Source organism: Dipodomys spectabilis, unplaced genomic scaffold, assembly GCF_019054845.1.
Source record: "Dipodomys spectabilis isolate Male_0828 unplaced genomic scaffold, ASM1905484v1 ptg000140l, whole genome shotgun sequence".
Lineage (NCBI taxonomy): Eukaryota > Metazoa > Chordata > Mammalia > Rodentia > Heteromyidae > Dipodomys > Dipodomys spectabilis.
In genome coordinates this window covers 22,158,238-22,288,574 of record NW_024870817.1, presented here as the reverse complement: position 1 = coordinate 22,288,574, position 130,337 = coordinate 22,158,238, and the positions used below count along the sequence as shown (strand labels likewise).

Here is a 130,337-nt window from a genome sequence, read left to right as displayed (position 1 = left end):
CCATTTGAATTTTTTTAACTTAAAAGCACGTATTAGTTTCATGTATTCAGTTTTTCATGGATCTGTCTATCAATATTTTATGTATTCAACTTTGTCGATGCTTGTTCATAACCTAAGTTTTATTCATTTCTTTCCACTTTAGAAAAACAAACACTGGAATTCTAATGTATTGAGAGAGACTTACACCCACTTAGTGTTAAAGCTGGGGTTCCTTTAAAAACCAGGCTTACTTTAAAAAGGATCCTGTTATCTGTCCTCCTGAGCCTTGTGTGGAAAGTTTGTACGAGATACTGATGCGCTGCCAGTCCTCAGCAGGTCCCGCTATAGTGCTCTAGGCACTCCCCACATGTGACAGACATGGCTGAAGCCTTGTTGGCAGCCAGCTAATAATTTCTTGGAAATTATTTTCTCCTACTCATCTATTTCTCTGTGCAGGATTAGGGTCTCAGGCTGGGTGTAAGCCCATTATGTAGTGCTTACCTGAGTTACCAAAAGGCTCAGAGTTCCGCTTCCAATCAGATTATAAGTTACTATAGTCACAAATAATAGAGTTACTCACTGACAATAGCATTTAAAATAGTGTCCACTTGTCCTTAAAGATATCACCAACTGGCCCTCATTAATTTAAGCTTCAGAGCCCCACAATAAGTACGTCCGTACAAACTAACCATATTTGGATTCATGGTACTTTAGGTGATCACAATCTCAATTCCGAACTTTTCTGTACTTCTGTACAATTGAGAATATCTTACAGTTATACTTCTGTGTCATCTATGTATCCATAAACAGCTGCTTACTTTATGGTGAATCAGTTTAGAAGTTAATTTACCTAATGAGTCGCAATTGCATTGTATTTAAAATGGGAAAACCAGGAGACAATGACTTGTGAATGTTTTGAGATTAGTATTACTGCTCATTTGACTATCAATTTCAAATATTCCCCCTGCTAATACAACCAAAATTGTATATATAAAACCAACATAGCATGTATAGAAAAAATAATCATAGTGGTTTAAAAGGTGTCTATAAATGTATGAAGAAATGCCTTGCTTAATGAGGGTTTTTTGTTTGTGGGTTGTTGGGCTTGAACTCAGGGCCTGGGTGCTGTCCTGAGCCTCCTTGTGCTCAAGCCCAGTCCTCTCCCATTTGAGCCACAGCGCCACTTCTGGCTTTTTCTGTGGTGGTATTGAGGGATGGAACCCAGGGCTTCATGCATGCTAGGCAAGAACTCATCACTAAGCCACATTCCCAGCCCTTAATGAGGATTTTTTAAAGTATACTTTGTAGTAAATTTTATAGTTTTCTTGAGTTTGTGAGCATCATAAAACACTGCATAAAGATACTCATGTTGTAAGTGAGCACAGCTGTATTTCTGTCAAGGGGAGGGCAGAACTTCTCCCATTACCTGAGTACTCTGGTTGACTATATAATGAAAGGGGGAAATCACTGTTGCAACGAAATTGAACTCTGTAATAACAGTAGTTGATAATACTATGGCATGGCCACCTTACATCGTAATATATGTTAAATTATAGAGCATACTTTAGCATTTATAGACCCTGAGAATTAAATTCTTACAATGGTGGAAAAGCTAGTGGGGGCAGCATCTTCTCTGTGAGATAGTGTCAGTATACAGGTCATGTAGTTAATCTTGCACATTTCATAAGATTTGAAATTATATTCACTAAATTTATTGAATTAAATACATGCTTTTATTCTTAAAAAATCTTTTTTTAAAAAATTACAAGAAATTTGGTTCTTTTCCCCCTCTCCCCCAGGTTTGTTATTTAAGTATTGTACACTAAACAGTACCAACCTGTAAAGTACTTTTGGGTCCTGATAAGCCCTATCAGGGAAATCAATATTTCTTTCTTTTTTTTTTTTTTTGGGGGGGGGGGGGTCCAGTCGTGGGGCCTGAACTCTGGGCCTAGGCGCTGTCCCTCAGCTCTTCAGCTCAACGCTAGCGCTTTACCACTTGAGCCACAGTGCCACTTCCGGCTTTTTTTTCTTTTTGCTTATGTGGTGCTGAGGAATCGAACCCAGGGCCTCATGCATGCAGGGCAAGTGCTCTACCACTGAGCCACCTTCCCAGCCCCGGAATCAATATTTCTTACCAGGTTATTTAGAGACAAACAAAAGATATCAAATAACTGTAAAACATTTCAAATATTTGCAGATACCTTGTTAAAATGCAGCCATTTGATAGAGCAGAAACTTGTAGTTTCACTGAATTCTTGCACTGAAAAGAAATATTATAAAAGTAAATGTGCATTTAAACAGATTTTATTTTCCCTTTAATGCTTAGCATAGTGTTAGATAATGAGCAACAACATGTACTTGAGATGGAAGAGGCATAAGAAAGTAGCAGCACCTTACTGTTGAGCACACTGCATTTATTTAGTGCTACTGACCAACTCAGTAGTAATCTCTGGACTTTGCTGCAAAGTTTTCTTTAGTTAAAGCACATTAAGAAGAGTGTCTGCTTAATTGCTTTGTAAAATGAAGCAGTAGTATTTTTTAATCCTATGATGAATATATAGTGCAATTTAAAAGGTTTTCCTACAAAATGAATTTATAATATTGCCTAAACTATCATGTCTGTAAACAGAGGCTTTTTAAAGGTGGGAGAGAGTCTAGATTCTGAGTGTGTGTGCGGTGCATGTGTGTACATTTAATGTTTGCCCATTGAGTTATTCCAAAGATGTGTTTATTCTAAAATTGTCTATGTTTCATTTGTAGTAAACAGATAACTTGGCACTTACATGATGTACTTGATTGATTCCAAATTTATGTTTCCCACCTTTTACAACACAAGCACATTTATGCCACTGTAGGGTGCATGTATAGAAGATACCTCTGAGGTTAACATGTTAGAGTCGGGGGGAGGGGGGAATTTTACACAGTTTCAATGCAGTTGGGTTTTGAGGATGAGAGGAAGTTTGATTTGTATGTTTTGTTTTGTTTTTGTAAATTCAGGCACAACCACAAGGGCTTAGTTTGGGGAGTTGAGGGTAGGGAAGAAAGATGCTTGAAAAGGGACGTTTAGGTGAAAACAAAAGAGATGGGTATTGGCTATATATAGTTCAGTTTTAACAGGCGTTGGTTTTTTGTTTTTTTTTTTAACTTGCATGTTCTGTGGTTAAATATCAAAGAGTTTTCCCAACTTTCCCCAATACTCGTTTTACTATTTTTAACAAGTCTCATAATCACAAAGTGGCATTACTCCTTTGTATGAACCAAAAGGGGTAGATTATTCAACCCCTACAGTGACTTCTGGCTTTCTTGACTTTGACACAATCCACATTGGCTCACTGAATTTCTCATTGTACTGTATGTTATTGCTAAGTGTGACACCATAATATGTAGTTAATGAAAAACGGAAGGCTGCAAATCATTTTGCATGAATAAAAGCCCATTAGGGCTAATGAAACTGACTTTTTTTTTCTTGTAGCCATTCTGGGTGAATGAAAATTATAATGACAAAATGATTCACCATTTACTAGCTTTGTGCAATATTGTAAAGGTAGAGAAACAAAACACTAGCACATTGTGCTTGGCTTTTAAGGTTGCTTTTACCACCACTACATTAAAAAGACAATATACACAGTGTAATGTAAATGCCAGCTCTTGCAAATCTGCAATACTTAAATATGCTCAATTAACATTCTAAAGTATTAAAAGTAAAAAGAAAACTACTAAACAAGCATTTATAGCAATACTATGAAATCTCCAATAATTGTTTTGACTGTTGCCTTTTGCTCTTTAGTGCAACTTTTCTGCATTGTAATTATTGTATTGCTTTGTATTTCATGTTTTTTACACTCATGACTTCAGAGTTAAGTACTTGTACACCAAGTATTGCAATCACCTTTCTCTTATTGTACATGCAATGTAACATCATACAGTTTTTGGTGCTTAACAATATTCCTTCTTTTCTTTAATAAAGGATATTTATTTGAATTAAGCTGATTTGGATTCTTTAAAATAGGAGTAGAGGTATTTCTGTTTCAGAAAGGGGGAGTATAGCAACTTGGGCACTTTTGTCATGTCATTGTGTATTCAAGTTACAGTGTGCTCTTTGTTGGTAAGTATTTCAATGGTAGCTGTCTTTGTGCTAGCATCTCTCTTCTATGTACAAATATGGGTTTGAAAATTCTGTTTTTCAAAATTGGAAGGTTAAAAAAAAACCCTTATTATTTGAGACAGAGTCTACTTATATAGTCCAGGCTGGCCTTGAACTCTGCGATCCTCCTGAATTCTTAGGAAAGGTTTTGAATTCTTAAAATCTAAATTGAAGGAGATAAAAAAAATTAAACACTTTCAGGGCTAGGAATGTGGCTTAATGGTACATTGCTTGCCTGGCATATATGAAGCCCTGGGTTCGATTCCTCAGTACCACATAAACATGAAAAGCCAGAAGTGGTGCTGTGGCTCAAGTGGTAGAGCGCTAGCCTTGACCTGAAGAGCTTTGGGACAGGACCCAGGTCCAGAGTTCAAGCCCTATTATCAAACAAAAAAAAGAGAGAGACAGAGACGGAGGCACAAAGAATTAGTCTGTATAAGTTGAGAAGCTTGTAATAAATTCCCTCACTGCCTTCAGATGAACCCAATCTTGTCAACACAACTTTGGACTTCTGGACACCAGAACCGTGAGATGAACTGCGACTGTTTAACCCACCCATCCTGTGCTACTTTTGTTATAGCAACCCTAGCAAACCAATACTTCATCCTTCAGGTTTCCACTGAGATTCAGGTTTTCACTAAAGACTTTCTGTCCTTCAAGTAGGTCCCCTGTTAACTGTGTCCTATCAATTTCCCACCACATGTGCTTAGCTGTATAATTCTAGCTCTTCAAAGAAGGAAAGGGAGAGCCTGAGCATCATGAGGTAGCAGAGCTTCTTAATGTTGGAGAGTAATGGGTACGGTTTCTCATATTCATATATGTATATGATACACATGGCAATGCATATATTTCATCATTGTTCCTCTCCACGATGTCAGCAGCAGCAGTAGCATTGCATATAGACAAGAAAACAATAGAAGGAATAAGGATTTGAAAGATAAAAACATGGACTCTTTAAGGACAGGCTGTATGTGTGGAAAACTCTACCTAAATTAGTAGACTTCAAAGTTCCTCTAAGTTTTCCTGATAACAAATAATTATGAATTAAATTTCTACACATCAGTAATACAAGTTGAGTTTAAACATGTTCAGACTGTTCATAATTCAACAGAAGTCAGTGCAGTTTAAAGGGTATGAGGCTTGATTAAGCAAATTCATAAAAAATGAAATGGCCAATGTGCATAAGAAAAACATAGTAACAAGGGAAGCATAATTAGAACAGAAAGCTAAATCCTAAAGAAAGGCTGAAATTTAAAAGACAAGTTCAAGTGTAAGACAAGGATTTGGAAAACAGTGTCATACACTACTGCATCCAGCTGTGATGGAAAACTGCCAGACATCTGCAAGTTAGATGTCTGCTCATTGTGACTGGGTAATTTAACTCAGCTGAAGTAGATCTCCACCTGAATCAGGAGACAGGTGCAAGAATGCTTTCAGCAGCAGGCTCATGCTAGCCAACAAGAATAACTGGAATGTCTCCATGGGTAAGTGGGCAGAGTAGGTATATTCCTAAAATGTAAGAGTCAAACAATGGAGTGCTGTAGCACATAAAAAATATGGCGACACAAAGTAATTTCCAAGAACAAAACAGCAAAAAGAAGATGGCAAGAATAAGATTACACTCAGATGAAATAAAATTGGCAAGACTAAAACTCCAGTGATTACTATGAGATTGAGGTAGTAAAGTTATGAAGAAAAGCAGGTGATGACCATGGAGATCAGGTCAACTTTATCACTGGAAGTGAGCCCTACTGAGACTGGCAGTGAATGTCCTTTTTTTTTTTTTTCCCCCAGTCGTGGGGTCTGAACTTGGGGGTTGGGGGCTGTCCTTTAGCTCTTCAGCTCAAGGCTAGTGTTCTACCACTTTTTATATTTTTTATATGTTTATGTATATTATATATATTTATATTGTCTGCAGCAGTTGTGATTTGTGTGTGTGTGTATGCATGTATGCACACACGCGTATGCGTGTAGATGCACCAGTCCTGGGGGTTGAACTCAGGGCCTGGACTCTATCCCTGAGCTTTTTTGCTCAAGGCTAGCACTCTACCACTTACTTGAACCACAGTTCCACTTTAGGCCTTTTGCTGGTTGTTAACTGGAGAGAGGAGTCTCACAGACTGTGGCCTGAGCTGGCTTCGAATGAAGATCCTCAGATCTAGCCTCCTAGTTGCTAGAATTACAGATGTGAGCACCCATGCCTAGCTGGTGGGGAATTTTTAACTTTAATTAAAAGAAGCTATTGCATCAGCATGGCATAATGGCCAAGAAACAGGCCTCGGGACTGGCTGTGTTGCTTGGTATACATACAGCACATACTTAGCTGAGCTGTGACTCCTAGCACCACATAGAGTAAAAATTCATGTCCACCTTCTTGTGCAGATTTGGGTTGATTACTTCTCTGTACTTCTGTTCAGCAATGGAGAGGACAAAGGTTCCTATCTCATGGTTATGGTGTGGGTAAGTGATTATATTTAAAGGTATAGAAGAAGCTGGACGCTAGTGGTTCATGGCTATAATCCTAGTTACTCAAGAGGCACAGTGAGATCTGAGAATCAAAGTTCAAAGCTCTGATTAACCAGCAAAAAGCTAGAAGACAATACTGAGACCCTAAATTAAAGTCCCAGTACCAGATACACACAGAGACACACAAAGGCGTAAAATAGTTCCTGACATCATCCTGCTGAATGCACAATGCCAAAACTTCCCACCAAGACCCCACGGGTGCTGGAGTAGTTGAGAACAAGGTATCAGAAGCCTTATGCTTTGTTTGCATATCATAAATGTCATTAGCTAACATTTTTTAAATTTTTATTGTGAAGGTGATGTAGAGGGATTATAGTTACATGATTCAGGTAATGAGTACATTTCCTTTTGAACGGTGTCACCCCCTCCTTTATTTTCTCAGTTTTTCCCCTCCCAACTTCCCTCTCCCCAGAGTTGCATAGTTCATTTCCAGCATAGTATCTAGTGGGTTTCACTGCTGAATTGGTTCACCCTTTGCCCCACTGTTTCTGTGCTTCCCCTTCCCTTCCCCAAATCAGATAAACTTATATACAAAACAAAGGGTATAGAATAAAAAAAACAGAATCCGAAGGAAAAAAATCAAATAAAAAAGGAAAGAAGAACAGCAAACAGTATAATAAAAGACTTCCTCCATTGAAGTTAATTTCAATAAGCATCATTTTATATGATCTTATGCACAAAGCTATTGGGCCCTTACGATCCTCTCCTAAGAATATCCTGCTTTATTCTCACTCTGTGAATGTTTATAGACTGCTGTTTAATTAAGTCCATGTGTCAATTACTTGTCCTATTGTCCATTGGGTTTACTTGTACATTTATAGGCACAATCTAGTTATTGCAAATGAGGGATACCATGCAGCCTATGTTTCTTTGGGTCTGGCTTCTTTGATTAATATAATTTCTTCCAAGTCTTTCCATTTCCTTACGAATGGAGCAATATCAAGTCTTTGTGATGGAAGCATATAATTATATTGTGAATATATGCCACATTTTCTTGATCCTCTTGTCCACTGAGGGGCATCTGGGTTGATTCCATATCTTGGCTATGGTAAACAGTGCTACAATGAACATGGTTGTGATGGTAGCTCTAGTGTAGCCTGATTTGTGGTCAATTGTATAGATGCCCAGAAGTGGAATTGCTGGGACATAAGGATGTTCTATGTTTAATCTTTTGAGGAACCTCTATACTGCTTTCCAGAGTGGTTAAACAAGCTTACATTCCCACTAACAGTGCGGTAGTGTTCCCTTTTGGCCACATCCCTGCCAGCATCTGTTACTGTTAGTTTTCTTGATAATGGCCATTCTAACAGGTGAGGAATCTCAATTTTTTTTATTTGCACTTTTATGGCCAGAAATGTTGAGCATTTCTTCATGTGTCTATTGGCCATTCTTCTTCTGAGAAGTTTCTCTAAGTCTTTAGTTCATTGATTAATTGGGTTGTTTCTTTGAGGATTTGTTTTGGGGAGGTTTAATTTTTTGAGCTCTGAGTATATTTACTTTTTTTTTTCCCCCCCCAGTTCTAAGGCTTTTACTGTGGGCCTGGGTGCTGTCCCTGAGCTCTTCTGCTCAAAGTTATTGCACTCTACCACTTTGAGTCACAGCACTACTTCTGGTTTTTGAGTGGTTTATTGGAGATAAGTCTCACAGGGACTTTTTGCCTGGGGCAGGCCTCAAACCATGGTCCTCAGATCTCAGCTTCCTGAGAAGCTAGGGTTACAGGCAAGAGCCACTAGCACCAGAGTCTGAGTATATTTTAGATATGAGGCCCTTATCTGATGCATAGCTAGTAAGGATCTTTTTCCCAGTCTGTGAGCTTTCTATATCTGACTAGCTAGCTTTAAATTTTTTTTTTTTCTAGTCTAGGGGCTTGAACTCAGGACCTGGACACTATCCCTGAGCTTCTTTTTGCTCAAGGCTAGCACTCTACCACATTAGCCACAGCGCCACTACTGGGTTTTTCTGTTTATGTGGTATGGAGGAATTGAACCCAGAGCTTCATGCGTGCTAGGGAAGCACTCTACCATCAACTTACATTTTCAACTGACACCTCCATACCTTCACATTTTACTTTATAAAAAGTGAGTGCAACTGAAAAATACAGACTTCTGATAGAGTAAATGTGGAAATCAATCTTAAAGAATCATATTGCTGGGCTGGGAAGGTGGCTCAGTGGTAGAGCGCTTGCCTTGCATGCCAGAGGCCCTGGGTTCTATTCCTCAGCACCACATAAGAAAAAAGAAAAAAGCCGGAAGTGGGGCTGTGACTCAAGTGGTAGAGCGCTAGCGTTGAGCTGAAGAGCTGAGGGACAGCGCCCAGGCCCAGAGTTCAGGCCCCATGACCAGCCCCCCCCCCAAAAAAAAAAGAATCATATTGCTCAAGGATGCTGATGTAGCTAGTGGTTAGAGTAATTGACTTAACTGCTGGTTTGGATCCCAAGCACCACAAAGAAAAGATGGAAAGGAACCTTCCCCAAATATAATGAACAGCTATGAACTTGTCAGTTAAGTATGGTGGACTGAGACATGCTTTTATCAGCCTCTCTTAAAGCCCTGGCATAGCAATGAAGAGGGAGAAAAACAGGCTTCCAGTATGCCAACAAATAATTAATGGTAAATTCTGCTGGAGACAGCTAACCTGTCTGCAGGGAGCTCCTGCGAGGCAGGGTCCTGAGGGAGAATCCTGTATAGAGGCACCACATTCTTCACAAGGTGGGGAGGAGAGGCAGACTGAGGAAGGGGAAGTAGAACATTTGGAACTAGAGCCGTTAGATCCTTTCCCACCTTAAGAAACTGGATAAGAAAGCCGGGCGCTGGTGGCTCACGCCTGTAATCCTAGCTACTCAGGAGGCTGAGATCTGAGGATCGTGGTTCAAAGCCAGCCCGGGCAGGAGAGACCGTGAGACTCCTATCTCCAATAAACCACCACAAAACCGGAAGTGGCGCTGTAGCTCAAGTGGTAGAGCACTCGCCTTGAGCTGAAGAGCTGAGGGACAGCGCCCAGGCCCTGAGTTCAAGCCCCACGACCGACAAAAAAAAAAAAAAAAAATGGATAAGAGAAGACAAGATCTGGGCAAAGTTCATGCTGGATCCTGGCGGTTTAAACGAAACTATCTTTAGAACCCTGAGATCTCTGGCTGCCATCTGCCTGGTTCTTACAGGTCCCCAGCTAAGCATATCTCTGAAGGTCTTTCCAGAGATACTGAGCAGACACAGGAAAAAGACCCACATGTTGATGTGTAAGGAGGGTGGGGGTGGGGGTGGGGGGGAGTTCCAAGTGACAAAGCTGGTGGCCTACCCAATATCCCTCAAATACCACCATCAGCATCCCTCCTCAGCTCCAGTGTTTCACTACAGAACATAGCAAGTTGAGCTGCGGCTGCCTGGGACTCTGGGACCCAACCAGCAATCGTGCAGCATTCAGATGCAGAGTTTCCACAGTGCTAGCATTTGGCCAGCACACAGACCAGGAAGGAAAGACTGCAAACATCCATACTCAGCTGGTCAGCCCACAACCAATTCTAGGATCAGTGAGAACCCTGCCAGGGACCCCTCTCCCTAGCCCCCATGAGAGACCAGTGCTGGCCGTGACCCAGAAAGCTTGCCATTACCTCCCACCCAAGAAGGGGAACCACACTTGAAGAGGACAAAGAGGCCAGAGCCCCTCCTCACTCCTCCTCACCCCACCTGTTGGCTTCTAGGGGGAGACCACCGAGACATACTGGGTGGGTGCTAGGACCCTGTATCCTCTGCAGTCCTGGCCCTCCACAGGGAAACCCCCTGCTACAAAACAGCACAAACTCCAGCACACACTGGGGAGCCTGCCCCTCTGGAAGCCTCATGCCCATCCTGGAGGCCTGAATCTAGCCCCCCAATGCCCACCCCAGGCTGGACCAAGCACCCACCAGCCTGCTGAGAGCTTGCCAAACGTGGGGAGCTGGGGGCTGTGAGCCCCAGGCCAAGGGCCAGCCGCCACCCAGCACTGGGACCCAACCTCCCCCACGGACATGTCTGCTGGCAGGGAAACCTAATCTGCTACAAGGCAGTAGAGACAAGCTCCCACGCACCTTCTGAAGCTCATGACCAGCCCAGAGACCTTCTCAGCCCCTGCCCCAGACCAGACCAAGCGTCCACCAGCTCGCAAACAGCTTCTGGCCTGAGGCCAAGCATGGGCTAATTCACCCAGTGTGAGCTCAGGCCAAGCACAGGGCACCACCTGTCAGACCTGGGCAGGCCAAGCTTGGGTCACAGTCCTGACAATCCCTGAACCCAAATGCCTAAATCTCCAAAAGATTATGAGATACATGAACAATTAAGACAACAAAGTAAATCCAAAAGCCCATGACAATCCAGGAAAGGACAGACCCCAGTTTCAATGAAGAAGAGATGGAGAATAAAAGAACCATTAAAGAAACGATGACAGAATTGGACAACAAATAAAAAAGGAGATGCAAAACAATTTCAAGAATACAAAGAAGAAATGAGAAAGAAAATCCAGGACTCCCAAAAAGATACGGAGATAGAAATGCTATATCCTTCATTAAAATATGAAATTAACACTATGAGGACTGAAGCATAAAAGGTTCGGTTTCCACACTGCAAACCACAGTGGAATGTCTAGGTAACAGGATAAGTGAAACAGAAAACAATATCAGGAGCTCAGTTAGGACAAAAATCAAACCTCAGGATCTGCCATAGGGAAATCCAAGAATTGGCAAACTCAGCCAAGAGATCAAATTTACACAGAGTTGGGATTGGTGAATGGTGAAGAATTCAATACTAAAGGGATTGGAAAGTTATTCAGTAAAATAACAGAGAACTTCCCCAATTTCCCAATCTTAAGAGACAAAACCTCACCTACCTGACAGAAGCCATACAGAAAGAACCTCTAGTAGAATTCAAGAAGAAACATTTCTAGACACATCATAGTAAGAACATAGACTTGAAAAACAAGGAATTGATTTTAACTGCTGCGAAATCAAAGAAGGTCTTTTTTACAAGGAAAGAAAATCCAAATCACTGCAGCTCTCTCCACACAAACTCAGTTTAAAGAGAGCCTGGAATGGTAAAATTCAAGCCCTGAAGATCAACAACTGCCAACCCAAACTGGTGTACTCAGTGAGGCTATCAATTTGATGGTGAAACTAAAACCTTCCACGACAAACAAAAGTTAAAGGAATTCATGAACACTAAACCAGCATTACAAAGAACATTAAAGGGAAGTATACGATCTGAAGAAAATCAAAGTCAAAGAAACAGATTAGACAAAAATCACTAGAAGGCCAATTTAGTAAGCACAGGAAGAGAAAGCAAAATACAGGAAATCAAGAAAATGGCAGGTAATATGACACATCTCTATAATAACTCTAAACATTAGTGGGCTCAATTCCCCAATCAAAAGAAAAAGAGCAACAGATTGGATCAAAAAACAAGATCCATCCATTTGTTGTCTCTAAGAGACCCATCTCACAGTCAAAGATAAAAACAAACTCTGAAGTGAAGGGATGGATAAGATCTTTCATGCAAGAAGGCAGGAGTAGCCATATTGATATCTGATAAAATAGACTTTTCACTAAAATCAGTATGAAGAGACAAGATCATTACATAGTAATAGAGAGAATGATCCATGATGAGGAAATCACAGTAGTCAGACTGTATACGCCAAACAATAGAGCACCTAAATATGTTAAATACTTTCAGACTTATAGAACAAGATAGATCCAAACACAATAGTGGGAGATAGAGGAAGTAATCAGAAGTCTCCCAACAGGAAAAGCACAGGCCCAGATAGATTCACCACTGAATTCTAGAAGACTTATAAGATGAACGAATACTAACACTCCTCAAGTTTTCCATGAAATAGAAGCAGAGAGAGCAATCCCAAACTCATTCTATGAAGCCAATATCACACATCCCCAACCCAGGTAAGAATCTAGCAAAAAAAGAGAACTACAAGCCGGGTGCTGGTGGCTCACGCCTGTAATCCTAGCTACTCAGGAGGCTGAGATCTGAGGATCACGGTTCAAAGCCAGCCTGGGCAGGAAAGACTGTGAGACTCCTATCTCCAATAAACCACCAGAAAACCGGAAGTGGCGCTGTAGCTCAAGTTGTAGAGCGCTCGCCTTGAGCTGAAGAGCTGAAGGACAGCGCCCAGGCCCAGAGTTCAAGCCCCACGACCGACAAAAAAAAAAAAAAAAAAAAAGAGAACTACAGACCAATCTCTCTGATGAACACAGATGAAAAGCTTCTCAAAATATTAGCCAACAGAATCCAGAAACAAATTATAAAATCATGCATTATGACCAAGTAAGCTTTATCCCACAGATGCAAGGCTGATGTAACATAAGCAAATCAATAAATGTAATTCACCAATCAACCAAGCCAAAATCAAGAACCACATGATCACCTTTAAAAACGCAGAAAAAGCCTTTGACAAAATACAACATCCATTCATGTTAAAAACTTTAGATAAACTAGGAAAAGAAGAAACATTCCTTAAAACAATAAAAGCTATAAATGACAGATCACCAGTCAATATCATGCTAATGGGGAAAACTGAAACCATTGCCCCTAAAATCAGGAACAAGGCAAGGATGCCCACTCTCTCCACTTCTCTTCAATATAATCCTGGAATTCTTAGCCAGAGCAGTAAGGGCAAAATAAATAAATAAATAAATAAAAGGACATTAAAGGGATTCACATAGGGAAAAAAGAAATCAAACTATCTCTATGACATGATCTTATATCTAAAGGACCCAAAAAACTCAACCCCTGAACTCCTAGAGCTAATTAACCACGTTGCCAAAGTAGCAGGAAATAAAATTAACCCAGAAAAATCTGTAGCCTTTCTGTATGCCAATAATGTACAAGCAGGAAAAGAAATCATGAACACAACCCCATTTACAGCAGCCTCAAAAAAAATAATCAAAAAACAGCCCTAGGAATTAATGTAACCAAAGATGTAAAATATCTTTATAGTGAAAACTATAAAAATCTAAAGAAAGAAATCAAAGAGGATACCAGGAAATGGAAAGACCTTCCATATTCATGGATAGGTAGAATCAATATTGTGAAAATGGCCATTCTGTCAAAAATTCAATGCAATCCTCATCAAAATCCCAATGATGTTCTTTACTGAGATAGAGAAAACAATCTAGAAATTCATATGGAACAACAAAAGACCTAGAAGAGCCAAAGCAATTATAGACAAAAAGCAATGCAGGAGGTATCACAATAGATTTCAAGTTCTACTACAAAGCCATAATAACGAAAATAGCTTGGTATTGGCACAAAAATAGACCTGGAGATCAATGGAACAGATTAGAAGACCCAGAAATAAAACCACATACTTGTAGTCATCTGATAATCAACAAAGCCAAATCGAGGGAAAAGAGTAAAAAAGTACAGCAGTAGAGTGCACTGGCTGCACTGGACATTGATAAAAGTGAACTATGCAACTCATGAGTGGAGATGGGAGGGAGAGAGTAGAAAGAACATAGTCTCTTCAATAACTGGTGTTGGGAAAACTGGGCAGCCATATGCAGAAAACTAAAAGTGCTTGTCACCATGCACTAATATCAACTCAAAGTGGATCAAAGACCTCAATGTCAGACCCGAAACTCTGAAACTACTGCGAGAGAGTAGGAGAAACATTATGACTTATAGGTATAGGCAGAAACTTTTTGAATAGAGTCCCAATGGCACAACAGATAGGAGAGAGACTCGACAAATGGAAGTACATTAAAATAAAAGGTTTCAGGGCTGGGAAGGTGGCTCAGTGGTAGAGTACTTGCCTTGCATGTATGAGGCCCTGGGCTCTATTCTTCAGCACCACATAAGCAGAAAAAAAAATGCCGGAAGTGGCGCTGTGGGTCAACTGGTAGAGCACTGGCCTTGAGCTGAAGAGCTGAGGGACAGTGCCCAGGCCCAGAGTTCAGGCCCCATGACCGGACCCAAAAAATAAGTAAATAAAATAAAATAAAAGGTTTCTGCATAGTTAAGGGCATAGTTACTAAAGTAGAAGGACAGCCAACCGATTGGGAAAAGATCTTTATCAGAAATACATCAGACAAAGGCCTAATATCCAATACATACAAGGAGCTCAAGAAATGAACCCCTCCCAAACCTAATACATCAATCACTAAATGGGCAAGGGAGCTAAGGAGAGACTTCTCAGAAGAGATAAGAATGGCAAGGAAACATGAGGAAATGCTCATCATCCCTGGCCATAAAGGAAATGCAAATCAAAACAACTCTGAGATTCCATTTCACCCCAGTTAGACAGGCCAACATCTTGAATTTGAACAAGTGCTGCTGGTGGGAATGTGGAGGGAAAGGAACCCTACTGTACTGCAGTCTGGAGGTTCCTCAAAAAACTAAACATGGACCTTCCCTACGACCCAGCCATACCACTCCTAGGTATCTACCCTGAGCATCATGAACCAGGATATGATATAGACAATCTGCATATTCATGTTCATTGATGCACTATTCAAGATAGCCAAGATACAAAAACAACCCAGATGTTCCACAATAGATGAGTGGATCCAAAAAATGTGGTACTTACATATGATGGAATTTTACACAGCTATTAGAAAGAATAAAATAATGTCATTTGCATGGAAATGATGGAACTGGAACAAATCATGTTAAGAGAGGTAAGCCAATATCAGAGAGACAAATAGTGTACATTCTCCCTGATATGCAGAAGTTAGATATAAAATGCACTGTGATATGACAAATTGTACAGGATTCCAGATACTCACATACAGTGAGACCAAAAGAGATAGTCATAGGAGAGAATCACAAAGGTACAATGCCTAAGCACCTCTTCATATTTATATAAAATAATATATATACTGAAATGAACTCCAAAGATACAGAAACAAGATTTTTAAATTTATTTTCTCTTTTTCTGATGATTCTGTATTCTTTACCTTATATATGGTATATCCACATGTACATCTGCACAGAACTTGAGGGAAAAAGGATGAAAAAGTGAAGCATGCTGGACATTGATGAAAGTGAACTATAAAACACATGGGTGGAGATGGGATGGAGGGAATGCGAGAGAATGCGGGAACTGTGTGAAAGGAAATGTACTTATTACCTGTAACCTCTCTGTATATCAAACTGTATAACTATAAAGTTTTTACAAAAAGTACTTTTTCTCTGAAAAATAAAATGTTGCATCTATGGAAAAAGAACAGGATGCAATAAGAAGAAATAATCCAAAAACAAGTGAAGATGGACACTCAAACTATGAAAGCAGAACTTACAAAATCAAAACAAGGTATAAAAGATAAAGACATGAAGCTCCTTAAGCCGAATAGGCTAAAGCTGGGGAGATGAACAGGGGTAGATCTAATCAGTCTAATCAATGGCTGGAAGGGAACACTGGAAGAGAATAACTAAAAACAATAAGAGAAACTTACAGTTCTACTTGTAGCAGTTGGAGTTGGGCTTGTGAGGAAGACTCCCTGGGGCAGGCAATATGGAAGACCCCACTGGTTACGTTGGTAAGAGTAGTTTTGCCAGAGTAGTGGGGTTAAATCCAGAGTGAGGTCTGAGGAGTGAAGGGATAAATAGGTTACAGTTATGAATGAATACAGTTTTACTTTGTGATTCAAACCTACAATCCTAACACTTGGGAGACAGAGGGTAGAAGGATCAGGCTAGCCAGGATGAAATAGCAAAACTCACTTCCCTCTTCCCCCTACCTCACGACATCCCCTATATACACAGAGGAATAAAAAAAAGGAAGAGATGGAGGGAGGAAAGGAGGAAAGAAGGGAAAGAGGGAAGGAAGGTAGGAGGGAGGAAAGGAGAGAGATAAGTAGAAGGAGAGAGCGAGCAAGGAAGAAAAGGAGGGACGGAGGGAGAAAGGAAGTAAGGAAGGAAAGAAGTCAATTCAGCTGCCCAAATACTAGGGTCTCAATGATGGGTATGAGTTGAATTCAAGGAAGTTGAAGAGATGGGAAAAATATGGTTTTAGGTATGTGCCATGGTTATATAATGGACATGAAAATAATCTGCTCAAAATAAACTGCTCGAACCGCAGATTAAAGACTCAACAGGGGGCTGGGAAGGTGGCTCAGTGGTAGAGCGCTTGCCTTGCATGCCAGAGGCCCTGGGTTCAATTCCTCAGCACCACATAAGCAAAAAGAAAAAAAGTTGGAAGTGGCGCTGTGGCTCAAGTGGTAGAGCGTTAGCCTTGAGCTGAAGAGCTGAGGGACAGCGCCCAAGCCCAGAGTTCAGGCCCCATGACCGGACCCCCCCCTCCCAAAAAAAAAAAAAAAGACTCAACAGGATTCATTTCACACCAGTCTGCATGTCAGTACATGTGAGTCTACTATAGTCCAAGGTGGTGGAGCTGGGAGCAAAGCCCAGATCTACTGTCCTCTTGGTGATGAGTAGAATAGGAAGTGCTAGACACCTGTCCTAGACCCAGGTGAAGAACCCACAAAATCATGTGATTGAAAAGATTTTTACCACTACACCAAGGCCTCAGGAGATGATGACCCTGAAAGCCAGAAAGATGTCATCATTGGGAAGTGTGTATGGCCTCACCCCCAACAGCCCCCACTTAGAGGAAATCTTAGTGCTGCTTCCTTACTGTGGTTGATTCCAACTCCCGATATCTTCCTCCTAAAGTTCTCCTCTGGCCATTCTGCTCCCCTCTATCATCAGTTTTCTGAGAAGTTTGTAAGAAGAGCACTTCTTTAACCAGCACAGCAGGTAAGCGGAAGGTCAGAACTTCGCTACCTTACATCGTTTATCTATCTCCCAAACCATTGGCTCTTTAGTGTCACCAGGAGAGGACACCATCACCTCCAAACCAGGCACTACAGGGCTTCATGTGAGGGAAGAAGGGGGCAGAGACAGCTCAGGCTGGGCCTGCCAAGCAGCTACTCAAAATTAGAGCCATGTTGGACTGAATGTTAGTTCAATTTCCAGAGAGGCCTAATTTACAAACCAGCAGTGGCTGATTCACTTGAAGAATGTGATTCAATTTCAGTCAAGAATGTGTTGTGATGAATGTTTTGTCTGTATAAAATAATCTACCCTTTCTTTTCTTTCTTTCTCTCTTTCTTTCTTTCTTTCTGTCTGTCTGTCTGTCTGTCGGTCTGTCATAGGACTTCAACTCAGGGCCTAGGCACTGTCCTGAGCTCTTTTGATCAAGGCTAGTGCTCTACCACTTTGTACTACAACTCCACTTCTGATTTTCTGGTTAATTGGAGATAAGAGTCTCATGGACTTTACTTCCTGCTTCTTGAGTAGCCAGGATTACAGGCTGAGCCACCAGTGCCCAGCAAATATCTGCTATTTCATTAGCCATCAAAGAAAAAAATATGAGTAAAAGGAGCAGTAATGACCAAGAAACAATTACCAGTCACAGAGGCCTTCTACTCAAGAAATAAAAATATCACATAAAAAATAACAAATGAAAATAAGAATGGGAATTTAGCATAGCCATTTCCTTTATGTAGCAGGCTTTATAATTTCTTCCAAGTTGTATAGTAATCATAAATATTCTCATTTATTCACTCACTCACATGCTGAGTTGGGTCCTTACGCTTCCTCATAGTATGTCAGAACTGACAGCTAGAACCCAGACATTGTACAGCTTTCACTGAAAAAGAGTGCAACAGAGTTGGATGTTGTGGTGCAGGCCTGCAAGGCAGCGCTTGGGAGGCAGAGGCAGGGAAATTAGGAGTTTCAAGTCAGTCCAGGCTACAGAGTGAGAGCTCATCTCAAAGTAAAAACAAAGGACCATCCAACAAGATTCAAGGTCTGGGTTGAGTCTGCTAAAGATAGGCACATTGTTGGCAAGTCATAGATAGCAAGATGCAGTGGAGATTCCCTGAGGGCAGAGATTTTTAGTCTTGTTCTGCAGTGTTGGTTTAGGCCAGTTACCCACTTCCTCTGTTTCAGCCTCAGTTTCTTCCTAGGGGACATGAGGTTGAACAGTTCTTTCCAAATCTCCCATCCTATAATTCTGTGAGTCATACTAATTAAAACAGGTCAGTCACTCGGGGTGGGAGAGAGGGGGGAGATCACTAAAGAGCTCTAAAGTTTTCTATTTGCTGATTAAAAGTCGAAAGTAGAACAGAATCAGTTCCTAAGCTGGCAGATAAACCACCTGAGACAGGGTGAAGGGTGGCAGGTATTGGGTCTGTCATGGTAAAAAAGATGCCTGCCACTGTCAGCATGCCTCTTTCCCCTGCTCTCAGGAATCCATCCACCAATGAGGGACCCTCGTTAGTTTCTATGGTAGTTCTTTGTTCTTGGGGACTTAGGTCAAATCATAAAAGTCCGTTTCCTACAACTTTATGACTTTGTGTATGTGTGTTCATGGAACTGGGATTTGAACCCAGAACCTGTGCTTGATAGACAGACACTGTACCAATTGAGCCATGCCCCCAGCCTTTGTTTGCTGATAAGGGCTCTTAATTTTACCCAGGCCAATTTTAGGCCATGGTATTTCTACTGTGATAATTCTAGTTCTGACTCCTGCATAACTAGGATTACAGTGTGTTCTATCATATTTAGTTTATTTGATATAGAGTCTTGCCAGCTTTTTGCCTGGTCTGGCCTGAAGCTACAATTCTATAGCTTTCTCTCTCCTAAGTGGTTAAGATGACAAATATGAGCCATAGTGCCCAGCAGGTCTGACTTTCACTCAACCTAATGAGAGATTCAAGATGAATGTGTGTGTGTGTGTGTGTGCATGCACACACATGTGCACGCATGTGCACACACACATGTATGTGCATGTGTGCCAGTGCTAGGGTGTGAACTCAGGAACTAGACATTGTCCCTTAGCTGTTTTGTTCAAGGTTGGTGCTCTACCATGTGAACCACAGCTCCACTTAACAGCTTTTAAGTAATTGTAGTTAAGAGTCTTATAGACTTTACTGCTTGGGCTGGCTTTTAACTGCAACCCTCCTGATAGCTAGGTTTACAGGCATGAGTCACCAGTGCCTGGCTTGTTTGTTCATTCTTATTGCTAAACAGTAATAAATGGATAATGGATTCTCAGTTTTGTTGATCAGCTGGTGCTCCACCACTTAAGCCATATCTCCAAACTGGAGTCCAAGAGCTTTATTATCTTAGTAATGGGGTCTCATGGACTTTTCTGCCCAGGTTTGCCTCCAGATCTCAGCTTCATGAGTAGCTAAAATTACAGGTATGAGCCACTGGGAACCCAGCATTTACTCACTTTTTGATGAGGATCGTAGTTGGAAGCTATTGTGGGAGAAGATTAATCTTTGTGTGGATCTTTGTGTGAATATGTGCTCTTGCTTTACTTTAATAACTAGGAGTAGAATGACTAGAGCACATGATCGGTGTATGTCTAAAGAAAGTTCACAATTGTTTTAGAAAAACAGTGACTGCCAGGCATGCCTTTGCCCTCAAGAATAACCTTTAAAGTTTCTTTAGCAGTGGTAATTTTTTGGCTGGCTCCCTTAATGTTTTGAATATTATTGGCTTAGAAAAAGAGGTAATGAGGGTCTGGGAAGGTGGCTCAGTGGTAGAGCGCTTGCCTTGCATGCCTGAGGCCCTGGGTTCGATTCCTCAGCACCACATAAGCAAAAAGAAAAAAGCCGGAAGTGGCGCTGTGGCTCAAGTGGTAGAGCGCTAGCCTTGAGCTGAAAAGCTGAGGGACAGCACCCAGGCCCAGAGTTCAGGCCCCACGACTGGACCCAGAAAAAAAAAAAAAAAAAGAGGTAATGAGATAGAAACCACTTCCCTTATTTCCAGAGCAAGAAACTGGGGATGGAGAAAATAATTGTTCCTATCAAACCAGTTCTGGCATATGTCAAAGATTTTGGTAGGTCACATGTGTGAAGACTGGCAAACAGAACTGTGTGACATTCTTCAGGGAAGAAGAACTGTATGGCTCCCACTTTTATAGTTATGGACTGTCCACACTGGAAATTACTTTATCATTCAGTTTGTGTAACAGTTCATCTCTCCCCACAGTCTGAGGGGGAGGAAATCTCTTTTTTAGTGTGAGCTTCTGGCAAAATTCCCCAAACTCCAAAGATTTAACAGATATTTGAAGAGACCTCACTTTCTTTCTATGCAAAGGAAGGTCTGGGTTTGGGAGTAAAACAGCAGCCCCATACCTTATGGGGATGCTTCATGCCTTAATTCAAAACGACTAGGAATACTCTGCTTGAATTTCTGTCAGTCAAATCCAGTGGCAGTATCTGTTCTCCTTTCATTCTCATTTATTCTCCAAACAATGAAGTCACTACCTGACTATCTTTTCTTAATCCAAACAAAAGCTTAACAATTCTAATTAAAACTAATTTAAAATTAAGATTCTAATTAAAATTCATTTACATTTGCTCTTCATTGCATATAGTAGGCATGGTTTTTAGGACTATTTGTGAGGCCATCAATGATAGCTAATCTTACTTTTAGACAGGATGCTGCTTGATGCCATGACATTTAAAGAGTTACAGTCATAAAATTCAGAAAATATTTTGAGGGGAAAAAAAAAACATGTTATCAGAAATGACTTGACCATAAAGTCAGCAACAAATAACATTGCTTTTATTTCTCTAAAAACAAACAAACAACAAAAACAACAACAACAGCCAAGCACCGGTAGCTCACACCTGTAATCCTAGCTACTCAGGAGGCTGAGATCTGAAGATCATGGTTCAAAACCAACCTGGGCAGGAAAGTCTGTGAGACTCTTATCTCAAATAAACCACCGGTAAAACGGTGGAAGCGGTGCTGTGGCTCAAGTGGTAGAGTGCTTGCCTTGAGCTGAATAGCTCAGGGACAGTGACCAGGACCAGAGTTCAAGTCCCACAACAGACTTAAAAAAATACAAAAAGACCCAACATTTGAGGGATGCATTTGTGATATGTAAAGAATATATTGGTCAAATGTTTCTTGGTCTGTTTTTTTTCTTCAGGAAGTGAAAAAAATTGAAATGAAATTAAAAAATTCTTTGAACAATAAACAAATAAATGCTTGCTGAGAATTCTTATCTTTATTAAATTGTCACATTTGTCAGACTTCTCTAGGGAAAAGGAGGTTTTCCAAAGAAAACAAAAGTTCATCATCCAGTGCTCCTTGGAAGCCTGGAGAGGAAGCTGCATCTCAAAGGTACTTTGTGGTCTCCTGCTGCTCCATGCAGTAAGAATATTTTCCTGCTGCCTCCAGAGATACTGTCAGCTCCTAGTCTGTACCCTCACGGAATGTTCAACAAAGGTGGACCTGAAATCTTCATGTTGAAATCTAAATTGTTAGAGAAGGTATATGGGGAAAGACAAAGTCCTCTTTTATTACACTGATCCCTTTGTTATCTGATTTTGACTTCACAGCCCTGGGGCTCTTTTCAGAAGCTCAGGGAGAGAGATGGGAGTACTAACTGTCCTCAGTATTACTGCCAGAATTTTTAGCTGGAATTTTTAGAATTCCAGGGACTGGTTTTCCAAAAGCCTGTCCACAAGGCTTTTAGGGGTCTCTATGCATTACTGTATTCTGTCATAAATGGAAGTGCAGCTGAATAATTGTGTCAACTGTATGGAACCTATTTCCCTCCATGTGCAGGCCTAGGAGCACAAGAACAAGGCACTTGGTGGGAGGCATGCATACTTAAGACACTCAGGCATACCTTCTCACTCCCAGGATTTCAGCACACTCTTGGGAGTTAAATTACAATGAGGCAACAGAAAGGAGACTAGAATCTTCCTAGCAATCCCCTCAATCTCCAGCAACAGCCTCAAAAGAGAGGTGGCTCACACCTGTAATCCTAGCTACTCAGGAGGCTGAGATCTGAGGATTGAGGATCAAAGCCAGCCCAAAAGTCCGTGAGACGCTTACCTCCAATTAATCACCAGAAAACAGGAAGTGACTTTGTGGCTCAAGTAGTAGAAAGCTAGCCTAGAGCTGAAGAGCTGAGGGACAATGCCCAGATCCAGAGTTCAGGCCCCATGACACCCCCCAAAAAAGAGAGCAGCAATCAACCCCATTTCTTTCAGTATCCCTTTTATGGCAAAGAAAAGCATAGACTTCTTAGGAAAGCCATCTGAGTTCAACTGTAGTCAGTCCCGGGCTTGGGAAGGTGGCTCAGTGATAGAGCGCTTGCCTTGCATGCATGAGGCCCTGGGTTCGATTCCTCAGCACCACATAGGCAAAAAGAAAAAAGCCGGAAATGGCGCTGTGGCTCAAGTGGTAGAACACTGAGGGACAGTGCCCAGGTCCAGAGTTCAGGCCCCACAATTGGATCCCCCCCCAAAAAAACCAAAACTGTAGTCAGTCCCTTACTAGTTCAGTGGTACAGGGTAAGTTCTGATTCCCTGGAGGCTCTGGGTGCTTCCTGTGAAGGATAGCCAATACTCACCTGCCCAGTGCAGTGGTAGGGATCAAACGACATAACATGTAAGGCACCCAGCACAAGGTATGTGTTCAAGGTGGGTACTGATTCTCCTTTCCCATGGCCATTTCACTTTCAAATAGTATGAAATCTGTTGAGGAAATAATGAAAACTGGAATGATACGTTGGAGACTTTTTGACACAGAGATGTCATTAAAAAAAAAAAAACCAAACACAAAAAATTCACTTGTGAGAAACGTGTCGCTGACCAATCACCATAGGACTATGGAGTTCCATGTTGATACTCTAAAGAAGCACTAAGATTTTAATATGCGGAATATACTCTGGGTGGGGGGAGAGTGGGAGAAAAATGAGGGAGGGGGTAACAATGTTCCCCAAGAAATGTACTCACTACTTTACGTATGTAATTGTAATCCCTCTATACATCACTTTTACAATAAAATTAAAGAAAAACAAAGAATATAATCTAAAATAAAGGCTCTACTAAGGAGATCAAGATCACTAAGTAGAAAAATATGAATAGCATTGGTTTAAAAGTTACTGTTTATTTGACAATTCAGAAACGACTCCCAAATTTTATGGGTTATTTTGGGATATAGGTTATTTGGGATAACCCATAAAATTGTAATGTTGATGCCGGGTGCCAGTGTCTCATGCCTGTAATCCCAGCTACTCAGGAGGCTGAGATCTGAGAATCATGGTTCAAAGCCAGCCCAGGCAGGATAGTCTGTGAGACTTTTTTTCTTTTTGGTCGGAGGGGCCTGTACTCTAGGCCTGGGCACTGTCCCTCAGCTCTTCAGCTCAAGGCTAGTGATCTACCACTTTAGCCATGGCACCGCTTCTGGCTTTTTCTGCTTATGTGATGCTGAGGAATTGAACGCAGGGCCTCATGCACGCAAGGCAAGCACTCTACCACTGAGATACCTTCACAGCTCCATCTGTGAGACTTTTTTTTGTGTGTGTGTGAGACTTTTATGTCCAATTTTAAACCACCAGAAACCCAGAAGTGGCGCTGTGGCTCAAGTAGTAGAGTCCTTGGTTGCCTTGAGCTGAAGAACTGAGGGACAGCACCCAGGCACAGAGTTCAAACCCCATGACTGCAAAATAAAATAAAATAAGCAACAAAAAACTGGAATGTTTAACATGCTCGATTATCCAAGTAGGGTAATTGGGTAATTTGTGTCTATTCAAGGAATTCAAACTAATTTTAAATGTAACAAAGTAGAAATAAATAAAACACCATACAGCAGTGTAAAACTAAACCCAAAACAATTTTGTGTTTGTTACCATTTGAGATAATTGCTATTGGAGAGAATATGTACAGTTATCTCTTTATGAATTACTGAAAGAAGGCAGGAACTTTATTTTAAATGCAAACTTAGCTGGACCTAGTGATAAAGACATCAGATCTAACATGGTAACTAGTGATAAAACATCTCACCCCAAATCAGTAGGGAAAATAGAACTATTTTCATAAAGAAACATTGTCTAGAGACATTGTCTAGAGAGGACAGATGTCACCTTCCAGAGATGTCTTTTTTGTTTAGCTACATGCACTGAGAAAGCCCCGAGGAATTCTTTCTCAGCTCACCTAGTCTATGATACAAAAAAAGGGCTTGCTACCCAGAGATGGCCTTTTCTTTCAACATGTGGGAAAAAAAAACCCCACAAATCTGCTAACCTGGTACCTTATGATGTCTGCTCAATTTCAATGTTTTAAAACATTAAACTCAGCGTATTTGTTTGTGGGTTTTTATTTCCCTTACAGCCAAGATGTATCAGTAATCCTAGTTCTTCAAGAGACTGAGAACTGAGGATTGTGCTTTGAAGCCAGCCTGGGCAGGAAAGTCTATGAGACTTGTATCTCCAATTAACTACCAGAAAACTGGAAGTGGCACTGTGGCTCTAAGTGGTGGAGCTCTATCCTTGAGCGAAAGAGCTCAGGGACAGTGCCCAGGCCTTGAGTTCAAGCCCCAGGACTGACCCCACTCCCTCCCCAAATCAACTATCAGTGAAAGATATCAACTAAATAGTATGATGACCATTATTTCAAGATAGGAGTTGAGGAGCTGTTTTGTTTTGTGTGAAATCTGGCTTTCTGGAATTCCATTCTCAGCTTCCATGATGAGGCCCAAGTTCATGTACTCATCCTGAACTCTTTACATTTCTTATGCCCTAATCACACAAAATTCCCAAATGTACATCTTCAAATGTCTGTGGATTTTTCTCCTAAGCTATACCTAAACTCAAAGCTGCACTCAGATATCCTACAGGCTTGCTAAACTCACAATGAAACAAACTTCTTTACCCTAGCTCAGCAGAGGAAGAAACAAATCTGCACAGAAACCTGTTCATCTTCTCTCTGCCTCCTCACCTCCACCAAACCAAGCTTGTCTCCACCTTGAGTTCACTAATGGTTGTCCAATTCAAGAGGTCAAGTGCCATCCTACACTCTTCTCTGGCCTGCCATATAAATGAATCAAGAAGAGCAAACTACTTGCTGACTCCATCACTGGGTTTTTCCACCCCCTCCCCCCCACATGCTGTTATAGCAGTCTCTTAGGAGGGTTACTGTGATTTATAAAACTGCCTGGTCTTGAAAACTTAAATTTGATACTATTCCTTTGCATCAACAAAATAACAAAGACCCCTTACTATCTTTCCATTACCTTTAAGAATGAAATCCAAATCTTCCATATAACCTTAGAAAGATCCTGACCTGCCTTGCCTCCTCCTCTATCCCATTCCTCACATCTTATCCCATGTTTTATCTGTGCTGGCCTACTCTCATCTTCTAAATGTCTGAATACTTTTCATTTAAGTTTGTCACTTAAAATCAATAGGCTGAAATTCTGCATATGAAAAGTTACTTATTAGAAATTGATTTTATGGGCTGGGAAGGTGGCTCAGTTTTAGAACGCTTGCCTTGCATGCATGAGGCCCTGGGTTCCATTCCTCAGCACCACATAAACAGAAAAAGCCAGAAGTGGCGCTGTGGCTCAATTGGTAGAGCACTTGCCTTGAGCTGAACAGCTGAGGGACAGCGCCCAGGCCCAGAGTTCAGGTCCATGACCAGCAAAAAAAAAAAAAAAAAAGAAATTGATTTTGCTTCAAATTGAGACTAAAATATGCTCTATAAATAAAGCATGGACAAAGAAAGTATAATTTATATTGCCAAGAATTATAAGCATTATAGAAGTTTAAAAGTGAATGTAAAATATATTTAGTTAAGTGTCTTATGATGGATGTGGTGACGACTACCTGTGATCCCAGCTACTTGGTAAGTGGAGATAATTATGATCTTGGTTCTAGGCCAGCCTCAGCAAAAAGTGAGACTTGTAGAGTAAAATGAAATACATATCTATTTCAAAATTATCCTTTTCTAATGATTACTAGAAAGAATTATCTTCTCAACAAATAACTTATTCCCGCTGAAGTTAAAGCATTGAGAATTATTTAAAAATGCATCAGTCTCAGCTATTTCTTACCTGCAAGTTTTCTTCTTTAAGGTTTTATAGGGGTGCAGCTCATTGGCAGTGTACTTGCTCATGATATTCAAGGACCTGGGTTTGACACCACCCCCCGCCCCGTCCCAGCATTATACACAGAAAAGATTTCATATAAACTAATTTACCTCATGAATGAAGAGGGAACAATGCTACACATGCAAAAGACAAAAGCTGAATGAAAACTGCTTCATGTTTCTAAACATTAAATTTCAGAATGATAAATCATTTCATACCAACCAAATAAAGGGGTGAAACTACAATTTTAACCCCACAAGCTTTCCCTTGGTCTGCACAGCACAGCAGAAAGGTAGGACCACAGAAGAAAGCAGCTGGAGGGCATGCTCCAGAGTTAAAGGAAAACATGGACGACGGAGGCACACATGGTAAAGAATATGTTTAATTTCAACAGGGCAAAGAAATGAGTTTTCAAAGATGATTGTGTTGGCTTAATTTTGAGTGTCCTTTTTAGTTTCACCTAAAAAAAAGTACAAGGATTAAAGTTCCATGGCAGCCAAACATAAAATCTATAATGGTGCAGGAGGTCTTCAATAGGGACAAGGAAGGATGCAACTCGGTGAACCCTTTCTTGTTGCAGGGGTGGGCGGGGGGAAGTGAGGCAAGGGAGGGAAGAATGGATTAGGGCAGTAGGAGAAGTATAAAAACTAATTTTCCAGGCAGGGAAATACTTATAAAACCTTTTATGTGAAAGTTAGGATTTCACAGCATGACACACTAATGTAAAATTCAGTAGCACCTGTGAGATTTAAGTAAATGCCGTCATCACTTAAATGCTTTAAAATATAGGTAAAAGACTGAAGAAAAAAAAAGATGAAGTACATTCTCCAGAGAACAACAAATTATATTTCAAAATAAAAAGTGTATTTTTGTCTTTTTTCCAGTTTTCAATTTTGTACAAGAACTCAGTTATCATGGAACTTATACACAATGGGATTGGTCACTGCTTTCCTCCTGTGTGTCACTCTAAGTCCATGTGTTCAGGCTATAGTCCCCAATATTATGTTCTGACAAATATATTACCACAGTTTGATCTCAAATATAGATACATTATAGAATACTAGTCTCTGGGAAAAATCAAATTTTAATATGCAAATGTTATTTATATAATACAGAAATGAAAAAAATTACAGTACACAACCTAAATATGACTTATGATTTCTAGATACTCTCCTAACTGTAATAAATGAGTGTTTAAAACAGCCTTAATAAGGTTTTATTTATATGTGCACTTGTGTCCACCTTATCCCATTAGCTGTACATGTCTATTGACAATCTGGGAATTTAAAGGTGCAGCCCTCAAGAAATTGTTAAATCACTAAAAAAAAAGAAAAGAAAAAAAATCAACAATTATGCTCTATTGGACAAGGAAGACACTCACAAAATTTCCAATTTTAAGTTTCATATCAGTAGGAAAATATTAAAAATAATTTTCTGTATATACATATGGGTATATGTATATATTGAATTACACGTCTCACATTATCAATACAATTCCTGTGGAGACATTTTGGTGAGTTATTTTCCCATTAAATGATCACTATGCCAAAATTTAAAAATATTTTATTACATCATTAAAATAATTCACTTACCATTTCAACAGCCTATATTGGTTTTTTAGATTGTTTAACCTTTCATAACTTAATTCCCTGATCCCTACTTTTAGCCCCTTATTTAAATTAAAACTTGTCATTCTGTTTTGTTCAGAAATTCATGGATAAAACCATATCCACTTCAAAATTCTATCCATCAGTTACATTTCATTACCTGATTTATCAGAGAAACATCTTAGCTCTGAGCATATGAACCTAAACTATTCTCCCTCTAATAAATAGGTTAGGAAAATATCCTAAAGTAGATGGAGGCAACTTACATGATGTTACAGCACATATAATACATGAGGAGTGTCAGAGACACTTGCAAACTCACTTGTAGAAACTAACTTTAGAAACAAACCGTTTATTTTCCACTCTAATATAAATTAATATGTATGTATTTATGTACATACACATAAATATAAAACAAAATTATCTAGTGTTAAATAGCTGTTTATGAGTGAAAAATGGTTACAAATTGATTAATTAGCTTAATTTTGTACTTAACAATTCAGTCATTTGGGGTACAAACAAAATCAGTGCATTCATCAGCTCCATGAGTCAGATATTCAGGCATACACTAAAAAAGAACCTTCCTCAACATCACAGGCATTGTACAGCAAGAATATATGTACTCTGATGCAATTCCTACTCCATAAGCAGACCAGGTAGCACTTGGCTTACTTTTAAAATAGCTTCATAAAAGAAATATATAAAGAAATGCATATTTGCTAAAAGTCTTTTAAAATTACATCAAAACAACATTAAAACCTGCTCACTGAGAAGAGCCTGTTGAATGTAATTCCTGTTTTGAAATGCCTAGTTAACAGTTCAGAATATTGCCTTGTGAAGTTTGAATAAAGATGTGGTTGATGTAAAGACCAGATAGAGTACTTAACTCCATCTCATATGCCACGATCACAATTTAGATATAGTCCTCTGATGTAAATGGATCACCTTGAAAATTGCTATACACCTTAAAATTATCTATAATAAACAGTTCCCCAACAACCATTAATATTCATAAATTGAAATGTATTGATCATTCAGAAAAGGTTTCTTGCAAAATATATAAATAAATGTAACTGCATATTTTTCTGTAAAGATACTTAACATTGCTAGACCAGACCGTCAGTGACGGGCTGCTGTATTTCAGTTCTGTGTTGTCAAATTTATTAGAAATTTAAAAAGAAAAATTTCTGAGGGACTCAGCTGCCTTTGTTAGTTGGCTTTAAAATATGTAATAAAATGGGAGACAATATCCTCTCATAAATACATGGAATCAATATGGAAAAGTAAACTACACAACAGACAAGATTAGAGAACACCAGAATGTACCAGAGTAGTCACCAGAGTGAAAAATCTTCCAGTACAAAAAAGGGAAGAAGTCTATACACCCAGTTATAGTGTTTTTGTTTTTTTTTTAAATTAAAGATGCAGCGTTCTCTCACTCCTGGCAAGAATTAATTGGTAATGGCACTGCTTCTCAGCAGTGCAAAAATATCCTGAGAAATTATTTAGATTACAACAAAAGACAGGGCTTTCATTACTCAGTTTTTGCACAAAACACAGCTCTAGATATCATAAATAAATTAATTTTAAAAGCCGATAATCTTCACTGTGTTGAACACAAAAAAGAGGATGTGACCCAGACATTGTTAATTCTCCCATTGGCTAATATCAGAAAAAAAAGATTGCATTAATTGTCTATTTATATCGTTCTAGTTAACTATGGCCAATAATATACATGGAGGTAATTTGTAGTTCAAGTTTTTCATCCTTTTTTTCCCCAACTACCTATAAGCTGAATTCTAAAATTTACACTGAAATATACAATTCCAATTTTCAAAAGATTCTCCTCCTGGAGGAGTGATAATCAAAAAATTTTGTGCAATCTTGATGCAGAGCCCATACAGTCCTATGAAGAGAGACAGTGTATCTTTTAATCAATTGGCACTGAAATTTAACTTTCCTTAGCTGCATTCTAGTAGCTTGGCCAGGTTATCTCGTAATTCTGTTAGTTCAAATATTTTTCCATCCAAAATCTCTAAGAGTGTCTTCAGATTATTGCGAAAAGCTTCTTGTTCATTTTGACTCTTCTCCAGACGTTGCTCTAAGTCAGAGAGTTGTCCCTCCAGGTCTTTGTTCCGAATTTCTACTTCCTTTAGAAACAAAAGTATAATATACATAAATGTCAATTCATTATTTACAGAACAATATAACTTTCTGCTATTACCAGTATCATGTAGTAAGTCTGATGATCAGGATAAGCTTCTGGAGCTCAGTTTAACATGACTGAAAGAAATTTCAGATTAGGTCATCTCAGAAAGTCATATGGTTTATGAATCCATCTATCCCCCCAACAAACTGTCAGTGTTGATTTCTTACTTTGTGCCAGGCAGCACTCTAGGTGCTTCACATACGAGATAGGCTTAAATACCTACTTTGAAGAATATTTGCACATAATTTTTATTGTTGCCTAGCTACTGTAGGAAACATGTAACTACAAACAATCCCAAGTGAAAGCAGATAACTCTGGAGAGATAGAGTAGAAAGTAACTCTCAAAAATAGGGCTGAAGGGTTGAATACATTAATTGTTCTGCATTGTCTCAAATATCAAAGGAATGCACTATAAGAATATAGTTCACCTGCTAAAAAATATAGTGAAGATACATACTAACTGTACATAATAGAAATATAAAGCTGTCAATTCTACTAGTCTGAAAACCGAGAAGAGAAAAACATGACAGAAGGAAAACAAGAGTTTATAACAAAAATTGTTTTGCAATTTTCATACAGAATAAACTGACATACTTGAAAATTATTAGGAATTATTGTAGCACTTAACAGTGCTTCTAAACATGAAAAACATAAAATAAATGCCAGGAAAGCTAATATGGTTTAATTTCAATTAAAATTCAAATAAAAAAATTGCAAAAATCAACCATTATGCTTTAAATAAGATTCAGATAAGCAATGGACTGAAAGTTATGAATTAGAAAACACATATATGAGACAGTATGACACAAATCATATTCAAATATGAATGAGACAATGGAAAACATTTGGTGTTAGTTATACAACATGAGTTAGCCACAGAAAATAAGATACTTCAAATATATCATCTAAATGTAAATTTCTAAATGACCTTCATCAAGTTTTTAAAGGACAGTGGAAAAAATTTTAATTGTATTTTTCAGAGACAATCTGTTAAACATTAAGTGAAAAGAACAGATTAGGAAGCAGCTCACTACAACTGGGCAAACACTTGTTACTATGAGGACAAGCACTGGGAATCAGTGCGCGAAGAGAAAATAGGAAATAGTTCTGCTGTTGGGATTATGAGCACTTTGTCCCTAAATTTATTTTTTTCACACTACATTCAAAAATTAAATTGAGAAAAATAATTAGAAAATAGACTCACATACATTTAAGAAAACAGTAGTAGATTTAGAATTCTGACAATAACCACATTAAAAAAATATTTTTTTTTGTGGGTCGTGGGGCTTGAACTCTGGGCCTGAGTGCTGTCCCTCAGCTCTTCAGCTCAAGGCTAGCACTCTATGACTTGAGCTACTGCACCACTTCCAGTTTTCTGGTGGTTTATTAGAATTAAGGGTTTCATGGACTTTCCTGCCTGGGCTGGCTTTGAATCACGATCCTAAGATCTCAGCTTCCTGAGTAGCTAGGATTACAGGCGCGAGCCACCAGGGCCCAGCCAATAACCACATTTTTGTGGCACAAGAGTTTGAAATCAGGGTCGTACACTTGCATGTGTGTGACTCCATGCAAGCCAAAACCCGTCTTAAGTTTTAGTTACTTTTTAGATAAGGCTTCATGCTTGTAGCACATGTAGACCTTAGACCATGACCGTGGCCTTTTTTGGTTTTCCAAGTAGCTGGAATTACTGGGAATGAGCCACTAAAATTGGCTTTAATCACGTTTGACAGATAATTATGTACAAGTCAAGTAAGTATGCCACAGATGAGTTGTAAGAGTCTGGCAATATTTAAGAAGGGAATAAAACATAATGATTTATAAATGAAGAGTTTAAGGATATAATTTCATCTCAAAGTATTTACTGTTGACATATATTAGCTATATGTTTCTATTTTTCATTCTTTGAAAGTCTGCAAGGTGCAGATAAGAAAAAAGGAACACAATCTGAAGTTAATAAAGTATAAATTCAGAGGTCAAATCCACAGAGGGTATAAACTATGAAGAAATGGTTATTATAATCACATGTGAAAATTCCACTCATGATTGCACAGCATGCTTTTATGCTGGTTTATACAATAAGCTTAAGAGATAGAATGTTTCCAACTTTAAAAATAGACTGAATGTCATTCATAAGCAAACACCCACATCACCAGCCACCACCCAGTTTGCCCTCTAAAGCCTTCCATAAAATGAAAGGTCCCTTGTTCTCTTTGCCAATCAATGAAACAGCCAACATTTTCAATGGAACCAACCAAAACAAAATACTTTCAGTTACTAAATTTTCTTATACCTCTAGAATGGATTGCCAACTCTAAGCCATTTCTCTGTTTAAAGGAGTTTTACTTGCTAGATAACAAAATGGATCTAATATAATTCTTATGATTCTAGTCTACATTTAGGCAGAAAGAATATTTTCTTTTCTTTTTTGTGTTTTTTGTGTGTATGGTCCTGGGGCTTGCGCTTTGGGCCTGGTTGCTATCCTAAGTTTTTTGCACAACGCTAGTGCTCTATATGAGCCACAGATTTACTTCTGGCTTATTGGTAGATGATCACCAGTCTCACAGACTTTCTTAACCAGACTGGTTTTAAACCACAATCCTCAGATCTCAGCTTCCTGAGCAGCTAGGATAATAGGATGAGCCACCAGTGAGTGCCCAGCTTGAGAATATGTTCTTAGGGAAGAATAGATAACCTAGTGAACAAGGGACAACCAGACATAATTAAAGCAAGGGCCAGCAATGTCAAACTTCTCTATGATTTTTGCTCTCTCCCACATTTAGTCTTCTACTTAATATGTGCGTTTATTAATTCCCTCTTTTCCTTTACTGATGTAAGACATATACCACAAGCATGATTCTGACTCAAAGAATATTTCAGGTACAACTTTCAACTCCATTTTAAGTACTTTAAAGGGCAAAAACTAAGTGTCTAAAGTTCAGCTGGGCAGGTCAATTCTGTATTAGTTAGCTATAGAGATTAAAACACTAAAGCTTTAAAAATTTATACTATACCAGGTGATGGTGACTGACACCTGTAATCCTAGCTACTCAGGAGGCTGAGATCTGAAGATTGCGGTTTAAAGCCAGCCTGGGCAGGAAAGTCCCTGTGAGACTTTTATCTCCAATTAACCACTCAAAATAAAACTCCCTGGAAGTGGCACTGTGGCTCAAGTGGTAGAGCGATAGCCTTGAGATGAAGAGCTCAGGGACAGTGACCAAGCCAGAGTTCAAACCCCATGACCACCACCACCACCACCAATTTATATTATGACCATTACCAATAAATCCAAATCAGTTTTTCACTAAGTTCTAATCCTACATCATTTAATCTATATAAAGCCAAAACTTATCTTTATTAATACCTTACTTGTCTGTACCATCCTATATAATAGAACATAAACATAAAGACAAGTATAAAAACTAATTTTTGACCAGAAAAATGGGTAGAAGATGCACACAATGTACATTTTGAAGAACAACTATTAAGCAACTGGTGACTAAATATCTTCTATTATTAGGTATTGAGGATACAGTAGTAAATAAATAAAGAGGTTTTTTCCTTTTGTTTTGTTTTAGTTTTGTTTGGTTTTGGGCCTTGAGCTCAGGGCCTGGGCACTGTCCCTGAGCTTTTTATGCTCAAGGCTACTTGAGTCAGAGCTTCTCCTTCCATTTTCTAGTGTTTAATTGGAGATAAGAGTCTTATAGACTTTTTTGCCTGGGCTGGCTTTGAACTGCAATCCTCTTTTCTCAGCCTCCTGAGTCACTAGGGTTACAGGAGTGATAAATCAGTGCCCAGATAAAGATAGCTCTTGTTTTAATACAGTATGCTTCCTGACCACCATCACTGAATTACTCTCTGACAGCAACAATGGACTGACATCTCAGAAACTGAGAGTCAAGGAAGTATGTTAAGCAAAATGTGCAAATCCAACAGCTGAGAAGGTATTATTAAGAGGTTTCATAATATGGGCTGGGAAGTTGGCTTAGTGGTAGAGCGCTTGCCTTGCATGCCTGAGGCCCTGGGTTTGATTCCTCAGCACCACATAAGCAAAAAGAAAAAAGCTGGAAGTGGTGCTGTGGCTCAAGTGGTAGAGCGCTAGCCTTGAGCTGAAGAGCTGAGGGACAGTGCTCAGGCCCAGAGTTCAGGCCCCATGACCGGACCCCAAAAAAAAAAGAGGTTTCATAATATATCTTCAGTTTTCTCTGAAAAGAACTGAAGAGTGAAACATTTACACAAAATATTACTTTGAAAATATGAATATAATTCATTTGTGGAAAAGAATAGTATTAGGTATCATGTCCAATCATCCACTGGAATTAAGAATAAATATAATAAGCCAACTTTTATTAGTTGCAGGAACTGTGTCTTTAATGAATTTCATTTTTAATATTATTTTAATTTCTTAAATTATGTTATTATCTTTAAGTATTTGTACAAAGGAGTCACTGTTCAACAAACCAGTTTATAAATACAATGCATCTTAATTGATGGCACCCATTTCATTATTCTCTCCCTTCTCTCTCAACCCAATCCCTCCCTTCAATTTTCTTTCTACAACCTGAGCCATGCCTCTAATCCTGCAATTTTCTTTTTTTCTAGTAAGTTTTTTTAAATTGTGAAAATACTGTACAGAGTGGTTACAATCACATGAGCAAGGTAATGAGAGTACATTTCTTATCAAGGATTGTTGCCTCTTCCTTTGTTTTTCCCCTACCATCCCTTCCCTCCCACCTCCACAAAATCCTGCAATTTTCTTAATTTTATAGGATATTCATTGAATAATTGGGCTGCATTCTCCCCACCTTCCTCATTTAATGGGTTTTCTTTCTTTCTTTCTCTTTCTTTCCTTCTTCCCTTCCCTCCCCCTCTCCCTTCCTTCTTTCCTTCCTTCCTTTCTTCCCTCCCTCCCTCCCTCCTAGGACTAGTTCACACAAGATTTGGAGTTGCCACTTTAGTAGGAACATCAGCATGATCATTTTAAGAAACCATTCCAGCCCAGCACAGATGGCTTACACATGTAATTCTAGCTACTCAGGAGGCTGAGATCTGAGGATCACAGTTCAAAGTCAGCCTGGGGAAAATCTATGAAACTCTTATCTCCAATAAACCACCAGAAAACAGGAAATGGCTTGTGGCTCAAGTGATAGAGGCCCACCAGAGTTCAAGCCCCATGACTGACCAAAAAAAAAAAAAAAAAGAAAAGAAACTATTTCAAACTATACACCCCTATATATATGTTCTTTGGCCATTAGCCATCTGGCTTTTGAGGACATTGGATTATATACATCAGTCATGCCTACAATGCTACAATGCTTATAGGATTCCTTGGACATGGAGCCCTGTGGCTAGTTGTGAAGCCCAACTCTGTTGTATAGTAACATTTAGTATAGCTGAGTGCTTCCTGCTGGCTCCCCTTGCCTACAATTGCTATGTGGCCATCAGCTCACTCCTGCTCTTTTACATCCAAATGTTTCAGTATCTATATCCTCTTATTGGAACCTCCTATATGGCTGTTTGTATGAATGTTTGGACACTTACTAGTTGTTTATTGAGTTTGTGCTTTCATAAATCAAATCAGATAGATCACTTTTTTTTGATGATTTCTCTTCTTTGTTAAAACTTTCCTATTCAGTTATCTCTGTTATTGAACTCTGTCATTGTCTCTCTCACATTGTGATGAGAATCCCGAATTGTGTTCCACTAAAGAGCAACACAAAGTCTTTTCTACCTGTGTCTCTCACCTCACTGAAATCACTCTATTACAGAATTATTGCCTTCATTTTGTGATGTCTAAATTCCCATTTGTGTATAACAGAGTGATATTTGTCTACAGTCTGAAAAACAGGGATATAAAGGATATGCTCTACAATCTGAAGGACAGGGAAAACAAAGAATACCCTGAGAAAAGAAACTGCCGGAATATATTTTGAGAATTTGTTCTTTGAATTTCAGTACACTTATAAAGATTTCCCTTGTTCATGTCACATTCACTGCTTAACTTATTGCTTTAAGTTAAAATTGTATTTTTTGTTCTCTCACCTTTATATACTTGTATTTTACTTGAAAGACACTTCAAAATCAGTAAAAATGACAGAAATAATTATCACAAAAATGAACAATAACTGTTACAAAAACAGTAAAGCAAGAAATTTGCTATACAACAAGGTGACTGTGTATACTGACTTCTACTAATCATCCTCTTCAAACTATATCAACAGGTAAAAGGAATAAAAGCATTCAAGTCTCATGACTTTAATGCAGCTACAAGAAAGAAACTGAATAAAGCTCAAGTTGCCTGTCATTAAAATATGTAAGTTTAATCAAGATGTAGGCTCACTCAAGAGACTGAGAAGTGGAGGATCACCCATGGAAGCCAGCCTCAGTATAAAAGTCTGTGAGATTCCATCTCCAATTAACCAGCAAAATACTGGTTCTCAGGTATAGCACAAGTGGCAGAGTGCTAGTAAGCAAGCAAACTGAGCAAGTGTGAGGCCCTTAGTTCAAGATCCAGTATTGGCAAAGAAAGAGAGGGTAGGGGGAGAAAGAATAAGAGAGAAAAGAATGAGAGAGAGAAAGAAAGGAAAATAAAAGGATAGGAAGAGTAGGGAAGGAAGGAAGGGAGGGAGGGAAGAAGAAGAAAGGAAGGAAGGAAAGAAGGGAGGAAGGAAGGAAAGATGGAAGAAAGAAAGGAAGAAAGGAAAGAAGGGAGGGAGGGAGGAAGGAAGGAAGGAAGGAAGGAAGGAAGGAAGGAAGGAAGGAAGGAAGGAAGAAAGGAAGAAAGGAAAGAAGGAAGGAAGGAAGGAAAGAAGGAAAGAAGGAAGGAAGGAAAGAAGGGAGGAAGGAAGGAAAGAAGGAAGATGGAAGGAAGGAAGAAGGAAGGAAAGGTAAGAAAAAAAGAAAGGGAAGGGAAGACAGGAAAGGAATGAAGGAAGAAAGGAAGAAGGAAAGAAGAAAAAGAAAGTGTAAATACTAATTTATGCAGAGTACTTCTCAAGCTCTCTTATTTTTTATTGAGGGAGGTCATTGGGGACAATGCATAAAATAGTGAAGAGAAGATGGAAGATCAGAAACCGAACCACAATAACCCTACAAAGGAGAAAGACCACTGACAGTTCCAACACACTAAAAAAGTAGTAGTAGTAGTAGCAGTAGTAGTAGTAGTAGCAGCAGTAGCAGCAGCAGCAGTAGCAGTAGCAGCAGCAGTAATTGTTGTTGTCATGGTAGAACACAATGGATAACTTAAAACAGGTGTGTGGAGGGGGGAGGGGGGGAACTCAAGCCTGTAAGCCTAGCTTATATCTGTAATTCTAGCAACTCAGAGGCTGAGTCTAAGGCTGTGGTTCAAAGCCAGCCTGGGCAGGAAAAGTCTATGAGATTCTCTAATAAACTACCCTCCATCAAAAGCCAGAAATAGAGCCATGGCTTAAGTGGTCATGTGCTAGCTCTGAGGGAAAAAAAAGAGCACGGATAGCACCTACCTCTGAGTTCAAGCCCTAGGACAGCACTAAACAAAATTATATTTGAAACTTGAAGAGGCGGTCTAGGGATGGCAACAGCCTTTTGAGAAAAGGATAAAAGGAAAAGAGCCTTTTAGAATAAAGGGGAAAAGAATTAAGGAATAAACCATTTTAGATTTGTAGATTTTTTCTTCACAAGCTATGGACACTATAAATGAGAAAAATTTACACTGACAAAAATGTTTTAAGTGTAATTAGGGATGGCTTAAGTATTTGTTACTAAAAAAATGTGGTAGATACAGAAAGGACAGAAGCTTTAGAATCAAACAAGTACTTTGATATAACTTGTTAACATCTTTGAACAAGGTAGCCAAGGGCCTTGATTAAGCTTAACATCTTTGAACTGGTCTTGGCCCTTGATACCCTACTTGATAGTGTGAGAACTAGAGGGAATGTATGTATGTGAATAATAATTTATCTGAGTAATAGCCAAGTCGTAACATATAATGGAGTCACTCAAAACTGGAAAGAGAAAAACTAGGCTGAATTCTTCCACATCATTTGCTTCCAGTTCATATTACATGCTTTATATTCTGTTTCTCCCTCAAGGTTTTTCAACTTCATTACTCTAGACATTCTGGGACAGATAATCTGATGTTCAGCAGCATTCCTGGGTTTACCTAGTAGGTGTTTGGTTGTAAAAATGAAAAATATCTCCACACATTGTTAAATGCCTCCTGGATGTAAAATGCCCCAAGCTGAAAAACATTAATCCATATAGACAATTAAAATGTAATTGTACTTTTTAGACTAGAGCTCTACCAGTTGGGCCATACCGTCCGTTCTGGTTCTGTTGCTGTTGGTCCCTTATTTTGGAGATAGAACTTCATAGAGTTTTCTTCTTAGGCTGGCCCAGAACCACAATCCTTCAGAACTCAGTTTCCTGAGTAGCTAGCAGTATAGATGTGAGCAACCACTGACCAGCTTAAAATGAGAAATTTCATCTCCTTATACTATGAAAAGCCAGTGTCAGTAGAGGCCAAAGGAAACAGTTTGGTAGAAAAGGACATAAGTGTTAGAATTTGGGTATTTCCATTTAAATATAAGTTCAATAAATTAATTTCTCTGAGCCTGGAATTCTTTTGGGTTTTATTGTTGTATGAATTAAATGTATAATGTAAGTAAAGTGCTTAGCACAGCAGCTGTATAGAGCATGTACTTAATAAATGTTGTTCATTCTTTTTTCAGACTTTTTCATTCTTAAATTTTTGTTATCTTTATGCAGTTGTACAAAGCTGTTTCAATTCAATATATCAGTTTATAAGTACAATGTATCTTGTTTAATGTCACCCCTTCCGCTGTTTTCCTCTCTCTCTTAACCCCATCTATCCCCATCAAGTTATCTACTTCCATATTCACGTTTATTGAATTTATAATGACTATTCATCCACATTTCTCTCTCTGCCTCTTTACATCACTGTCTCCATGACAAAACACGTTTTAGCTTCCTGTATTCAGTTTTGTTCATTCTTACTGGTTCACTCATCTGGTATTTCTATGAATCTATCACATTCCTCTTAACTTGTCCTATTAAAATCCTTTACTGAGTAAGTACATTTATTTCGATTCTAAAGTGGTTTTATATCTTCTCTGAAGTACTCTCAGGCTAACCAAGGAGATATAAGAGGAAAAAAAGTGCCTGAGTTGGCAAGAGGAGAATTTTGTAATGAATTCTGAAAAATTTTTCTTCACTAAGTCTGACCTCATTGATGATAGGATGCATGTACATAAATGAAAATTAGGAAGCATGTTGCTTATACAAAGAAAAATAAAATGAATTAGAAAAATCTTGCATTTTACTAGGTTAAAACCACTGCTGTAAATTATACACCAGCTCAATAGATCTTACAAAAGCAGAGTACCTAAACAGAATGAAAACTATTAGAGAAAAATTTTCATAATTCATGATACTTTTAATGATAAAAGTAGAAATTTCCAAAATAAATTATTAACAATTTATAAATGGCCACCAATAATTATAAGCTACTTAGATGAAATTATCAAGTAATTTTTGAAAAAAATCGAAGATTAGGTATGAATCAGAAGCACTGGAAAATAAAAATGTCTGAAGTCTGCTACATACGATTCAGAATAATGTCATTGCTCAGAGAAAGAATAATGGCATTCTATTCTGAAATAAAGAAAAATTTCACTGTAACTCACCTGTAGTTTCTGAGTCAAAGAGTCTCTCTGTTCTTGTAGTTCTCTGGCATTATCAATTTCTTGTTTTAATCTTTCTATTTCCTAGAAAAGATAGAGCAATGCTTTTAATAATAACATTTAAATTTATTTTCTCCAACAATGATTAATCCAGATCTTAGAAAAACATTAATTTATTCAGCTTTGCTTTATAAGCATTTAGATTTCATTTTACTGATATGTTATCTAGAATAGAATGATTAAAAAATAGCAAATATCATTGTATAAAAAGGTTCCAAGGGGCTGGGAATGTGGCTTAGTGCTTGCCTAGCATGCGTGAAGCCCTGGGTTCGATTCCTCTGTACCACATACAGAAAAAGCTAGAAGTGGTGCTGTGGCTCAAGTTGGTAGAGCTCTTGTCTTGAGCCAAAGAAGCTCAGGGACAGTGCCCAGGTCCTTAGTTCAAGCCCCAGGACTGGCCAAAAACCCCCAAAAAACAAAAAATGAAGTGGTGCTGTGGCTCAAGTGGTAGAGTGCTAGCCTTGAGCTGAAAAGCTGAGTGGACAATGCTCAGGCCTAGAGTTCAAGCTCCATAACCAACAACAAAAAAAAAAAGAAAGAAAGAAAGAAAAGAAAAGATTTATTAAGCTGGTCACCAGTGGCTCATGCCTGTAATCCTAGCTACTCAGGAGGCTGAGATCTGAGGATGATGGTTCAAAGCCAGCCTGGGCAGGTAAGTCTGTGAGACTCTATTCTCCAATAAACCACCAGAAAACTGGAAGTGGCGTTGTGGCTTAAGTAGTAGAGTGTTTGCCTTGAGCTGAAGAACTGAGGGATAGCACCTAGGCCCAGAGTTCAAGCCCCACGACCCACCAAAAAAAAGTTTCAAGGTGCTATTTCATGTCTACATATTGTATTTTGATCATATTGATGCTCTTTCTTATCCCTATCCTCTTACCCCACCTCTTATTTTTAAACAGGTTTTAGTAGGTTTCATTATGTCATCTTCATATATAGACTCAATGTAATTTGATATTACTTTTTTTTGTTAGACATGGGGCTTGAACTCTGGGCCTGAGAACTGTCCCTTAGCTCTTTAGCTCAAGGCTAGCACTCTACCACTTGAGCCATAGCACCACTTCCAGATTTCCAGTGGTTAACTGGAGATAAGAGTCTTACAGCCTTTCCTGCCCCGGCTGGCTTTGAACCACAATCCTCAGATCTCAGCCTCTTGAGTAGCTAGAATTACATACATGAGCCACCAGTGCCTGGCTACTTTGATATTACTTAATTCCCATTTTCCTTTTCTTCCTCTCCCTTTCCAGTCCCACAATTACATTCATGTTACAGATAACTAACATAATATAAATGCACAGAGACATGCACACACATACAAATACACACATATATTTTAGGTATTGATTCCAAATACAAGAGAATATATGCAATATTTATCTTCCTGAAATTGGCCTATTTGACTTCACATGGTAATTTCAGTTCCATCCATTTTCCTACAAGTAACATTCATTCTTCTTTACAGCCTTGCATGAGTGTCTGCTGTTTTCTTCCAAATTTTGGCCCTTAGAGAGCCTTCTGCAGTTCCTTTTGTATGTTTGGTGCCAATTCCCTTTGGTTGGGAGCCTGTAGTAGTTCCCCTATAGGTATAGTGTGGGCATGATGGTTGGCTCTGGGTGCTATAGCTTCAGGGAAAGCAGGGTTGTGATGGCCAATCCCTAGCATGCAGGTGGAATTCTTTCTGTAATATGTACAAGCAAGAGGTGCTTCCCAGCTCGGTGACTCTTAACACTGCTGGGGGTGTTGCTTGGGGAAGTACATGGTGGTACTTCTCAGTATGATGGTTCTTCCAGCAAGCAGGGAACTTCTAGCTCTAGCGACATATCTGCTTCTGAGATCATGCAGCCTCAATATTGAGGTGGGGTAAGTCTCTTTTGATTTTGGCTGAGCTGCTTCCAACAAATGGGGGTTCAAAATGCTTCAGTTACTTACTCAGCCCAAGGTTTATGCTGTGAAAAGCCTACCCTCACCTTCTAAATTCACTAAGTAGATCATACAGTTGTATATTACACTGGGTTGTCTCACATAAATATAAATAGTTCATTGTCTCAAAAAAATAAAAATCCCCACTGATTTGCTAAGTACTTGGTTAGTCCTTTCCTTAGGACAGTTGAGGAGCCTTTGGGGGATGGAGGAAGAAAAACAAAACACAATAAAAAAAACAACAAAAAACAAAGGTTGAGTCTGCTCTTCACCGTGGGAGGCTGGACTTTAAGACCTTTTAGGCTTATATAGAGTCCTCCCTTCATAGAATTCAATGGTAAGTGAGGATGGACAGGGAGCTCTAGCTCTGCTTTGTGACTGCTGCACAGATCCGCCATCCTGAACTTCATTTATATAAAGTGCTACACCCTGAAGCAGTCTCTGCCTCACTACATTCCTGCATTGGATAGGAAGCTTGGACAGTGGTATGTTGTTATTTTGCAACTAGAATTACAAGCCTGTCACCAGGGTCCTTTGGCTACTTTGTACTTCTATTTTCAGGTTCCCTTTCCTCACCTGAGGGGAGCCTTGTTAGAGTTTGGAACTATTTGCTGCTTTTCTCTGCTGATTGGTTTCTCCTTGCTTTTCTTCTGATTGTATTCCTCTTTCAGGTTTCCAAAAGCTGTTCTTCTTATTTTCATTCTTCAAAAGATAGTCTCTCCTAAGTTATCTGACTTTTCTCATTCATGGAGTCAAATGGTAAATGCTCCTAATATGCCATCTTGCTTACTTTTTGTTTTGTTTTGTTTTGTTTTGGACAAGGTCATGTCATGGAGCCCAGGTTTGCCTTGAAATCAATATAGTATTGCACTATCACACCTGGGCCTGGATCAGAGTGATCCTAAGCAACAAATTCAACTTGATGGCTTTGATAACAACACTACTTAGAAAAAAACAGTATTGACTTTTTATGACTGCTTCAACTCAGAGATACAATTCTATCCCAAGACATAGATTTTGACTAGAAACTGGAAAAAGAAACAGTTTAAAATTCACTTAATAATCTCATGATTTTCTGTTGAGGCTATGAATAAAACTCTCACACATAAGACAACAGGCATTCTCTTATTTATTCTGATTGCCTCACCATAGTTCGACATACTTGATAGCAACAGTAGAAATTACAAGCATGAAGAAAATATGAATAAGATTTACACTATTGAAGAAAAATGTCATTTAAAAAATCCCACAATTCTACTTTATTCCATATCTTTAAATTTAACATGGACTGTAATTTTTATACACATATATAAGGCAGATTACAGGAAAATGAAAAGTGGTAAATACCTCTTCCTTTTCTTTCAATGTCTCTTCTAGTTCTTGTATTGTCTGATTTAATTCTGTTTTATGAGTATGCACTGCATTTGCTTGGCTACTAACACACTCAAGTTCAGTGACCTAAAATTAAATGAGAACAAAGGTTAAATTAAATGGCAATTTCAAAGGGTTTCTTACTGAAAACATAGAAAGCCTCTGATAATACATAATTTTAGATAGATATATGAAAATAAAATTTGGTGAACTATCAAGACATTCAGATTGAAATAAATTGATTCTTTAAAGATACACATTTAAAACAAAGAAAACAATTATTTCCATGCTTGGTTACAGGACAGATTAGGAAAACTTAAATGATTATAACAAGAGAGAATAAACTCACAACAAAGTCTTCTTTAAAAATTTCTTTTTAGGACTGTGTGTAGATCAGAGTAGTGTGCTTGCCTAACATATGTAAGGTTATGGGTTTGCTCCTCAGCATTGCAAATATAACAAACTTAAAAAAATTTCTTTTGAAAATATATCCAATATCAGACATGCCATCTGCTTTCCCATCTGTAATGTTCAAACTAAATATTGATTCTGAAAACTGGCCTTGCAAAGAATTTTTTCAAATACATTTCCAAAATGTTAGAGAATCTAAAGAAAAGATATGTTTAAAATATAACAAATTATTTGAATCCACAAAAACTTCACATCAATAGTACCTCTTTTTTTTTTTTTTTTTGTCAGTTGTGGGGTTTGAACTCTGGGCCCGGGCGCTGTCCCTCAGCTCTTCAGCTCAAGGCTAGCATTCTACCACTTGAGCCACAGCAACACTTCTGTTTTCTTGGTAGTTAATTGGAGATAAGAATCACAGATTTTCTTGCCTGGTCTGGCTTTGAACCATGATCCTCAGATCTCAGCCTCCTTGGTAGCTAGGATTACAAGTGTGAGCCACCAGTGCCCAGCTCACTAGTCCCTCTTATGGGAAAGAGAATAGTTCTTTAGTCAATAATAAATTATTAAATGCTCTCCCCAAACAGGCAAGTTCAAATAGTACTTGATATGTTTTAAGATAAGAGAAAAGGGGAGTCTCCTTAAAAGTTACACTAGCCAAACCATGGCTCATGCCTGAAATCCTAGCTCTTCAGCATGCTAGTAGCATCCTAGCTACTCAGAAGGCTCAAGTCTGAGGATTGTGGTTTGAAACTAGCTCAGTTAAGTCACTGAGACTCATATATCCTCCAATTAACAACCAAAAAACCAGAAGTGGAGTTGCGGTTCAAGTGATGGAGCAATAGCTTTAAACCAAAAAGCTAAGGGATAGTGCCCAGGCCCTGAGTTCAATCCTGGCGCACACGCGCACGCGCATGCACACACACACACACACACACACACACACACACACACACACACAGTTAGACCATTTAAACCAAAAAGCTAAGGGATAGTGCCCAGGCCCTGAGTTCAATCCTGGCGCGCACGCACACACACACACACACACACACACACACACACACAGTTAGACCATTTAAACCAAAAAGCTAAGGGATAGTGCCCAGGCCCTGAGTTCAATCCTGGCGCGCACGCACACACACACACACACACACACACACACACACGCACACAGTTAGACCATTTAAACCAAAAAGCTAAGGGATAGTGCCCAGGCCCTGAGTTCAATCCTGGCGCGCACGCACACACACACACACACACACACACACACACACACACACACACACACACACACACACACAGTTAGACCATTTAAACCAAAAAGCTAAGGGATAGTGCCCAGGCCCTGAGTTCAATCCTGGCGCGCATGCACACGCACACGCACACGCACACACACAAACACACACACACAGTTAGACCATCCAGAAAGAGAACATAGACAAAAATCATATAATTAGAAGTGTGTACATATGGCGCGCACGCACACGCGCGCACACACACACACACACACACACACACACACACACACACACAGTTAGACCATCCAGAAAGAGAACATAGACAAAAATCATATAATTAGAAGTGTGTACATATGTATACACATCCGGCACAGACTGTAAAAACTCTTAATACACAACAAGCTTACAAATTTGGGTAACTAGAATATAGTAAATCTTTTGAATTTTCTCAATACCTTATTACTCTCAACATTCTATTCGTCTATCTCTTTTATCACTTTCAATTGTTCTATTCACATTTTAATAGCTTTATAGACCATTATTACTTAGGCCTATACAAAAGCAATGGCCCCAAGATGGACTTAATTATAACTTAATTTGTCTGTTCTTTTTTTTTTGGGGGGGGGGGGGGGGAGGGTCCGGTCCTGGGGCCTGAACTCTGGGACTGGGCACTGTCCCTCAGCTCTTCAGCTCAAGGCTAGTGCTCTACCACTTGAGCCACAGAGCCACTTCTGGCTTTTTCTGCTTATGTGGTGCTGAGGAATTAAACCCAGGGCCTCAGGCATGCAAGGCAAGCGCTCTACCACTGAGTTACCTTCCCAGCCCGTCTTTCACTATGTGATTCCTCCATTCAAAGTCTTTCAACTGTTTATATTTTTAGCAATTCTATCTTCAAGATCTCTATAAACTGTCCTCGAGCGACTTAACCATCTTCTTTGGCCAAGATTCATTATGTCCAACTAGTAGCAGGCAAATCTCCTAGGCCATGGTCCCCATGACCATGCCCAACTTGTTGACTAGTGTCTCTCTTATTTCTGAAAAACATTCTGACCTTATCAAAACAACAAATCACACCTTAGTACCTATTTTCTCCAGAAAGCCATTCCTATCTTAAAATTCTCCTTTCCTATGCTTTACAAAATGGAACATCTGATCAAAAATCTTGGAAACACGGCTGGGAAGGTGGCTCAGTGGCAGAGTGCTTGCCTTGCATGCATGAGGCCCTGGGTTCTATTCCTCAGAACCACATAAACAGAAAAAGTCGGAAGTGGCACTGTGGCTCAAGTGGTAGAGTGCTAGCCTTGAGCTGAAGAGCTGAGGGAGTGCCCAGGCTCAGAGTTCAAGCCCCACAACTCACAAAAAAATAAAAAAAAATAAAAAAAACTTGGAAACTATTTTCTTAGTGTTTAATATATATTAACTTTGTTTCATTAGATAATAAATCCTTCAAAACAGTTTTAACTCTGATAGTAGAACATTAATGGAGTGTTTTTTACTAGCATAACCTTCCCACAGATAGCAACAGCAAACTGCAAGTGTAAAAAAAAAATTAACTGAAAGTCCTGACGAGAAGACAAACTGGCAAATGTCTGAAATAAAGCAATAACTTGACAGGCTGTGCTTCTTGGATGAATTCAAGCAAAAATTCCATTTATATTCTTATTTTCCTGAGGTGCCTGAACATTTTAGGACTATTCAAAGTAGTTACAATAGTTAACAAATTAAGAAATGAAAGGACCCCAAATACACAAATCTCTAGGTGACTCTAAAATTGAACATGCAGGGAGAATCCAAAGAGTCATGGTGGGGTTGGGATGGGAACTAGATGTAGAAAGAACTAAGCTGTCATATTGTTTTCTATAGTGAAAACAGTTTGAAAGTCTAGTCCTGTCAAGTGAGAGGGCCTTGTAAAAAGTTTAAGCTTTCTAGTGAAATTCAGAAGGATTACGTATTAGAGATAAAGATGCCCTGGGACTAAGAGATTTATCCTAGGAGTTGGGAAAAATTAAAATAAATCAAATCTAACATTTAAGCCTACAATTCCATAAATTTAAAGTAACATAAAAGCACTTTAAGTACTTGCTAATACAACAAACAAAATCCCCCAAACAACCAATACTCTTCAAGAAATGATAAAAAAAAATCTATGATTTCTACAATACCTCATTTGCAATAGCCAATATGTAGCTAAATGTTTAAAAAATGGAAAATAAAATGTACAGTCCAAGATAAAAATGTCTAAATAAAAGCTGAGATAGTTTGTTGCCAGTAACCAGTATAAAAAATGCTAAATAAAGTTATTAGGATACAGGGAAACAACACTTGATGGAAATTCTGATCTACAGAAAAGGACAGAGAAACACTAGAAACTATAAATAAAAGCTCTCTCTTTCAATTTTGAGACAAGGTCCAGAGTGGCCTTAAATTCATGGTCCTCCTGCCTCAACCTCTAGCATGCAGATAGTATAATACCTGCACTACTTCTTTCATTCTAAAATTCTTTAATATTCTTTTGACCAACACAAAAATTCTTTGAAGGTAGGGATTATATAATAAGGAGACATGATTCCTTCTCAACAAATATTCATTACAAGGTCTTAATAGTTTTAAGTTAGATTTTTGTTGTGATAATAAAAATTATAATATTAACCTTTTTAAGTTCAAAGCTTGGTCAGTAGTTTTCAGTATATTCATATTATTGGGAAATGGATATTAAAATAGAATGCTGTTTATTCAGGGTCTAGCCTTCCTTCTTTGTCTCTATTCCATTTTGGTTTACATCTCTGTTATTCTATTATACTCCTCACATTGAACTATACCAAGCAATTTCTTATTTGGCATCCTTTTATGTTTTCACTTTTCAGTTAAATATATTTTTGCATTTAAAATTGTAATTTTTAAGTAGTTGTACATAAGGGCTACAATTCTCTAAGACAGGTTATGAGTACAATGCCTCTTGGTCAATGACATCCCTTCCTTCATTCTTCCCCATTTCCTCCCTCCTGTCCCTACCCATGTTACATAGTTCATTTTTTCACATAGTGTACACTGAATACAATGACTACACTTGCTCACCCTTCCTCCCTCCATTCCTGTGCCACCCTCAAAACATGTTTCCACTTCCTAGTATTCATTTTGATAAACAGTACTTTAGTTGCTCAGGAGTTATGCCTTTATATTTCTCCCCTAAGTATTCCCTCTTTTAGTCAGTTTGAGAAATTAAGGGCACCTGCTTCCTGTGGGGTGAATTTATTTCTATGCTTTGAATTTAATTTTTTTTTGGGGGGGGGTCTGTCATGGGGCTTGAACTCTGGGTTTGGGCTCTGTCCCTCAGCTCTTTAGCTCAAGGCTAGTGCTCTACCACTTGAGCCACAGCACTACTTCCCATTTTCTGGTGGTTAATTGGAGGCAAGACTTTCTTGGCCAGGCTGACTTTGAACCGTGATCCTCAGATCTCAGCCTCCTTAGTAGCTAGGATTACAGGCACAAGCAACCGGTGCCCAGCTGAATTTAATTTTTTTTTATTATTAAGTTTTTTTATTGTGAAAATACCATACACAGGGGTTACAATTACATAAGCAGGTAATGAGTACATTTCTTATCAAGCATTGTTGCCTGGATGGTAAGGTGAATTTAAAATTTTAAAGTAATTATTTGAGCTTATCCTATTAGCAGTATTACAATTTCTGATTTTTTGCTTTACATCTGTAATATTGTCAAATTTATAAAGAATTGTCTACCTGCATTTAAAAAATCATTCCTTCTTTAAAAATAAAAATAATACACTAATAATCAAAATGATAAAAGCAATTATTGATTCATTGTAATACACTCAATCAGTTCAACTAAGTGTCATAGAAATTGTACAGAACATGGTTGTATATTTTTAATTTGTTTACTTACTTACATACTTACTTAAACAAGTACTCACCATATTGCTCAGACTGGTCTTGAATTTGTCCAGTGGAAGCAATGCTCCTCCTTTATTATCCTGAGTAGCTATACATAACTATAGTTATGTATTGACATACGCAGATAGAATATGTATTTTGACTTAATCTCACTAAATGCTAATAAGAGTCTGAATTTTCACAAGAATTATATAGAGTATATAATATTTCTGTGTTATAGAGCTGAAAGAAAGTTATTCAGCTAAAAGTGGTAAAACTAGAATCTAAAGTCAGTTCATCTAATTTCAAAAAGCTGTTTAATCTTCAAACTTATCAAACTATGGCTATTTTTCTAATCTGGTAAGAATGTTTTAATTCATAGTCTCATATTTCTATCATTTGAGCCATACCCCTAGCCATTTTTGCTTCAGTTATTTTCAGGCAGTTCTCAATGTTGATACCCAGGGTTAGCCCATGATCCTCTTATCTCTACCTTTTAAGTAGTTATGAGTTACCTGGTTAACTCTGGAAATATTTTTCCTAAACTCACATGATACAACCATGCATGTATGGTATGTTCTGGCAACCAATAAATATTCTTGGATGCCCTTGTGTTGAATCTACATGCAAATTTCCTCTGATCAAGGAAACCTGTTATCTCTGAATCCCTGAGAGCAGCCCTGAACTCACCCGCTTGTGCAGGCGTTCTGCTTCCTCTTGATACGCGGCAAGTTGCTGTTTCCATTGTTTCACATTGGCAGTGGACTCCAACAGGGCTGCAGTGAGTTTAGCATTATTTCCTTTGAGGGTAGCCAGTTCAGCTTCCCAGTGTTTGCTGATTGCTGAACTAAAATAAAATAAAGGAAAATTATGAATATGGTTTCTGAAAGGACAGCAGTACTCAGTTCTATTATTGGGTTTATACCTAAGGATATTTTCAAAAACAACTTTAAAGCAATAAAAACCCAAAAACTGCACAGTAATGTTCTTCGAGAAGAAAGCATGGTAACAAAGGAAATACAAGTACCAAAGGACTAGGCTTAGCAAATGTGGGATAGTCCCCCCTTTTCATTGTGTCAGATAGTTATTCTTATAAGGAATAATCACAATACTGCCCTACTTTGCAATTCTAAAATAACATCTTACAATATATTACATTGTTTTTGTTGCTGTTGTTCTGATCCTAGGGCTTGAACTCAGGGCCTAGTGCTCTACCACTTGAATCATAGGGCCACATCTGGCTTTTTGTTGTTGTTGTTGCTTGTGGGGCTTGAACTCTGGGCTTGAACACTGTTCCTTAGTGATTCAGCTCAAGGTTAGCGTTCTACCAGTTTAGCCACAGCACCACTTCCAGCTTTTTCTGCTTATGTGGTGCTAAGGATTTGAACCCAGGGCCTCCTGCATGCAAGGCAAGCATTCTACCACAGAGCCACCTTCCCAGCCCACATCTGTCTTTTTGATGGTTAATTGGAAGTAAGAGTCTCCTGCCCAGGCTGGCTTGGAACTGCAATCCACAAATCTCAGCCTTCTGAGTAGCTAGGATTACAGGTGTGAGCCACTGGTGTCCAACTAATACATTATATTTTTAAAGGGAATCAAGGCTTACAGTGCAATTTTATTCCTTACCGAAACATATTTGGATGCTTAAATGACAATAAGGTTTAGGCATATAATGTATTTTTTCTTTTAAAATTCTTAATTTATAAATCATTCAGAATTTTAAAATGCCAAAATAAAAAATTATTGTAATAATTTTATATACTAGAACTAGAAATTGGTTCTAGTGACTTTATATTATCACATATAGAATACTAAAGCAATTTTCCTTTCTTAATTTAATACTCTACTTAGTAAGTTACCTAGAATTAAATATCTAACCATGTCTCTTTTCTTTTTTCTTTTCTTTCCTCTTTTCTGTTCTCTTCATCATTCGTGGGGCTAGACCTCAGGAACTGGGCACTGTCTCTGAGCTTTTTTGCTCAAGGCTAGCATTCTACCACATAGAGCCACAGAACTACTTTCAGTTTTCTGGAAATTAATTGGCGATAAGAGTCTCATGAACTTTCCTACCCAGGCTGGGTTTGATCCACAATCCTCAGATGTCAGCCTTCTGAGTAGCTAGGATTATAGCCGTGAGCCACCAGAGCCAAGCTAAGACTACTTTCGATTACAAAGACAATTCTGTTAATGGAAAGACGCCTCTATTGACAATTCCTGTCTTAACCGAATTGCCTTATTTGAAAAAGGTTAATTTTCTTTTTCATTATTGAAGTTTATTTCTATTAGTGAAATTCTGCTAACCTTATCCATTAACCAACTAGTGATGTTGTATCTTTCTTCATTTTTTCTGTTTTTGGTAAGTATTTGTATCACAGTACATATGCTACAACTGACTAATACTTTACAGTATTGTAATATATATTAAAGAAAGCAGTTTCCATCTTCAAAGTTTCTAAAGCTCATCACTAGTGTTAAGATGTATCTCGTGGGACCCTGCTACAATGCACAGAGAAAAGAAGATCATTTCCTGTGGGATTCTTGAAAAAAAAAAAAAAAAAAAAAAAACAATGCAATGAGTCAAGTAAGAAAGAGGTCATATAACCCCCAACTTAAGAACCCTCATACTTCAAAAACAACAGAAGAAAAAATGAATTAGTACTATTAATATTACTTCAAAGAAGATATACAAATGGCCTATAGGCATTTGAATACTAACCATTAGGAAAATGGAAGTCAAGATCAATCAGAGACTATCTTACACATAGGAAGTGGGGAAGCTGAAACTTTTGTGTACTCTTAGTAGGAATACAAATAGAGGGAATTCAAAACAGCACAAAACCAGTACTGGAAATGTTCCCTAAACTTTTCTTTTATCTAAAGTCAAAGTCTTGTGAGAAAGTATTAAAGTTCACTGAATTATATAAAATAAAATACTTCAATAGACTATAGAAGTCTTCCAGCACAGAAAAAGTGAAAGCAGAGATTTTCATATGTTCATGTGCATGGCAATATTATTATTATTGTTGTTGTTGGTTGTGGGGCTTGAACTTAAGGTCCCTGAACTTTTTTTTTTTTTTTGGAGTCGGGTTGTGAGGCCTGAACTCTGGGCCTGGATGCTGTCCCTCAGCTCTTCAGCTCAAGGCTAGTGCTCTACCACTTGAGCCACAGAGCCACTTCCGGCTTTTTTCTTTTTGCTTATGTGGTGTTGAGAATCGAACCCAGGGCCTCAGGCATGCAAGGCAAGCGCTCTACCACTGAGCCACCTTCCCAGCCCAAATGTTTTGGGTTTTTTTTTTTTTTGGGGGGAGGGGGGGTCTGGTCGTGGGCCTGAACTCTGGGCCTGGGTGCTGTCCCTCAGCTCTTCAGCTCAAGGCTAGCACTCTACCACTTGAGCCATAGCGCCACTTCCGGCTTTTTTTTTCTTTCTGTGTATGTGGTGCTGAGGAATCGAACCCAGGGCCTCATGCATGCAAGGCAAGCGCTCTACCACTGAGCCACCTTCCCAGCCCCGGTCCCTGAACTTTTATACAAATCTAGAGCTCTATCACTCTGAACCACAGTGCCACTTTTCTGGTGGTTAACTGAAGATAAGAATTTCAAGGACTTTCCTGCCTGAGATGGCTTTGAACAAAAATCCTCAGGTCTCCTGAGTAGCTAGGATTATAGGTGTAAGCCACCAGCGCCAGGCTAACAATATTATTTAGAATAGTTAAAAGGTAGAAACAACCAAAGTGTCCAGTAATATAGTTGGATAAACAGAATTTAGTATGTATACATATGGAATGAGTACTCTTCAGCCTGAAAAAGAAAGGAAAGACATTCTGACACATGCTCCAACATGGATGAACTCTATACTAAATAAACCAGTCACAAAGAGAAATATTGTGTTTTATTATTTGAAGTACCTAGAGTAATTAAATCCAGACAGAAAGAAAGTAGAAGGGTTGCTGCCAGATTTTCAAAATGAAAGCACTTATAGAGAATTAGAGTGGCAGGAGTAGTAAAAGAGCATGAGAGAATTTTTAGGGTCATAGACTATTCTCTACCTTGACAGCATTAGTAACTATGTGTCTGAATCTGCCAAACTCATAAAAGTATAGATTAGAAAAGAGTGAAATGATTCAGAATATAAATTATACTTTAATTTTTAAAAACTGTCTTATTGTCAAAGGAACAATGTATTTTTAGATATAGCTATGTCTTTTTAGATATAATTTCAGTGACTGTAGAATTACAAATAATCATAAGAATTGGAATGAGGCTTTCTCGGATTAAATAGATTGATCTTTAGGTTGCACCATTTCTGTCTGGATTTTTGGGCATGGAAAGCCACTGGGTGGGTAGAAAGCAAGAATTGCTGTGCTACAAGATAAGAGAGTCAAAAATGAAAAGGAAATAGATGAGTGAGGCGATGAAGAAAGATAGCAAGTAAATGAGAGGAATAGTTTCAGAGGCAAGGTCATGTAGAAAGGGGACATAGGCTTACAGAAAAGTAGGTTGGAGCAGTAAAAGCCTAAAGCAAGTCCACAGGAACAATACAAAAAAAAAAAAAAAAGATAAAAGGACTCAAGTCTCAATATATACAACTTGTTTACTCGACATCCAGGGTTTGGGCCCTCAGTATATTAAGTAGGAAGAGGTGACAACAGATCTTACTATTTAAGATTTTCATGGATCTTTTCATTCATGACTATGCAAAGACCCAAAGTACTACTGACTGCCCTAAATTTAGTAAGAAAATAAAGAAAAATATCGTATCAGATACTTTTATGGATACCAAAACACTTATGGAAAACAATAAACCATGTAATTTAAGACAATATTCATGAAATGAATTATTAGGAGATCAGTTCAGTAAGCATGTGTTTCTACTTTTTCTTATAATTGATTCTAAGGTAAATAAGTATGTTCTTAAAGCTATTTGCAATAATAAAGTTTTGTTTGTTTGTTTGTTTGGCCAGTCCTGAGGCTTGGACTCAGGGCCCAGGCATTGTCCCTGAGTTTCTTTTGCTCAAGGCTAGCATTCTACCACTTGAACCACGGTGTCACTTCTGGCCTTTTCTCTTTATATGGTACTGAGGAATAAAACCCAAGCACTCTACCTCTAAGCCACATCTCAGCCCAATAATAAAGTTTTATTACTTAGTAAATCTGAATCTTTGAAGAACATTGTTATTCTTTGCTGTATTAGGTATTTCTTAAGTAATCCATTTTTCTAGAACACAGGGTAAAATATAATGTAAGATAAAATTTAGTCAATTTCTATTTTTCTTAAACAGTCCATGTATTTCTTTTGCTATCAAGCATACAGATGTTTTTATGCTTTATACAATTTCTACTTATAATAAATTTCAAAGTTATTTTGAAAGAAGTTCTGTATTAGAGCTCTTTAGATGTCTTAATTCTTAAACATATGTATGCATTTATATGCATGTTTCTTTCATTGATCTTCAGATATTGTATTTCTCCCTGTTAGCTGATATTTAGCAGTAATTAATACTTTAAGTCTAAGGTATTAATCTGATGTCAACATTTTAAGTTGGCATCAGACATTTCAAAGCACTAAAAATGCTTTGGTTTTCTGAAGATTAATTTGGTCCTTTTGTACAGGAACAGTTGTTTTCATTTTTTTTTTGTTTGTGCTGGTACTGGGACTTGAATTCAGGATCTCAGGTCCTTGTTCAGCCTGTTCAATGAAGGCTGGCACTCTATCACTTGGGCCATCACTTGGAGCTTTTTGCTGATTAACTGGAGGTAAGAGTTTCAAAGATCTGTCTGCCCAGGCTGTCTTTGAACTACCACCTTCAGATCTCACTTCTTGAGCAGCTAGGATTATAGGTGTGAGCTACCACTGTTTGGTACAGTTTTCATAGTTTTACCTTAATTATTTATAAAGAAATCTAAATGGTTTAGTCAGATACTAGTAATTCAGAGATAATGAAGAAACACTACTACGATTGAATGTCTAAATGCTGGAATAAGGAGAAATAATTTATACTCTTATGATTATTCTGTAAATATTTCCTTCAGAAAAGACAAGTAGGCTTCCTGTTGGCTTCAAATCTAGATGGAGTTCAAAATGGTCCAAAACCAGGGCTGGAAATGATCCTTAAACTGGAATTTTTTATTTTATGAGAAAACATTAAGGTTCATTAATCATGTAAAATAACTATAAAGTATTTCAACCGTCTATAGAGTAAAACGAATCAAATGAGTAAGTAATTTACTTACTTAACCTCTTAACTAAAAGTATATGTGAGTGGTTTCCTGCAAAGTCTAAAACCTGTCTCCAGGGTTCTGGACCAGTCATCAGTCTCTAGAATGGTAGTCCTTCTGAGAATGCTAACTTAGAAAAAGAATATCTAGATAATCTTTTAAAAGAGAATTTAAGAATAGGTTACAGAATTATTTTTTCTTTCTCTTCATGATTTTCTAGCAAGAGTTATGTCAATATCTATCTATAAAAGCATTGTGCAGTACAGCATTGTTTCAGCATGTGCCTGCTGATTTCTCTCCTCACTTTCTATTCCCTAATGGTAGCAATCAATTCTAATTGTTACTCCTCAAAGTGTCTCACTTTTGGGGCTAAGTGCTTTAATATTAGCCCATTAGTCTAAGCTAGATCCATTTTAAAACTAGGTGTGTGTGTGTGTGTGTGTGTGTGTGTGTGTGTGTGTGTGTGTGTGTGTGTGTGTGTGTGTGTGTGTGTGTGTATGTGTGTGTTGGGGCTAAGTGCTTTTATATTAGCCCATTAGTCTAAGCTAGATCCATTTTAAAACTAGGTGTGTGTGTGTGTGTGTGTGTGTGTGTGTGTGTGTGTGTGTGTGTGTGTGTGTGTGTGTGTGTGTGTGTGTGTGTGTCATCTCAGGGTCTAGATTTTTCTTTTCTTCCCACATTTTTTTTTTTTGGGTCCGGTCATGGGGCCTGAACTCTGTGTCCCTCAGCTCTTCAGATCAAGGCTAGAGCTCTACCACTTGAGCCACAGCGCCACTTCCGGCTCTTTTCTTTTTTGCTTATGTGGTGCTGAGGAATCGAACCCAGGGCCTCATGCATACAAGGCAAGCTCTCTACCACTGAGCCACCTCCCCAGCCCTTCCCACATTTTTTATTAGTATCAGTTGCACAATGGAGCTTTATTTTGAAATGTCCAATTATGCATAAATGTATATTGATTCATCACTCTCCCTTATCCCTCTTTCCTAAGACATTTCAACATGCTACATTGTTCTATTTCCAAACATATATATAAAGCATTTTGACCATATTCACCCTCTTCACTCTCTCCATTTTTTCCTCCCACTAGTATCTCCCTACCCTAAGAGCTATTTTGAATTATTGTCATTCATTTTTAGCATATGCTAAAAATGCATTTCATTGCATTTCACTGTGGCATTTCACACATGCATATACCATATTTAAATGTGATCGATAACCCCCTTTTACTATCACTTTCCCTATTCTCCATTACTACCTACTATTCAGCAACTTTCAGGGAGTTTTGTTTTGCAAACTTCCTTCAGAGATATTATTTATTTTGGCATTGCTTACCTTCTATCAATCTTCTTTTCTCTCATCTTAACTAGTCTCACAATTACAAAGATGTTTTCATATACATATTTTATATATATGATACACATACACATAATATATATTATCTTGTATGTATCCTTTTAAATGTAAGACATTCCTTTTAAATGAAAAGAGCAACCTTGTGTATAAATTATATACACATACATATATATATATATATATATATATATATATATATATTTCAAAACAACTTGCATGAGTATAGATTTCAGATACGGCCAGGCAAATAGCCTAGTATATGAAAGCAATTTTCTGCTAGGTTTAACTCAAAGTCTTAACTTGCCTAAATATTTAAAGAGACTCTAAAACTTATTGTAACTTTTCTGACTTTGTGACTCAGTAACTCACATATCAATCAGGATAGTTCTTTGGATTTTTCCCCCATTTCTTCAGGTGGGGACTTGCTATTTAGCCTATTTTGGTCTCAAACTCCATCCTCCTATGTCAACCTCCCAAATGCTGGAAATATAGATACATGCCACCATATACAGCTCTATTTGAGACTCTTCCAAATGTTTTAAGTACTGCCTCCTCGGACCCTTGTCTTTTTTACTGGATGCCTTTATAATGCTCCTAGTGTTGCTTTCTACCCTAGCCCTAGATTCCTTCCCTGCCTAACTTGTCATCATCTTTTGCATACATTCTGATGAGCCTGGATTAACATACAATCCAGAAACTAGTGGCCATGAGTAAATTGATTAAACTATATGTTTGGTGGAAAAGCTTTAAAGGCAGTTCCTGAAGTAAATGGGAAACTATTTTAAATTGATTAAACTACATGTTTGCTGGAAAAGCTTTAAAGGCAGTTCCTGAAGTAAATGGGAAACTATTTTGACACATTCTGAACAAGTGTGTAGAACTGAAATGGAGTTGAAGTAATAAACATTGGTTTTGGAGAAAATCTCAAAAGATGAGAATGGATTTTTTTTTTTTTTGGTAGTACTGGGTTTGAACTTGTGCTTGCTAGGCAAGCATTCTACCACTTGAGCCATACTTCCAGCTCTTTTTGCTTTTGTTATATCTCATTTTTTCCCTGGAATGATTTGAATTGTGATTCTCCTATTTAAGTTTCCTGCATATGACAAATGCATGCCACCGAGCCCAGGTTTTTATTTGTTGAAGTCTCACTTTTTTTTTTTTTTTTTTTTGCTCAAACTGGCCTGAGCTTCAACTCATCTAGTCCCAGGTTTCAGCCTCCTGAGCAACTAGAACTATAGGCATGAGCTACACTATACACAGCTAAGAGGAGGGTGATGTTTAAGAAACACTTATCATCAATGCAATTGATGGTATAAAGCTGAAAAAATATGAAAATAAATTATAAAGTAAAAAACTGAATCAGGGCTAGGTAAGGTGGTTTAATTCCCAGCTTGTAGAGAGACAGATAGGAAGATCACATTCCAAGGCCTGTCTGAGCAAAAGCGTAAACAAATCCTATCTGAAAAATAAACTAAGGTAAAAATGGCTGAGTGTAAGATTCAACTGATAGAGGGTTTGCCACAAGTGTAATGATCTGAAATAAATTCCTAGTCACATACACACACACACACACACACACACACACACACACACACACACACACAGTTAATCAGTTTTTCCTGAAATGAATTGTTTTAAATTGGAATACATTTTGTTCCTAAAAAAGATAAAGAGTGAATCAGAAGAGTGCGACTCTGAATCTGAGGAAATGTAATTACACCTTAAACTATTTATTTTGCAAGTGTACAAAAGTAGCATATATTAACATTTGTGTCTAAATCTAAATGCTCTCACTCATAGTTTAATGGAACTTTATTTTTTGTAAAATGCAAAATAATGACGAGCCTTATAGTCAAAGGTATTTTAGCTCATATAAAATTTATTTAGCTCTTAGAAAATGAAATACTGCTGACTTTTAAAAATAAACTATAGAATTTAATCAAATTACTTCAAAATGTTAACTAGCCTATATTTCTGAATTGTGAAGAATTTTAGTAAGTATATACATATATATGTATGCATGTATATAGAAGTATTCAAATAGTAGTTAAAAGCATAGGCTTAGGAGTTGGTTCAAATCATGGCTCTAGTATCACTTGCCAGTTATAGCACATTAAGTAAGTTATTTAATCTCAATAGGTCTCAACTTTTTTATTTTAAAATTAGAGTCAATAACAGGATGATCTGAAGCAATAGCCCATGTAAAACATATGGTGCTCAAATACAAATGTGTTCTCTTCATGCATAAGCAAAAAGAATACTGAAAGAATCTTCAGTCATCTAAAAATGAGCCAAGAAAGAGTTAACCTTGGTGGCTTATACCTATAATCCTAACTATTCAGGAAGCTGAAATATGAGAATTGTGGCTCAAAGCCAGCATAGTCAGGGAAGTCTGTAAGACTTTTATCTCCAATAAAGTATTCAAAAAGCCAGAAATGTTGTGTTTCAAGTAGTTGAGCACTGGGCTTGAATGCAAAAGTACAGGGACAGCCCTCAGACTCTGAGTTCAAGGCTCAAGGACTGGCATACACAAAAACATGTTAAACTTATTTGAAAAGGGCTTATTGATTAGAAGTTGTAACTTGAAAAATATTCAATTCTTATTAGGTATGCACTCAATGATTTAGGCTATCTTTCTTAGGTACAAGAGGTATTATTTACAAGTTTAAACCTCTGTTGTAGATCTCAAAGAATCTATTAAGTTAATGAAAAAACAAAAAAAAAATGAGTAAACAAGTGATTCTCAAAAGCACTATAGTTGATTTTGATGGTGAGAGGTGAGAAGCTGTGAAGCCTGACTCTGAATCACATTATGTAGACCTCATAAAATATTCTGCCCTTCAGTGCAGTTTCCCATTTGACTTTAGGGGACATAAAAAGTCTAGCTCTACCTCCATTTTTATTCACTAACACGCAAAGACCCATAAGTGACCCTCAAGCATGCTCTCACTGAGAGCAGCATTTCTATGTATAGATGGATAGCTCTTACTGGCAATAGGCTCTCACTGGAGATGGCTCTGTACTAGAGGTATGTTTGCTCATATTTGCACATTGTCTGGCTGGCACAATGCTTCCTATATTCTTTAACATGTACCCCACTGTAGTTGTGGCTGAGAAATGGAAATACAGGATAAAGATCATGGCGGGGGGGGGGGGGGTGGGATCCTATTTGAACTCCCACTTCATATTTTCACTGCTAACTCCTAACACTATGTTCTAAATCTCTTTGAACATTTATAGCAGGTTACTCTCTGTAAAGTAGGTGTAGATGTTTATTTTTTATTCAAAGACATTTATTATGTATGAAAAGTTCAAATTGCTTAATAGGTTGTTCTTACTCTTTTACCATAAACCATAGTTTTTCTCCATCAGTGAATTTGGAGGGTTTAGGGTCAAATCTAAGGGAAAGAGGAAAAAGCTATTCTGTAGATTCACTGCTACTTTGCAAGTAAAAAGAAAACCTGAATGGACCCAAGGAAAAACTGAAGAATGTATCTATTATATCTATGCAAATCATTTGTGTCATTCCCTTCTTAAAAAACTGATCATTAACTAAAAGCTTTCTTTGGAAATTTAGTCACCATAAAATATTAGATTATTCTGTTGGAGAGACGTCTAGAAGAGAGTCATCTTATATATTAGGAAAAAATTATGTTTCTTCCAACTCTTATGAATATGTATTTATTTCTGCAAAGAGATCAATTAATTTCAAGCCTGTCCTCTCATTTACAAGATTATAACCACTACAATCTATTCAAACCAAGAGTTATTTTTAATTATCTATAATCTGATTTAATTTTAATGAGGGAGTAGAATATTTGTTTCTTTTTGAAAGCAAGCCACTTGAGAAAAAAACTGCCCCGAGGGTGAGGAAGGGAGAGGAAAAGTAGGAGAAAAATGAGGGAAGGGATAACAAGTTGTAACTGTAACCCCTCTATACATCACTTTGACAATAAAAAAAGAAAGGAAAAAAACTGCCCTATAAATTGCTTGGCAATTTGTTGGGAAAAACCATAAGTAACAGAAATGACTCTAGGAAGTGGCACAATTGAGAAGAGGCTTTGCCAAAGCTGTAATTGTGTAGAAATAAATGGAAATGTTATGTTTTCCAATATCTTGCCATGAATAAATTTCATCTTTTATAAATTAGCAGTCAATACTTTTTCACTGGTCACTAGAATCAGAGCAATTTGCATATTATTTTAGAATTATTTTTGAGGATCAAAATCAAAAGATATAATATTAAATAATTTAATGTTTAAATGGCATGAACTTGTTTCTTGTTTGAACTTTGTTTCTTAAACTTGTGACTTGTTTTTATTATTCTTTTCTTAGTTAAGGCAACAATCATCATCACCTCCATTTGTTAGTGCTAATACAAGCTATATACATAATATTACAGTAAGGGCCCTAGTCAAATTTTATTACATCAATGACTCTAAAGGAAGGAAAGATAATAGAACACAGAATAATAACTTAATCCATTACTGAATGTTTGGCTGCTTGGTTTGTCCTTTAGAGCCTTCTTTAATGGTCTGGATAAAAGCAAAAGCTTCTGTAATTCTAAAAAACAATATTTACTAGCCAACTTGATGAGGTCTGAATATTCCAACTCCAGGTTAGTTCATCCTACAACTGAAATATGTCAGCAGGAAATTTGCTTTACTATTCTGTTGAACATATTTTAAAAAATCAATTCCTCTTGCTCATCTAATACCCACTTAAGTAATCTGTGACTTCAAAAGAATTTTTCTTTGTGTGAAATTGTCACATACAATACGAAGACCAGTGACCAGTGGCTTGGGCTTCATTTATACTCTTATATTAATAGTAAATCTGAACTAAGTAATACAGATTATTCAACTTAAATTCTGGGATATATTATTAAGCCCAAATGGGGATATAAGCAAGAGAGTTGGAACTTTAGCTACGATTCCTGCATTATGGTTTTTCCAACTAAGCTATAATTTCTTTTATAATAGTACTACTTCTGCTTCACTGCCTATGAATAATTTATAATTGGTTATATATAGTCATATAATAAGGGTATTGCAGCAAATGTATACAAGTCACTAAAATGACTAATTTAATTAGTTTGAAATATGATTAATAAAAATTACTGATAATAAATTGAACTATTCAGATATGAAAATGTGAAAGTTAGGGATCAACTTGAATAGTTTGAAGACTTTATTGTGGAAATGGAAGATTATATGCTTTGCTTATATTTACAGAAAAAGTATCTTGTTGTTATTGTGAACTGGTATTGGGAATTGAACTCAGGGCTTCATGTTCTTGCTTGGCTTTTTTACTCTAGGCAGGCATTCTACTACTTAAGCTATTCCTCCAATTAGTGAAAACAAAATAATTTTATATCATATTTAGATGTATTTTGGAAACAACTTCAGACCCTTTTATTAATATTTGCTAGACTGCTTCCTATATCTATAGCAATGAAGATTCCACTAAAACTAAGAGCTCACAACTAAAATGTACTTTTTGCATCTTAGTTTCTTCTACGTGAGAATTTTCATTTCTAATTTATTTAAACATGTAATACTAGTATCTGATGATCATTATATAGCCAGTATATTATTACACATAATACAGCAACAGTATTTATTTTTATGTGCCTACTATTTTCAAGAATATAGATGTAGAAAATATTTCTCTTATTCTTTCTACCCCAGCTAGGGTCTGGGGGCTCACACCTGTATCCTCGCTACTCAAGAGTCTAAGATCTGAGGATGGAGGTTCAAGTGTAGGCCGGAAAGTACATGAAATTTTTAATCTACAATTTTAACCACAAAAACCAAACAACAAAACAGCAACAAAACCAAAAAGCCAGGAGAGTTGTGTCTCAAAAGGTAGAGCCAAAAAACTCAGAGACAGAGCCCAAGCTCTGAGTTCAAATCCCAGCATTAGCACATAAAAAGAACATACACACACATACACATACATACCTACACACACACCTAATATATAAGAAATAAGCAGTGACTTGATTTAACAAATATTTACTGTGCATGTGCTATGTGTCAAGCACATAATAAGCTGCTTAATCATGCTATTGTCTTTCAAAAGCTTGTAGCTTAGAGAACTAGAAATATATTTTCTTTTTATTCCATTATTCTCAGAGCTAAATCATGAAAAATTGTTTCATTTCTTCTAACACTTGTTCTCTCTCAAGTCTTTCCAGTTGTCATTAATATTACCTCAAGATGAGGAGAAAAGAGAGAGAGAGAAGAGAGGAGAAATGGAGAAAAGAGAGGGGAGGGGTAGGTGAGAGAGGAGAGAGGGAAAGAAAAAAAAAGAAAGGAAGAGAGGGAAAAGAGAGAAGAGGGAAAGGAGAGAGAAGAAAAAGATATTTTCGCTTATTCACTAATATTTGTCAAGTGTATATAGGGCACTATAAGGTCACAGAGTGCTGAAATAGCCATTGGAATAGCTAAGAGGCTCTTCTTTGAGCTTGCAGAGCACCCAATGGATCACTACTTTTGCATTATCCACATTACTTATATTCTATTAGCACATGAAGCTTCGTAAGAAAAATAATTTTCACCTTTGTACCAACATCAAGATAAGCTCAATAGTCGGACACTGATGGCTCACTCCTATAATCCTAGCTACTCAGGAGGCTGAGATCTGATCTGAGAATAGAGGTGCAGCCCTGGCAGGAAAGTCCATGAGCTAATTAATCAGCAAAAAAGCTGGAAGAGGAGCTGTGGCTCAGATGGTAGAGTGCTAGCCTTGAGCACAAATGCTCAAGGACAGTCTCTAAGCTCTGAATTCAAGCCCCAAAATTGGCACACACCACACACACACACACACAAGATATGCTCAATAAATGACTTGGAAGTATTAAAATGGACAGATACATGAATAATTGCCAGAAAGGGCTACCCATGCTTAGGATGATAACTTATGTAGGTGTGCTCATGATGAATCTAACATGTTACATTATTTCTAACACTAGTGATCTTAATTTAAGCTGGAAATTTGTTCATTTCTTTCTAACACTTTACATAATTATTCAAATCTAAGATCCCTGAATAATTTTGCTTTGCAATTATAAACTACCAGTTACATAATCATAACTAGAACTATATAGACACACACATATATTCACACTTATAATCACAAATATGAGTCAAAGGTAAGTTCTTTAATAATAAAAAGAACATTACCATGATAACCTAACTTAAAGGCACAGTATGTTGTCAAATGAATAAATGCCTATACTCAATATTCATTTAAATTTCAACTTTAAATTTTAAACATTCATAACTTATGCTAAATTCATAATATTGTATCAAATAATGAATAAATTGTTAATTGTCTCTTTTTGATATTTGGGATCCATTTGGAGATTTAATTTTCTTCAAGACACTTTAGAGGAAGATTGAAGCAGAGAAGCAAAGGATTAGTCGAATTCTATTTGGGGTTCCTATGGATTTTTTAAAAAAATTTTTTAGCCTCCTCATACTTCAGTATTTTTTCCCTCTGAAAATGTGTAACTGTGTCTATTTTTCACGACTGTAAAAAAAAAACCCATAAAGTAAAATTAAAATTTATAAAAACATATAAGATTAAAAAAATTTGACTAGACCATTTAATGAACAGACTTTCATATACATAATATCACATGTCTGTACTTTCAGCTACTAGGAATGTGGAGGCAGAAGAATTTTGAGTTTGAGGCCAACCCAGGCAAAGTTAGCAAGATTTTATATCACAATAATATACAAGCAAAGGGTTGAGGGTGTGGCTTCAAGTAGTAGAATATCTGCCTGTATGAGGCCTTAGATTCAATTCTTCAGCCCCACCAAAAACCCAAAGTAGTAAGGATAATGCACATAACCTAGCATTCAGTTTTGAACTGATACAGGTAAATAAATTAGATATTAAAAACAATCCCTTCAAAACAAAAAAAATGGAAGAACAAAAAGTATGGTCTTTCATTTGACATCACTGAACTTCAGTTAATTAAATGAAGAAGTATTCTTCCCTTGTTTTCTTGCACATAATACTTTTTTTCTATATACTAGTCTAGAACTTGTTTAGTCTAGGTAGGCTTACAGGTGAGGTTGAAACTAATGCTATTTGGAGTGCTAGATGTCTGTGCTATTTTTCAAGTTGCTTTCCCCCCAAATGACATATATCATACAGACTTGAGCAAAATATTTTTCAGTATGCTATTTTTTTTTCAAGGTTAGAGGCTGAACCCACTCAGGAGTTCACTGGGCTATATCCTTTGCCCTGCTGTGATTTAATACTGCTAAAACCCATTTACAATTGTAGAATAGTTAATTCATCCTATGTTATTAATCTGGTATATTCTAATAATACTAGATTATTGTCTACTTATGTCTAGTTATCAGACAGCTGTATAGTTCACCAATTTATCTCATTAAAATAAGTAATTTCAGGACATTATGATGTTATCTATTATGTTAGTGTTCTAATTAAAAAATAGTAACTGATAGATCACATATTCTGAATCAATTTTAAGGGAATTAAAATAATTTTCATTATATTACACATAACGAACATAAGGTATTACTTTCACCTAGTGTTCTATTTAAAGACAGATAGCTCATCTGCCTTACACAAATGAATTCTCATATTAACATTACTAGTGTTTTAACAAACTCTGTCCTGAATCTCATGCACAGCTAATAAGAGACACGAAGAGGAGGTAATTATTCATTTCTTGAACTAGTCCAGATGAAGATACTTAGAAATCACATCCAAGTCTTTCTCCTTTATTTAACAGATGAAACTGCTACTCTAAGAGATAAAGTTATTTGCAAAAGTAAATGGAATAGCTCAAAGAATCTAAGTACAATACTTGGATATGACCCAGTGTAAGCTTGAAATTCATTTATATTTCATATCCAATAAGCCAGCCTTCATATTTGTGCATTTTCTGCTATCAGTCTTAACCAAGCCCAGTCCCAAAACAAATTAAAAAACAACAACCACCTCCTCTGTGAATATGATGTAGTTCAGTAAATGTGAAGAAACTCTCAGTCCTAATTATCTTCAGTTGTGTTTAAACTCTATGCAACCTCACATTCTAAGGTTTTGCTTTAATGGCAGTTTCTTTGGAATTATATATTGGTAGATACTAAGGGTCTACTTGTTACCTTATACACATAGGCTGAATTTCATACAGTATTTTTGTTCTGCCTGTATTTTTAGTATAACCTGTCACACGAGGTCAGATGTAAAAATTTCCATTTATGGCATCATATCAGCACTGAATAATTTCAGATTTTTGAACCATTTCACATTTTTAGAACAAGAATGGTCTACCTAAATTCACATTCTTCCCAATCAAGTTCAAGATGCATTGTATAAAGAGAACTGATATAAAAAAGCCATTCTAAGATTAAATATTGGAAAAATAATACTAACAAGAATTGTAAGTACTGTTAGATTTCTTCATTATTTCTCAAGCACTTATCCACTAACTTTTGCTTCCTGTAATACATTTAGCTAGAAGAATATATACTATATTAGATGCTATTGTATTGTGGGGCAAATAGGACCCTTTCTCTAAATATTTTAATTGAAACATGACTTACTAGAGTTAGATTCTATTGTTGTTACTTTAAAAATAAAGTTCAGAATTATTTAAGAGGCTTTATTTTTATTAATTCATATATAAAGTTTTATCAATGATTTCATAATTATCCTCAAATTCACTACATAGACCACTGTTTACATAGTTTTATAATGAAATCAGGATTTTAAAAATATTCCTGGTTCCGTAAACACATCACATTAAGATGGATATGGTCTAATAAATACATTGAGTCCATTTAAACCACTCATATTACAAGTAAAATGCTTGAATGAGTATAAATCCAGCCATTTCTTTCACTAACTTGAGTTAGCAAAGAAAAGTCCCTTCTAAGATTCCCAGTCCTACACAAAACAATAAGCTAACAAATGAGCATATAAGATAGCAAACCTAGGGCCTCTGGTGACCTTTGGAAGCCTTATCCAAAAACACTAGAGGGTGAAGCTCATAGTGAAGCACTTGTCTAACATATTCAATGCTCTGAGGCTAATCTCCAATAGTCTTTCCTAGGCTTATTATGTTTTCTTTTTGCTTCAACAAAACAAATACTTAAGAGGTATTTTAATTTAGGGAAAAACATTTATTTGCTAACATCAGCTTATTAGTTTTAATGCCTTAATTTACTTTGAATTGTCTTTTGCTACTAAACAGGAACAAGCAATGAAAAGTAGAAATTTGATAGTATTTTTAAAGCTTAGTTTTAGGAGCCAATATATAATTCGTGTGATTGTACTCAAGGTTTGATTTGACAAATTAAAAAAAAACAACCCTGAAACAACTAGTGGGTTGATTTATGCAAAACAGAAAATGTTATATAATTACTTCCCAGTTTATTATAAAAATGAACCTATACAAATGACACCAGATTTTGCAGGCTTTTAAGAATTTTCTATGTATAAATTTTAAGTCATACTTAAATGTTTTCTCTGATTTAGTAGATAAAAATTTTCTTTTTGACTTTCGTGCTGTGATATGAAACAAGTATTTATCGTATCTCTATTCCTACAACGATCCTATTTTTCATGAAAATATTACTCAGATTTCACCTCTAAGATCATAAGCACTTTACTCAATTTTTGAAAGTATAAATTCTGAGTATCTCTATATTCTTGAACCTTATTCCATCAACTGTTGCTTTTTCTTTAAATTCTATTTCATTGTATTTTTCACTTTTAGCATTAGAATTTGCTAAGCTAGGTTATCTTTATCTGGCAGGTATGAATAATAAGATCCCAATTAAATAAAAGGGGAAACCAGACATTTTTACTTTAGCTTTTCTTTAATTATAATTGTATAAAGCTCTTGATTGAAAAAGAATTTTACATTTCATGCAAATTACTCTTCATAAAAGGAGGCTCATGGATAAATACAATTTCATTATCTTACATTTAAGAATGTTACCTAATATCCATTCATAACTATAGTAACGTACTTGTAAATTTAAAAATAAGCAAAATCTTGGTATAGAAACTATCAACAAAGAATAAAGAGTTATTTCTGATCTTTCCTTAAAAACAATTAAATTTTGCCTCACAACAACCCTGTGAGGTAGGGAGGTAAGTGTTTTCATATGACTACATTTGAAGTTGAGCAAGATTACAGGTACCAGAATTTATGTAGAAAAGTGGCTCAAAAGAAAAGGCATCTATGGTGTCAGTGCTACATAAGTCCAGAAAAATTAAGTTGCTTTTTCTCCATCGACGGCTTTTAAGTCTTTTTTTTCCCCTCTGAAACTGGAACTCAAACTCAGTAACTACCAACACTTTTACTCATTGGCTGGTGCTCTACCACCTGAGCCACACCTTCAACCCCATAAGTCTTCTGAAAAACAGTTAGCAAGTATTATGGCATTTTGCCAAAAGAATAGCCATAAGATGCCATGATGAGTCATTCTTTTCTTCCTCTTCGCGCGTAGACAGACAGCATGTCATCTAGACATACGCAGGAATTCAAGCAGCTAAGTGTCTTCTTTAAAAGTACTAATCCTTTTGGCTCTTCCAAGTTAAAATTGTGATGTCTGAGTCATTTAAATGGCTGGGTCTCTTCCACTTTAGTTTTAGTCAGGGATTACTTGCAGGTTTTCAATTAAATCAACTGTAGATCTTCTTCTTTCAAGGAAAATAGTGAGTCCACTAAGTTCCAATACTAAATGAAAATTGTCCACCAAGGAACTGTCTGTCTCCAAAGTGAGGGAAAATTCAACTAAGAACACTGATTTTTTTTTTTGAGTTTCAAAAAACTATGTATTAGGTATCAGAATGTAAAGGGAATAGAGTCCAGCTTTTCACAAAAAAGCAGAATTTTCTTTTTTCTTTTTGTTTTGTACTGGTACTTGGTCTTGAAACTCACAGCATAGATGCTATCTTTTAATTTTTTTCCATTCAAAGCTGGTGATCTACCACTTGAGCTAGAGCTCCATTTCTGGCTTTTTGTTGGTTAATTGGTGATAAAGAAGCCCAGATTGGCTTCAAATTGCAGCCCTCAGACCTTAGCTTCCTAAGTAGCTAGAATTATAGATGTGATCTCAGTGGTCCTGGGTAGGATTTATTTATTTAAAGTGGTAGTGGGGAAAAAGGATGGGAGTTGGTATAGGTATGTGGCTTTTTTTTCTTATTACCTAGTGCAGTGATTGACAACCATAAGGTCTTATGGGTTATAATAAAGTACAGCTAAAAATTATCTTCCTTTCTTGACAACAAACCTAGGACTTTCTAACTGTATGCAATAGAACAATTCATAATGGCTTTGAAAAATAGCTAAAAACTGTTACTATTTGCTAGTTTTTGTATCTGCCTGGAATTAACAGTACTCCTGGAATGAACAGTACTCCCGAGAATGGGGGAGGAGGATTATGAGTGTAAGACGACCCTAATGTGAACAGTTGTTAAAAAAAGGCTTAAATTATATTATATAGGGAAACCCTGTCACAAAAAAACAAAACCAAAAATGGTATGACTACTGTACAGTAGCAGTGTTCTTGGAATCAGGTGACATCTCAAAATACTGTTCTTCACATATGTATGGTATATATATGCAGGCAACGAAGGGAAGCCAGGAGGAGGACGAGGAATAAGTGGGAAACGGAACAACTCATAACAAAGGGGCCCATCAGCTGCACTGGACATAGAAGAAAAAGAACTAAGCAACCCAAAGACAGTAATGGGAAGGGAAGAATGAGAGAGAAAGAGGGGAAGCTTATACTAAGCAAAAGGAAAGAAATGTAAACATCACCTGATGTGGAAGAAATAATTGTATTGTCAAAGCTCAGAATTCACAAACTTTATAAACCATGATAAAGACAATTTTTCTTGTAAAGGTTAAAAATGTGTTTGTGACTTTAAGTATCATTATTCCACAATACTGTGAAAGATGTGAAATTTATGCAACCACCTAATCTTAATTTAAAAAAAGAAAAGAAAAGTGAGAGAAGGGCTGGGTTAGGAGCAATGGGCAACAATGTTGTCAGACATCTTGTATTCCTATACTGTTTGTAGAATGGGAACTTCTTTGTACAACTACTTAAAGGTAATAATAAAAAATGTTAAAAAGAGATTCAATTAAAAATATATTCCGTGCTAAAAAATACTGTCCTTCACATAATTTAACAAATTATGAATATCCATTCTCTATATTTTTAAGAACAGTATCAGTTACTAGTGGTTTCTTTAAATAGTGACTTGGCTTATAAGTAAAGCATATAGTAGAATGATCAAAATTTTAAAACAACATTAAGCCACAGGATCCAACATGTTTTCTAAAGACATGTTAACACACTGTGACATTAACCTATGTTATAAATGCTCAGGCAGCTCTGAAGGAAATAATTTTCTGTAACTATGACTAAGTTTATATTGTCATGAAGAACTTCTATTACTGAAAATTAAAACAAAATACAGTTTCCTTTGGTGCCTCAGGTAAGTGAGACTTTAAAATCTGGGATCAATTTATTTAATGCCTTCATCTTCTATTTTGAATATATAGCTTTTCCAATGTCCTATGACAGGATTATAGAATTCTTGTATTGCTTTAAGATTAATGAACATGTATGCTGAATACTCTTAAAATAGCTGTGCCTAAAAACACAACCCTATGATATAGTATTTAGAACACTTGATTAAAACAAATATTGGGTCAAATAACCTATTGTTTAAAATAATTTCAGTTAACATTTCTATAGTACATATTATAAAGAGAAAAAAAGCCCAAGTCTTTTCTAGAGTAGTAAACTAGAAATCAATTATTTGAAACAAATAACTCTTGGTATGTATATTTTTATGTTTAATAAAAATATGGTTTGTGTTTACTGATGCTATAATTTATCATCTATTATCTCTCTCTCTATGTATATATATATTTAAGTTTTGCAAGGATTTATTTTAACTAGGTAAAAAGTAGTGAGAAACAGAAAAAGAGAAAACTATTTCCTGTTCCCCATGCAGGAAATGGGAGTTCAACTCCTAACAAATATATTCTTTATTTATTTATTTTTTTTGCCGGTCGTGGACCTGAACTCTGGGCCTAGGCACTGTCCCTCAGCTCTTCAGCTCAAGGCGAGTGCTTGACCGCTTGAGCCCACAGCATCACTTCCCGCTTTTTCTGTTTATGTGGTGCTGAGGAATCGAACCCAGGGCCTCATGCATGCAAGGCAAGCACTCTACCACTGAGCCACCTTCCCAGCCCCAACAAATATATTCTTAAAAGGAGCTTTTATATTCTCCTCCCTTTAAAAAAAAGTCTAATTTTATTACTTATTTTCTTTCAATAACTAATACCAGCCCCCTCCCCCACCCCGGCTCCAAAAAAAAATCAAGAACCACTTCATGGGCCAGGTATAGTATTTCATACCTATAATTCTAGCTACTCAGGAGGTGAAGCTCAAGAGGATTACTAGCTCAGGCAAAAAATGTTGGTGAAATCTGATCTCAACCAATAAGCCATACATGTTGGCCCATACCTGTAATGCCATGTATTTGGAATACACAGGTAGGAAAGATTGTGGTATAGGCCAACCTGGGAAAAACTAGGAGATCTTATACAAACACACACACACACACACACACACACACACACACACACACACACACACACACAAACTACAGCGAAAGGGTTGGAGAATAGAACATCAAATGGTAGAAAAACTGCTCAAACTCCAGCACTGCCAAAAAAATTAAAAACAAAAAAGAACTGCTTCATATATTTTGGAGAGAGAAAAGAAGACAAGAAGCCTTCAAATTTTACACAGGAAGACTAAGACTCAGTGATAAACTTTTCAAAATGCGACATTAATAAAAAGTCTTTCTTTCAATTCAGTTCTTTTTATCCTTAAAATACCCGATGAAGTACCTTTCCAGAAGTAAGCATTAGGTAACAACACTGCTCTTTGTCAATGCCTAAGTACTAAAGCTACCATAATATGGGATATGAGGGAGGAAAATCACTAGTCAAGAGGAATAAATACTAATGAAAAAATGCTGAAAAGGTAGAAATACAGGGGAACTTGCTCACCCTAATAACAAGCACCATGAAACGTGCATAGCTGGCCTTATACTTAATAGTATACTTAATGTTTTACCCAAAGACAAGGATATTCATTCTTGTCACTTGTATAACATTGTATTGGAGGTTCTAGTCAGGACAATTAGTAAAGAAAATAAAAGACAGATTAGAAAAAAGAAAGATATTTATTTGTAGATAATTTTGTATATAGAAAATAATAAGGAATCTACTTTAAAAGCTATTAACACTAACTGATTAGTTTAATAAACAATCGCTATCAGACTCTCAATTGCTTTCTTTATGGAAATTCACAGTGAATTTCTTTTTCTTTCTTTTTTTTTTTTTTTTGTCAGTCGTGGGGCTTGAACTCTGGGCTTGGGCGCTGTCCCTCAGATCTTCAGCTCAAGGCTAGTGATCTACCACTTGAGTCACAGCACCACTTCTGGTTTTCTGGTGGTTTACTGGAGATAAGGAATGTCACAGACTTTACTGCCCAGGCTGTCTTTGAACCAGATTCTCGGATCTCAGCCTCCTGATTAGCTAGTATTACAGGCGTAAGCCACCAGCGCCCAGCTCACAGTGAATTTCTATGGACTAAAAGTTTTCACGGAAACTTCAGGTACTTAGGAGATTCAAAATAAATCTTGCAAGGGAAGAATAAGAGCTTGAATCAATCATACTTTCTAATTTCAGACCTTACCTCAAAGCTACAGTAATTAAGACAGTTTAGTACTGGTGTAAGGAAGATTAGAACAATGGGGAAGAATTGAGATTCTATCACAAAGTCTTCACACTTAGAGTAAATTGACTTTTTGATAAAAGTGCCAAGATAATTCAATAGGTAAAGAAAATAGCAGGGACAACTAGATAATCACATCAGAAAAATACAGTTCAAAATGGATCAGCTTCAATATAAGCACTGAAACTTGAAAACAGGTATAAATCTTATGACTGTGGACTAAGCATTGATTCGTAGATGCGGTAATACCAAAAGCACAAACAACTAAATGTTTAAAAAAAAGGCCAGGCACTTTTTGTAGGTATATATATATGTGTGTATATATACATATATATATATATATATACACACACATATATATGCATATATACATATATATTACAATATACATATAATATACATATATGTATATACACACATATATTACAATATACATATAATATACATATATGTATTTACATATATATGTATATATACATATACATATAAATGTCTTGAATAAGTACATGAAAGCGTGCTCAAAATTATTAGTCACCAGAAAAATAAAATTCAAAGCAACAATGAAATGCTACTTCATTCACCATGATGAAGTTTTAAAAAGTCAACTTCAAATTATACTACAGAGCCATAACAAAAACAGCAAGGCACTGGCACAAAAACAGACATGATCCTGGCACCAGCAACTCACAAAACCCTATCTACTTAGGAGGCTAAAATCCGAGGACTGCAGTTCAAAACCGTCCTGGCAAGAAAGTCCATTACAAGCTACAGTACTAGCTGTGAGCACAAAGGCTTAGGGATAGTGCCCAGGCCCTGAGTTCAAGTCCGAGATCACACACACACACACACACACACACACACACACACACACACACACACACACACACACACACACACACACACACACACACACACACACACACACACACGAAGACTAATGAAGAGAAGATCCGCGAATAAAAAAGCCAAGACCGGTAGCTTACATCTGTAATCCTAGCTACTCAGGAGGCTGAGATCTGAGGATTGAGGTTCAAAGCCAGCTTGGGCAGGAAAGTCCGTGAAACTCTTATCTCCAATAAACCACCAGAAAACCGGAAGTGGTGCTGTATCTCAAGTGGTAGAGTACTAGCTTTGAGCTGAAGAGCTGAGGGACAGCGCTCAGGCCCAGAGTTCAAGCCCCATACAGCTACAGCTAACTAATTTTTAACAAAAAAAAGCCCAAAAACATATAGTGTTCAATAACAAGTGCTGGGAAAACTGATTACAGTATGTGCAGAAGACTAAAACCAGATCCCTATCTTTAATCTGTACAAAAATCAAGTCCAAATGGATCAAAGACCTAGTGTAAGTCCTGAAACTCAAATTACTATAGTAGGAAAATAAAGGAAAAATTCTGAAAGATATAGGTATAGTAATTATTTCTGTAATAGAATTCTAATTACCAAGGAAATAGGAGCAAAAACATTCAAACAAGACTGTATCAAATTTAAAAGTTCTGCATACTGTGGCAGGTGCTGATGGCTCATGTTTGTAATCCTAGCTAATCAGGAGACTAAGTTCTGAAGACTTGCAGTTCCAAGTCAGTCCAAGCAGGAAAGTTTGTGAAACTCTTTTCTCCAACTAATGAGCAAAAACCTGGAAGTAGAGTTGTGGTTCCTGTGGTGGAGCACTAGGCATGAGCAAAAAAGCTCAGGAATAGTGCACAGACCCTGAGTTCATTGCCCTCCCTGTTAAAAAAGTTCTGCATATCAAAACAATTACCAGAACCAGAAGATAACCCACAGAATAGCAGAAAATCTTTACCAGTTATGCAATGAATTAAGAATTGGTAGAATATACAAAGAGCTCAATAAAACAGACAATCCAATTAATAGAAATGGGCAAATTGAACAGACAAATGGCTAATGAATTCATGACAATAATGATAATAGTAAAGAGTCATAAGTGTAAAAGTTACTAGAAGGGGACTATTCAGTGGGAGAGGAAAAGATGAAAGAAAGGCATACTGGGATATGAGGACTGAAGGATGTTATATGTGTATGTTAATGTATAAAATCTGTTTAGAAAGGGGAAGAAAAAGGTAATGGAAATATGGTAGAAGTGAATATGTTTGAAGTGCATGTGTGCACATATGGACTAAACAATAAAATCCCCTTGTATTACACACACACACACACACACACACACACACACACACACACACACACACACACACACACACACACACACCTCAACAAAACAAAACTATAATCCAGTGCTCATGCCTGTAATCCTAGCTACTCAGGGGGCTGAGATCTGAGGATCGTGGTTCAAAGCCAGCCTGGGCAGGAAAGTCTGAGACTTTTACCTCCAACTACTCACGTAAAAACCAGAAGTAGAACTATGGCTCAAAGTGGTAGAGGACTACATAAACAAAAACAAACACAACAAACAAACAGAAACACAAAAAACTTCACAACCATACAGTGACAACCACTCAAAGGGTAAAAAACAAAACAAAACAAAAAACCAGGAAAATAGAGGGCTGTAAGAGTAGTTGAGTGGTAGAATGTTTATGTATCATGCTCAAGGCCTGTTTAGCATCCCTAGCACCAAGATACGGGGGAAAGGAAAGACAAAAGAAGTGTGATATTAAGTGGGTAAATTTGAACTTTATTCACTTCTGCTGAGAATGTAAAATGGTATAGCATGCTTTGTACAATAGTCTGGCAGTTTCTCCAAATATTAAAAACAGAACTACCATACGATCAGCATATTATTATATGATTCTGTGCACATGAAATATTCAAGATAACAAGTACATTAGTAGTTGTTTCAGGTTGGAAGAGAGGTAGATGTGTGTGTGTGTGTGTGTATGGGGAAAAGAAGTGGCTGTTAATAGCCATAGCATTTTTAGTATATTTACCTAGTTGTGTAACTTCCAGTGCTGATTTTTACACCTTACATGAATTGTTTGGTGTATAAATTCTATCTTCAAAAAGCTATTATTAAAAATAGCACAGGAATGTTAACAGCTAAGTGGGTCCTAATAAAATAAAGGCATAAGCCAATTATTCTTCAAATCAGTATTTTTCATGCTCTACCCAATGACACTTTTATGTTAATGATCAGGTTGCACCAATCCTTTTTTTTTTCTGTCATCTCAGTTAAAAGAAAAAAATATATACACTTATTTAACAAACTTATTATCCACAGCATCTTAGATGGCAAGAAATTACATAGGATATCTAGAAAAAAAATAAAAGCTAGCTCAGAAACCAAGAATTTCTAAGGAAGTGAGCTTAACATGTAACTGCCATTGTTGAACTATGATAAAAATTAGCTTGTATTTAAAAAGTGAGAGAAAAAACAAACCTTGGAGTTTAGTGATTTGAGCTGCCCTAAGAAGGAAAATCTCTAATGATTTCCCTGGAGTAACCTAACCATTACCAAATAATGTTACTAAATACCTCTTCCCTAGATTTGCGTCCAATTCTATAAAATGTAGTTGAGCAACGTATGTTAACAGCTAAAGCTCCTTCAATATTCAAAGTTCTAATATCAACTTAAAAAAACATACTTAGATGTTTATTTACGAACTAATTAATTTTTCTTTTTTTCAAAGTTAATGTAATTTTATTGTTATGATTAAGGTGTCCTACAGAGAGGTTCTCAAGTGAGAGAATGATTGTACATTTCTTATTTGGACAATGTCACCCCTTCCTTCACTTTTCCCCAATATCACTCTTGATATTAACTTTTAAACTTCAATTTGCAAGGGTCACAAAAATCAGTGATTTGATCAACACTGGATATATGGCTATATTAAACAGTAAGTAAAAAATGAAAAACAGATACAAAGCACAATATATATTTTTTTATTGTTTGGTTGTACCTACATTTTATACACTCCTTATAAGTGCCTCCCTAGACACAGCATGACTACTTTCAATATATTTCAGTGAATTCTCAGCTTATTTCCATATGAAATGTGAGTCTAATGTATTATCTATCCACAAGAAGCAAGAGTTGGCCCCAATATTTACAAGTGTTCCTTTTGAAAACCTAGACTAGGGTCATCTTCACTTCATCCCTGACTTAATTCATTTTTAAAACCAACAACTAAAACAACAAAAAAAACGGTATCATTAGATAAATTCTGCATTTACTTTACCACAGACCTCTCCATTCTTTACTATCATACATACCACAAATTTCACACATATATATGGCTTGCTTTGCCTCTGTCTAGGTTCTGTCTTGGCCCTTACTACTCTGCTAAGAGGGAAAATAGAAAGCCAAATCCAAATGAAAAACATTTTCCCCGCTAAGTGCTAGAGTTTTAATGAGCTAAGATTTTTAAAAGACCTCCATTGGGAAGATATAATCTAGGATCAATCTGACCCATGGCAAATTACCACACCCTATAACTCTAGCTATTCATGCTAAAAACAGCAGCTGATCATAACTAGAGATGGAATGATGAACATTCCTTCTCATTAATTACAGCAGAGAAAAGGACTAAAGGGAGGTATGTAGCTTAGCAATATCCTTTTTTTTTTTTTTACTTGTCGTAGGGCTTGATCCTGGGCACTGTCCCTGAGCTTCTTTTGCTCAACATTAGCACTCTACCACTTGAGCCACAGCACCACTTTCAGCTTTTTCTGAGTAGTTTACACATGAGAACATGTCATGGACCTTCCTGCCTAGGCTGGCTTCAAACCATGATCCTAAGATAGCAGGTTCCTGAGTAGGATTACAGGTGTGAACCACCAGCACTCAGCTAAGTTCCAGCTTTATTTAGTTTTATTCAATGAATGTTATCTACAGAAATGTTATTTTTTTCTTTTTTTTAATACTTATAATCTTCTAAGTTTTGCTTTCTATATATAAAAGAGGGAGATAGATAAGATAGTATGGGGAGTTTCAGTAGTGAGATTGATCTCAACATCATTCACCTTTATTTGTAACATCTTCAAAGACCTATAACTGTATTTAATTAAAGATAAAGTACCTTTTGTATATTTTATTTTATATTTATACTTTTATATTTTAGTGAAAATGGATGTAAAATTTTGAATGAAATTTTAGCTTTTGAAATTGTATAAAAATCCTTAGTCACAATGATAAAGTAGTGGCTTTCTGATGCTTTAATACGCACAAATAGACAAATCTACCCAGAAATAATAACTTTGGTAATATTATGGTTATTGCACTGGTTTAAAGTATAACCAATATACTACAAAGTAACATTTCTGCATCCATTCTTTAATGAGTATCTGTTGGAAACATAAACACATTAAGTAGCAGAAATATCCCTTAACAGAATAGAAGATACATGCAGTACCTCCAAAATACATAAAGTCTAGCAGCACCGTAAGAACATACTATCTAAACATTAGAAGAATCCATATATAATTAGTGCTTTAAAGAGTCTAATTTTCATATAATAAACATCAAAATTTCTCAGTACAAAAATACCTTCACAAACTAATAGTAAATGCCTGTTCTCAACTCTCAAAAATATAAGCAGTTTTATTTGTGAATATAGTACTGCATATCTGAGCATCAAAGTATAATGAGCAAAATAAAAACTTGTTTTCAGGATTACATTTCAGTATAACATTCCAATAGCAATGGAATACTATAAAATTAACTATTTCCAAAAGAATTCTAAGTATTTTTAAATCTTAAAAAAATCTATTATTACTTGTAAGAAATAACTTCTACAATTCTACACAGATGACCAAACAATGCCCTTGAATGACAGAACAAAACCTTTTCCCACTGTAAACTCTAGTCTATTTAGCCTAGAACTAATCTAAGACTTATAGTCTAAAACGATGCCCTAAATACTCCAGTGTATATTTTATCAATCCCAAAAGGTTTTTATCATTTAAGTTGAAAATAATTTTTAAAAGAATAGCAATTTAGATAAAATCGAGTAATATATCCTCAAAGAAATTGGTGAACATTTCACCCTTGCGTGAACTCCCTATTGTACACATTCCTAAACCTTTAAAGCATTTTTAAAAATATGCTAAGAAAGTATTAATTCATTGAAACTAGTTTAATGAGAATATTTTGCATAGTTTATAACAAGGACATAAACAGTGCTATAGCACTTGAATAAGTAGTATCAAACAACCCATACATTTAAAATTTAGCTTAGCAGTATAATTGAAAAACAAAACAAAGTAATCTATAATGCTACTCAATCAGGTAAAATATAAAAAGTTGCAATAGTTTAGTATATAAGCTTTAAAAATAATTTAAAAAATTATGCTGAATGGAATCTTATTCTAGGATTTGCTTGACTAACATTTGTGTGCATTGGGGTCTGATCCTCAGCACACTCTCTTAAAAAAAAAAAAAAAAAAAACAGTATAGAGGAGTGGCTGAGGTAGAGATGAAACAAGACTCGCCATTTTTTAAAATAATTTAAGACTTCCTAACAAAAAATTGTATAGTAAAAAGATACAAAAAGTAAAAGAAATTTTAAAAAACTCTCTTAACTCTAAAGCTACATAACTTTAAAAACTTAAAGCTTATAGAGAGTATAGACAATCTATAACTGTAATACTAAAACTTTCAGGGCTAAATGAAAATGAAGGCTTCTATTGGTATCTTAATGACTCATGAGATTCAGGCACACATTTTTATTTCAAGAAGAGCACAAGAAGCTTTTTTTTTTTTTGGTTGTGGGGCTTGAACTCTGGGCCTGGGCACTGTCCCTCACCACTTCTGGTTTTCTAGTGGTTTAATGGAGATAAGAGTTTCACAGACTTTTCCTGCCTGGGTTGCTTTGAGCCAAGATCCTCAGATCTCAGCCTCTTGAGTAGCTAGGATTACAGATGTGAGCCACAGCACCCAACACAAGATGCTATTAGTATAACTCTTTTTTATATTTTGCCTGTCCTGGGGCTTGAACTCTGGGCCTGTGCGTTGTCCTTGAGCTCCTTTTTGCTCAAGGCTAGCGCTCTACTACTTAAGCCTTTGCATCATTTTCAGCTTTTTCTATGATTAATTGGAGATAAGGATGTCACAGACTTTCCTGCCTGGGCTGGTTTCAAACCGTGATCCTGAGATCTCAGCCTCCTGAATAGCTAGGATTACAGGCATTCAAGTCAACTTTTAATTTAGTTAACTGGGTAAAGGATTCCCTACATTCTTTTCTTAAAGACATTCTATGATTTTTGCTTACTTTTTAGAGAAGTATTAGAAAAAAACTTTTGCTTTTTAAACTAAGTACTGAGACAGAAGGGAAAACAGTCTAAATAAGCCTTAAAAAATCATGATTGTCTTCCTTTGCATAGGTAAAAAGAATAGTGTATCCAATTTAAACATTAAAGAGTTTCAGGTTAAAATAAATATATTCTAATATATTTACTGGACCTACTTTATGAAATACTAACCTTATTTCTATATGGCCCTCCTAGTATAGGAGTATAGGCATAATAATATGATCATACTTGCAATTTATTTTAAATGTACTATTAATCAACAGTAACAACAAGGGTGGATAAAGCTGAGCTGTCAACTCTTACTAATGAACTTGTGACTATTTAGGACAATTTGCCTACACTCTGGGATTTAGTCTTCTTACCTGTCCAAAAAAAAAAAAAAAGCCTTCAAATTTTGACATTTCACTAATCCAGAGCTTATATGTGCACACATGGGTATACACATACATACACACACACACTCACACACACACACACGCACTACTGAAATAGGTACTACTCAATGTGAGTTTTACTTTGATGTTTTCTACTTATTTTCATTTTCAGAATGCTATGGATAATTACTAAATTGATTTCAAGCTACTACAGTTACTCCATACCTGAGATATCTTCTATTTCTGACATTCTAGGATTCTAGAAATAACTACAGAACACTCAGTCTACCTCACATGGAAATACTGATTTCACCAAGGTACTAGTTGAATACTGATTAATAAAAAAAAAAAAAAATCACAAGATGAAGTTCAGAGTTCTAAAATTCTAGTTACATTTTTGTAAAATAATAACTGTAACATGACATAATACTTTTAAGCCAACTAAAATCTTAAATTGACCTACTAAGATTCTTAACTTTATAAACATATTTATAACTGTCAAACATCTATCTCCATGGTAAATCTATAAATTTGAGTAGTCAAGAAAGTTTATGTTCAAAGTAACTTTTTTTTTTAGGTCGTGGGGCTTGAACTCTGGGCTTGAGCGCTATCCCTGCACTCTTCATTTCAAGCTGAGTGCTCTACTGCTTGACAGCGCCACTTCTGGTTTTCTAGTGGTTAGTTGGAGATAAGAGTCTCAGGGGCTTTTCTGCCCAGGCTGGCATTGAACCATGATCCTCTGATCTCAGCCTCCTGAGTAGATAGGATTACAGGCGTGAGCCACGGGCGCCAGGCTCAAAGTGACTCTTTTTTCTCTTACAGAGAAAAAGTAATAGATGAAGACCAATCCCTGTTAAACATGCCAAATACTAAGGATCAGCAAAACAGGGAATATGAAAAAAAATTTAGGTACATAAAGTAAACTAGAAATAGCTTTTACAAATGTTAAATTTATATAAGCTCTTATTTCTAAATGCCACAGTGTTTAATGGAGATGGCTCAATTTAGGTGTTAACGAAATCAATTCTATAATTAGTTGAGTACAGTTAAGTTTATTTATCAAATGGATATGTTAATTAGAACATAGAAGTCCAGAAACTTTTCCTTCCCTCATCATGAAGTATTTTAAAAATTGTATACTTAATTATTTTTGAAAGTGATACTAGGGTTTAAACTCAGGGCCTTCCACTTGCTAGACAAGTAATGTACCACTTACTTAGTCCATATCATCATTGCTAATTAAGATTATAAAAATTATAGTCTCTGATTAAAAGATTGCATATATAACACATCAGTGTGAATATAGTCTTAGATTAGAAAACTAAAAATTTTCCTGTCTTTAGTCATCTTTATAGTTTTAGAAAGAAAAATACACATGCTAACTACAAAATGTTTAATTTATGCAAAATAATTATCATTTTAAGCAAAAAGTAACCTCAAATTATTTTCTTTTGTTCATTTCTTTTTTAAAAAAACCTTTCTCAATTTTATTCTTCTTCAATCTAGGTACAAGGTCTTTCAATGCTAATTTCCAATGACCCTAACATTTAACAAATTTCAATTTTAATCAAAATCCTCATAGTTTAAAATATTTCACACCTGTGTGTGTGTGTGTGTGTGTGTGTGTGTGTGTGTGTGTGTGTGTGTGTGTGAGTGAGCACATGTGTGCCAGTCCTGGGACTTGAATTCAGAGCCTGGGCACTGTTCTTGAGCTCTCCACTTAAGCCACAGCTCCACTTCTGGCTTTTTGGTGGTTAATTGTAGATAAGAGTCTCAGATTTTCCTGCCCCAGCTGGCTTTGAACCACAATTGTCAGACCTCAGCCTTTTAGTAGAGCAAGAATTATGGGCATGAGCCACTGGCACCTAGCTTTCATTTCATTTCACAATTCTTAGTATGCCAAAGAACTTGATTTCCTAAAAACTGGTCTCTCAAAAAACATACAATAAGGTCTGGGAAGGTGGCTTAATGGTAGAGTGCTTGCCTTGTATGCACGAGGCCTTGGGTTCGATTCCTCAGCACCACGTAAGCAGAAGAAACTGTAAGTGGCACTGTGACTCAAGTGTAGAGCGCTAGCCTTGAGCTGATTAGCTGAGGGACAGTGTCCAAGGCCCAGAGTTCAGGCCCCATGACCGACCAAAAACATAAATAAATAAATAAAATAAAACATTAGGAAGTTACATTTCTTCCCCCATCCAAAATGTGTTGAAATCTAACCATACAGAAGTGATATCTAAGGACTCTCATTGGACTTTGGAGCTTTGTAAACCACTGGAAACACAATGCTTCTCATTATTTTCATAAAAAGACAATAAAATTCTGCTCAGTATGTCAAACAAACTCCTTTTTTTTTTTACTAAATTAAGGTATTTTCTTACACTTATAATGACTGTCTTCTGCTCATTACAATTATTACATGAAAAGAAATCTTAAATTCTGTATTTCATTTGATAGTTTTAACTAAAACTATCAAAAAATGAAAGTTTTCAAATAAAATATTTTAAAATAGATTACTGATAAGATATTTAAGTTTACAGTACTATAATATCATAAGCCTCCATAAATACCTCTTAAAATACCATAGTATGGTCAATAATTACTGTAACTGGTTTGCAACACTTGTAGGACAAACTGTATCTTTTTAAAACATTGAATTCTTTTAAAATTCAGAAGCAAATGAACTTCTTTTTCTTGATGTACAAAAATATCTATCATATTCCCTGGATCCCTACCATTTCCTTCAGTGAAATCATGCTCTTAGGTAACCTCTAGGACTACTGTATAATTTCAGAATGGGAATTCTATTTTTTTTTAATTGCAATTTCCAAGCCTTAAAGAACAGATAGGAAAAAGAAAACAAGTTAACAAAGAGGTTTTTAAAAGCCTCCTGTTAAAAATAGGCAGAAGGATTTATATTTCATTTCACTGAATATTATAAATTCTGTAATAAGCTCAATATACCTTTTTCTAAAGGAAAACATTTACCTCAGTCCATCTCAGCAACTATGAACAATACATTAATAAGAAAAAACAATCTGCCCTGGTACTTTCATTCAAAGATTGTAATTCTAAAAATTTCTAAAACCAATATATTTCCATATGTACACTTTTTACTTAATCATGATTGCTGAATTAAATCTGTACCTATGTGAAAATGGCAATGCATTCTGAGTTGGTTCAGCCCTTGGCTCTGAGTTCTGTGTCACATCAGGTGTTCTTTCATCATCCGTCCCATTAATACTTTCTGGTGTTAAAGGAGACTGAAGATCTCCACCTGCTGATTCCTGCAAGAAAAGGGGTGGGGGAGAAAAAATAATTACACTTTTGTTCAAATATACATCTTCAAGTTAAAACCACCTCTGACATCTTAAAGATCAAAACTTCAATAGAAATTTAAGAAAAAGCTTAAAAATAATTTAAACAGAAATATATTTTGAAGCAAAGCAAGCTATAAAATTCACTGAAACACAATACACCTTAGAATGATAAGCACAACACAATTTGGAAATGTAGTTTCAAAAAACTTGAAAAAGCCGGGCGTCGGTGGCTCACGTCTGTAATCCTAGCTATTCAAGAGGCTGAGATCTGAAGATCATGGTTCAAGGCCAGCCCAGGGAGGAAAGTCTGTGAGACACTTATCTACAATTAACTACCAGAAAATCAGAAATGGCGCTGTGGCTCAAGTGGTAGAGTACTAGCCCTGAGCTGAAGAGCTCAGGAACAGCGCCCAGGCCCAGCATTCAAGCCCCATGACCAACAAAAACCAAACCAAACAATACAAAAATCTTGAAAAAATTTAGGACACTACAAGCAATTATTTGGTCAGAATAAAAGGTATTCAAAGGTGGAGTCAGTGGCTCACTACTATAATCCTAGATATTCATGAAACTGAGATCTGGTTTGTGGCCAGCCCAGGCAGAAAAGTCCTTGAGACTCCATTTCCAATGAACTAGTAAAATGTCAGTCTGAAGACATGGCATTTAAAATTCAGAAGCAAATGAATGTCTTTTTCTTGATGTACAAAATTATCTATTATATATCCCTGGATCCCTTCCATTTCCTTCAGTGAAATCATCCTATTAGATAAACTCTAGGACTAGGGTAGAGTACCAGCCTAGTTCAGGGATCTGAGTTTAAATCCATGGGCTATCAAAGAAAACCAAGTAGTCAAAGAATTACTTAAAAAAAAAAAAAAAAAAAAGGATTACAGTGACTGTGATGGCTCATGCCACTCAGGAAGCTGAAGCCTTGAGTTTGTGGTCAGTCTGTACTATTGAGTGAGACCCTGTTCCAAAAAAACCCCAAAATAGCAGAAAAATGCAAAACAAACAAAAAGAAATATGTAATCTTGCTTTGGAGAAAGAAGGAACTAGAGGAGAAGAAGAGAATGAGGAAAAGAGGGTTAAATGATATCTGGAACAAATTTAAATTTTTAATCTGCTCTAAATTTCAATTCATTTAGAGCTATTTGGAAATGTAACCGGAAATACCTTAATAACATATATCATAATACTACTAGTACATTCCAGCTTTCCTTCTCTAGTAGTCATAATAGAATTGTCTTCACAAATCTTATCTTTAATTTTAATCAAGATTTGCCTATCAAAGTAAGCTTACTTTATTCTTCTAGAAAATAAAATTGAATATGTAACACAAGTTATTACTTATTTTTTTTGTCCGTCATGGAGCTTGAAATCTGGGCAATATTTCTTCTTGTAAGTAATAAAAATAGTAATTTATTCTTATAGGTGGTTTCTAATACCTGGTTATCATTCATTTGATAAACCTGTTACACAGTAGCGCAGAAAAAGAGCAAAAAGAAGAAAAAGAGAAAAAGAAATAAAGATGGGGTAGAGATCTCAGATAAACATCTTCTAATCTTTTGATATAAATTATTTCCTATCCTTGGTCACCATCCAGAGCTACTATCTCTGAAATTGGGATTTTCAGACACTCATAATAGGTCCTTTAAAAAAATATTTTATTACTTTTAAGTAGTTGTACAAAGGAGTTGCCATTCACGAAAGCAGTTTATGAATACAGTGCATTTTGATCAATATCACTTCTTTCAACATTTCTCACCTACCTACCTACTCCCCACCCCTTCCCGTAACTTAATTTTAGGCTAGGTATTAAATTTTTTTTGCAGCAAAGTAGTTTATGTGTACAATGCATCTTAATCTGTGTCACTACACTACTTCAACATCTTCACTCTTACTCCTTCCCTTATATTTATCAATTCTGTAGTATATACAATGAATTCTCGCCTGCATTCTATTCTGCCCCCTTCCTTTTTCATTCTTCTGCCCCTCTCCCCGTGGCCCATCCTCAGCTCCAGTGGCACAACAGGTTACTTTTAGGTGGAGTCATAATAGTTTTTATAGGGCTACAGATATAGCTCAGAAGTAGAGCACTAGTCTACCATCTTCAAAGCATCAGAACTGTGGGGGGGAAAAATCTCTTTCTGCATTAGCCATGTTCTGCCTTCTCTATGGTAAAGGGTATTGACTGATGATGCACAAGGTTAGTGGGTTATTCTTCATTCTTCTTATGTATTTTTCACCCACCACTTGCATTAAATGCTTACTAAGAATCAGCTGTACTTGTCCCTAACCTATTTATATCAATTATATTCATATAATGACTATTTTATAAATTAATAAAGTATGAATATAAACCAGAATGATTATCTTAATGAAAACCAAATGAAACAGTGAAGGTAAATGGCTAAAAATTAAAATATACCCCACAACTGAATTAGGCATACGTAATTTACTCTGTATTATTATATATCATAAGTACCACTATATAGCAGAAAAATGACATAGAAATCTAATATCACACTTATGTTTTTTTTTTTTTTTAATGTAAAGACTGCAGGGAGCAAGCCTCTGGGAATTGGGAGGAAATTCACTACCAGTATAGTTTATATAAGGAAGAAAAGGTGGAGGGCAGGGGCTGGGGAACATGGCTCAAGTAGTAAAATGTCTGCTCAAAAGCTCAAGGCCCTGAGCTCTAATCCCAATACCACTATACTTAAAAAGAAAAAGTAAAAAAAAAAAAAGATATGGTGGGATTCTAGACAATAGATCATAATCAAAGTATTAGTGAAAAATAAGGCACTGTATTACTGAGTTTTAATTTATAAATTATAAAAGCACAAATTATTTCCTAAGAAACTTCTCATATTAACTGACATCTGATAAATGGATTACTGGTTTTAATTCCAACAAGCTCCTGTTCTCCCAATCCATCCCACTCCTTCACACATACCTGTTCTTCAACCTTACCTAAACTTGATGCAATCTCTTGACTATAAGCTATTGTGCTACTTGGTCAGGCTCATTCTAGATTTAATTCTCTACACACATCCCTCCAAAAGTCTAAGAATGATGAAATGGAACTTTGCTCTAAATGCCTGGCTTCTTTCTACTCAAGCCTTTACGGAGGCAAAATGTCTACATACTGCTTCTAAAAGCATAGTCCAAACAGCATCAGCATCTCAGGAGTTAGAAATGAAAACAACCTGAGCCCCATCTCAGCTTTACTAAATAATATAGTGGGGGAGGGACTCAATAATGTGTGTTTTACAAGCCTTTTACAGAATTGAGGCAACATGTATACAATTAAGGCATCTAAATTGTATTATGTAATTCTTATGTGCCAGCTACCATTTAAAGGCTTTATATCAGTAGCTTCACCATTATAATCACACCATCAGCCACAGATATTTACATTTATTGAGCAATTACTACATGCTAAATACTTCCCAACCCTCACTGAACTCTTCCAATAACCCTAGTCAGAATGTATTTTTCCCATTTTGTGGACAAAACAGGAGCACTTTGTCTTAATTTCGTAAAATTAATAAAGGTTAGATAAAAGATTAAAATCCTCCAATTTCTTTTTTTTTTTTGGGGGGGGGGGTGGGGGGTCCAGTCGTGGGGCCTGAACTCTGGGCCTGCGCGCTGTCCCTGAGCTCTTCAGCTCAAGGCTAGCGCTCTACCACTTGAGCCACAGCACCACTTCCAGCTTTTTTCTTTTTGCTTATGTGGTGCTGAGGAATCGAACCCAGTGCATGCAAGGCAAGCACTCTACCACTGAGCCACCTTCCCAGCCCAAATCCTCCAGTTTCTACAGCCTACATTATTAAATACTCATTCTTCTAAACCATTCTATAAAGTAAATGTTATGCTAAGGCTACCAATATATATATACATATTTGGGTAAAACAACTTTCCCAAGATCCTACAGCAACAGAAAAAGGATTTGTCTAAATTTATCTGACTTGTAAATTTATACTTTTTTCTTTTGGATGCTAGGGTACCAGGGCCTGATAATATGGTAGGCAAGTACTCCACCATTGAGCTACACCTCCGTTCTGAAGACCCAAGTACTCTTAACTAATGTGTTAACTATGACCGATTTAGTATCTATTACTCTTGATTATTTCACCTAAACAGTAACTCATTATTCTGTTTATTCTTCTTTCTGCCCAATTCCTAAGTAACAGCCTACTTTTCAGGCAGAGAATTAACTCAATAGTGAATTAAGCCCCCAATTTTAGGTGAGTAGGCTAGAAGTTGGCCTAGGGTAATGTACTTCAAATGAAACAGAAACATTACAAGAAAGAAGAGTAGGAAAAAAATGAAAGAAATACCTTTTTGAATACACTCTCTGGCTTAGACACATTACTAATCAGGTAAAATATTTTGAAAGATAAAAGTATGCCTATTTTGGTTCTCAAATGCTGATGACTTTGATTTTATACTTCCCTATTTTTTTTTTATTTTTCACAGCATTTCCCAAATATAAGTATCTTTGATACATCCCTCTGGCAAAAGTAAAGGCTTACAGACAAGCATTCCATGCAAGAGTAGTTATCCAAACAACAGGTGATAGTATACAACTAATTAAAAAAGATGTTATGATAAAGAGAAAGAAACAATGGCAAGCTTTAATGCACTATAATTGGTGTCCTTCAATTTTCTCTTACTTAATGTGTTGTTTCATCTTCCTGTAAAAACTAACTCAGGGCTTCATACTTCCTAAGTAGGCACTCTACTCATTTAAGCCAGGCATTCTGGTAATAGGGCTTTCATTCAGGGCCTAGATACACTGTTCCTGAGCCTTTCTGCTCAATTCTAGCTCTCTATCACTTAATGCTACACCTCCACTTCTGGTTTTTTGGTGTTAAACTGGAGATAAAGAGTCTCACAGACTTTCCTGCACAGTCTGGCTTCAAACCATGATTCTCAGATCTCAACCTCTTGATTAGCTAAGATTGTAGGCATGAGCCAGCAGTGCTCAGTTGGTATTAACTATTTCTGAGAAAGGGCTTCATTTTTTGTCTGGGTTAGTCTGGCCCACAACCTTCCTATTTATACTTGTTCCTGTTGTAGCTGGAATGACAAGTGTGTGACCTATACCCAAAGTTTTCTATCGTGATAGAGGGGTCACATTACTTTTTTGCTCAGGATGGTCTGGAACTCAACCCTCCTGATTTCAAGCCTTAGAGGAACCAAAGGCCCTGCAGGAAGTATCCCATTTGATATCAAATTACTAGCTCAAAACCACATCTTCCTCTATCTGGCCTTCATACCTCAGAGACACTATTCCTTTACCTTAATAATCCTAGGGCCAGATGCCAGGTGACTTAATGCTATTGATAGCTAATTCTAGAGTTTTCCATGGAAAAGCCACAAAAAGCTCTACCTTGGTTTTCCCTTTGCCCCTGCTTTCTGCCTGACCATCTCCGAGGCTTTCCCAAGGGGTTCTACATGGTATACCATGCCTAGTTTCCATATCCTATGAGTATATCTTGTATTTTTTTCTGAACCTCTATTGTGGTTCCTTTCATGTCCTAATTTCTCTGACCACCACCATCTATGTAAAAGAAAATGAAATAAAAGCACAGGCCAACCTATATCATCTTTGGCTACTTTTGCTTTTAAGTTTTATGTAGATTGATCTGAGTTTTCATTAATAACTTGAATTTTTAAATATTCTTACAATGATATGTACAGAAAAGAAACTACCAACAGAGATCAGAGAGTGTAAACTTTTCCCAAATTAACAATAGCATAAAGGATAACTGAAACTAACAAGTCACATAAACACAAACAGAAATGAAATCTTTACCTGTGAAGGTGTACTGGTAAGTTCCATCTTTTCTTGTGATTTCTCCTTTGCTAGTCGAGCAGCTTCTTTAAATTCCTGAAACTTTTCTGCAAACTGAATGTATAAAGACTATCTACATTAACAAAATAAGCCACACAGTGATCATTTTTACCTTAGTTTGCTTTCATTTTCTTACACAAGCAGTACAGCCTCCAAAGCAATTATAACTTGTAATATGATAGAAAAAGAAGCTTATCATCAAATAATTATTATACATAAAGCTCAAGATCAATCTTATAAAAGTATTATAAATATAAATAAGTTGGAATTCACTATTAACCATTGTATTTATATACCTCTGTTGTTCAGAAATTATGTAAGACCAATGTGGGCAGAGGGTGGGAAGTAGAATCAATAAAGATAGCATACTATGTTTTCTTTATTACTAAGAAAACTGAATTTAGGTATCTACTTATTAACATCAGAGTCCTAAGGAAATAATTTGTTATTACTAAAGTATCAGTATTACAAATGTACTATTATCAATGACAAAAATAAAAATTTATTCCCAAAGATTTCTAAACAGTAATGTTCAGCACCAGAAAAGTGTGAAATACTTTACAAGGTCTTTAAGACTGATAATTTGAAGACAAAATATTGCTCATGAAATGCTAATTCTTAGAAAAACACAGGAATAAAATTCCTCACCCTGTTTATTGGCTCTCACTTTGTATTGCATCAGAGTTGAGACTCTAAATCCAGATAAAATACCATTTTCCCTAATATACTAATTTATATGTGCCTACTATCATATCAAAAAGCTGAAATCTAGTTGAGCGCCAGTGGCTCATGCCTGTAATCCTAACTACACAGGAGGTTGAGGTCTGAGGATCACAGTTCAAAACCAGCCCAGGCAGGAAAGTCCATGAAACTCTTATCTCCAGTTAATCTCAGAAAAAGCCAGAAGGGGAGCTGTGGCTTAAGTGATAGAGGGCTAGCCTTGAGCAAAATGAAGCTCAGGGACGGCACTCAAGCCCAGAGTTTAAGCCCTAGAACTAGGGGGTGGGCGGTGGGATGGGGAAGGAAGCTGAAATCTGTGTCACTATCAGATTCAGAGGGATTTGTGGCAGGAAGTTACTGGAATTTGATCCAAGAGCTCTGCACTAAAGGCTCTGCACTTGTTTGTTTTTTTTTAATTTTTTTTTGGGTCCAGTCGTGGGGCCTGAACTCTGGGCCTGGGCGCTGTCCCTCAGCTCTTCAGCTCAAGGCTAGTGCTCTACCACTTGAGCCACAGTGCCACTTCCAGCTTTTTTTCTTTTTTGCTTATGTGGTGCTGAGGATTCGAACCCAGGGCCTCATGCATGCAAGGCAAGCGCTCTACCACTGAGCCACCTTCCTAGCCCCAAGGCTCTGCATTTGTTAAGCAGAAATTCTACCACATTAGCCATGCCCAAGACCTTCTTTGCTTTAATTTCAGATAAAGTCTCATGCATTTTTGTGCAGCAGTCATCTTCAGAGCATGATCCTCTTACCTATGCCTCCCAAATAGCTGGGATTGCAAACATGAGCCAACATGTTTGAGATGTCTTACTTTTTGTCAGTTAGCCTTGAACCATATCATCCTCATTTCTGCCTCCAGAATGGATAAGATTACAGGTGTGTGTGCCACTATGTCAGGCCTTAGGTTCAGGTTTCATAATTCAGAAGAGCTTGATATACTTTCCTATCATGAAGACAATGTCTAACTGAGGGGTGTTAAATCTCTGAGCAAAACCCCTTCTGAAACAGTTAAGTCCCAACTTTTATATCTTGTCATACAGATAATAAAACACAAAAGCCCTTCTTAATAAATGCTAACCTTTTTTTTTGGGTGCTAGTCCTGGGGCTTGACCACAGGGCTAGAATGCTGTACCTGACCTTTTGTGCTCAAGGCTACCACTCTACCATCACTTGAGCCATAGTTCTACTTCCACCTATTTTGGTGTTTAATTGAAGGAAAGAGTCTCAAAAACTTCTCTGCCTAGGCTGGCTTTCAACTGTGATTCTCAGATTTAAGCCTCCTGACTAGCTAAGATTACAGGTATGAGCCACAGGCGCCTGCTATGATGACTATTTTTAATGTATACTATTTTCTAAGAGACAGAGGAATCTAATGATCTCTTGCTTCTTGCTCTAAAGTCACTACTGCTATTCTGAGAATATTAACAAATTTCCCAAGTATTTTATAACCTGTTTGCTGTTATCTATTCAATATGTCAGAATTAAAGATGAAGATTTTACAGATATTATGATTTAACTTACTTTTGAAAGATGGTGCTCAGAGGAGAATCCCAATCCATAGACAGTATTTGCCCGGCTATCGGCCCATTGGCCAAACTTCTGAGATGTTTTAGTAAATGTCATGTTTGGGGTGATGGTACTATTTATTATTGCCTGAAAAATAAAAACAAGTATGTGTAACCAGGCCAAAATTATCAAACAAGCATTTAAGCACAGAACTATTTAGTTCTAAAAATTTAGGATCACTGAAAAACAATCTTTAATGTATTAAGGTAAGTGTAGAAGTAGTTTCTGGCATAAATGACAATGGAAAAATACAGTAACCAGCAACTATAAATACAATGAAATTCTTTCCACTAAAAATTCAATATCTTATATTTCAAAGTTTTTCTATAATCTAGAAAACATCAAAGCATTTTTAGCATGGTCAGTTTCTTCCCCAAGAATGTTTAAGGTCATTGTTTATTGAATTTAATGACATTCACTAGAAGCAAATAGACCTCAGTCACAACAGTGTTTGCATATAACAGAAAGATCCCACATTACAAAAAAAATCTCTCAAAATTGAATAGAAAAATCAATAGAAAAAGTGATGCTGGTTTTCTATATCCATAAGAAAAGAAGTTTTCCTAAGGTTGACTTACCTGAAATATATCATGATACTGAAAAGTCTTTCAGTTTTTCCTTTACTACAGGGGACAAAACTTACTAAATATAAGCTTTAACTTCTTTTCTTATAAAGTAGTACAATTCATGACAGTATCACTTCTATTTAACACATAATTTCTTAAAAATAGTACTTTAACATGTTATTAAATATTAACTTGGGAGATCATGAAGATAGATTTCAACTATTATAACATCTTAATTCATTGCTCTGCCAGTACCAAAGTCATTTTAGTGCTCTCCAAAATTAAAACTAAAATGTAATTCCAACAGTAATAAAAAACAGTTAAAAAAAAAAAGAAAGCATGCATCTGAGAACATAGAAGAGGATCACAATGGCTCAATAGCTATGTCAATATGACCATATAAAATGATGTTTATCAAAATGAACTCCAAGAAATGGCAACAAGAGGTTTTGTTTTTTTAAAAAGTGGCACTGTTTGCAGTTATTTCTTTTTTCTTTCTTTTTTTTCCTTTGGTTTATTCCGGGTCACTGTTTTTGATTTCTCTATCCTTTGTCCTGTATGTGTTTATCTGATTTGGGGAACTGAAGGGAAATCACAGAAAAGGTGGGGACAAAGGGTGTATCAATTCAACAGTGGTACTCACTAGCAACTAGTTTGGAAATGACCTTTACAACTTGCAAGGAGGGGACTTGGGGGAAGTGGGAGAAAATGAGGGAGTGGGTAACACTGTTTAAAAGAAATGTACTCGTTACCTTACTTATGTAACTATAATACCTCTGTATATCACCTTTACAATAAAATTTAAATTAAAAAACTGAAAAAAATGCATGCTATCAAATCCATAAACAGACATTTGGTGAACTATTAAAAGTGGAATGAAAAGTCAAACATAGAATAAATTTATCATACACAGTATAAATATAAAATACTTATGAGCTATGCAGGTATGGATGAGTAGCTACATGGATACCTGCCTTATTAAAGACAATAAAACTGGCTTTTTCCTTTCTTGGACAGAAAGTAGATGTGCTGTCTATTGTTATATGAGAGCACCTTCTTTTTTATTTATTTATTTTTTTGGGGGGGTCCGGTAGTGGGGCCTGAACTCTGGGCCTGGGCGCTGTCCTTCAGCTCTTCAGCTCAAGGCTAGTGCTCTATCACTTGAGCCACAGCGCCACTTCTGGCTTTTTTCTTTTTGTTTATGTGGTGCTAGGAATTGAACCCAGGGCCTCATGCATGCAAGGCAAGCGCTCTACCACTGAGCCACCTTCCCAGCCCGAGAGCCCCTTCTTAATCATCAGCGTAGGCAAAAGTCCATGATACTCCATCTAAGTGAAAAAAGCTGGATGCAATGGCACATGACTGTTATTCTAGCAAGCAAGGGAAACCTAAAATAGACTAATCAGGTTCATGCATACACCCAGGTGGGAACTGAGTCCCTACTGTAAACATAATTAGTGCAATAAAGGGCTGGAGGTATGGTGATGTGATTCAAGTAATAGAGCACCAGCTTAGCAAGCACATGGCCCTGAATCAAACTCTAGCACCATAAAAAGTAAGTTTCAAATATTTTAGTGAAGATGAATCAGAATAAAACAGAAATGCTAAACAGTATGTAGCAAAACATCAAGAGTACATAAAGTAAATGTAACTTACCTTTGAGCCATCTAAACTGATTATCCTATACACATTTCTTGTGCTATCATAAAAATAAGACACAGTAACTGCGTGCTTGCTGGTGGGTACCCAATTCTTCTTTGTGTTTGGGTCAATCTGGAAGACATGAGCTCTAGTGCTGAAGATAGGTTGCTCCCTGCAGGACAGAAAAGAAAATGGCAAACTGAAAGCAGCTTATTTTATTTCATTCAACAAAACAACATGAATTAAAGGAATGACTCTGCATAGCTAACAACTCCCATATACCCCAAATCAGGAGAAACTTTATTTCTAATGTAAATATTAAGTATTCAGTTATAAGCTTCTTTAAAACAATTATAGAGCAGGGTGCTGGCGTCTTGTGCCTGTAATCCTAGCTGATCACAGTTCAAAACCAGCGAGCCAGAAAAGTCTGTGAAACTCTTATCTCCAATAAACTACTCAGAAAAAGCTGGAAGCGGTACTGTGGCTCAAGTGGTAGAGCACTAGCCTTGAGCACAGAGAAGCTCAGGGACTGAGCGAAGGCCCTGAGTTCAAGCCCCAGGACCAGAAAAAAAATTATAGTCCATCCTTGTTATTCAGATTCTACATACACAATTTCACCCAATAAAATTTACCTGCAACTCCAAAGCTAATACAGCATATTTTTACTATTAAAGATAGCCAGATCAGTGGAAAGATGTGAGCCATCTGATATGCTTCCATCTGAATTTAATCGAGACAACATTCTACCTTCTTTCTTCATCATTCATACTATATAAACAAGTGTCCTTTATTGCATTGTTGGTATTTTCACTGTTTAAGAGGGTCTTCAACATAGTGCTGAAATGTTCCTAACTAAGCTCTGTCTGTTTCTAGGTACAGCAAAGCTATATATGCCTTGTGGAGAAAACATATGTTAGATAAGCTTCACTCAGGCATGTATTACTGATAGCCATGAGTTTAATGTTAATTCAGTAACAATACATAAACAGAAAAACACAAAATCTAGTTGTAGTGTCCCATACTATTATCTCAGGCTCTGAGAAGATGGGACAGGAGGATGGCAAATTTGAGACAGCTTCGGCCAAACAGCAAGTTTAAGGCTGGTCTGTACTAATAGTGAGATTATATTTCAAAAACAACCTCCCCCCAAAAATAGAAGAGATAAGGAAAGAAGGAAGGGATAAAGGAAAGTGGGGAAGAGAGAGAGAGAGAAAGAGGGAGAAATAAAACAATGTTATGTACTGCTAGTTTACAAAAATGCTGGGAATAGAGGCTTGCAGTCAACTGTACTTTTCCTAGAAACAATTGTTCAGTGTTTGCTAATTCAGTGTTCCTGGTGCCTTCACAGATCATAATTCTACTGTGAAGAATAATAATAATAGATAACTTTAAAAAAGTTTTGCCTGGCTCAGATCTACCTGTTATTAGGAAGTAAAAGTTCAGAAAAAGTAGTACAGCCTTGCACTGGAGATTCATACCTGTAATTCTAGCTACTTGGAAGGCTGAGATCAGAAGAATTGCAGTTTGCAGTCGGCCTACACAAAACAGATCACAAGATCCCATATCTACCAATAAAAATTTATAAACAACAAACGGGTGTGATGGCTCAAACTTGTCACCCTAGCATAAATATAAGGAGTCAGGGTCTAGGACAGCCTAGACATAAAGTTAAGATTCTATCTCAAAAATAATGAGTGCAAAAAGAGCTGGAAGTATGGTTCAGGTTGTGGAGTTCTTGTCCAGCAGTGCAAGACCCAAGCTCAAACCACAGTACTGAAAAAAAAAGTTATCTTCTATTTGACCACCGCATGCTTAACAGATTTTACCTATTTAAAACTAGGCACTGGTGGCTCATTTTACCATTTATAAGCCAGGAACTGGCAGCTCAAACCTGTAATTCTAGCCACTCAGAAGATTTATATCTGAGGCGCTTGATTCAAAGCCAGGCTGGGCAGCAAAGTTCTCCAGACTCTATCTTCAATTAACCAGCAAAATGTCAGACTGCAGGTGTTGCTCAAATGGCAAGAGTGCCAGCTGTGAGTGAAAAGGCTGAGAGTATGAGGCCCCAAATTCAAGCCCAAGTACTGGCACCCCACCCCCCCACCAAATATCCCTAGATTATTCTGCTAACAGACAGCTTACTGAAAACATTTATGGTTAATATACTATACATACTTTCTTTGCTGAAGCAATTAAAAGTACAAAAGAACATTTTAACTGTAATATTAAATGTTGGAAATTAAATGAATTCACTTTTTTCAGTTCAATAATATCAAATACTATTAAAATATTGAAGAAAAACAGTAACATACAAAACAAAAAAATGATAAAAAGTCAAAGCAAATCTAGGCTGTTGGCAAAATGGCTCATCAGGTTGATAATACTAAGTAGCTGGATATCACAGGTCTTCTGTGTCCATTTTACCTAAGTGTGCTGATGTGAAAGGGAAGTACTTTTCCTATAAGTAACCTATCTCCCAGTTTTCTCTGGGAATGTCCATTACAACCTTTATTTTCCCTTTATTCCTGACGACTCATTCTCTCCTTTTCCTCCCCTTATCTTCCTACCTTCCTTTCTCCTTCCCTCCCTCATTCTTTTCCTCCTTTCTCTGCTTTTCATTCTCCTTTTTCTCCTTCTTTCCAAACAGGGTCTTACTACATACATACTGACTGAATCTGCCATCCTCCTGAGTGCTGTGAGTGCTGAGTCCTGGAATTACATATAGGTCTTAATTTTCCCTGTATAGAATTTCTTCTGAAAATAATTGATAATTTTTTTGCCATTCCTTAAAAATGAAAAGAAAGCTATTTCTTCTTGCTTAACTGCTATTATATATGGATTCATGTAACAAAGAATTACTAATCTACAAGACATCGTGCAGAGTGAAGGATTCTGATTTGTAAAGTCTTATTCTTTCCCCTCCCCCCCCTTCTCAATTCTTGACTTGAAGGGAGGTTCTGTTACAACTTGAGTTATCTTCTAAAAGTTGCATAACTTTTTCCACCTTTTAAAGTTCCTGGTAAAAATGTAGTTTATCAAACTAATCATGGCTAGTTCTAAGTAATAACATATAACTCTATTAAAGAATATGAGGAAAGAAGATAGGGCCTTATTCTTTAGTGACTTGATTTTTTTTCTTCTGTCAGTTGTAGGGCTTGAACTCAGGGTCTGGGTACTGTCCCTGAGCTCTTCTGCTCAAGGCTAGTGCTCTACCACTTTAAGCCACAGTGCCACTTCTGGTCTTCTGCTGGTTTACTGGAGATCAAAGTCTCATAGACTTTCCTGTCAGAGCTGGCTTCAAACTTGCAATCCTCAGATCTCAAAAAAGCTAGGATTACAGGTGTGAGCCACCAGCATCCAGCTTGAATTATTTTTTGTTTTTGTTTCATTTGTAGTGCAGGTTAAGGATTGTAGGACTGTGTTCTAATAAATAAAAAACACAATGATTTTCAAGCTCTCTATAACCAATTAAACAAATCCACACTCAATGAAAATGCAAGGTTTTCAGTCCAGTAAAAGCTCTCCAGCTGGGTGCTAGTGGCTCACACCTGTAATCCTAGCTACTCAGGAGGTAGAGATCTGAGGATCAAGGTTCAAAGCCAGCCCGGGTAGGAAAGCCTGTGAGACTCTTATTTCCAATAAATCACCAGAAATCCACAAGTGGCGCTGTGGCTCAAGTGGTAGAGCGCTCACCTTGAGCTGAAGAGCTGAGGGACAGCGCCCAGGCCCAGAGTTCAAGCCCCACAACTGACAAAAATAAAATAAAAATAAAAAAGCTCTCCACATCCTTACAATTTAATTTTGTTCTGAATTTTAAAAAGTCTTTTAGTTATAAGGAGACAACATTTCAATATATCTTAAGTACATGGTTTTTTTTTCCGAAATCTCCTATGAACAGCTGGCTTCTTAAAGAGTTATATTTCAAGATTTCTCTGAGATCAAATGCCAACCTATCCAAGTCTGGATGATAAATATCAGGGAAATAATTTTCACTAATAAAAGGAAGAAAATTCCTACAATGACAGTGTAATGCATCTGAAAGTACATACTAATGAATCAGCCAACCTTTTATTGAATTCCAAGATGGAGGCTGGGGATGCAATCTAGCTCTGGGTTCCCAAACTGCTGTCCTCCTCGTGAAAAGTAAAGAGAAAAGAGAAGAGACCAGGGACAATGCCTGTCCTTTAAAAGTGAGAGAAGACAGACGTATTTAAAATAAAATACGCTCCATCATGAACAATTATCTGAAAATAAGAAACTGAGGAATATTGAGTAGTATGAGGGAGAACTGATGCTTAGGGAAAGTTTGAAACAAATTATGGCACAGTGAGAAGAGAGCACAGTACACTATTGTATTCATGAGGAACATTAATAAGTATGAGTGCCTTTGAAGGAGACTGGAGTGAAGAAATAAAGAAGCCAGTTCATGAGGGTATGCACTGGAATTGACTGAAATTATAAATAGAAAATAGTCTTGCAGTTTGAAATTAAATAAGACAACGCTGTGTTTGCCTAGTATACACAAGGACCTAATTTGGATTATTAGGGGAAGGAGAAAAACCCCAAAAGATTGGCATGTAGTAGGAAGCAGCCACATATGTTGCTAAACACATACAATGCAGGACAGATAGCTTCTTACAACCAAGAATTATTCAGCCCAAGAGTTTGGGCCAAAGTAGGGAAATCCTGATTAGGATCCTAATGAAGAAGGAATCTGAATCTTCTAGATTTTTAGTCTGGGATTGACTGAAAAGATCACAGTGCCAGTATGCAGGAAGAGAAGCAGAAAGAAGTAAGATTAAAGGATCAGATGAGAAAAGCAATACTACACATGTTAATAAATGTCATTTAGGGGAAAATGAAACTTTTAAGAAAGCTGGGAGCTGGTGGCTCACGCCTGTAATCCTAGCTACTCAGGAGGGTAAGAGCTAAGGATCATAGTTGAAAGCCAGCCCAGCAGGGAAGTCCATGAGACTCTTATCTACAATAAACCACCAGAAAATTGGAAGTGGTGCTATGGCTCAAGTGATAAGAGTGCTTGTCTTGAGCTGAAGAGCTTGAGGGACAGCGCCAGGCCCAGTGTTCAAGCCCCATGACCAACAAAAAAATTAATTAATTAATTAATTAATTAATTAAGACGTAGCAGAGAAGGCATAACTGAAATCTGAAAAAACAAAACCATGAAATGAACTTGAAACTGATTGTCCCAGATGTCCAAGTATTCTGGTTAATATCTTTTTTAATACAATGGCTAGCACTTAATTATAAAGATTAGAAACACTATTTTCTTTATATTATTTCACACTCATACAAACCGGATCAAATACTATGGAACAATAGTCTGAGAAATGTGCTGTATATTCAAATAAGTTTGAAATATGTAAAATACTTCACACTCATACAAACCGGATCACATACTATGGAACAATAGTCTGAAAAATGTGCTGTATATTTAAATAAGTTTGAAATATGTAAAATATACATTATAGTAGTGAAGGGTCTAAGAAATTCTACAATAAAGAAATACATTTAGCCTGAATTATTCAGTCTAGGGGAAATTATTTGGCCTCAGAACTCTTTTCCATGAAACACACATTAACAGCTCATAAAATTTAGATTTATTACAGTAATTAGGAGACACAAAGATAAGTTCAAGATATATACTACCTCACTAATAGTTGGTTATGAAATTCTATCATTATTACTGATATCACTAATTATATTTAGGGTTTCTTTTTTTGGGGGGGGGGGGGGTCCGGTCGTGGGGCCTGAACTCTGGTCCTGGGCACTGTCTCTCAGCTCTTCAGCTCAAAGCTAGTGCTCTACCACTTGAGCCACAGCGCCACTTCCGGTTTTTTTCTTTTTGCTTATGTGGTGCTGAGGAATCAAACCCAGGGCCTCATGCATGCAAGGCAAGCGCTCTACCACTGAGCCACCTTCCCAGCCCCACTAATTATATTTAGATAGTAATGATCACTAGAAAATATATATGACAGCTCAAAATTAGGCCTTAAAATTGGTAATAGTTACATTATTTCTTAAATATTTGTTAAAAATTTAACTTTACTAAGAAAATAAACAGTAATCTAAAACTCAAATTTTAATAGTGAATAGGTTTGGCATAAAATGCTTTCGATTAGTGTAGAAAAACTACACAGATACTACGGAATCACTTATATGGCAATGTCTTAGTATCTACAATCAGAATAATAAGCAGTTTTAACTACTATATGGATATGTGAAAAGCTTGTTAGATTACTTTCCTGTTAGTTCCTTAAGCAATTCCTCAAAACTGGTATAAAAAAAATAATAAGGTTCTTCATCCTGGGCTAAAATTCTGTCTTAGTACTATATAATGACAGGGTCTAAAACTGGAAGAATGTTAAGTCTAAGATAACTGAGGAAAAAATTAGTAATATCAGAATCTTGTTTTAAAAGTGAGGCTTATTTTTTTTATTATTATTATTGGGGCTGGGAAGGTGGCTCAGTGGTAGAGTGCTTGCCTTGCATGCCTGAGGCCCAGGGTTCGATTCCTCTGCACCACACAAGCAAAAAGAAAAAAGCCGGAAGTGGCGCTGTGGCTCAACTGGTAGAGCACTAGCCTTGATCTGAAGAGCTGAGAGACAGCGCCCAGGCCCAGAGTTCAGGCCCCACGACCGGACCCAAAAAAACAAAAACAAAAAAAAAGTGAGGCTTATTTAAACTCATGCGACATTACATAACAAATTACGATATTTAAACCAGATGAAAGTGTCTCATGCTTATAAACTAGCTACTCAAAAGGCTGAGATTTGAGAATCTTATTCAGACGTCAGCTCAGGCAGATAAATCCAAAAAACTACATCATCAATTATCCAGAAAAAAGCTGGAAGTAGAGTGTGGCTCAATTAATAAAGGAACAGCCAAGAGTGAAAAGGCCAAGTAACTATGGAAAGCCCAAGTACCAAAAATCAATGAATAAGTATTTTTTAAAAAATTACTATATTTAGCTCTGAAGCATCAGTGTAATGAGAAAGAGTAGCCAAAAAAATAAGTGAAACGAGTATTTGCTGAGAAATTTATGTAAGTTCTACAGGAAAAAAAAGCAAAAAGTTAACATTTGTCATTTGAATATCTTTAATTAAAGAAAAAAAATCAGTGATAACATTGTTTGAAATCACTATATATCACACAGTATTTGAGAATACTGTGTGATTACTCACAGTATTGCATCTTTGTTCTGAGGAAATACAAAGTTATAGGCCCAATAAATACAATCAAACTCAAGAGAAAAGAAATGATACATTTCCTAGTTTACATTTAAAGCTTAGTTTACAAATGTTCTTTTTCAGAGGAGGATACAATGCTTGATAAGAAATGTACTCATTATCTTGCCCATGTAATTGTAACCCCTCTGTACAGTATTTTCACAATAAAAAAAAAAATAAACAAATGTTCTTTTTCCATATGTAAGTACAAACAGATACTCCAGCAAAGGAGATAGAAAGGTTATGGTTTCAATTAAGTTTCCCATTTTATTTAATTTTTCAAAAGAAGGTAACATGGCAGAAGTTTTAGAAACAATGTTGGTAATACTTTCCACTGAGAGTTTGGTTGTTGCAAACACTGTTGGCAGACTATCCATCAATTATGCTTTCTGCTCCTATCTAACAAACCTCAAAACACTATACCCTTCTCTACACTTAAAATAATCATGTCAATCCCATTCTTACCAGATGCTAGCTTAGAAATGGATCTTTGAAGCAATTTTGTTCGATGAAGTAACTACAGAAAGTTTTCTGGACGCTTTTAAGGTCACTCATGAAGAGATAATCACTCATATAAGAAAGGGTGTTCTCATAAATAATGTTTGCACATGACACTCAGACTTGATGAGGCCATTGTAGCACCGTAATAGGAATATACCAGAGAACAAAGCCAACATTCTTAGTTAAAAATAGATGTCTGCTGATAAGCCCCTCACAATCATAGTTAACTTTCCAAAAATCCACTAGGCTTTTTGTAAAAATGTGCGTAAAACATAAACCTCACAAAATAACAAAGTACAAGAACGGCAAGGATTCTATGTGCCCAGGGAAAGCAGTATTGTGACAGGAAGCACAGCGGTTACAGAAAAGGCTAAGCCAAACTCCCAGAAAAGAAGCTGAAACTACCAAGATTATACTGGCGGGCTGTGTTAAAGCCATTTGGACATCTTGTTGGCTATTAAGAGATGCAAACATTCTGATCTGGAAGAAGATAAAAACAGAATGAGGCACATGTTTTAGCTCTAACTTTTGTTTTGAAGTCAATAAAATCATGAAGTCTAATTTCAAAAAGAAAAAAAAAAGTAAATGGAAAAACCTGGTTCCTTGATATGTCTCTGAACTTATGAATCAGTCTACCTCTAGACTCTATTGTAATAAAACAAGCTTCCCAGTAGAAACAGTTATCATTATAAAGATTATACAAATGACAATTGAAGAGATTTATATATAATGAACTTCGCAATCACATCCCTTACCTCCAATAAAACATTAATGTAGTCCTTGAGAACTCTTGACTGATGGTTCTTCCTTAACTTCCTAATAATTCCACAGTATCCATAAATGGACTTTAGGGATCCCACTTAAAATTGTAGAGCTAATAAAGAAAATTATTTTTTTTAAACTGCACTGAGATGAGTGGGAGAAGAAATAGGAACAAGAATATGGAAATTGTGACACTTCACTATCCGTTGACTTTCTTCTACAAATATTTAATTTTCAAAGCTTCTAACCAAAAATGAGCAGTGAAAGAGTTTGTCAGCCACACCAAAACAACAACTGAAAAAACTAAGAACAGGGATCTTTAAAAGCAGTTTCCTACAGGGACAGAGATGAATGACAGCATTTTATGGGATAAGGGACTACTACTTTTTTTCATAATCATTTAACTACTATTTAACTTTTCAATCTTGTCTAGGTACTAAAATTATCCTTATAACTGGTACTATGGAAAAATTAAACTCTGAAAAAAACTGAAGAAAGAATGCTATAGGGAACATTTTTAAACACTACTGAAAACCATAAAATGCCTACTTTTAGGAAAAGTGCTTCTATTATTCATAGAAAAGATAAAAGGAAAAGCAGAAATACAGACATGACTAATTGTTGGACTGAATTGATCCAATATAGGAAAGAAATACCTTCCTTCATTAGAGTAAATGAAAGACAAAAAAATTCTGGTTTTGGCTTGGTTTTCTTTCTTTTCTTTTCTTTTTTTTGCCGATCATGGGGCCTGAACTCTGGGCCTTGGTGCTGTCCCTCAGCTCTTCAGCTCAAGACTAGCATTCTACCACTTGAGTCACAGCACCACTTCTGGCTTGTTCTGATTATGTGGTGCTGAGGAATTGAACGCAGGGCCTCATGCATGCAAGGCAACCACTCTACCACTGAGCCACTTTCCCAGCTGGCTTGGTTTTTTTTAGAGTGTAAAGTGGTAAGAAAAGCTGGACAAGGCTAAAATTGAGGACAACAGTAAGGATAAGTCAAGGAGTACACAGACCATTTACCCAATGGTCATTTAACTTCATTGGTAATGTCTGAAGAATTTGGTTTCAGTGCTACTCTGACCATACAGAATACCTTCACAGATCAGAAGGTGCTTAATCATTTGAATTTTTGAAAAAGAACTGGCTAAGTTAATATTAATTGCCAAGAATCTGGTATCAATCAATCTCACTGCCCCTTCCACCTAATTCCTCTTTCTTGCATGAGGACATGCACACACACATATACCCCTTACAAAACTTAACAAAAAAGTTCTTTAATGCTGTTGAAGATTGCATACTATGTAAAAGAGAACAATAAAACCCATTTTGTTTTAAAAGACAGAGGGAGACAATAAGTAATAATAAAGAGGGCGAATTTGATCAAAGAACCTAGTATGTATGCCATATATGGAAATACTATAATGAAATCCCTTTGTAAAATTAATATGCATTGACAAAAAGAAAAAAAAGCACATTATAACTGTATATTCCTATTACCATGGTATGCATTTAACAGCTGATTGCTTATCTACAGAATATTCTTTAAATATATAAGTTTGAGGAAAGCCAAAATTACAGTATTGATGCCTATCCAATACATAGTTATACAGCAGGAACTCCATCTAGTGATGAACAAAAAACATAGCAGGTCCAGGCTTTTTTTATATTGATCAAGTTACTATATAATGAATACAAATTTGTAAAGTGATATTGCTAAGAAAGGTGAACAGACTTAAAATGTGACACCAAAGAAACAGAGATGTGGTTCAAGTGATAGAGCACCAGCCTTGAGTAAAAAATGTAATACTAACTAAAAAATGTCTTCCCGAAAGTTTTGGTTTTTTTTGGTCAGTCGTGGGGCCTGAACTCTGGGCCTGGGCACTATCCCTGAGCTCTTCAGCTCAAGGCTAGCGCTCTACCACTTAAGCCACAGTGCCACTTCTGGCTTTTTCTGCTTATATGGTACTGAGGAATTGAACCTAGGGCCTCATGCATGCAAGGCAAACACTCCACCACTGAGCCACCTTCCCAGCCCCATTCCAAAAAGATTTTGTTTTTAAATTATACTATCTGAATTCTCTGGTCCTTTAGCTGATTTAAACTACATATTTAAATAACAGATTTTTTGTCTAAATCACTGCATCAGAAATACGTTCATGACATGAAGTATTTAATTAAATTTGCAAATTCCAGTAGATACCAAATGACACTGTACAGTTGGAAATTTTGATTATTAACTAAAATATATTTAAACAGTAGCAATACTGTTTATATTTTGTAGTGGTAGAGCACCAGTACCAGCCTTTAAGTGCAAAAAAAGTGAATAAGCAAGAGCTCAGTCTCTGAGTTTCAGATATTCAGAGTAAAGAGCAAGCACACCCATTCAATGTCAAGAATCTGGGTTTGTTATTTATTAAATAATAGCCAAGTGACATTTTCTCTGTCTCTACATTTCAGAGACCTATTTAAAATACTAGGTTATTTTTAAATATAAAAGGAACTATGCCTGATACATATTACATTTAAAATAACACCTTTATAAGTACATTTAAAATTAGTATACTATTTTCAATTTTATAAGACTATTTTTCTCTTCCCCTGTGATTTTCAATAAATAAAGCTAAATTCAGAGAATTGACAGTATACACTAAGGAAATCTAATGAAAATAGTCTTGTAATGACTAGAGTTTAATTCCTGTTACTATAGGTGCCATATTACTAAAAACCTAAAATGATTCCCAACAGACATCTAGTTTAAAAAAAAAAAAAAAAAAACACTTCAAAAAAGAATTAAACATTAAAAGGTCATTTAAGGGCTGGGAAGGTGGCTCAGTGGTAGAGTGTTTGCCTTGCATGCATGAGGCCCTGGGTTCGATTCCTCAGCACCACATAAGCAAAAAGTTGGAAGTGGGGCTGAAGAACTGAGGGGCAGCACCCAGGCCCAGAGTTCAGGCCCCACAACGGGGGAGGGGGGAGGGGGGAGCCATTTAAGTTTGTTCTTCTCCCTGGCTCTCCCCTTCTTTTGGCAGTATTGGGATCTGAACTAGGGACTGAAGTACTTTATTACTTTAGCTACAAAGCCACTTCATGTTAAGTTCTAAAATCACCTTTAGGAAACAAAATTCTCTTCTTTTATACCTGCTCCTACATGCTAAACAACAGACATTTTATATGAATGTGCAAATATTTTAAATATACAGAATTAAAACAAAAGATATGTAAATACCATGGCAAAATATTAACACCTGCAAACTTGTTTATTCTCTAAATTATTTTGTATATTTCAAACTGATACAATTTTTCTGGTTCTAATTAACACTGAATATTTGAACAATTGGTCACATTTTATTTTCCACATGTATAGGCAATTTACTTTAACTACCATGTAAGAGGACATGCTATAATTAGAACCTCCCTATCATATCTGAAAGCCTCTAACCACACTACTGAGCATTTGAAATATGACTAGTATGATTAAGAAAATGAATTAAACTATCTGATATTCAATATTCTTTCTTCTTTCTCCAACAGTAAACTTCATGAAACTTAAATTTGGATCAAGTACTTAGGATAAAAATTTAACATATTAATTAAGATGTGTTTGAAATGCTATATATTTTTTTCAAAGACAGTAGAAAAAGAGAATGGAAAATATCTCAATTTTGAAAATATCTCAATTTGAAAGATAATATATCTTTAATATACATCAGATATATTAAAATTAATTTTATCCCTGTTTTTAGTGATGAGGAGGTTTGATCTTGGAGCTTCATGCTTCCTAGGCAGGTGGTCTGCCATTTGAGTCACAACCTCAGTCCTTGATTTCATCCTTTGTGAACTATAAAACAAATAAAATTACATGTTGTTCACATTATATTCTTAATGGAGAATATTGGTCTAGACAATGGATACTGTATGCAGCCATTTCCTTACAGGTTGCTCTCATTTTTGCACACAATGTTTCTGTATGCACATATGGTAAGAAATATACTACAAGTAGAATTCCTAATCATATCCACCCAAAGCGTATATCTAAACTGTTCTTCCTAGCATGTATACCAATTTACACTCTTATTAGTATTACATTCTACCTTCACTTGTAAATGTCCAATTAACATCTTTAATTTGTGTCAATTTAATGGGCATAAAATGGTATTCCTTGCTTAGCGTTGAAGGCTAAGCAACTTGTCAAGTATTTCTGAGCTCTCTGAGACCAGTGGTTTTCTGCATTCACTTGTGAACTTGTTTAAAATCTTATTTTAGTCCAGATGATAAAAAGCTAGATCTACAATTCAGCTCTCAAATCATATGTATGAGAACATCTCATATATCTAATATTAATCAGTAAATATTAAATATGAATTAAATAAAGTCAATACCCACTACAGCACAACTGAGGTGCTTCTTTTTACTCAATTTGATGACATTACATCATTATAGTACAGACATAGAATTATTTATTTTTCTTTCCCAAAAGTAACAAGGTTATTACATATAAAATTTAATTTGTATAGGCCAAAATACTGGCATTTGTCTAAATTTTTCTATGAAGTAGATAATTAGAAACAGTAAAGAATAGTAAATGCCTTAAACTTTTAACTTAGTCATTAAAATGTTTTAGTCCAGCATCAACTAACAACTTAAATAAAACACACTTAATCTTAAATTGGAGGTCAAGAGTAATAGCACAATTATATTGTCAATTAGGTAAACTCCTGAATGGCTTTTTAATAGTAAACACCACTCCATTTTATGTCCCTCAATGCATTTTAATTCCAACATCCTCAGTACTTAAAGACTTACTTTCATCCTATCAAGTTTTCTCTCTTCACACTACTATTAAGAGCTACTTCTGAGTGGTCCTCAAAGTCATTTGGATATCTAACAATGAACAACATCTGGAATTTTATGTACAGTAGTCACACATCCTCAATTATCTAACTTTCATATTCTTTTCTGTTGGAAAAAGTTGTATTAAAAATTACTAAATATGGGCTGGGAAGGTGGCTCAGTGGTAGAGTGCTTGCCTTGCATGCATGAGGCTCTGGGTTTGATTCCTCATAAGCAGAAAAAGCCAGAAGTGGCACTGTGACTCAAATGGTAGAGCGCTAGCCTTGAGCTGAAGAGCTGAGGGACAGTGCCCAGGCCGAGTTCAGGACCCATGACCGAAAAAAAAAATAAATTAAATTTTAAAAAAAATATACATATATACATTACTAAATGTGAGTTAAATTTTGTCAACTTCTCTAATTAATATCAATTATAAACAAAATTCTTTTTCCACATGTGTCCCAATTTGGGAGTCTGCACTACAATTCCTGTAATAATGCAGTGTTTTGACTCAAACATGTATCTGTTTCACAATGGTGCTAATTATTCCATCAATAAAACATAATAGAAGCTCAAACAAATATATTTTCTGATTTTTTGAAGTTATTTAATGTTTGATACATGAATGTAGTGTTACTCTGGAGGCCTTTTGTTCGGTTTCTCTAAAAGTAAATTTTATTAGATAAAAAGAGAGGATGACTTCTGAGGTACTTGATAGAGGTAATCACTGCAGATAAAAGTGGACTAACAAGATAAAACATAACGATTTATTTATTGAACTCTGGGCCTGGGCACTGTCCCAGAGCTCTTCAGCTGAAGGCTGAAGCACAATTCTGGCTTTCTGGAGGTTATTTGGAGATAAGAGTTCATGGACTTTCCTGCCTGGGCTGGCTTTGAACCCCAATCCTCAGATCTCAGCTTCTTGAGGAGCTAGCATTACAGGTGTGAGCCACCAGTACCTTGCTACAACATAATTTAGAACAGTGTTTTTCAAGCCAGAGGGCTGTAATCAATTGAATGGTGAATAAGAGCATAGAAAAAATTAACAAGGAGTGGTGCTATGGCTCATATGGTAGAGCACTCGCCTTGAGCAAAAGTAGTACAGAGACAGGGCCCAAGCCCCAGGACAGAGGGGAAAGGGGTGCGGGGAGGGGGAATACTCATACACACACACACACACACACACACACACACACACACACACACACACACACACACAAAACAACAGACATAAAGAAGACAATATACTCACAAGGGCTGGGAATGTGGCTTAATGGTAGAGTGCTTGCCTAGCATGCATGAAACCTTGCGTTCAATTCTTCAGTACCACATACAGAAAAAGCCAGAAGTGGTGCTGTGGCTCTAGTGGTAGAGTGCTTGCCTTGAGCAAAAAATAGCTCAGGAACAGTGCCAAGGTCCTGAGTTTAAGGCCCAGGACTGCCCCCCCCCAAAAAAAAAATTAATATGACCAGGCACTGGTGGCAGCTCACACTTATAATCCTGACTACCCAGGAGGCTGAGATAGGAAGATCCTGGATTGAAGTCAGCCCAGGAGAAAAGTCCCCATGAGACTCTTCATCTTCACTCAAAAACCAGAAGTAGAGGCTGTGGCTCAAATGCTAAAGTACTACTAGCTTTGAGTACAAAGAGGACAGTGCCCAGGCTCTGAGCTTGAGGCCTATAACCAACAAAAAGAAAAAAAAATTAACATGAATATAAAACATCTAAGTGTATCACATGTGACAAGGGCATGAGTGTCACTCCAATTTCATGAAACTCTTGGCTACACATTTAAAAGTGTGATATAATTTAATTTTTTTTACACTGTGGATCAAAGTCAAAAAGTTTAAAAACTTAGGCCATCAAAATTCTTTAATGTTCATGAAAATCCTGTGAAGCAGAAGTCCTAAGTAACTTCAAGTCACACAACTAGCAAATTATATGAAGTTATTTTGAAAATGGAATTCTGCCTCACTTGAAATCAAAGAACTTCAAATTAAAACCATGAATTATTTTTTCAACCTGTCAAAACAGGATTTTTTAAAAAAATTTCTGGCAAAATTCAATATTAGTCAAAGTTTAAGGAAATGTGACACTTTCAGAAACAGTCTGTGGGAGTATAAATTAGTAAAGTCTTCCTGGAAAACACTCTGACAATGTATTTCAAAAGCCTTTAAATTTCTGTGCATATCTTTTGACACAGAAATTCTATTCCAGTAACTTGCCTTAAGAATTCTAAACATAAGCAAAGATATGTCTAAAGAGATATATCACCAAAAATAACTAAAGCCTATAAATTAACATGTCCAATAAAGTAAGATCATATAAATTATGGTACAACCATTTAACAAAATAGTATACATCCATGAAAAAAACAAGTTTAGAGTATTCAGTGACATAAAATGTTCAAAATTATAAATGCAAATAGTTCATAAATGATGACAGTATAGTGGCTGTTCTATACAGAAAAAGATAAAGATATACTTACTTTGGCCCCTTGCCCTGCCTTCCCTGTCTCAACAGACACCAGAATGATCCTTTCAAAAACCAAGCTATCATTAAAACATTCTGGTTTAAAAAGGAGTGTAGGGAGAATAATTAAGCAAATGCTGCGATTTTTAGATGGCTGGTGAAGTGGTGAGGAGGTTGTAGATACTTTTCTATATGACTACAAATTTTCCTCATACTTGTTTAAAAATAACAAAACTTAAATCAGTGTATAATTCTTTGATATTTTCATAGTGTTTTCACATGTGGCCTAGTGACCTTTTATTAGTGTTTCCCAGCTCTGGCTGCACATTATAAACCAGCCTCCATTCCCCCAATCAGTGGTCTAGGTAGGACAGCCCAGCATCAGTGTTTTTTAAAAACTTCCAAAGCAACTGTCATGTGTTGCCAGGAGGGAGAACAGCTACAGAATATAACCCCTGGTCCATCTCCAACCTCATATGGCTCTTGTCCTTCTTTTGTTCCAGCCACAATGGCCTACTTGATGCTTCTCAGATACACCAGGCATATCCCAGACCACAGCCTATACCTGAAGTGCCTTCTTGCCTCAGATCTACCCATCATCTTTGTCTCCTCCAGCTCTTTGTTCAAATGTTACCTTCTCAGTGAGGTTGAACCTGCTTACTACATTATAAATACTGCATCTCCTTCTCTCTCTTCTTCCAGGATTCCCTCATTCTCATGTTCATTCATTCTGAGGGGGAAAAAGTATCCCCCTCTGGTGATACTAAGTTTGAACTCAAGACCTTGCACTTGCTAAGCAGGAACTCTACCATTTAATTCTTGCCCCTGGCTCTCTTATTCATTCTATTTCTTTTACTTTTCCTTCTCAGTACTTACCATCATCTGACAATACAATGTTATTTTCTTATTATTCCTCTTTGCCTAATAAAGTATATAATCTTATCAAGGGAAAGAATCTATTTTAATAATTGCCATATCTCCTTAGCAGCTGAAATAATTGGTATATATTAAGCACTCAGAAAATAATAAATGTGTGGAAGACGACACACCAAAATGTTTAAAACTTCTTGGAATAATAAGTAACTTATTTTTTTTTATAATCTCAATTTTCTATGTGAATGTGTTATACATAAGAAAAGTGTTTAAGCAAAATGTTTAATCCAATGTATTTTAAAAATACAGCTATATTGGTGCTGGGAATGTAGCTTAGTGGTAGAGTGCTTGTCTAGCATGCATGAAGCCCTGGGTTCAATTCCTCAGTACCACATAAACAGAAAAAGCCAGAAGTGGTGCTGTGGCTCAAGTGGTAGCAGCCTTGAGTTCAAGCCCAAGGACTGGCCAATAAATAAATAAATATATAATATATAAAAAATACAGCTATAGAATGTTGTCATGGTGATCATTCAAGTACATGTAGAAATAGTGAGCTGTAGATTTCCATAATTTACTGAATATCTTAATTTTTTAAGTGAGTCCAGTTAAAATATTATAGCCCTAGCGAAAAGTATATATTTGTGGATACTCTTGCCTATAAAAATGCTTCCTAAAAAAGAAGTCAGCTACAAATCTCCCTTGTTTCAAGTTTTTTGTTTTTGTTTTTTGGGATAGGTCCTGGGATTTAACTCAGGGCCTAGATGCTGTTCCTGAGCTCTTTTGCTCAAGGCTAGTGCTCTATCACTTAAGCCATAGCACGACAACTTTCAACTGTTTTGGGAGTTTTGTTTTTGTTGTTGTTCTTTTTTTTTTTGTGCTTAATTGGAAATAAGTCTCATGGACTTTTCTGCCTAGGCTGGTTTCAAACCACAATCCTCAGATATCTGCTTCTTGAATAGTTAGGATTACAGGCATGAGTCACCACTATCTGGCTTCTTCCCTGTTACAATACACAATGTGTTGCTGTACAAGAGGATGCCATTTTTTGTGTGTATGCCAGTCCTGCAGCTTGAATTTGTGGCCTAGGAGCTGTCCTTGAGCTTTTGTGCTCATGGCATGGCTAGTGTTCTACCACTTGAGCCACAGCTCCATATCTGGCTTTTTTGGTGTTTAATTGGAGATAAACTTTCCTCCTACAGAATAGTAATATAGTGGGGCTGGGAAGTTGGCTCAGTGGTAGAGCGCTTGCCTTGAATGCCTGAGACCCTGGGTTCAATTCCTCAGCACCACATAAGCAAAAAGAAAAAATCTGGAAGTGGCGCTGTGACTCAAGTGGTAGAGCACTAGCCTTGAGCTGAAGAGCTGAGGGACAGTGCCCAGGCCCAGAGTTCAGGCCCCACGACCGGACCCAAAAAAAAAAAAAAAAAGAATAGTAATATAGTTAGATGGCAAATTTCTGATTATCTCCTTCCCTAGAATACTTTCACTGAATTAAGATTTATAGTTCTATTTGGCATTGGTGGCTCACACCTGTAATCCTAGATGCTTGGATTGTAGTCTGAAGCCAATCTGGGCAGAAAAATGTCCTAAATTCCAGGCTGGCAGTACGACGCGCCAGCCATGAGTAAGTATAAAGTCCCAATACGAGGGGGAATTTTTTGTAGTTCCCCCTTGAATCTTTTAACTTATTGATAAAAAAAAGAGTCTTCTCTGAATCACTATTTAACTCAGTATCTTATATGATGACAGTTGTAGGGGGAAAATTTGCTTGCTGTTATGCCCAATCAAGACAACTCAATGCACACATTAATTTGCTAAGAAACTCAGCCAGGTTCAGTTTTCCATTACCCTAGTAATGGAAATGTAGTCTTCTACATTTATTTACCTGCTTCATGTCAACACTATTTTTATTCCTGATTTTAAGAAATACAGAAAATTTTCTGTAGAAACTAATTGTGTATAGAAGTTTACAGACTTAATAAAAACGGTTCAGCTTAAATAAAAGATGTTAACCCAAAAGATGTAATAATGACAGAAAAGACTTGACAGTTTTAAACCTTTCAGATTTATGGTATCAGTTTTAAACCTTTTGGATTTATGGTATCAATAAGAACATAATAAATTATTCAACAACTTTAACCATTTTTGTGAAAGAAGCCAAAATTGGCTAGTCCAAACAAAGACTTTTAAATATACAAAAGCCTAAAGAACTTACAAAATAAGAATGTGGTAAATTCTTTGGTTGTAATGAACATTTCTGAGTTTACAACATGGTCACAGGGCTCTAAACACTAAGCCTATGTTATTTAATCTTTTAAAAATTTTAAGTAGTTATTACTACCCCCTTTTAAAAGTGTGAGGAATCTAAGGCATAGAATGTATAACTAGCCTGACACATTATATTGCTGGTATTCACACAAAGTCCTGCTCCAGATCCCATATCTGTATCTGTATCTTACTGTGTGGAAGAACTCTTTTATTATATGAACCTTAGTTCAATATTGCCACTGAAGCTACACCTGGTCTGTAAGAGATAGTCAATAAATGTTGGAAGAATATTTAGAAGTTTTACTGGAAAGAAAATTAAGATAGGAAAAACACTGGAGAAAAAAGCAGACAGTATTTCATATATGTAAGGTTTATATTTTATCAAAATATATTCTTTTTATCACATCCTTTTAAAAAATACTGCTTTGTGATCAAATCTAGTCAATGTCATAAGCACTTAAGTAATAATTTGAAATAATCAACTTCTAGACTCAAAGAGCAACATATTAATCTCAATATGCTAACACTTGTCTTTTTTTTTTTTTTTTTTTGGGTCCGGTCATGGGGGCTGAACTCTGGGCCTGGGCGCTGTCCCTCAGCTCTTCAGCTCAAGGTTAGCGCTCTACCAGGGCCTCGTGCATGCAAGGCAAGCGCTCTACCACTGAGCCACCTTCCCAGCCCTAACACTTGTCTTTTTATTTACTTATTTTTATTCTGTCAAAAATGTAATCACTTGCCATGCACAGGTGGCTTATATTTGAAATCCTAACTACTCAGGGGACTGACATCCAAGGACAGTAAGTAGTTCAAAGCAAGCAGAGGTAGGAAGGATCATGACAATCTTATCTCTAATTAACCACCAAAAAAGCTGGAAGTGAAGCTGTGGCTCAAGTGGTAAAGCAATAGCCTTGAACAACAACAATAACAGCAAAAACAAAAAATATACACACACACAAAATGGTCAGGGACAGTGCACAGGCCCTGAGTTGAGCCATAGGACCAACACACACACACACACACACACACACACACACACACACACACACACACACACACACACACACACACACACACACACACACACACACACACACTTTCCCTTGCAGAAATATGGCTCAAGAACTATGATAAATGGCATGACTAAAAATAAACTTTAGGATTCTTCTACTTATCAATCTAAATAACTCAGTATTCTAATACAACTATCTTCAAAATTCAAGTACTCATGAACATACATACATCTTATGAAAACACTTAAGTACCCTTAAAAGGCCTTAACAGGCACAGCAACTAAAATTACAGGTATGTTATGTCACTTTTGTCAATAAAATTCCAGCATGTGGAATTCTTCACAATGGCCAACTTTTAATTATAATGAAATATAAGGAAAACTAGAAAATGTCTCATTAAATCCTAATACCAAGGCTAGCAGGAGTTGTAAGCATGCTTCACAAGGCTATTTTATCATGATTCCATTTTCATCTTTGGTGAAGTATCAGGTAGCAAGGTGATAAAATTTGAATAACTTTAGGAATGTCTCAGAAAGGATAATAAAAGGCCAAAAGGAATCTCAATGACAGCTACTGATCAGCAGGAAGCTGCAAGGTAGCAATAAAGAATGCAATAGAGAGGGTTATTCAGAATAATATATACATATATGCATATGTGTGTATATATATATATATACACACATATGCATATATGTATACACACACACACACACACACACACACACAGTGAAAACCCTTGGTGCAATTCATACACTTTTCCTTTGTTTGTTAGGTCTGAGTCTGGCGCTCGAACTCGATACCCTGATACTTTTGCTCACTGGCTACCATTCTACCAACTGAGCCATACTTCCAACCTCAATACAGACTTTTAAAAAAGTGAAGGCAAATAAAGCAGGCTCCGCTGCGGGGGGAGGGTGCACTAAGGATTAATATGACCCAAGTAGTTTGTTTGCATATATAAATGAGAACAATGAAAGCTGTTGAAATTGTTTTAAGAAATGAGTTAAGGGACAATAAGAGAGGATTGAGGTTGGCCTGAATATATTGCATCTGTCTGGTAATGTCACAGCTGAAATTCCAGCTGTGGACAACTAATGTATACCAATAAAAAATAAAAATCTTGAAATGTTAGCACTACTACGCTATTAAGTTTTTTTTTTAAGTAAACACTAATAAGAACTAGGAAAAAGAGGTTAAAAATGATTGCTTTGTTAATAGTATTTTTTTCAGAGGGCCTTTTTTATTTAACAGAATATCTTGCCTGATAGAATTAATCTTGTATAATAGATATGGCAATTTTATAGACTATTTTTTAATTTATTTTATTATAAAGATGCTGAACAGTGGGGTTACAGTTACATGAGTAAGGCAATAAGTACATTTCTTGTCGAGCATTGTTACCCCCTTCCTTGTTGTTCTCCCACTATCCCTTCCCTCACCTACTTCCCTCACTCCTCCTCCCACCCTGAAGTTGGAAAGTTCATATACTGTCTTGTGGGTATCAATGCTACAATGGGTTTTCCTGTGTCCATTTTTAAGCCAGGCACTGGTGACATACTCCTGTAATTCTACTTAGGAGGCTGAGATCTGAGGATCCAGGTTCAAAGCCAGTCCAGGCAGGAAAATCTGTGACACTCTTATCTCCAATTAGTCACCAAAATGCTAGAAGTAAAACTATACCTCAAGTGGTAGCGCATTCACTTGGTGCAAACAAAACTGAAGGACAATGGCCAAGCCCTGAGTTCAAGCTACAGGACCAGCACACAAAAAAAGAAAAGATAGCCGTATCACTGGAAACAACATAAACTAGAGGACAACAGAACATTTTCAAAATATAGAACAAGGAAAAAAATCAGAGCTCAAAATCCTCTACCCAGCAAATTTACTTTTCAGCTGAGTATTGTACTGCACCCCTATGCTCCCACCTACTTGGGAGGTAGAAGCAGAAGAATCTCAAGGTCCAGCCCAGCCTGGGCCAAGTCAGTAACATTTTATCTCAAAAACAAAATATGAAAGGGCTCTGGACCTAGAGACATGGCTCAAGTGATAAGAGTACTTGGCTGGCATGCAAGAGGCCCTGGGTTGAATTCCCAAGACTACCAAAAAAAAAAAAAAAAAGTGAATTTAGGGTTATGAAAATGTCTTAAAGCCAGGCACAGGAAGCTCACACCTGTCTGTAATCCTATCTACTCAGAAAGCTGTGATCTGAGAGTTGTGGTTCAAAGCCAATCTGGGCAGATAAATCTGTGAGACTATCTACAGTTAACCAGCAAAATGCCAGAATTGGAGGAATGCCTCAAGTGGTAGAACACCAGCCTTGAGCAAAAAAAAACAGGCAAGAACACAAAGCCCTGAGGTTCAAGCCCCAGTACCAGCACAAATAATAAAAAAATCTTAGAACTAAATAAGAGTAATGCTTACAAACATTATGAATATATTAAATGCCACTGAATTTGAAGCTCTGAAATGATTACAGGTTAATTGATATCAGCATTTGGATCTACTCAAAGGAATAAAAAGAAAAGTGATAAATACGTGGACAAATATACTTCAGTATTTCTTTACCGTTTTTTGTTTTGTTTGTGTGTGTGAGAGAGAGAGAGAGAAGAGAGAGGAGAGAGAGAGAGAGAGAGAGAGAGAGAGAGAGAGAGAGAGAGAGAGAGAGAGTCCTGGGGCTTGAGTTCTCGGCCTGTCCCTCAGCTACTTTTGCTTAAGGCTAGCACTCTACCACTTGAGTCACAGCACCATTTCCGGCTTTTTCTGTGATTAGCTGGAGATAAAAGTCATAGGAACTTTCCTGCCCGGTCTAGTTTCTAATTGCGGTCCTCAGATCTCAGCCACAGGCGTAGCTAGGATTACAGGCATGGGCCCCTGGCTCCTCACTTTGTATTTTTAAAATACCTTCAAGCCTGGTGCTAGTGGCTCACTTCTGTAATACTAGTTACTCAGAAGGCTGAGATCTGAGGATTATGGTTAAAAACCAGTCTAAGAGACTCCTATCTTCAATTAATTAGCAAAAGGCTGGTAGTGAAAGTATGGCTCAAGTGGCAGAGTGCCAACTTTGAGGGAAAAAGCCAAGTGAGAACACAAGTGCTGGAGTTCAAGCCACAGAACAAACACTAAATAAAATCTCTTCAAAAGATTGTGAAAGTAAAAAAAACACTGACAATATTAAAAGCAAAACATAACAAAAGCATAAAAATAGGAATGACTACACACGTCCCTCTTTATCTGTCTGTTGTATATCAATTGAGTTGGTCACAGACTGAGGGGTTGAAGGCATGGCTTAGTTGGTAGAGTACTATCAGCTACCGAGTTGGATTCCTGGTCTTAATAAAATAAAAAATAAAGAAGTCATAGACTGAAAATATTTGGGGAAGGACTAATAGTATAATTCAAGTCATACAAAACTTAGATCATACAAAGTCCTAAGGTCAAGCCCTAGTATCACCAACAAGGAAAAAGTACTCTGGGGGTGAAAAAAAACTTTCATTTGAACAAACTTGTATACTTGAGCAGATGGCTCATACCTATAATCCTAGCTACTCAGGAAGCTGAGATCTGAAAATCAAGATTCAAAGCCAGCACAGGTAGACAATCCAAGGACTATTAGCAGGAAAAAACAAACAAAAAAAGAAGCAGGAAGCAGAGGAATAGCTCAAATAGCTGTGTCAGCCACGAGTAAAAGAGCCAAGTGAGAGTTTGAGGCCCTGAGTTCAAGCCTCTGTACCAGTGCATGCACACATGCATATGCATATGCGCGCGCGCGCACACGCACACACACACACACACACACACGTGGGCACACACACACACTCACACATACACACACAAAACAAAAAAAAAAGAAAACCTGAAAGAATCATTGACAGAGAAAGAGGGATTCAAAAAGTCAACAAAAGAGATGAAAGAAATCTAGCTGAGTACAAGTGGCTCACACCTGTAATCTTAGCTACTCAGGAGGCTGAAAATATGAGGAACATGGTTTAAAGCCAGGCTAGGCAGGAACATCAACGAGCTCTTCCAATTTGCCATCAAAAAGCCAGAAGTGAAGGTGTGGTTAAAGTAGTAGAGAACCAGCCTTGAGTGAAAAAGCTAAGGCACAGCTCCCAGGTCCAAGGTCTAGTACCAACACACACACACAAAAATCTAAACTAAGGCAAAACAAAGGAAAAGGAACAAAGAAGAGATGGGACAAACAGAAAATTTATGATGCTAAATTAAAATCCAATTATATCAACATTCATATTAAATGCACATGACCCAAACATCCCCACTAAAAGTCAGAGATTCACTGGATATATAATGCTTTCAAGAAAACTTTTTAAACATAAAGACACCTACAGACCAAAGAAAAATGGAAAAAGATACAGTTTGAAAATATTAATTATAAGGTCTTCACTGATCCTGAATAAAGTTCTATGAGGGCAGGCACCATGTGAACTTGTTTTTTTTCCCATTTAAGACACAACAGTCCCCCACCCCTGCATTGTCGGTCTTGGCCCTTTAACTCAGGCCTAGGCTTGAACTCAGGCCTAGACACTGTCCCTGAGCTTTTATGTTCAAGGCTAGCACACTACCACTTCAAGCCATAGCTCCACTTTGGTTATATGGTGGTAAACTGGAGGTGAGAGTCTCATGGACTTTCCTGCCCTGATGGCTTTGAACGGGGATTTTCAGATTTCAGCCTCCTGAGTCAAAAGGATTACAGGCATAAGCCACCCAGCGCCCAGCCACAATAGCCATTTCATTATCTATTCCCTACCCAGTCTCTAGAAAAACCTGATAACTAATCTTATTATGTGTGACAAAAGTAAAAGACATCTGGCTCTGAGTGAGTTTCTAATTAGTTTTCCTTAAGTAAAGCACGTCTATTTGGTTATTCCCTGAAAGCACTAAGTACTTCTTAGCCATCATGTTTTCCTTGCAACATAAATATTTTGACATACTAGAATATTCTTGTCATGAACATGGTTCATGAATTGGTCAGTCTGCATTTTTTTAAGTTAGGGGAAAGCAAGTAGAAATTCAACTATTTGAACTGTTTTGTCCTTTTACCCACCCACTTACAAAATTTATGCATAAATGTTTCTCCTTTTCATCTCATCCTCACTTTAAGCTAGGCAATGAAGTATGAGTTCTTACAAGGACTGCTTCTAGTTTTTCTATCTGCCTGTTCCCTTCTTCACATAAAGTTTGGAACATGCTTTCCTTCATTAAAATGTGATATAAAATAATGCATTTTAACATACAATACACACAATTCTAGATATTGGGTATACAGCAGATCTAACCTTCATCTACTTGGAGAAACAATTACAACTATGTTCAGTGTTGCCAAGAGGATGAGAGGAAAGGGCTGTGAGGGGGAAAAAAAAGAGTACACAATGGGAACAGAAGAAAGGAAACCTAGGAGTGGGAATTTGAGATACGGTTACACGTTCAAATTCTTTTTTATGGATTCGGTTCATCAAAAACTACTCTTTGAGAGGAGAAGTAGAACCCTGTTAATGTTACATGGCTATATTCTGGCCCCTAACTACTTTTCTAGTCACATCTCCCTTAACTACTTTTAATTTTTTAACTATCGTACTTCGCCTCTGAAACCAACTTCCTGAAATGTCCTAACAATTCTCACAGACCTTTCTACTCCCCAACACTTGTTTGTTCTTTAAGGCTCAAAACAAGCATCACTGGCTATATGAAATATGTCTAATCTTCTATAGCAGAAGTGGGCATTTCCTTCTTTGAGCTCTCAAACACAATCATCTGAATCATAGTGATGCAATTTCTTGTTAACATGTTGATCTAATCTTTGTGTTGCCAGTGCCTAGCATGACTCATGACATGAATTAAATGTTTAATGCTTTTTTTTTTTTTTTAAACAAGAGGCACAATGTTAGAGGACAAGCCGTAGCAATACCTTACTTACTCAACACAGTTGAGAATGTATTCTATTATGCTGGAGTTTGGGTTGATGACCAATTTCAAGTTTTTAATTTTAAAATGTGCTTATATCATACATTGAGTTTTCGGGTGTTGATTACATTACATTTTTAGATAGTCAACACTTTATCATCTACCAAATTCCAACCAATTAAACATCAACAGTGTCAACACATTTTGAAGAATGCCTTTTATAAATTCATGAGCTAAAGGCTCAGAGATTCTGGTCAAACATAAATTAATTGCACACATTTGTCTTCCTTAGCTAAACTTATATTAAAATGAAAATGAAGTAAAAAATGAAGGATAAAATTGTAACATCAAAGAACAGAAAAGTGGCACCAATACGTAAGTAATTTTCATAATAGTGTTTATGGACAGAAAGTATAAGGAACAGTAGCTGAAGCACAAGGAAACTATAAAGTGCTCCCCCCAAAAAAAGCAGTAATTACCTGCTGGTAAAGGAACTGCAGAGGCTGGGGGAGGAGGAAGGAGAAGGATTGGGATTAGGGGGGAAGGGGGGAGGCTGGGAAGGGATGTGAAGGGTAAACAAAGGAGGAGGCTGCAATGCTTGGTAAGAAATGTACACATTATCCTGCCCATGTAACTGTAACTCCTCTGTACAGTATGTTCACAAATAAAATTAAATTAAATTAAAAAAAAAAAGGAACTGCAGAGGAGGTTCAGTGAGGTCTGAGAAAAAAGTTGGGGAGTTGAGTAAAATTTTAAGTAACAAGAGTTATAGAAACTATTCAAAAAAGACTTAATGCACTTTCCTTAAATCTATTTTTCACCCCTTATACTGGGGACTGACCCCAAGGCCTCAGACATTGTAGGCAAGCACTATATACTAAGCCACACCCTCAATCCTCCTTTAAACATTTTTACACATACACTGAACATTTTTTAGTTGAGATCATAAAGAATATATAGTTTTGCATCCTGACAACTATACCTTTCTTGAAAACATTTAGATTAGCTTCCTATCACCCCAATAACCTACTGATTACTCAGAATACACTAACATATTAAAAAATAAATTAAACAATACTGACACTAATGTCTTTGTGTCTATTCTATAGTAACATAGGAATACATACACTTAATATTAACAAAATGCCAAATGAAAGCAACAATGAAAATAGATAATTAAAATTTTCCAGATGGTAATAGAGTAAGAAAAAGAGCAGCTTGCAAGATCTAGCACTGCTAGTTACTTAACAAAATCTCAAGATACATCAGTTTAAGGTAGTCTTCTCTTTCAGCCTAACATATATGGACCGTTGGCAATTCTGAATAAATAGAGTAAGTGGAAACCTCATTTTGCAAACATGTCAAAAGCTGGCAGGGTGATTAAACAAAGCTTATCAATTTTAAAAGCCAAGAGGCAGAGATTCAGAAAAACTCAGTAAGGAAAGAGTATGGTTTTTCAAAACTGTAAGTAGAAACTAACTGTCCCATATAAGTTTTTGGAAGGTACAGATTTATCCTGCTTTCTGGAAAACTGATAGGAATTTCTAACCTAAGCATTTTGAGGTCTTTGATAGTCAATTCAAGATAATTTCCTAGAGAACATTAATGGGAGCCTAATGGAAGAAACTGAAAGTAACTAGGACAGAAAATTCTGAATCATCATCATCAAAAAAAAAAAGTCTTCTAAAACAACCCTCAGAGTTCCCTCAGCCTTCTTACAAATACCTACATGAAATGGAAGAATAATAAGATTGGGGCATACTTAAATACAAGTGAAAGAGTCCAACTATTTACCAAGAAAAATTAGCAGAAAAACAACTGGCAATACTAGTTACTAGGAGCCCTAGTTTTCTGTACACTAAAAACAAGTTCTAATTATTTCATAACCTCTTAGCTAGAATTGCATACATGCATGCTGGAGTTGCATGTTTCCTAATCTGTTAGGAAGCATACTGCTACAGTCATATATCAAAGCTATGGCTCCCTAACCTTTTTTTTTTTTTTAATTTGCATGCTGGGGATCAAACTAGGCCTCAGTGTGCTGGACAAGTACTTTCAGTATGTTTCTATCAAGATTCTGCAACTAATGCCCAGTTTGGAATTAGGAACAAGTCCTTGTATGGGGCAGAAAAAGTCAAGTACACTCTTCTGAACAGCCCCTCTAGACTCCAAGGCATGTGAACACATAGATCCAGATAGACATGACAATGATAAACCTGACTGACTGTGAATGTCCTTATAAAGTAATGAAACTGCTTTGTTATCTAAGGTCCCTCAGGACAGTTTTTGTGTTTGTGTTCAATTTCCATTCCACTTTTGCTTGATAATTTTACAAAAAGAGCTCGTTACCTATAACCATTCTGCTTTGAACATTCAGTGCCAATCCTTTTCAAAGATAATGTAGCAGCTCTCCATGTTTTATAGAATAATAAAGTAAAATACCCACAAAGAAAAGCTACTTTGAGCTAATATTAGGAATTAAGAGATTAAGGTGATTTTTTTTTCAAAAGCTGGAGAAACTGTAAGGTGAACTGTACTATGAAGATAAAATATTGCTTGAACTGCTAATGTTCTGGATTTTATAAACAAGTTTATTTTCAAATACAAGAAATGACTGCATTCTTTGAGTAGCTTACCTTAAAAGAGAATAGTTAAGCACAAATGAAATTAAACCAAATCAAAATTTGGCTATATATTTTAGTTATTCAAGAGCCATAACTTTGATTTTTAATTACAAAAAAGCCAAATGAGAAAGTCTTGTTATTGTTTTCTCCTTTACAAGATCACTAAAAAGATGTCCCTACAAAATTAAGTTTGGCTTCCCAGAGAAATGATTATTGGAAACGCAAAATAAGATGAAAAACAAAACATGAAGGAGAGAAAAAAACAAAATATTAAAAAGATGGCAAATCTTAATTACTTTATCCCCCTCTCTCAGAAATAGAAGAAGTAAAAGCAGCAGCACTGATTCTCATTAATTTCATCTTTGTTTCCTTGAGGAAAAGAAAAACAACCAACATGTAATATTTACAGTAAATGGGGAGAAAAAGAGGTACAAAATGCTAAAATTAAGTTCATCAATAAATCCATCTCTATAAGAGGTGTCAGAGTTTGTTGCCTAAAATTAACATTCTAAACATATGATTTTACTTACAACACACTGAAGACCACTGTATGAGTTAGCAGCGCTTTAGAAATCGTATCTGTTCTTAGAATACCATTTAATAAGATTGGACAAATTTTGCTGGCAAAATAAGAATTAAGGACTTGCATAACTTCTTTGTGGTTAGAAATAAGATGATTGTTTTGCCAATGAAGTGCATTCATATTATAGTGAGGGATCAAGGTTTCCATATTTTTGCTATAACCCCAGAGATCAGAAACCCCCATGCCACTTCAGGCAGAAAGAAAATAGGGACATCCTGTCTTTCAGCACCCCCTTCCCCAAAAAAGCAATCTGTTTAGGTTGCAATTGAAAGCATCAAAACAAACAAAAATCCAGAAAAACTTTTATTGTTCAGAAGGTTAAGCAGGGAAAGCAAAGGAGAAACTGAGGAACTGGAGGTTCTCAAAGGCAAGTGAGATAATTTAAAACCAAAGCAAAAACAAAAATACTATTAACATACTCCATTAGCAGACAGAACCCCCATTTTATAATATATACATATATATATTATATATATATATAAGATATATATATATATATATCTTAAGGGGGAGGGGATAGGGTTGCCAATATAAGCTAAGTAAAAACAAAAGGTAGAATGAAATAACTGGTTGAAGTTACTTGGATGTCTGTTACCTACTCTAACAGTTCTGAAATAGCTACTGACTCACTGCCGTCATTAAGAGATACTATTTGGACAGGAGGGGGCAGGGAGTTGGGTCAAACCGAACCTGCTCCTCACTGAGACATTGAAGGTTTTTACAGGCTTCATCTTACATACATAAATGCCTTTACTTTTTAAGATGTTTGATATACCTATTATACAAACCCACACTTCAGCTGCTTTCACTGCAATTAAAGAGTTCAAACAACATCCAAGATCTTTGAAAGACTGCCAACTGTCAGTTTCAGCTGTTCTTTTCCTTTTGCACATAGTTCAGAAACTATTACAGGGGCCATATTTCTTTTCTGCCTAATCATTTATTTTATTCAAAAAAAATCCTTTGCTTAAACTTTGATACTAGACTTGCAATTATACATAAGTAAGGCAAAGACAAATCCTTTAAACTCGACATTAACAACAGATGTATTTATATGAAACTCTTTATCCACAATATTAAATTTTAGATACCTGTCACAGGAAGGTAATTTAAAGCTCTGTTCCTTCTTGTTTTAAACAGATCCAGGTGACTACTTATTCCACAAGCATTGATTAAGTATAACACCTACAAATGGGGGAATTTCTACCAGACTTATTTACTGTATGCTCTTCCTTTTTCCATCTGTCCTTCCTCTTTCAAAAACCCAGATAAAATAAGTCATTCTCAATGAGAAAGGATCTTACTCCCAAATATAGATGTTGGAAAAGTAACTCCACAGATCTTTGCTCCATTTCCTCTTTAGTCCATTTTTAAGTTATTTATAAAAGGGCATATAAAACATTATACTAAGTGTTCTACATAAGGGGCTTTCATGTCTTAAATACTAGCCTCCTTAAGTTCATCTCCTGCTTCCCTTTGTAAAATGGTCAACATAGTTGAAAGGTTGTGGAAAATTCATTTTCTTTTTTTCTTTTTTTCTTTAATTGATTTTCGTTCATGATTTGACTCCAGTCTAGAGAATATAGCGTCAACATAAAAAAAAACTGTCATGTGGTTCTATGTGTGCGCATAAAGTACTCCAACACGTTTTAAATAACATATTTTAAACTCAAGCTGCAGATGCTCAAGGGAAGCCATATTTCAAAGGCTTTAAAAACATAGTATTTTTTCAAGTTTGAATTGGTGCAAATCACCCAAAACATTTTTGAAATGCCATACCTGCCCAGATTAAGTGCTTAAACAGCTTAAAGAAAATATCTCTATATTTGCAAGATCTATTTCAACATGATTGTTTAAACAGAGGGAAAGAAAATAATTTATTTTTACAGATTACAAAAGTCTTTATAAGTTAGTTTATCTAAATTCTTAATTTTACAAATAAGAATACAGTCCATAGAGGTTAAATAATTTGTCTAAGGTCACCAAGCCACTAATAGCAGCACTAGAAATAAAGTATTTTAATTTCATTTAACAGTACCCAAATCATCCAAGTTATATATATTCTAATTACCTGTTAAAAGTTACCAAAAAAAAACTTACCTCATTAACTACTTAAGTGACTCCTGTAACATATGTTTGAAATTTTTTAAGTTAACTAACGTATAAATCCCAGAAAAAAAGTACTACCCAAAATGTGTGAACACCCTGACCTGTCACAATTTCAGAGTCCCTCATTTTAAACTCTGTCCCCAACTACACTTCAGGAGATCTGTTCAAACAACAAAGAGAAAAGAAAAAAAAAAAAAAAAAAAACAGAAAATTCTGGAAGTCCTTCTTAGACGAAAGCACTGGAAAGAAACTAATAAATTTCCAGCTTAACTTAAATCACTAGCGTTTTATCAAGCCGTAAATAGTTAAAAAGTTTGGAAAATGCCTTCTTGGCTGACTTCGGAGTTGAAGGGTGTAAATCAAGATTAACACAAACTTAAAGTCTGAACTTAAAAGCAAAAAGCAGTGAACAAGTTCCTTCAACCAAAAGCTTTGCTTTTTCAGCTCTGACCTACCAAGTGCATTGGCACAAAGGAGAGCCCACCAGCCAGACTTTCAAATTATCCTTTTAACATTCCAATAAATTAACTACATTGTAGTTTTGCATAGTCAAGGGCAAAACAGGGAGCACTCTAAGGGCAACGATTTACATTGGATCAGATTCAAGCACTGTAGAGTAATCACTAGTCCTTTGTGCTTCTGATTTATTTCCAAAGTCTTGGGAGAATGCAGTACCTCTCTTGGTAAAATACGGTCAACAAAACCTAAGGTGACAAGATTTTGGTAACTGATTCAGTGGGTTTGATCGATTACGTGGTGCCGGGTAGAATACAATATCTATGTAAACATTACTAATGAGTCCATAATTAAGTTACAAACAATATACACACTCTCTTAATTATGACCTCCAAGTTCACTCCACAAAAAATACAAATAACTTGTTAAAAGGTTAGCACATCTACATTTTAAAGTAAGACTCGTTAGCAAGAGGCAAATTTGTCGAAAATCAGTCACCACTACCAATCTCCCACCCTCTTTCACACATACACACACGAGCGCGCGCGCGCGCACACACACACACACACACACACACACACACAGATTTAAAGCTGTGATAAGCACAAAAATCCTTACCCCATTTTGCCCAGTGAAAACTTGCTCTGAAGTTTCTGCTTTTATGCTACGGAATAACTTCCAAAAGGATTTCTCCGTCTGCTATTTCGCAGTTGCTTTTCCACCTCCCCACGATCTTTTCCGGGGTTATTTCAGTGATGCTGACCAATTCAATTATTTCTCTTAGGTAAAATGAGCTCTCTCTCGTAGACACCAAATCGTTCAAACAGAGGTGGCATTTGCTTAGTATCAGTTAAAAATGCTGCGTGGAGGATACAGCGGTCAAACTATTCCACAAAATGAGTGCACGTGTAGGAAAACGCAGAAACCAGCTTCAAGGAGTCCTATAAAAAATGAGTTCGCTGGTCATTTCACTCATGTCCTCCTCGACACTCAGAGCGAGCCAGGTAATTCGGCCTTAACGGCGCTAAGGCTGTGGGTTCAAATTTCTCCACCCCACCAGCTCCCGGGGGTAAGGGGGGTGGAGCGTGCAACCCAATGCGACGTGCACTTCAATAAAAATCCTAAAAGCAGCAATGCCACTGCTTCCCTGCGCTTACATTACAAAAGAGAAAGAGTATGTAGAAAAATCTTCTGGAAGTGCGAACCCGGCAGCTCGCGGCTGGCTCGGCACTCCACATTGGAATCGGTCTTTAAAAAGAAAAAGGAATTGTTTTTTTTCCTCTCTCCTAAGATTCGGAGCGGAGAGGAGGAGAGGTGGAAGAGAAGGCTAGGCAGGATCGATTCATTCTCCCCAGGAGAAGAAACGGAGCCATTTCCAGGCTGGCAGCAGGCTGGGGGCGCCGCGCGCGCCGGGGAGCAGGGGGAGGGGGCCCGATCCCACCTCCCTCAGCCCCTTCCCGCCCCCCGCCGCCGAGCACAATGGAGCCCGACCCGCGCCCGGCTCTTCAGGCGAGGCTGTCGGTCCCCGCTTGCCTCCTCTCTCTTCAGAGCACGGCAGCTCTAAGGCTCCAGTCCGCGGAGGAGAATGAATGAATCAGACAGCCGAAGCCCCGCGCTTCCCCTCCCGGCACCCAGCCCTCCCCCCGCCAGCGCCAGGGCGGCCGAACAGCTGCGGCCAGCGGCGGAGGCTGAAGAGCCGCCGGGCGCTCTCCCGGGCTGAGGCGGGAGGCTCACGCCGCGTCTGAGGCAGAAGAGCCGGGCTGGCAGCGGGGCGAGCCGCCGCCGCGGCTGCTGCTCCAGCGCCCCCACCCCGGCTGGTCTCTCGCGCTCCGCGCCGCCGCCACGCGCCACCTCACATTCCCCGGGCCCGCGGCTGCCTCCTCACACTTCCATCACAGGCCGCCTCCGCCGGCCTCCAGATCCCGCTGGGCCAGGGCAGCGCCGGCCGGGAAGCCCGCCGGGGAGGCTGCCGGTGCCTCAGCCTCTGCCTCCGCGGACCCGCTCCGGGAGCGGAGGGCGCCGCTTCCCTCAGTCAGCGCCGCCGGCTGGAGGCGAGCGCGGCCCCGAGCTGCGGGGGGCGAGGGGCGGAGAGGGGCGGGGAAAACGCGGGGCGAGCGCGGCCCCTCCCCTGCTCGCGGGAGGGGGCGGGAGCGGCCGCCCCACCGAGCCGCGGTCGCGGGCCCCGAGGCCAGCGGGAGACCGCAGAGCCCCGGAGCGGCGGGGAGGCCAGGCGTCCGTCAGCGGCCGAGCTGGCCCTCGTGGAGCGATAGGCCGGCCGGCCAGTCCGTCAGTCCGGCTGTCCTTCCTTCTTCTTCCCCTCCCCTAGCGACCGGCGGCAGGCGGGCAGCGCGCTCGGCTCCTCCGCTGGCTCCCGACCCCGCTCCCTGCCGCTACAGCCTCCTCCACGCCCCGCACCAGGTGCTCGCGCTGTGTCTCCATCCTCCCATCAGGAGGACCTTTAAATAGCAACGTCAGCGCGCTCTCCGCCGCACACACGTCACCCGCCGCTTACGTCACCCTGGTGCGGGGGATGATGTCACGCGGCCGGAAGTACTGCTAAATTAGGGAAGGAGTGAGGGGGGGCGGGGGAAGGACTCGGCGAGCAACTCTGCCCACCTGCTCTCGCTTCTTCTTAAAGGCCACAGCGGAGACAACCGGAGAGGAGCTCCAAGAAGGAAGCGGCAGGAGGAGGAGATTTCCTTGCAGCAAATGTGCCAAACACAAGTGAATCATTCGTAGCAACAGTGGCGAAGTGTCAAGCGGGTAATATCCTATCTCCTACTCGCATCCCTGCTGCAGCAGCCTTGGAGATCCAAGTCTTCTCAGGTCCCTTCCAGCAGGGACATGTGTGAGGGACAACCCCGTCACTAGTGGAAAGATATTGCCTGTAAGAATTGGGATACATTACCCTAAAATTCTATGTATCATGTGAAAGTAAGTATCATTCTGGACATAGTCAACTATTAAACTCCCGGCTCTAGACTCTTTTAATAGTTAAAGTAATGGACTAACAGCTGAATTACAGACGATTTTTATGTCATAAGGAAAGTCATTAAATGATCTGAAATTCTCACGTGCAAAATAGCCTGCTTTGGCCTGGTATAATGAATTAAATTCATTAAAAGGAAACTTAGTTCCTTCACTCAGATAATTACCATCATATACATAGCAAATGCCAATGCATCTGCTTCCTTATGGCTTATCAACAATATAAATTCTAGTTTATGGAATTAAGATCACCAAGTCTATTATTATTACCACACATAGGCCAGGCACTGGTGGCTCACACCTATAATCAGAGCTATTCAGAAGGCTTAGATCTGAGGATCATGGTTTAAAGCCAACTGCAGCAGGAAAACACAAAAAAAAAAAAATAGATGGAAGTGGAGCTGTGCTCAAGTGGTAGAGCACTAGTTTTGAGCAAAAAAGCTCACAGAGCACTCAGGCCCTGAATTCAAGCCTCAGGACTAGCACCAACACAAAGACAAACAAGACAAAACATAGATTATTTTACTTTAGTCTATTTCTTAGTTTGGTAAGTATTGTTTTATATTATTTCTAATATGACAAAGTAGACATCTGTAGACTGTATCTATAAACTTCATAAAATCAGCCAGGCACTGGTGGCTCACACTTACAATTCAAACTACTGAGATCTAAAGATGGGGCGGGAGTGGAGAGTGGAGGTGGTTGAAGCCACCTTTGAGGGAAAAGTCCTTAAGATTCTTATCTCCACTATTGCAATCTAAGGATCAGAGTTTAAAGCCAGCTTTGATTGGAAACTCCTTGAGACTCTTATATCCAATTAACCACCAAAAAACCAGAAATGCAGTTTGGCTCAAGTAGTAGATCACTAGCCTTAAAAAGCTCAGGAACAGTGCTCAGGCTCTGAGTGCAAACCCCAGGACTGGAACACATACACACACACACACAATCATAATATTAAAAAGGTTTTAAATATCTTTATTATTATTATTATTATTATTTGGTCCAGTCGTGGGGCCGGAACTCTGGTCCTGGGCACTGTCCCTCAGCTCTTCAGCTCAAGGCTAGTGCTCTACCACTTGAGTCACAGCGCCACTTCCAGATTTTTTCTTTTTGCTTATGTGGTGCTGAGGAATCGAACCCAGGGCCTCAAGCATGCAAGGCAAACGCTCTACCACTAAGCCACCTTCCCAGCCCACCTTTATTATTTTAAGATAGTTTATTATTAGGTAAGATTCAAACAATGAACTTTGATTTTATTTGCTTTAATATGATAATCATGACCCAGAAATAGTTACTATATTTTCCAACACTATTACTATTTCAGAATTAAGAATTAAGTCTATAAATTCAGTGACTATATTTTACAAATCAAACTTTGCTACATCATTTAACATTAAACTAAATATTCAGAATCAGAGTGTAAGTGTTGCTGAAAGGAAACTCCCATGAGGTTCAAGGGAAGAGGGTTTATTATAGCAGGAGGAGAGAGATTATTTGGAGTTGGGGGGAGAAGTGTGGTCATAGTGGAAGGGGAGGTGACCACAGAGGATGAAGAAATGACCTCAGAGATTGAGGGACCTCCCACTGCCCCCAGGCATGCCAGTTGCCTAGGTAAGAGGTGTTGGGCGGGACTTCTAGGGTCCTTGGGGAGAGAACCAAGGGAAGGGGTCATTTCTCCAGGGCTGACCCAACACAGAGGTGACCTGCCAATCCCAGGATTATGATTACAAACCTATAAAGTCATTAGTAAAAGAGTTACAAATCAATACCAATGAAGTTTAAATTTTAAAAAGTTGAAATTGTATACAATGTATCCTATGTCTGAGTTTTAGTTTTGATCTGGATGTGTAGCCCATACTGGCCAAGAATTTTACATCTTTATGCCTCAGCCTTCTGAATATTAGGATTTCAGGCCTGTTCCACCACACACCCAGCCTACTCTTCCTGGTGTTTTTGGTGCGGGGGGAATGTGGCTTGGGGTAGAGTGCTTGCCTAGCATGCATGAAGCACTGGGTTCAATTCCTCAGTATCGTATGAACAGAAAAGGCCAGAAGTGGCACTGTGGCTTAAGTGGCAGAGTGCTAGCTAGCCTTGAGCAAAAGAAGTTCAGGGGCAGTGCCCAGG

The 130,337-nt window shown here is 37.1% G+C and overlaps 1 protein-coding gene across 1 annotated transcript; it reads right to left on the bottom strand.

The window, feature by feature from the left end:
- Positions 1 to 27,189: 27,189 nt before the first annotated feature.
- Positions 27,190 to 126,353, bottom strand: Homer1 (homer scaffold protein 1). Its single transcript, XM_042690916.1, has 9 exons — positions 125,844 to 126,353; positions 93,585 to 93,741; positions 91,318 to 91,449; positions 89,038 to 89,130; positions 83,041 to 83,180; positions 49,597 to 49,753; positions 43,350 to 43,460; positions 40,029 to 40,109; positions 27,190 to 30,289 (listed from the first exon to the last, which is right to left on the bottom strand). Exons 1-9 carry the CDS (start codon positions 125,846 to 125,848, stop codon positions 30,101 to 30,103), a joined length of 1,065 nt encoding a protein of 354 aa, XP_042546850.1. The 5' UTR covers positions 125,849 to 126,353; the 3' UTR covers positions 27,190 to 30,100.
- Positions 126,354 to 130,337: the final 3,984 nt, after the last annotated feature.

Coding starts and splice junctions, on each gene's coding strand:
- Homer1 (XM_042690916.1), bottom strand. Junction 89,131..91,317: donor CTGAGCACCATCTTTCAAAA/GTAAGTTAAATC, acceptor TTATACATTCAG/TTTGCAGAAAAGTTTCAGGA. Junction 30,290..40,028: donor CTTTGACTCAGAAACTACAG/GTGAGTTACAGT, acceptor TTGTTTCTAAAG/GAAGTAGAAATTCGGAACAA.